General features: G+C 36.9%; 19 protein-coding genes, 2 long non-coding RNA genes and 1 pseudogene across 32 annotated transcripts; 13 read left to right on the plus strand and 9 right to left on the minus strand.

Moving 5' to 3' along the window:
* The first annotated feature begins 5,268 nt into the window (after positions 1-5,268).
* LOC137720481 (cyclic nucleotide-gated ion channel 1-like) lies at positions 5,269-8,809 on the plus strand. Of its 5 annotated transcripts, none has more exons than XM_088691239.1 (7): positions 5,269-5,495; positions 5,589-6,258; positions 6,350-6,788; positions 6,871-7,071; positions 7,281-7,528; positions 7,641-7,755; positions 7,863-8,809. In XM_088691239.1, exons 2-7 carry the CDS (start codon positions 6,233-6,235, stop codon positions 7,986-7,988), a joined length of 1,155 nt encoding a protein of 384 aa, XP_088547365.1. In that variant the 5' UTR covers positions 5,269-5,495; positions 5,589-6,232; the 3' UTR covers positions 7,989-8,809. The 5 variants fall into 5 exon arrangements, with proteins under 5 accessions (XP_088547365.1, XP_088547359.1, XP_068315656.2 ...); XM_088691233.1 differs by having other exon boundaries at positions 7,888-8,809; XM_068459558.2 differs by lacking the exon at positions 5,269-5,495 and having other exon boundaries at positions 5,524-6,258; positions 6,350-6,469; positions 6,712-6,788; positions 7,888-8,809.
* A 29-nt stretch (positions 8,810-8,838) lies between these two features.
* Positions 8,839-10,862, minus strand: LOC148698931 (uncharacterized). Of its 2 annotated transcripts, XR_015960847.1 has the most exons (5): positions 10,604-10,862; positions 10,433-10,502; positions 9,862-9,924; positions 9,101-9,170; positions 8,839-8,956 (listed from the first exon to the last, which is right to left on the minus strand). It is a non-coding gene; the product is annotated as an uncharacterized LOC148698931 (long non-coding RNA). The 2 variants fall into 2 exon arrangements; XR_015960846.1 differs by lacking the exon at positions 8,839-8,956 and having other exon boundaries at positions 8,971-9,170.
* Positions 10,863-14,203: 3,341 nt separating this feature from the next.
* Positions 14,204-15,333, plus strand: LOC137721062 (uncharacterized). The gene is made up of 3 exons (XR_015967026.1): positions 14,204-14,386; positions 14,505-14,616; positions 14,759-15,333. It is a non-coding gene; the product is annotated as an uncharacterized LOC137721062 (long non-coding RNA).
* A 1,184-nt stretch (positions 15,334-16,517) lies between these two features.
* LOC137719996 (putative protein phosphatase 2C 76) lies at positions 16,518-20,338 on the plus strand. The gene is made up of 9 exons (XM_068458986.2): positions 16,518-16,974; positions 17,301-17,664; positions 17,826-17,953; positions 18,448-18,546; positions 18,808-18,966; positions 19,157-19,243; positions 19,370-19,461; positions 19,801-19,875; positions 20,064-20,338. The coding sequence occupies exons 2-9, from the start codon at positions 17,339-17,341 to the stop codon at positions 20,220-20,222; spliced, it is 1,125 nt and encodes a 374-aa protein (XP_068315087.2). The 5' UTR covers positions 16,518-16,974; positions 17,301-17,338; the 3' UTR covers positions 20,223-20,338.
* Positions 20,339-20,569: 231 nt separating this feature from the next.
* Positions 20,570-23,892, minus strand: LOC137719997 (uncharacterized). Its single transcript, XM_068458987.2, has 9 exons — positions 23,738-23,892; positions 23,130-23,248; positions 22,723-22,863; positions 22,515-22,620; positions 22,112-22,294; positions 21,524-21,686; positions 21,172-21,404; positions 20,909-20,998; positions 20,570-20,764 (listed from the first exon to the last, which is right to left on the minus strand). The coding sequence occupies exons 2-9, from the start codon at positions 23,142-23,144 to the stop codon at positions 20,718-20,720; spliced, it is 978 nt and encodes a 325-aa protein (XP_068315088.2). The 5' UTR covers positions 23,145-23,248; positions 23,738-23,892; the 3' UTR covers positions 20,570-20,717.
* A 1,154-nt stretch (positions 23,893-25,046) lies between these two features.
* On the plus strand, positions 25,047-29,041 carry LOC137720872 (uncharacterized). Of its 2 annotated transcripts, none has more exons than XM_068459983.2 (2): positions 25,047-25,213; positions 26,188-29,041. In XM_068459983.2, the coding sequence occupies exon 2, from the start codon at positions 26,327-26,329 to the stop codon at positions 28,709-28,711; it is 2,385 nt and encodes a 794-aa protein (XP_068316084.2). In that variant the 5' UTR covers positions 25,047-25,213; positions 26,188-26,326; the 3' UTR covers positions 28,712-29,041. The 2 variants fall into 2 exon arrangements, with proteins under 2 accessions (XP_068316084.2, XP_088547383.1); XM_088691257.1 differs by having other exon boundaries at positions 25,047-25,209.
* A 5,779-nt stretch (positions 29,042-34,820) lies between these two features.
* Positions 34,821-45,126, plus strand: LOC137721535 (putative trehalose-phosphate phosphatase C). Of its 3 annotated transcripts, none has more exons than XM_088700695.1 (10): positions 34,821-34,947; positions 41,971-42,183; positions 42,311-42,451; positions 42,544-42,615; positions 42,721-42,846; positions 42,980-43,033; positions 43,146-43,247; positions 43,338-43,415; positions 44,459-44,599; positions 44,690-45,123. In XM_088700695.1, the coding sequence occupies exons 2-10, from the start codon at positions 41,977-41,979 to the stop codon at positions 44,888-44,890; spliced, it is 1,122 nt and encodes a 373-aa protein (XP_088556821.1). In that variant the 5' UTR covers positions 34,821-34,947; positions 41,971-41,976; the 3' UTR covers positions 44,891-45,123. The 3 variants fall into 3 exon arrangements, with proteins under 3 accessions (XP_088556821.1, XP_088556855.1, XP_068316729.2); XM_088700729.1 differs by lacking the exon at positions 34,821-34,947 and adding an exon at positions 39,608-39,658 and having other exon boundaries at positions 44,690-45,126; XM_068460628.2 differs by lacking the exon at positions 34,821-34,947 and having other exon boundaries at positions 41,977-42,183; positions 44,690-45,124.
* Positions 45,127-55,722: 10,596 nt separating this feature from the next.
* On the plus strand, positions 55,723-58,759 carry LOC137720271 (abscisic acid receptor PYL8). Its single transcript, XM_068459319.2, has 4 exons — positions 55,723-56,209; positions 56,299-56,463; positions 57,213-57,428; positions 58,123-58,759. The coding sequence occupies exons 2-4, from the start codon at positions 56,305-56,307 to the stop codon at positions 58,339-58,341; spliced, it is 594 nt and encodes a 197-aa protein (XP_068315420.2). The 5' UTR covers positions 55,723-56,209; positions 56,299-56,304; the 3' UTR covers positions 58,342-58,759.
* LOC137721065 (uncharacterized) lies at positions 58,752-60,645 on the minus strand. The gene is made up of 6 exons (XM_088691268.1): positions 60,446-60,645; positions 60,214-60,334; positions 59,409-60,116; positions 59,225-59,301; positions 59,035-59,136; positions 58,752-58,942 (listed from the first exon to the last, which is right to left on the minus strand). The coding sequence occupies exons 1-6, from the start codon at positions 60,586-60,588 to the stop codon at positions 58,819-58,821; spliced, it is 1,275 nt and encodes a 424-aa protein (XP_088547394.1). The 5' UTR covers positions 60,589-60,645; the 3' UTR covers positions 58,752-58,818.
* Positions 60,646-62,194: 1,549 nt separating this feature from the next.
* On the minus strand, positions 62,195-67,374 carry PTB2 (polypyrimidine tract-binding protein 2). Its single transcript, XM_068459482.2, has 11 exons — positions 67,175-67,374; positions 66,032-66,237; positions 65,726-65,935; positions 64,773-64,835; positions 64,613-64,686; positions 64,234-64,329; positions 63,963-64,020; positions 63,554-63,658; positions 63,388-63,469; positions 62,936-63,048; positions 62,195-62,793 (listed from the first exon to the last, which is right to left on the minus strand). The coding sequence occupies exons 2-11, from the start codon at positions 66,215-66,217 to the stop codon at positions 62,464-62,466; spliced, it is 1,317 nt and encodes a 438-aa protein (XP_068315583.2). The 5' UTR covers positions 66,218-66,237; positions 67,175-67,374; the 3' UTR covers positions 62,195-62,463.
* An 888-nt stretch (positions 67,375-68,262) lies between these two features.
* Positions 68,263-71,645, minus strand: LOC148698932 (uncharacterized). The gene is made up of 4 exons (XM_088691272.1): positions 71,576-71,645; positions 69,636-70,314; positions 68,800-69,051; positions 68,263-68,699 (listed from the first exon to the last, which is right to left on the minus strand). The coding sequence occupies exons 2-4, from the start codon at positions 69,990-69,992 to the stop codon at positions 68,370-68,372; spliced, it is 939 nt and encodes a 312-aa protein (XP_088547398.1). The 5' UTR covers positions 69,993-70,314; positions 71,576-71,645; the 3' UTR covers positions 68,263-68,369.
* LOC137721066 (pentatricopeptide repeat-containing protein At2g13600-like) lies at positions 71,609-73,914 on the plus strand. The gene has a single exon (XM_068460188.2). It carries the CDS (start codon positions 71,739-71,741, stop codon positions 73,905-73,907), a length of 2,169 nt encoding a protein of 722 aa, XP_068316289.2. The 5' UTR covers positions 71,609-71,738; the 3' UTR covers positions 73,908-73,914.
* A 428-nt stretch (positions 73,915-74,342) lies between these two features.
* SWEET3 (Nodulin MtN3 family protein) lies at positions 74,343-75,712 on the minus strand. The gene is given in 6 exon segments (XM_088691282.1): positions 74,343-74,534; positions 74,640-74,759; positions 74,855-75,009; positions 75,100-75,374; positions 75,463-75,499; positions 75,603-75,712. Coding segments are annotated over 6 exon segments (795 nt in total). The 5' UTR covers positions 75,631-75,712; the 3' UTR covers positions 74,343-74,354.
* An 8,016-nt stretch (positions 75,713-83,728) lies between these two features.
* LOC137721068 (MYB-like transcription factor TCL1) lies at positions 83,729-86,362 on the plus strand. Its single transcript, XM_088691293.1, has 4 exons — positions 83,729-83,849; positions 83,944-84,031; positions 85,578-85,681; positions 86,198-86,362. Exons 1-4 carry the CDS (start codon positions 83,786-83,788, stop codon positions 86,251-86,253), a joined length of 312 nt encoding a protein of 103 aa, XP_088547419.1. The 5' UTR covers positions 83,729-83,785; the 3' UTR covers positions 86,254-86,362.
* A 4,950-nt stretch (positions 86,363-91,312) lies between these two features.
* Positions 91,313-93,816, minus strand: LOC137719615 (RNA polymerase sigma factor sigE, chloroplastic/mitochondrial-like; annotated as a pseudogene). Its single transcript, XR_015960866.1, has 5 exons — positions 92,984-93,816; positions 92,709-92,855; positions 92,378-92,614; positions 91,833-92,096; positions 91,313-91,688 (listed from the first exon to the last, which is right to left on the minus strand). The product of XR_015960866.1 is annotated as an RNA polymerase sigma factor sigE, chloroplastic/mitochondrial-like (transcript).
* Positions 93,817-99,974: 6,158 nt separating this feature from the next.
* Positions 99,975-102,219, plus strand: LOC137721230 (putative WRKY transcription factor 53). Its single transcript, XM_068460330.2, has 3 exons — positions 99,975-100,762; positions 100,854-100,982; positions 101,406-102,219. Exons 1-3 carry the CDS (start codon positions 100,422-100,424, stop codon positions 101,977-101,979), a joined length of 1,044 nt encoding a protein of 347 aa, XP_068316431.2. The 5' UTR covers positions 99,975-100,421; the 3' UTR covers positions 101,980-102,219.
* Positions 102,220-103,483: 1,264 nt separating this feature from the next.
* Positions 103,484-106,446, minus strand: LOC137719524 (transcription factor SPEECHLESS). Its single transcript, XM_068458569.2, has 3 exons — positions 105,781-106,446; positions 104,756-105,403; positions 103,484-104,026 (listed from the first exon to the last, which is right to left on the minus strand). The coding sequence occupies exons 1-3, from the start codon at positions 106,264-106,266 to the stop codon at positions 103,961-103,963; spliced, it is 1,200 nt and encodes a 399-aa protein (XP_068314670.2). The 5' UTR covers positions 106,267-106,446; the 3' UTR covers positions 103,484-103,960.
* An 8,298-nt stretch (positions 106,447-114,744) lies between these two features.
* Positions 114,745-117,673, plus strand: LOC137721323 (uncharacterized). The gene is made up of 4 exons (XM_088691318.1): positions 114,745-114,842; positions 115,021-115,750; positions 116,115-117,186; positions 117,291-117,673. Exons 2-4 carry the CDS (start codon positions 115,051-115,053, stop codon positions 117,475-117,477), a joined length of 1,959 nt encoding a protein of 652 aa, XP_088547444.1. The 5' UTR covers positions 114,745-114,842; positions 115,021-115,050; the 3' UTR covers positions 117,478-117,673.
* A 2,531-nt stretch (positions 117,674-120,204) lies between these two features.
* On the plus strand, positions 120,205-122,756 carry LOC148698933 (arabinogalactan protein 41-like). The gene is made up of 2 exons (XM_088677047.1): positions 120,205-120,531; positions 121,990-122,756. The coding sequence occupies exons 1-2, from the start codon at positions 120,393-120,395 to the stop codon at positions 122,061-122,063; spliced, it is 213 nt and encodes a 70-aa protein (XP_088533173.1). The 5' UTR covers positions 120,205-120,392; the 3' UTR covers positions 122,064-122,756.
* Positions 122,757-123,630: 874 nt separating this feature from the next.
* LOC137720945 (mitochondrial carrier protein MTM1) lies at positions 123,631-127,631 on the minus strand. Of its 2 annotated transcripts, XM_068460071.2 has the most exons (11): positions 127,484-127,631; positions 127,104-127,314; positions 126,729-126,818; positions 125,932-126,060; positions 125,644-125,703; positions 125,384-125,554; positions 125,107-125,209; positions 124,897-124,988; positions 124,669-124,818; positions 124,274-124,332; positions 123,631-124,187 (listed from the first exon to the last, which is right to left on the minus strand). In XM_068460071.2, exons 2-11 carry the CDS (start codon positions 127,293-127,295, stop codon positions 124,055-124,057), a joined length of 1,179 nt encoding a protein of 392 aa, XP_068316172.1. In that variant the 5' UTR covers positions 127,296-127,314; positions 127,484-127,631; the 3' UTR covers positions 123,631-124,054. The 2 variants fall into 2 exon arrangements, with proteins under 2 accessions (XP_068316172.1, XP_068316171.1); XM_068460070.2 differs by lacking the exon at positions 127,484-127,631 and having other exon boundaries at positions 127,104-127,472.
* A 3,865-nt stretch (positions 127,632-131,496) lies between these two features.
* LOC137721545 (low affinity inorganic phosphate transporter 4-like) lies at positions 131,497-133,533 on the plus strand. The gene is made up of 2 exons (XM_068460642.2): positions 131,497-132,397; positions 132,577-133,533. Exons 1-2 carry the CDS (start codon positions 131,500-131,502, stop codon positions 133,269-133,271), a joined length of 1,593 nt encoding a protein of 530 aa, XP_068316743.2. The 5' UTR covers positions 131,497-131,499; the 3' UTR covers positions 133,272-133,533.
* Positions 133,534-133,852: 319 nt separating this feature from the next.
* Positions 133,853-136,163, plus strand: LOC137721056 (plastid division protein PDV1). Of its 2 annotated transcripts, none has more exons than XM_068460178.2 (2): positions 133,853-134,224; positions 135,072-136,163. In XM_068460178.2, exons 1-2 carry the CDS (start codon positions 133,907-133,909, stop codon positions 135,570-135,572), a joined length of 819 nt encoding a protein of 272 aa, XP_068316279.2. In that variant the 5' UTR covers positions 133,853-133,906; the 3' UTR covers positions 135,573-136,163. The 2 variants fall into 2 exon arrangements, with proteins under 2 accessions (XP_068316279.2, XP_068316280.2); XM_068460179.2 differs by having other exon boundaries at positions 133,858-134,224; positions 135,081-136,163.
* Positions 136,164-138,308: the final 2,145 nt, after the last annotated feature.

A 138,308-nucleotide genomic window follows, 5' to 3' on the forward strand; every position in this document is an offset into this window, starting at 1 on the left:
GATTTTATGGTGATTGGCTTCTTCCGTGAGGAGAATCATATATATGACGATTCAAATCCAAAGTCTAAGAAAATTGATGTTGTTGCTTCTTGATCCCAATATGGCAGCAATGTTACTGGTGAACAATGATGCTTTATTAGGTTTTGGTTTTAGGTGTAATTAAGCTTTAATTTTGAGGGTATTTAGGTCTATTCAAGTAAAATTTTGAATTGTCTTACAAAAACTGACATTAATGAATTTGTGTGCTAAATTTTAGTTATAAATGATAAATACCCTTTGAAAATTAAATGATAATTAATGTCATAAGCCCAAGCCATCAGACTCGGGTTGACTTTATTGGTTGCCTTGTGAGGAATGAAATCTCATCGAAGTTTCTTTGAGAATATCTGTGTGAATTGGATTCATGCCCTTTAATGGCTTTGTTGACTTGAAGGAGCTTGTCGGTTTTAGCACTTTTTAGGGTCGCCTTTACTGCTGCTTCCTACTTACAACATGTTGCATTTCTTGGAACTCAACCGGTATTCATGAAACCTTTCTGACACTTGATCTTTTTGCTTCTTTCTTCATCCTAGTTTTCGAGTCTTTTCCTTTCTTTAACCCGGCAAATAATCTGCTAGGTTAAATTTTGTGGCGCTGGCAAATGGCAATGGAGGTTCAAATTCCACGGTAAGCAAATGCTGTCCTTTTTATGTTTGCCATTTTGGAGTTATGGGAAAAAGTTATAATCTAATCATTTGTACAGTAACGCATGATGTGTTAAACCCACCCCTATTTTATTTAAAAATGGTTTTTTTGTTCTTAATTAGTGAGCTCAAGGGCCCACCCCTTTATTTGTGTCCCCCACCCTGTGACCCTTTTCTTTCTCTCCTTCCCTCTTTCTTCTCTCAACTCTCTCCCGAGCACCACACACACGCATGCAGACCACCCACCCTTTTGTAGCCTTGATGAACCCATCACCCTTGAGACTCCCTCGTTAGGATCTTCAACACGTTGAAGTCTCTCTCTTCCTTCTGCCACGGCAAGCACCGAGAGGGTGCAATGGTGAACTTCGTTGAACTCCACCATTTGCGAGTAGGTGAGGCTCAGAATCATCTTACTCTATCTTAATTTGGATAATGGTACGAATTTCTGAGTATGTATTGACACGCCCCGACCCCGATATTCCCCGAATACCAGGATAGGCACATGCTGGCCGACACCCGATTCAAATGAGCATAACTTCTTCAATACTCAATGAAATTAGGTGAAACAAAAAGGAAAGTTGTAGTACTCAGCGAGACGAAGAGATTGATACCTCGCACGCCGGCCAACTCCGGCCACGATGACGGGAGCCAAGGGTATATTTCGATTCCTTACCTTCAGGGCTTCAATTTGGTATATTGAATGACATGTTTTGGTTGAGTTTTGAGCTCCAACGGAGCTTGGGAATTCTCCGGCCGAAAACCGGCCTTCCCCCTCCTTGGAATTCGGCGACCACCAAACCCAAAGGCCTTAGGGCCTGGTTGCAAGCCCAAACCCATTACCCTTTTAATTGGGCCATTGGGCCATGAGGTTTCAAACCCAAACCCACTTTCCTTCTAACCCAAACCCAACCCACCTAAAACCTAAACCCAATTACCCTAACCCAAAACCCTAAGGCCCTGACCCGTTGACCCGTGACCCTGACCCGTTGACCGTTAACTGGGTCAACGGTCAGCGTTGACTTTTGACTTTGACTAGTCAACGGTCAACGTTGACTTTGACCGTTGACTTTTTGAGTTTTCGTGCGGGACCCCTCCTAGGCTAATTTCGACGTTCTAAACCCGTTTCCGATGTCAGTTTTCCCAAATTCAATTGTGTGAGTAGAGTTTGACTAAATGTACCATTTATGTTCTTAGGGGCGATTATCTGTGACGTTTCCTTCTTCGCTAGATGGCATGGCTTTTCGACGGCGAAGTACTATGAGTGAACCCCTTCTAAAAATGCATGTTTTGATAGTATAAATGCATACATGAAAAGCATGATTTGATGATTATGTTTTATGAAACGTTTTATGAGATAACATGCTTACTGAGGCTAGTTTGAATTATTACTATTTTTCCTATAACCCATGTTCTTATAGAATATCTGATGGATGACAATATGATATTTAGAACATGTTTAGAACACCTCTTTATAGTATAGATGATGGATGACTTTATACTATGAAGTTGATTTTCAATATATGTATGTTCACTGGTTTTGTACTTACCTAGTGGTCCTTTCCGCTATGGGACGTAGGGATAGATCCGGTCCGTCCCGGGCGACGGTTTGGTGTTGGCATAGGGCCTGGAGTGTGTTTTCCTCTGACTGTCTGCTCAGAGACGGGGAGCCGGCAAGGGGCCTGAAGTGTATTTTCCTCTGACTGTCTGCTCAGAGACGGGGAGCCGGCATAGGGCCTGAAGTGTTATATCGGACATTCACTAGTGATTACTATTTTTATGCGAATTATGATTTGAGACGTTGCACGACATGCTAGGTTTCGGAAAACCTATGTTTATCATTATATATATGTGTTTTCATAAAACCTGGGGGGTTAGTATGTTGATAACTGTTTTATTATATATATATATATATATATATATCAACTTGGTCCACTCATGTTTGTTTTGCACCCCCTTCAGGACTTAGCATCGAGGCATACAATCCCGATGTCCAGGCACTTCCGCATCGACATCTTCGAGTCCTCTTGGTGTAGGACCCATTCCTTGGTTTCATTCAATTTTACATTATTTTCTTTTAGTGTTCTAGATTAGAGGTGTGCTCTGAACACGGTCCTTATTTGCATATTAATTATTCTTTTATATTTATAAACCTTATTTATCCCTTATTTTCAGCATTTGCACTTAATAAATGGCTTTCGTCACCCTCGGGTGTCGGCCAGCACGTGTCTATCCTGGTATTCGGGGAATATCGGGGTCGGGGCGTGTCATGTATACCTGTTTTGGTGAAGGTTGGACTTGAAATCAGTTCGGGTGTGTTAAACCAAGATTCCGGCGGGTACCCGTGGTTTCCAGGCCATTTTCCGGCCAACTCCAGCCACGATGACTGGAACCAAGGGTATATTTCGATTCCTTACCTTCGGGGCTTCAATTTGGTATATTGAATGACATGTTTTGGTTGAGTTTTGAGCTCCATCGGAGCTTGGGAATTCTCCGGCCGAAATCCGGCCATCTCCTTCCTTGGAATTCGACGACCCACCAAACCCAAGGCCTTTGGGCCTTTCCAATCCAAGTCCCATAACCTTATTCAAATTTGTCTAACCCATTTATTTAAGTTAAGCCCAATAACCTTTTAGAGACCTAACCCATACTCTGGGTCCTATTAAACTTGGGCCCGAGCCCTTTTATTTTTAGTTAGGCCTGCGGGCTGTGTGTGTGTGTGCGCGCGCGCGCGCATGCCGTGCATACGTATGCATGTTGTGCATGTGTGTGTGTTTGTGAAGTGTGTGCGTATGTGTGTCCATGTGAGTGTGTGCACATGTGTGTGTGTTGTGTCGTGTGTGTGTATGTTTGTGTGGGTTTGGGTTTAAGCCCAAACCACCCTTTTTCACCCTAACTCTTTTTAACCAAAAATCTTAGGACCCGAAAACCCAAAATCTCTCCTAGGCCAATTTCGATGTTCCGAATCCGTTTTTGGCGTCTATTTCCTGGAATTTTATCGTTTGGGCATAGTTTGATAAATTGTACATTCTTGTGCTTAGGTGAACTTGCTAGTGGGGATTTCCTTAATCCTTTTCCGCATAACTCTAATGTTACAGAGTATCTGTGACTGGACCCCTTCTAAAATTACATGATTTCATAGTTTAATTGCATAAATGAATAGTATGCCTTACGAGTTTTATGAACTGATTTTATGTTAAGCATGTTTATGGAATATGTTGTTTATTGTCTCGTTTTTGGTGAGGAATTAATTATTAGCCTACATTGAGCTATAGTTTGATATATCATATTTTCTATAAAAACCATGAACTGGTAGACTATCTGATGGATGACGATAGGATGCTAGAACATGTTTTAGAAACCCCTCTTTATAGTATAGACGATGGATGACTTTATACTATGAAGTGGTTATTTTTGAGAGGTGTAACTATTTGTGCGTACCTAGTGGACACTATGCCACCTGGGGCGAGGATCTGGTGTTGGCAGTTAGGCTGGGAGAAATAATCCCTAGCTACGAGCTGAGGGACATGGAGCAGACATTGGGTCGGGAGTTGGTAATCTCTGGCTACGGGCGCAGAGACCACGGTGCTGTCATAGGGCCGGGAGTTATATTTATTCAATGATCTTACTAGCAGCACACCGCGCTTACGAGACGATTTGTGAGACGATTGCTATTTTGATTTCTACGATGTTTTTCTGCGATATGTCTTTTGAGATGTTTTTGGCATGCTAGGGTTTTCAGTAAACCTATCACTTATTATGCTAGTAGTTTTCTTTATATAAACTGTGGGGGTTAATATCTTGATAACTGTTTTATTATTATTGTATATATGAACCTGGTCCACTCACATTTGTTTTGCGCCCCTATTCAGGTCTTAGAATCGAGGCATACAATCCCAGCGTCAAGGCACTTCAGCATCGGCTTCTTCGAGCTCTCTCGGTGTAGGACCCACTCCTTTATTCATTCAATTTTATATTATTTCTTTTAGTGTTATAATTAGCTGTATGCTCTGAACACGTTCCTAAGTTGTTAATTCATTGTATTTCAATTCATAACCCTTATTTATTTCTCATTCTTAGCTTTTGTATCAATTAATGGCCTTCGTCATCCTCGGGTGTCGGCCAGCACGTGTCTATCCTGGTATTTGAGCAATATCAGGGTCGGGACATGTCATGATGTATCACCACGTGTACCAATCACATTGAAAAATCTTTCATACCTAGAGAGCAAAGTAGAAAAACACGTGGCATACTAGTATTACAAGTCTCAAAACCCCTCGTGGATGCGGCTGCAACATATGACTCCTAAAGTGGGAGAGATTTTTCAATGTGACCGGTACACGGGATGGTACATCATGTGTCAATAAACAAATGGTGGGATATGTATGCTCAAAAGTTAATAACTTAAAAAATAAAATTTCTCTCCATTCTTATTAAAACACGTGGTCACCACGTCATGATGTACTACTTATGTTCCCGTCAGAATTAAAAATTTCTTCTAAAATGGATGCATGAAAGCCGCCACGTGGCCACCTCTATTCACTGACAAGCTACAAAAAGCATCTGTCTCTCTTTCTCTCCTCTCTCTATCCACCTCCTGAATCTCGCTCACTTACTCAGTCTCTCTCTTACTTACTTTCTCTCTTTAGGGTTCCATGTTCTATCAGGTTTTTAGAGCGAGAAAATTGTACTTTAAACATACCTGTGCACGCATGGAGCTGATTGGATCACACTTTTAGATTCGGATCCTCGCCGTCTGCACCCGGTTTATTCAATCCGATCCGATCCGACTCGGTGCTCCAACTCGAAGATCCGGTTTGCTCTAAATTTTAGATCCGGTTTACTCTAAATTTTGTTAGTTACATTGGCATCTTTTGGTGATTTTCGATTTCTACTGTGCATTTGCAGAAGATCTGGTTTCCGCTGGTGGACCGGTTTATGTTTAGATGATATGCAGAAGATCTGGTTTCCGCTGCTGTGCATTTGCAGAAGATCTGGTTTCTGCTGTGCATTTGAAAACCCTTTTTACATGTCGAAATTCAAAAATACAAACAGAAAAGCAAAGAAAGCTACAGACTGTTTAACGTACAACAAACGTTTGGAATATGCCTTAGACTAATCAACTTCTTGTGAGATAAGACTTATTCAAAAAAATTTCAGATGAAACCACATTTGAAAATTAAACGATAATCAGAGTCATTAGACTCAGAAGACCGGTTGCCTTTATTTGTTGACTCTATTTGTTGACTTTATTTGTTGACTTGTGAGGAATGAAATCTCCGCGAAGTTTCTTTGAGAATATCTGTGTGAACTGAATCCATGCCCTTGAATGGCTCTGTTGACTGGAAGGAACTTGTCTAGCACTTCTTAGGGTCGCCGTTGCTGCTGCTTCCTACTTCCAACATATTGCATTTCTTGGAACTCACCCGGTTTTCATGAAACCTTTCTGACACTTGGATCTTTTTGCTTCTTTCTTCATCCCTAGTTTTCGAGTCTTTTCCTTTCTTTAACCCGGCAAATAATCTGCTAGGTTAAATTTGTGGCGCTGGCAAATGGCAGTGGTTGTTCCAATTCCACGGTAAGCGAATGCTGTCCTTTTTATGTTTTCCATTTTGGAGTTATGGGAAAAAGTTCTAAGCCAATTTCTGTTTGTAATATGTTGTACTCAGGCTACATCACTATGACTTGGAAGAAAATGCTGCAGAAAATTTTCCAAAGAATATTAGGGAAGCACCGAAAAAATTCCCCAAGAAAAAGCTTCTTGATTTATGGGAGTTGGTCCTGCAGAGGTGGAATCAGATACTTTTAGTTTTCTGTGTTGTCGCTCTCTCAACTGATCCTTTGTTCTTTTACATCCTTACGGTTAACAACGGGCAGAAATGCTTTACCCTGGACAAAACATTGGGGACCGTAATTGCGCTTCTGCGTTTCAGCATCGATTTCTTTTATGTATTTCATATCATTTTTCAATACCGTGCATGCATTGTTGCTCATTCTTTTCAAGCCTCTCGACAAGGCGAATCGGTTGCAGAGACTCGGGCAAGAGCACGGAAATATTTGTCGATAGACCTACTACTCGACGGGCTTATGATTCTTCCATTTCCACAGGTATGGAAAACCGTTTTATATATAGTTAAGCTATAATATTTACAAGGTATGCTAGCTTATATGCTTGCTCTGATCTGTCCAGGAGCTAGTTTTTTCTGTCTTTCCCAAACGAAATAACTCGACGGTTACCGGTGAAACAAATCTATTGATCTTGATGTTTGTGTTTCAATATCTGCTAAGGGCTTTTCGAATCGGCTCTTTGTTAAAAGTAGCTCTAAGGGGTTCTAGCATCTTCGCCGAATCTGCATGGCCTGATCTCTTTCTTTTTATGCTTGCTGGTCATGTAAGTTCCATAACCATTTCTAACCGTGTGATGCTAGAGAGACCATTTTGATGTATAGAAGGAATTCAATCATCAACCGCCACATCATGTGTTTTACAAAATATGGTCTAAAAAGATTGTCTCCCTATCATTTTCCTTTCTAATCAGTTCTTCAACATTCTGAAACGCTTTTGTTCTTCTATATTCCAATTTTCTGGTTCTGTACGTAGGTTACTGGAGCCTTTTGGTATTTTTTCTCACTAGGAAGAATAGCAACGTGCTGGCGAGAAGCCTGTGCGCACTGTTATTTATATTGCGATGACACATTTGGAGCTAAACCATTGGCAGACGACTGTCTCTCTAAAAACACAACGAATTTTGGAATATACACTGATGCCCTTGACTCTATAGTTCTGGATTCAACTCCTTTTGTGAAAAGGATTTCTTACTGCTTCTGGTGGGGGATACAAAATCTAAGGTTTTGCTTATCCAAATTATCCTACTTTTGAGCGAATCTCTTTTATACCGCTTCTGGATTCAACAATTTTGAGAATCTCCTCTTATATGTTTAGTTGTATCGTGTTATGCAGTTCCCTCGGCCAAAGCCTCAAGCCCTCTACAATCCACGTATGGGAGATATACTTTTCACTTCTTGTTTCGATATCTGGCTTAGTGCTAATTGCAATTCTTGCTGGAAATCTGCAGGTTGGTGCTAAACCATTCCCTCCTAGCTCTTTATCTAATTATCAAATGACTGTTTGCGCATTGGTTTATCAGATATTCTAATTTACTTATATAAACGTGATGAGCAGCCTTTTGTTATCACTTGTCACACAGAAATATTTGCTGTCAAAAGTTGCGAGATCGGAGGAAATGAGATTGAAGGAACAAGAAATAGAATTGTGGATGTATTACCATTCACTTCCCCGGAGTCTTAAGGCGCGGATTTGGCAATCCATGAAACACAAACTGAAAAAAAACATACGCGTTGAGAATTTTCTTCACCTTCTTCCCGTGGAACTTTGTAAGGATATAAAATGGCATCTCTGCTCAGGTCCACTCAGAGAAGTGCCAATACTTCGAACCATGGACGAGCAACTGTTGTTCGCCATCTGCAAATATCTCACGCCGGTGCTGTACGCGAAGAACAGCATCATTTTTCACGAGGGAGAACCACTTGCTGAGATGCTCTTCGTCACCCGCGGTAAGCTATTGACTTACACCGCCTCTGCTACTGCTAGGGTAAGATTTCTTGGCAAAGGTGACTTCTATGGAGAAGAGCTTTTCGATTGGGTGCTGATCAACTGTGCCAGCTTATCTAACTTCCCCTTTTCAACTGAAACTGTCAAGGCGCAAACGGAAGTTGAAGTGTTTGTTCTAAGGGCGCAGCAATTGAAGACGGTAGTCTTTAAATTCTGGTGGCTTTTCACCAAAGCGCAACGCCGCCACTCGAGCCTTAATACTAGCTTTAACGTGGAGCAATGGAAACCAAGGGCAGCTTATGCTTTGCAAGCAGCTTGGCGTCGCCATAAAAAGGAAACCTCCACGATGCGAAAAGTGAATTTGTGACCGCGTGCTTCCCGGGAATATGACTGCTTTTTATCTTGTGAATTTGTGAATTTATTTTTATTTTTATTTTTTTGTGAAGCTTGTGACAACAAAAATCACTATTCAAAAGCCTGCCGGCTTTATACATAAGATTTGATGCATTATGTTGGATTATTTTTGAAATTTTTTATTTGAGGGACATTTATGTTTATATTTTTTTATGAAGCTTGTGACACCAAAAATCACTGTTCTGCCAGCTTTATTGACACGCCCCGACCCCGATATTCCCCGAATACCAAGGTAGGCACGTGCTGGCCGACACCCGAGGGTGACGAAAGCCATTTATTGAGTGCAAATGCTGAAAACAAAGGGTAAATAAGGTTTATAAATATAAAAGAATAATTAATATGCAAATAAGGACCGTGTTCAGAGCACATCTCTAATCTAGAACGCTAAAAGAAAATAATAATAAAATTGAATGAAACAAAAGAGTGGGTCCTACACCGAGAGGACTCGAAGATGCCGATGCGGAAGTGCCTGGACGTCGGGATTGTATGCCTTGATTCTAAGTCCTAAAGGGGGCGCAAAACAAACATGAGTGGACCAAGTTGATATATATATATATATATAATAAAACAGTTATCAACATACTAACCCTCAGGTTTTATGAAAACACAAATATAATGATAAACATAGGTTTTCCGAAACCTAGCATGTCGTGCAATGTCTCAAATCATAATTCGCATAAATAATAAACACTAGTGAATGTCCGATATAACACTTCAGGCCCCATGCCGGCTCCCCATCTCTGAGCAGACAGTCAGAGGAAAATACACTTCAGGCCCCTTGCCGGCTCACCGTCTCTGAGCAGACAGTCAGAGGAAAACACACTCCAGGCCCTATGCCAACACCAAACCGTCGCCCGCGATGGACCAGATGTATCCCTACGTCCCGTAGCGGAAATGACCACTAGGTAAGTACAAAACCAGTGAACATACATATATTGAAAATCAACTTCATAGTATAAAGTCATCCATCATCTATACTATAAAGAGGTGTTCTAAACATGTTCTAAATATTATATCGTCATCCATCAGATATTCTATAAGAACATGGGTTATAGGAAAAATAGTAATAATTCAAACTAGCTTCAGTAAGCATGTTATCTCGTAAAACATTTCATAAAACATAATCATCAAATCATGTTTTTCATGTATGCATTTATACTATCAAAACATGCATTTTTAGAAGGGGTCCACTCACAGTACTTCGCCGTCGAAAAGTCACGCCATCTAGCGAAGAAGGAAACGCCACAGATAAACGTCCCTAAGCACATAAAGGGTACATTTAGTCAAACTCTACTCAAACAATTGAATTTGGGAAAACGGACATCGGAAACGGGTTCAGAACGTCGAAATTAGCCTAGGAGGGGTCCCATATGAAAACCCGAAAAATCAACAGTCAAAATCAGCGTTGACCGTTGACCGGTCAAAGTCAAAGTCAACTATTACCGTTGACCGGGTCCGGATCCGGGTCAACAGGTCAAACGGATTTAGGCTTGGATCCGGGTTTGGGTTAAGATAAATGGGTTTAGGTTTTAGGTGGGTTGGGTTTGGGCTTGAACCTCACGGCCCAATGGCCTAATTAAAAGGGTAATGGGTTTGGGCTTGGCAGGAAAGGCCCAAAGGCCTTGGGTGTTCTCCGGATTCCAAGGAGGGAGAAGGCCGGTTTTTGGCCGGAGAATTCCCAAGCTTCGATGGAGCGCAAAACTCAACCAAAACATGTCATTCAATATACCAAATTGAAGCCCCAAAGGTAAGGAATCGAAATATACCCTTGGTTCCCGTCATCGTGGTCGTAGTTGGCCGGAAAACAGCCTGGAAGCCACGGGTATCCGCCGGAAACTGGGTAAGATTCAAATGAGTATAACTTCTTCAATACTCAATGAAATTGGGTGAAACAAAAAGGAAAGTTGTAGTACTCAGCGAAACGAAGAGATTGATACCTCGCACGCCGGCCAAATCGCCGTGGTTTGGCCGGAAATTGCCTCGAAAGGGACGGTGCTCGCCGGAAAACTGGGAAATGTCTCCGAGGTGGTTTCTTCGTGATTTGACGTCCAAAACACAACCACGGGGTTAGAAAAGAGCTATAGGTGTGGGCATGGGTGTGTGTGTTCTTGTCGGAGGAAGGAGCACCGAGAGGGGGGATGGAGAAATCACAAAGGAGAAAGAGAAGAGAGGAGAGAAGAGAGACTTTTTCGGAAAAATAAAAAGAAAAGGGAAAGGGAACGGGGGACAAAACAGGGGGGTGGGCGGCTCACCAATTAAGACTTAAAAACAATTTTAAAAAGGAAAGTATCCTCCAAATTTAGTGAAAATACAAAAATACTTATTTTCTTACCTAAATTTCGAGACGGGTTGTTACATTTATACAGTATATTATAACTTATATAACAACAGGAGCAACAAGAAAAGCATAGAAAGGAAAGTGTCGAATTCGAAACCAAGTTACCGACCAGCAGTTGCAGACCAGACGACGAGCAGTTGTAGACGGTGGTGAACGGATGAAGGTCTTCAACTAGAGTCTGATTTCTGAAGTTCGAGTGAAGAAATAAAAAGGTAGATCCCAAATTTTATACACGGAATCCTTTCAAATTTTTGGTCAATATCACAGTTATATCTCAATTATCCCTATTCTCTTCCGATTAAATGCAACTACGTACCCGGAAAGTCAGATACTTTTATCCCAACAGTCTGCTACAAGTATCCCAGCAGTCAACTACATATCCATCACGTATCGTATCCCGCGTGTCAGATACGGGGTGTGGGGGTAATCCTCCGTGTTTGTGCCTCGTAGACATCCGTTGTAGCTAAAGTGGCTAAGTCCACGTCGGCGTATGAACCTTTTTTATGTTTGGTTCACATAATGCTTGTATAATATCTGCGGTCCCTTGCAACGAAAGCGATGTTTGTGTTATGAGATACATATAATAATGCTCAAATATTTTCTCAGCAAGGCAAGAGATGCAATGTTTTCAATTGAGAATTTGAGAGATTTTAATGGATTTATAAATTCATGGATTTTTATGGAGTTTAATTGATTTGTAAAGATTCCATATAAAATTTTGATTCAATTATCTCGAAATCTCATGGGAAGATGTGAGATTTGTGGATGTTTAAAATATACTACAAAATCTCTCTAATTCCCTCTAATTCCTCAACTTTCTCAAATTCTTTAAAATCAATTTCTAATTTAATACACCTGGAATGTTATAAACTTTTTAAAAATTCTAATTGAATACACCTTGAATTTCAGGGAATCACTTAAAATCTTGATTGAATACTTCTAGATTCATTAAAGGAATTAAATATCTTAAAATCTCAATCGAATACACCCTTATAAAGGAAGATAAAACGCCTGGCTGTGAGGATCCGCTATTCCTTCTGCTGCAACACCTTGTAAGCATGCTTTATCACCCTTCCCTTCTACTCACTTCTCTGCTGCAACTTTTCTCGTTCACATCTTCGTACTTCCACTCGTCTTGTCGCTCACTTTATACTCATTAGCCCTTCCGTGCGGTGTCTGACAACTGCTTACTTAGCGAAGCCTGAATGAACGCCATTTTCGGCTTTGCTCTAACCGAAGCTATTGCATCGTTTGCCCCAATGGTGGCCTTTTTGATCTCTTATCCACCGAAGCAATCCACAACTTAAACAGTCCATGATAATTATTTTACCTTTTAAACTCAAGCTCAGATGACACTTCTCTCGTTGTTTTGCAAAACGAAAACTCATGAACCAGGATAATAAGCTGTAATTTTAATCAAAACAGCATAATTTCCCCTGTATAGATGGGATATGGCAAATGTTGGTTGCAATTTCTAATCACAATCCACAACATCAAATACAATACCCGCTATCAGATGTCAATGCTATTTGACGGATCAATGACATAAATGTACTTGTTCCAAAACCCCAAGTATGAATCCATTCTAATCGGTTATACAAAAATAGGAGCATTCCCGTGCACCTTTTACATTTTTTTCTGAAATCTGAACCGCCTTCGCCTTCCAACGGAAGTATCCAATCGAGGTCAGTTATCGATTGGCAACCGAGGAGAGGCGTACAAAGAAGAAGCATATATAAGACCAAGTCATCAGAAGCAGTGGACTGGTTGACTTGTGACGAATGAAATCTCCTGGAAATTTCTTTGACAATGTGCGCGTGAATTTGATCCATGGCCTTGGTTGGCCCTGTTGACATGAAGGAACTTGTTGATTTTCGCACTTTTTAGGGTCGCCATGACTGCTACTTCCTGCTTCAATTTTTACTTCCAACATATTGCATTTCTTGGAACTCAACTGGTTTTCATGAAACCTTTCTGACACGATCTTTTTGCTTCTTTCTTCTTCCCTAGTTGTCGAGTCTTTTCCTTTCTTTATCCCGGCAAATAATCTGCTAGGTTAAGATTTGTGGCACTGGCAAATGGCAATGGAGGTTTAAATGCCGCGGTAAGCGAATGCTATCCTTTTTATGTTTGCCATTTTGGAGTTTTAGGTAAAAGTTCCAAGCCAATTTCTGTTTGTAATATGTTGTATTCAGGCTACATCACTGTGACTTGGAAAAAATGCTGCAGAAAACTTCCCAAAGATTATTAGAGAAGCACTGAACAAATTCCCCAAGAAAATGATTCTTGATTTATGGGAGTTCGTCCTGCAGAGATGGAATCAGATACTTTTAGTTGTCTGTGTTATCGCTCTCTCAACCGATCCTTTGTTCTTTTACCTCCTCAGTGCTAACACTGAGCAGAAGTGCCTTACGCTGGACAGAACAATGGGGACCATGACTACGCTTATGCGGTTCATGGTCGATTTCTTTTATATATTTCATATCATTTTTCAATTCCGTGCAAGCATTGTTTCTCATTCTTTTCAAGCCTCTCGACAAGGCGAATCAGTTACAGAGACTCGAGCAAGAGCCCGGAAATATTTGTTGATGTACTTACTAGTCGACATGCTTATAATTCTTCCACTTCCGCAGGTATGGAAAAGCCATATATAATATATAATTGAGCTATAATATTTACAAGGTATGCTAGCTTATAAGCTTGCTCTGATCTGTCCAGGTGCTAGTGTTTGCTGTCATTCCAAAACTAAAATATTCATCGTTTGAAGCAAGGCTATGGAACACTATGTTCGTGTTTCAATATCTGCTGAGGTTTTTTCGAATGGGCTTCTCGTTAAAAGTAGCTCGAAGGGGTTCTAGCATCCTTGCCGAATCTGCATGGGTTGATCTCTTTTTTTTTTTTATGCATGTCTGTCATGTAAGTTCCATAACCATTTCTAATTCGGGTGATGCTAGTGAGACCATTTTGATATAAAGAAGGAATCCAACAGCCACATCATATGGTTTATAAAAGATGGTCTAAAAAGATGGTCTCCTGTCATTTTCCTTTCTAATCAGTCCTTCAACATTCTGAGACGCTTTTGTTCTTCTGTATACCGATTTTCTGGTTCTGTACGTAGGTTCTTAGAGCCCTTTGGTACTTTTTTTCTATACAAAGAATAGCAAGGTGCTGGCGAGAAGTCTGTGAATCTCATGGAGGTTCACACTGTTATTTATATTGCGATGACACATTTGGAGCTAACTCATCCGTCGACGACTCCTGCTCTACAAACACAATGGATTTTGGAATATAGTCTGATGCCCTTGAATTTATAGTTCAGGATTCAACTCATCTTGTAGCAAAGATTTCTTACTGCTTCTGGTTGGGGGATACAAAATCTAAGGTTTGTACTTATCCCAATTATCCTACTTTTGAGAGAATCTAAGGATTTCCTACTACTTCTGGATTAAGCACTTTTGAGAATCTCCTCTAATATGTTTAGTTGTATCGTGTTATTGCAGCTCCCTCGGCCAAAGCCTCAAACCCACTACCTATTTAAGGGATGTATACTTTTCAATTTATATTTCGATATCCGGCACCATGCTACTTGCAATTCTTGCTGGAAATCTGCAGGTTGGTGGGTAAACTATTCACTCCTAATTCTTTAGTTTGATTATTGAATGACTGACTACGCATTGGTCTATCAGTTATTTAATCTAGTTTCATTTATATGTAAACCTGATGAGCCGTCTTTTATTTCCAACTTGTCAAACAGAAACATTTGCTGTCAAAAGTTGCGAGATCGGAGGAAATGAGATTGAAGAAACCAGAAATAGAATTGTGGATGTATTTCCATTCACTTCCTCGGAATCTAAAGGCACGGATTTGGCAATCCGTGAAACACAAACTGAAAGAAAATATACGCATTGACATGGAGAACTTTCTTTACCTTCTTCCCGTGGAACTTTGTAAGGATATAAAATGGCATCTCTTCTCAGGTCCACTTAGAGAAGTGCCAATACTTAAAACCACGGACGAACAACTGTTGGAAGCTATCTGCAAACATCTCACGCTGGTGCTGTACGCGAAGAACAGCATCATTTTTCATGAGGGAGAGCCACTTGCTGAGATGCTCTTCGTCACACGCGGTGAGCTATTGACTTACACCGCCTCTGCTGCTGCTGCTAGGGTAAGATTTATTGGCAAAGGTGACTTCTACAGAGACGAGCTTTTCGATTGGGTGCTGATCAACTGTGCCAGCTTATCTAACTTCCCCTTGTCAACTGAAACTGTCGAGGGGCAAACGGAAGTTGAAGTGTAACTAATTCACTGTAATACATTTAGGTATGAACATTTCGGTACACTAAATAAGATATCTATTAAATACTAAAACAAATATATAATTTATATACTATTAAGAGAACTCTCATTGTCAACTTCTTTTTCCTATTTTTTTCTATTTTGCCCTCACTTTTGATATACACTATTGACAAAAGGAGGGCAAAATAGTAATTTTGTACATTTTGACAAAATGGCAATCATATCACTATTTTTCCTATTTTACCCTCTTTTTTTTTTTTTACTTTTTTTTTCAATTTTACCCTCACTTTTGATGCACAATATTTACATAAAGAGGACAAACAAAACAGTAATTATGTAATATTTTTAAAAAAATGTACTTATTAAGAGAAATTGTTAATACACACAAAGTGTGTGCTTTCTACTAGTATAAATTTGAATTAAGTATACATTAGAGGACTAAAATCAATATCAAATCTAACATCAGGTTTTTACTGAATTTTAATTTTCTTTAAGGATTAAAGTTCAAAAATCCCTAAGTTAAATCTCAATCGTTATTTCATAAAACAAATGTGCGGGATAATCATGCATATTTTAGTATGGTATTGTTATCGACATATTGAGCCCAATGGATTATGTGCATTCACATCACACTCATATATATGTATTCTAAAAATAAAATAAAAACGCCTACAATTAAACTTTTGTAAATAATAGCCTTGGAACCAAAGAAAATCTATTAATCTAGCAAATATTAAATTTATCGAGGTATTCTTTATTTTCTTAAATATTATAAATCTTATTAGTTATTTGCTTTACAAACTAACAATTTTATATATTTTTAACGAAGTAAAATGTAGCATTTGCTTTTCTTTTCTTTTTTTCCCTAAAATAGATTGGTCATTTTTCAATGTATTAATTATTCTATTTTACGAAAATTTAACCAACAAAAACTCTATTTAAATAAACAAAAGCTATGGTAACACGACACATCATATATGCAACAATGGTTTCTAATCTCAACCATGTAAAGAAATCAAAAAAATTATTAATTTATATATTATGTGAGACCTAAATGAAACTTTTTTATAATATCTCATTTTATAAATTTAATGAATTATTAATTTAACACGTTATTTTCAAGTCGATACTCATTATTAATGTCAGATATTAAATTATCGAAATTGTATTTACTTTCTTCCACTTATATAACAATATACGGCGTAGATCCTTGCATTCCCAACATTACTACTGCTTAAGGGCGGGGAGCAAAGTAGAAAAACACAGGTATTACGAGTCTCAAAACCCCTCGTGGATGCTGCTGCACCATATGACTCCTTAAGTGGATGCATGAAAGCCACCACGTGGCCACCTCTATTCACTGACAAGCTACAAAAAGCGTCTCTCTTTCTCACTTCGTTTACTCTCTCTCTCTCTCCTTTCTCTATCCACCTCCTGAATCTCACTCGCTCACTCAGTCTCTCTCTTAATTTCTCTCTCTAGGGTTCCATATTCTATCAGGTTTTTAGAGCGAGAAAATTGTACTTTAAACATACCTGTGCACGCATGGAGCTGATTGGATCACACTTTTAGATTCGGATCCTCGCCGTCTGAGCCCGGTTTATTCGATCCGACCCGATCCGATCCGATCCGACTCGGTGCTCGAACTCGAAGATTTCCATCCACAATTCTGTAATCATTTCAACTTTTTCTCCTTAATTTCATCGCGAAATTTGATCGAATTTAGCTCTTGATCTGCTTTTGGTTGCCTGTGGACGTGCGTATGTGTTTTCTGTTTGTGAACTTGTCAATTAACTTCCTGTTTGGTTGCCGAGAAAGCTGAGGAGGAAAGTGATAGAAACTAGAAAATGTTGTTTTCATTTCGCTTCTTCTTGTTGCTTGTTCATGAAATTAACTTTAGCTCAATCGGAGTAGGCTCGATTAATCGATTTACTCGAAATTTTGTTAGTTACATTGGCATCTTTTGGTGATTTTCGATTTCTGCTGTGCATTTTCAGAAGATCTGGTTTCCGCTGGTAGACCGGTTTATGTTTAGATGATATGCAAAAGTTACATAAGGAGTGTGATTGTTCAAGCTGGGCATATCGTCACGTCTACAAAGGCAAGGGTGCATTTCAACAATACTGATAGATTTTGCATGCTTGCCAATTCGCGGAACCGAGCATTTAGGGCGAGTTTAGCAAGGGTGCATTTCAACAATACTGATAGATTTTGCATGCTTGCCAATTCGCGGAATCGAGCTTTTAGGGCGAGTTTAAGGATGATGGTTGATACAGGTGCGACAGATGACCAGGGATCCGTTTTTGATGTGCTGCCTGACAAAGATGAGGATGGTGAATATACCAGTGGAGGGTGTAGAAGGTTTATATCGATTCTCCTTATTCGTCTTTATTTTTTGGGTAAAATTTATAGGCAAAAGTGATATCCTTATTCAGCTATAAGTTGACCCGTTCTGATATTGAATGATCTAACTGGTGCCTTTTGGACTTACCTTGATGTTCCTTTTTTTGTCTCGTTGACAGCGAAGGTGGAAAACTGAGTTGCGGTTATTCAAGTTTCAGGGGAAAAAGAGCAACTATGGAGGATTTTTATGATGTTAAAATGTCCAAAATTGATGGGCAAACGGTCTGCCTGTTTGGAATTTTCGATGGTTAGATTCTCGTTATATTCCTTTTTTGTTTTAGATAACGGAATATGTTCTGATTGCTAAAAGTCTAAATTGTAGGGCTAAAAATCATTCGTTACAATGTCTATGGAATGCTGTCTACATAAGAATCCAGAGTGTCTGGACACGTGGAGTATATTTAGGTTTTTCGAACATATTTGAGACCATTTAGTGGCTGAACCCTTAGGAAACTGCAGTGGCAAACGGTTGGGCGAAACTGATAACTTTTGCTGCTTTAGATGCTATGTGTGGTAACTTTCCACGTAAAGGAAAATATCAAAGCTTGTATCATTTTAATTACGGAGCCAGTTGATATTACTTGCATATATCTGAGGGTTCTGCTACATAACTTTTCCTAAGATGTAATTGTCCTGAGATTTCAGTCAAATATAAGCATTTTGCCTATTGGCTGAAGTAGAAAGTACTTGTCCTATGTATGATGCAAGGTTTTCTAATTTTTTTTTTGTCTGTCTTTACAGGTCACGGTGGTTCTCGTGCTGCTCAATATTTGAAGGAGCATCTATTTGACAATCTCATGAAGCATCCACAATTCATGACAGACACAAAGTTAGCTATTAGTGCGTTCCTTTATACCTAAATTTGTGCAGCACAGACAATGAAGTGTTAGGGTGATATGGTTGTAGCATGTCCATTGTTCTGACACAGGATCCCATACGAGTGGAATTATTTAGTTTTGTGTCCTCTTAGTTCAGATGGAAAGAGATGAATTTTTTTTACGCCTGTCATTTCATCAAGCTGTGGGGTCCTGCACTGAACACTATTCTATCCTGTGACATAGGTCTGTTTGGTTCTTCTGTGTAACTTGGGTGACCTTGCAGGTGAATCGTATCAACAGACCGATGCAGACTTTTTGGATTCTGAAAGAGATACATACCGGGATGATGGTTCTACTGCTTCAACAGCAGTCTTGGTTGGTAACCATCTATATGTTGCCAATGTTGGAGATTCACGAACAGTAATATCAAGGGCAGGAAAAGGTATAAATTGAATCATTAGTCATTGAAAAGTGGTTAATAATATTATGATACATAACGGAATTCATCATGAAGTATATCGGACACCTTTCCATGCTGAAAATGTTGAATGTAATCGTATAGAATGTAAGAGTTTAATATTTTGATATGCTGGATATCTAAAATTAACTTTCGTTTTTCCCATTTTGGACAGCTATTGCTTTATCCGAGGATCATAAACCAAATCGAAGTGATGAGAGGAAGAGAATTGAAAATGCTGGGGGTGTTGTAATGTGGGCAGGTAAAGTGCTATTCAAGCATCAGGTGTTGATTTTATTCATGGGCTTGAAAATTTCTATACGGTTTCACTGTTTACAACATTATGATAAATCAGCAAGTGACCTACTTCATTCTGCTATGTTCTCAGGCACTTGGAGGGTAGGAGGTGTGCTGGCTATGTCTCGGGCTTTTGGGAACCGCATGTTGAAGCAATATGTTGTTGCAGAACCTGAGATCCAGGTGATCATTGAACTTCTTGCTGTTTGATTCTGAATTAACTTATTTCTTTATTTGTTTTCTGAGGATTTAATCTGTCCATGTGGTGAACCCGGCTTTACTCTTTCTACAATCTGGTGTAGGAGCCTAGTTGTGAATAGTAAATAGTAATTTCCTAGTAATTGTTGTATCCGAGGAGTCTTATTTTGGTAGCATAAATCACAAAATACTTGTTTACTCGTGGATGTTACATATATTTGTATCCCCTAGATTGTAAGATTTTTCATACCCGATGTCGAAAAGAAAACCAACACAGATTGGAAGTTAGAGCAAAGTTTTCATCAGTTTTTTTCTCTGTTTCAGGACCAAGTGGTGGATGAAGATTTTGAGTTTCTAGTGCTTGCTAGTGATGGGGTATGGGATGTGCTAACGAATGAGGTAAATTCTATCCTTGCTGTAACCTTCGATTTTGACACATACGCAGACACAAGGCCATTCACCGGTCCTTCCACGATCGGACATGGGATGGGCGAGTTCTTTTGTGTAGGCGAACGGTTGTTTTGCAATATGATTGCAATGATAAGAACCCTGGCTCCCTGCTTATCTATTTCTGCATCATGTGTCAGGTTGCTGTTGAAGTTGCCAAAACAGAAGAAGAACCCGAGGCAGCAGCTCGAAAGTTAACGACGGTCGCCTTTTGCCGTGGCAGTGCCGACAACATAACGTGCATTGTGGTGAAGTTCCAGCATGACAAAGCAGAGCCAGGCAGTGCTCACCAAGATTGAAAATTTACATATTGCATGTGTGGTTTTGTCAACATTTTTAAGAAAACTGAATATTAAATTTGCGCATGCAAATGGATGAATGTGCTTACAGAAATTAAAGCAATTTTGTTTATTCATTGGTTTTGTATCTACATTTTTCGATTTCTTGTACGTAGAAGACGGGGTTTTCAACCTGTTTGGTAGCCGTAGTTGTCTACGTTTGTATTGTATACTCTTCTGCATGGCTGTTAAATGTCGGATCGGGATGTTTTGAGTGGCGCACTTCATGTTTTAGGGCGCAATCCCTAAATTATTAAACATGTTGAGTCTGAAGTCGGACCCGTAAAAGTCAAACCCGAAAAAGTACGTACGAAGACGAAGAGAATTGAGATTCAAAATTTACACGTACTTTATAATCGGTTACATAATATTGCTCAAAAATAGCATCTTTCTCATCCTAGACAAAAAAGAGGTCCAAAATACACCAGACCGTGTTGCCTTGGCGCGTAAGAAAGGTTACTCCGATTGAGAGCCTTGACCAGGGTCGACAAAGAACTCTTCCACTGCGAAAATAACGCGTAAGGTGATACTTAGTTTTCTTCTCCATATCAAAGAATCATCGATGCAATCAAACTAGTAAGAAATGGAAAGAATGTTCAAATGGAAACATCGAGGGACGAAGCATTTGAGTAATGTGGTTTTCGTACCCATGTCATTTTGCTCTGGAGAATCAAGCATAATGTCCGAGTTGGAAGGCAGGAAGGGTGAACCCGAATAGTTTCCAAGTGATCCCAGATCTGTTCATGAAACAAATGAAAGAAGAATCCATCAACAAAAGAGGAAACGGATAACAAGCACACGATGGCTTCACACCCAAAACTTATTAAAAACTCTAGTTCGGTATACTGCACTGTTTCCCGTGTCCATGTTCTTCAACATAAGATTGTGCAACAAGGAATACTGTTCTTACCTGGTAAGTTTGGCCATCCAGCAGTATCAATGAGGCTGAAATTCCAAGGAGCCTGCCCCGATAACTTTCCACTAACTGCTTCATCACCAAACCTCTCCAAATTTGCAAAGTGAGTAAATGCAGGATCACGCATCGATGTGTCTGCACCTAGCCCTGATATTTCTGATGGAGTGTAAGGAAACTGGCCATTGGACACTGATACAGGACTTGAAACCATCTCTGTCTTGATACCGCTGTCAAGGATGATCAAGAACACATCACAAACGATGGTCACTGTGTGCGTATGTGACAGAAGCTTTACTGAATGCTTAGAACAACTAAAGAAAAAGTGGATGTGAGATAGAATCCTCACTCTTGACATAAGTTTAGGGGCATATGGTGGAAATTTCCGTGAGCAGGGATTCCATTGACCAAATGACAACTCGATATAGTGTCCATGGAATTGATTTGGTGATGACCCTTAGACGGAAATGGAGGCTGCTGCATGACGGGGTATCCCATAGGTAAATTGTTAACTGCACTAAATATAAACAAACGAGGAATAAGGGATCACATTACATTTAGATCTATGGCATAGAATTCAGTTAGAAGTAGCCGACAACCTTCCAATAAACCAACACCAAAAGTGAGAAGGAATTTGAATACGAGAAGACATGCATTTTAGCCAATTGCGTCCAGTCTAGTTTACATGACCAAGCTTAAGAAAGAAATGCCTCAACAAATCAACCAAACAAGGTGTATCTCGATTAGGAGTGAATTCCCCTTGATTATTTTTCTGACTTTTAAGTATAATTTTCCTTTTTACCAAAGTTCGAACTCAATAACTGATCATTGGTACTGAAAGAAGAGAAAACGCAATGCAGCTCCTACTCGTTTCTTCTACAAAAATTTAAAACGCTGACATGCGCCTAAACATTCAAGTTCTCTGAGAAGAAAATACCAGGCATGTAATGCATCCCATTATGCAAAGGAGGCAATGGAACCTCTGGAGGCTCTTGCTGTTTCATCAGACGGTATTGTTGCTCAAGCAAACGGTTGTACATAACAATTTGATTTTTCAGCTTTAGCCTCATGTAGTAAGCCTTGAAAAATTCTGCATTTTCTACTTCCAATTTCTCAAGTACTAAATAAATAAAAAAATATGACAATTAGAGCAATTCGAAACATATAGCAGCAATATAACGACAAAGTCAAAATCTTCTTTTGCGCCATCAACTAGTAATACTTATGCATTGCGAACAATGAAGAAAAGTGAAGATGTCATATAAAAGGGAATGGAAAGCTTTATTTCCATGTATCTGGAGAAAGAAAAAACAAAGGAAATTATGTATGTAGCGGCATACCCAAGCTTGTAAAGCCCGGCTCAATCCTAGCACGATCTAACAGGGTATTGACGACTTCATTTTTGTTCATATACAACCGCAGACACCTTTCAACCAAATTCTGGACCTACAGTGTTCATTATATTACCAAAGCAAAATAATGTAATTAAGTTTCATCTTTGGAACAAAAATCACACTCACAGCTCAAACAAGTAAAAAAATGTCTTACAACTTCAATATCTTCACGCGTGACTTTTGTACTCTTGTTGCTGGAAATAGATACTGAACCAGAGTCCACCGTAGGAACCTCACTGACGCCATTTTGTTGGTCATTACGGGGGAATTGCTTCTCCGTCGATTTCTCTTTATCCTGTGAAAGTCCTCTTGCTTAGGGATACGAAGCTCAAAGAAGTAAACAAGACTTGCGAAATAAATGTATTGTTTTGAACTCATCGAAATGTGAGGCTATCTAGGAGGGGGAAACAATTCAGTTGTATGGTTTATGGCAACAAACAGCTAAGAGCTTTTCATACAACAGCACTGGCTTAGAGATATTCGGGTGCTATCGTTGTCTGTCAGATTAATAAAATCAACGATGACTCGCAGATTGAGAATACATATAAAAGATGCTAAAACCTGCAATATCTTCATTTCACTTCAATGCACCTAAACTCCGAGCTTTTGTTTGGCTCGAGATCTTCTGTTCAACTTTATATGATGGATAAATCAGAGAGACCAATAAATCCAATTATGACCTGAAATATCATAAAAATTGTGTAAAAAAGGATGAACAATTGGAATGTCGAATATGCAAGACGGGCAAATTTTCATCTAATAAGATTAGTATAACATGCCAAACAAGGAAATGGATTGATTTAACCACTTCCAATCATCCATTTATGTGAAACGAACAACTTTGTTTTTCTGTTTCTGCAATTAATTGATAAAGTACAATTCCTTCTCGTCTTCCCATCAACTCTCGGCATCTAAACAGAGCACAAATCTCAGAAACCAACAACCAATGATCACTTCCCCCTGAACCCTTGTTTGGTTGCCAAGAAAATCCAAGAAAATCCATTTCTTTCTTCTTACCCTTTTCTCAGCAACCAAACAAGCATCAAAATTTATGATAAGAAAACTGAAAGGAAGCATCTTGAAGCAAAAACAAGCAGAAAAATAACCCAGAAAAAAAAAAAACAAAAATCGTGTGGTGGGGAGGAAAAAACAAAAAGGTTTGGAGTTACCATAAAATGGAAGGCTTTGGAGGAGGAGGACTGCTACTGCTAGGGTTTCCATATGCAGGCAAGTAGGCTCTGCAGGGTTTACTGAAACGTTGGTGTTAATAGAGCTCAAGCGGTAGAAATTTTAAACCAAGTGGGAAGGGAAACAGAGTGAAAACGTCGGTCGCAGGCAGGTGGTGTTTTGATTTTTTTAGTTCATCAATATTTTTACATTATATAGAAGGAAGAGTTCGGTTAAGCCATATAATAGAAAATCTAATTTGGTATCGAATTTGCCATCTACGAGATTCGAACCTAAAAACTCTCACTTTTAAGTGAAGATGAATACCAACAGATCCGTAGTGTTGAGTGGCAAAATGACAGGCGGTATTTTGTAGTTTTTGTGCTTTTGTGGGGGTGAAATTTTGAGTAAAGCTGCTTGTACCCTGTGCTGTTGATGTTGTACGTGGCTTGGCCCCTTCTGTTTTCATTTTGTGTTTTGGTGACAATGTTTGGTGTTTCATTTGACCTAGTTGTGGTTTTCACCTTCATTTTCTAGTTACAATTATTTTGACAAACAATAATAATATTCTACATTAAATTTATTTAAATTACGGAAGAGAGATATGACCATAGAACTTTAGATACAAAATTGAATTACAGAGTATTTATCAAATGAAATTTGGTTTACAGTTGGAAGGGTGCATACTAACCTACGCTTGAAATTATAATACGACTAAATGTTAATGTTTTATTGGTATTTAATTATCTTTTTTCTTAAAATGTAATATATATATATATATATATATATAATGTAATTTAATCATTTAAAATTTGAGAATGTTTGCAATGTAATACTTATCCACATTATTGGCAAGAGTTGGTCTTTTTCTTGCCAACCCAATTGCATATAAAATTTGTGTGTACCATCTGTTAAAAAAACAAATTAAAGAACTAAAGAAATATGGTAGTTGCATATTTTCTTAATTAAACTAAATTTCCACCTACTAAACGAAACACAGTTGTAGTACGTTTCTTAAAAGTTAATATGCGTGTTGAGAATCGAACTCAAGACCTGTTTTGATTATAATTTTAGTTCTTCCATTTGGCGTAACGGTTCTCTTACATCTAGAATGTACGGCATCCATCTAGCGTAAACCTTACGCCGACTTAACCCTAGTTAGTCTTCTATTTGGCGTAACGGTTCTTTTACATCTAGAACGTGCGGTGTCTATCTAGCGTAAATCTTACGTCGAGGTTAAAACTTAACCCTAGTTAGTCTTCTTGGGTTAAATCAAACCACTATATAATCTAAACAATACTAGAGCCTAGAGGCACCAAAACGCATTCCTACTTTTTCCCTAAAAATTTTCAATTTTTAAATCTGCAATTAAGAAATTTCTCTAGGGGCTAATGGGTCAGTGTCAGTGTACCTGGCGTTGATGGTCGTCTCAGATTCAAACTCGTTCAAGTCAGACTCGTCCTCTTTCTTCTTTGTGGGTAATCACTTTTTCTCGTCAATTTTCGCTTTTGCTTAAGCGCTTATCTGGTTTTGTTCAATTTTGTCAATTGGCACAGAGCTAGGGTTTGTAAGACTTCCTGAAATTTTGAAAGTGCTAAATTTCAGACCTTTCCCACCCAAAATATTGGTTTATATCAGAAGTTCGGGCGGTGTTACTGAAACCCTAAAAGCTCTGTTTCTGTGAACCCACACAGAAATCTTGTAGTTCTTCAGTAAAAAGCTTTGAGTGCTCTGATTTGGAAAATTCTGATCATTATTTTGTTGGGGACTTTTTCCTCCAAGTGGGTTTTGGGGATTTTTTGAAGGGTTTTTTTTTTTTTTTTTTTCTCTCTCTCTCGAAAAGTTGGCTTTTTTATTTGTTGCATTTTGTTGATAATGTGACATGTTGTTTGCATTTAGTGAAGCTTCATTAAGGTAATTTCTTGTAATAATGTGCAATGGAGCTCCATATATGGCTTCATCAATTGGTTAGATCTGTTGGAAATTGTAGTCGAATTGTTGTGTTGGGGAGTTCTGTTGGTGTAGTTCCAAGTGTATGATGAAAACGCATGCCTAGCCTTTGTAATGAAGCGGAATCCTTTCGTCCTTGAACGGGAAAGTCCGTGGTTCAAGTCGAAAGGGAGAGATTAAGAATGCATTGCTAATTTGCCACAGCATCTATGAGATTTGAAGTTAATTTAGTACATTATCTGTTTTTTTCAATAAAGTGATACTTGTTTCTATTCAATGTGATGGGATTTCTTATTTTCTAGATTTATAGCAAAGACTTGGTTTTGCCCGGTGTCGGTGGGGGAGGGTTTTAAACGCAGTATTCAAACAACGTTTGTTTCGATATGAATTTTTTGTTTCTGCATCCGACTTTAAGTTTTTAGCATAATTGTATTGGGTATTATTTTTCTATTTAACAAGTTACACAATCTGATGCGATTTGTTTAATATCTCATTGGATCAGGTTTTAAACTTCTGTAGTCATGATCATCTTCTGGGAAAGAAAAATGGCCAAGGGTTGTAGAATCTAATACTTTTTCTCATATTATGCTTACTGCTCTAGTTAAGTAAAGAGGAAGTGTACTGAGACTCTCAAGGAAACTATGGAGTGCAATAAAGATGATGCGGTCAAGGCTAAGGAACTTGCTGAGAAGAAGTTTGCAGAAAAAAATTATGCTAGTGCTAAGAAGTTTGTTTTGAAGGCTCTGAATTTGTATCCCGAGCTTGAGGGTCTCTCCCAAATGTTGACTATACTTGATGTTTACATCTCTTCGGAGAATAAAATTAATGGGGAAGCGGATTGGTATGGAGTACTTAGTGTTACTCCATATACTGATGATGAGACGATTAAGAAACAGTATAGAAAGTTGGCTTTCATGCTTCATCCTGATAAAAACAAGTCTTTTGGTGCAGAAGGCGCATTTAAATTGGTTTCAGAGGCCTGGAGTTTGTTATCAAACAAGGCCAAGAGGGTAGCATATAACCACAGGAGGAATGTACAAGGGTTTCAACAGGAAGCAGCGTCCAGTACTGGGGGTCCGTCAGTGCAACCTAGTGCAAGCACCTTTCAAAATTCTATGAATAGTGTCAGGAAGACTGTAAAAACGTCTCAACAGGAAGCTGCACACTGTAGTGGAGGTCCATCAACGCAACCTAGTGCAAGTACTTTTCAGAATGTTATGAATGCGAAGACCCAGCAACCTAGTGCAACTACCTTTCATAATGTTACGAATGCGAGGACTAAGCAACCTAGTGCATCTACCTTTCAGAATGTTATGAATGCAAGGACCCAGCATGGTCCCACCCTGATACCTTCGTGTGCAAAAGCTGCTACTTTTTGGACTGTTTGCAACCATTGCAAAACTCATTATCAGTATGTCAGGATGTATCTTCGTCATCTTCTTGTCTGCCCTAATTGTAGGAATACTTTCTTAGCTGTAGAACGGGCTCCACCTGCGGAGCTTTTCAAGGCGTCCAAAAGCTCTTCTTCCCAGCAGCATCAGAATTCAAGACAACATGCTGCTGGAGGTAACTCAAATAGTTCTGGAAGACACTGCGCTGCAACTCAAAATGTGGGAGCTGGGGGGTCTTTGGGTCCTAATTCAAACAACACAAACTTAAACCAGGGCTCTAACTCCAAAATGACTAGTATCAGTAGCAAAGTTGCATCGGGTCATGTTGCTGTGGACGGGGGTCAGCAGACAAGTGAGAATGTAAAGAGAGACGCAGAGCGGAGACAGTCAATTGCTGAATGGGAAAGGAGTCAAAATTTGAATGGAAATCCTTCATTGAAAAAGAGAAGGATGGATGATCCTCATTTGAACGGCTATGATAAAAACAAGGCGAATCAAATGTCCATGGGAAATGGTGGAGCCGACTTGGGAGCTATATCTGAGTTGAGTAAAGGTAATGCTGGAACGAAAAGAATTTATGGTTTCTCTAGGACATACGATAGGCCTAAGGTCCTCAGAGAGGTTCCATATCCGGTAATAAAAAAAGCTCTGGTTGAGATGGCTCTAACTTCAATTCGCAATTTTCTTGAGCGGAGCTCAGCAACTGAAGCAAAGCAGGCAAACAAAGAGCAAGAAACTGTGAAAGTAAATAAGAAACAGAAGAGTGTGGGAAATGTTGACGCAAGTACAAACAGTGGTCCAAATGTAGAGGATAAGTCACCAATGCCGATCAATGTTCCAGATCCCGATTTTCATAATTTTGACATGGATCGAACTGAAAGATCCTTTAGAGAGGACCAAGTTTGGGCTGCATATGATGATGATGGTATGCCTCGTTATTATGCTCGAATTCAGAAAGTGATCTCCTTGAGGCCGTTTAAGATGCGGATCAGTTGGCTTAACTCGAGAAGCAACAATGAATTGGGTCCGCTGAACTGGGTAGGTTCTGGTTTTGCTAAAACCTGTGGGGATTTCTGGCCTGGCAAATATGAAAGTACTGGTACTTTAAATTCTTTCTCAAGCAAGGTTAATTGGACAAAAGGCAAGCGAGGGGTGATTCGTGTATTTCCTACAAAGGGGGAAATCTGGGCTCTATATAGGAACTGGTCCCCTGATTGGAATCAGCATACACCAGATGCAGTAATCAACAAATATGACATGGTGGAACTACTCGATGACTATACTGAGGAACACGGTGTGTCTGTCGCTCCTCTATCTAAGGTTACTGGTTTTAAAACAGTGTTCCGTAAGCACACAGACCCCAAGGAAGTGAAGAGGATTCCTAAAGAGGAGATGTTCCGTTTCTCGCATCAGGTCCCTAGTCACTTGCTTACTGGCGAAGAAGCTTATAATGCCCCAATAGGTTGTTGGGAATTGGATCCAGCAGCTCTCCCTTCGGAACTTTATCAAGTTATAACGGAAGCTCATGATGCACCAATGAAACAGAATGATGTTAAAACAGATGAAGAAATTCCAAAACCTCTACCAATGATGACCGACGACAGTGGTACATGCCAAGTTGGCCAAGGAAACTGAAGCTGTAAGCGCAGCACCCGTAGATTATGGACATTGCTAGAAGATAATACCAGTCGTCTGGATAGGTTTGGCCATTTTTGTTTATGCTAACCCTTTTTGTTTTTGCTATGACCCGTTGCAAATGTACATGCTGCTGCAGTATTTGCAGCAATTGGTTAGCAGGTGGTGGGGATACCATCTTTTTTTTTTTTTTTTTGCATTTTGTGGGAAATGAAAGGTCAGATGGTCATTGGATTTTAGAAAAGTTGAAAACTTTTGTATACTCATGCCTGATCTCTGTGAAGATCAGTTTTATAATTGTAGTTTGGAAAATGAAGGTTATTTTGCATCTTTCAGTGGACTAGTTACTGCATTAATATCTGCTTTTTCATCTGTGAACAATGATTTGGCACACAGATACATCTTCTGTGTAGCGCTGGGCATTCTTGCCCAAAAACCGAGAAATCGGCTGGACCGACATGGCTTTCCGGTTGCCTCTGCCGGTTTTGTTGGTTTGGCGATCGGTTCCTCTCACGCGGTTGGGTTATCGAACTGTGCCCATCCCTTATCTGTAGTGGCTGAGCAGGTTTGGAATGGGCATCCTGGAAATCTTTTAGACTCAGATACGAGCCCACGCGCACAGTGCACAGTGCACATTATTTTCAGTTAAAAGCCCAATGCGTTTATCTCATTGCACGTTTATGCATACTTTTCGGCTTTAGATTAAATAAAAAGAATTTTGACGAAAAGTTTTGGTACTGTTTACTTTTACGAAAAATTATATTTTTTCATTAAAAAATTAATCATGATACTATTTATTTTACCCTTTATTTTGTCTTTATCGTTAAAATTCAAAATTTTCAAATTATTTTTATTAGTTTTCCTTTAAATAAACCAAAAGAAAAATCAATTGATGAACAGTAAACAAAGGCGTGTAGAAGCAGAAAGAGATTGCAGAGATTGCGGAAATCATATTCCTTCCGGAATCCTGATAAAGTGGGATGTATTTGTTGTGGCATCAGGAGATAAAGTAAACTGCTAAGTAGCAAAGGACACGTACAATAATAGAAGTTCAATGCTCTACTTGTCAAAGAAAAAGAAAGGAAAAAATAATCATCACATATATTTTGACACTATGTACGTTTTGACTGAACGCAAACATCTCCTTCTGCTGTCGAATTTGTGTGACTGTGTCTACACATGTGGTCTAAAATATTATTGGATTCATCGGGAATTATCAATATTTTTCACCAACGATTACGTATTTGTAAAGATTCAACAATGTACCTTTACTGTCACAACAAAGTTACAACTTATATCGGCATAAGGAGTTAATCAAAATTAGCTGTATTCCCGTCATCCATAGCATCATTCTCGTCATCTATATCAGTCGAATCCAAGACTTCATTCAATTAAAGGAGAAAAATACCACTACTGGTTAGTCGGATTTTAAAAAGAGTTTAATTAGAGATTTTGTCCGTGTGTAAGAACTCGGGAAGGAGACTTTGAATACTGGCGTGTCTTCGTGTAAGAGTTACATTACATACAGTCATCCATGCAACAATGCAAAGAAGTTTTACATTGCCTTGCATGAGACGGAGAATCTTCTATTTATATTATATAATTGATATATATATATATATATATATATATATATATATATATATATATATATTATAAATAAGGAGGACGACCAATATATGAACATCTGTGTCAATTTTCATCGTCAAGTCATGTGGGTCGAAGACCATGCAAATGCTCGCAGCTCCAGAAAATTCCAAATTCTAAGGAAGGTTCGCACGAAAACTCCACCATGCATGTCGAACCGTAATCATATACAATTTAAATTTATATGGTTCACATTCAAGGAACTTGCTTATTCTTGTCAAGAAACAATTGAACAACTAAAAGCTAGAGGCATTGAGCAAATTACTCATGCCTGTTCTCTCTGACGATCAGTTTTTTAACTGTAAGGTTGTTTGGCATCATGGGTTTTAAGTTTATTTACATCTTTCAGTTGACTAGTTACTGCAGTAATATTTGCCTTTTCATCTGTGAACCTTGATTTGGCACACAGATACATCTTCTCTGTAGCGCTGGGCATTCTTACCCAAAAACCACGAAATCGGCTGAACCGACATGGCTTTCCGGTTGCCTCTGCCGGTTTTGTTCGTTTGGCAACCAGTTCTTCTCACACGGTTGGGTTATCGAATCGTGCCCATCCCTTATCTGTTGTGACTTGGCAGGTTTGGAATGTGCGTCCTGGAAATCTTTGACTCAAATGCAAGCCCACGCGCACACTGCACATTTTTTTCTGTTAAAAACCCAATGAGCTTTATCTCCTTGCACATTTATGCGTATTTTTCGTCTTAGATCAAATAAATCAAAATAAAAATTAATTGACAAAAATAAACAAAGGCGTGTAGAAGCTGCAGAAAGATTGCGGAAATCATCTTCCTGAATCCTGACAAAGTGGGATATATTTGTCCTGGTATCAGGAGTCATCAAGTAAAGTGCTAAGCAGCAAAGGACACGTACCAAAATAGTTCAATGCTCTACTTGTCAATGAAAAAGAAGGGAAAAAAAATAATCACATATAATTGACACCATGTACATTTTGACTGAACACGAACATTTGCATCTGCTATCGAATGTGTGTGACTGTGTGTCTACGAACATGGTCTAAAATATTATTGGATTCATCGGAAATTATCAATATTTTCACCCATGATTACGTATTTGTAAAGATTTCACAATGTATTATGACACGACAACATTAGAAATTATATCCACGTAAGGCAGTAATCACAATTAGGTATAGAATTCATCTCTTGTATCATTCTCGTCATTCATGTTAGTCGATTTCGAGACTTCAAACAACAACAATAAAGTCTTATCTTACTAAGTTGGGTCGGCTGGATGAATTCTAAAACTGTGCTCGATTTTGCGTCAAGTATTTCATTTGTATGGATTACATAAATAATATGCATACACAAGCATGCATACGATGACAAAACAAGAGGGAAATAGGATTACACAGACCATGCCTCTGTGCAGCAAACAAGTACAACATGCATTCATGCAATATAAGTTTTTACGTGAAACTTACTTAAAAAGCCATTGCAGAACTAGGTCATCTTCTACTTTCAGTACTTCAAAATATCTCTCTGCTGTGAATAGGGTTTAGCGTATTTTGAGAGAGTGGGGGTATGGAAGCAAGGACATAACCATAGTATTTATACCGTTAGGATTTTCATCACAGCCGGCCTAGTATTGGTTGTGAAAACCAAACCCTATCACTTGAGTGTTTAAGTCCCACCATGATTCTATATCTTCATAGTGAAATCTATCCGATTTCTTTAAGGTCAATTGCAAAGGATAAGACTCCATAATCCTTATTTCATTAGGACTATCAAATCACTTAAGTTGTTAACAACCCAATAGACAAGTGGCCTACAACATAAGTAATCCAACACATCATTCATTGTCATTCACAACCTTACATCATTAGTTCTTAGTACTCCATGTTTTTTCTTATAGTCTCTTTCCAAGTCTTCCTAAGTTCATCTACCCTTTTTGTCCTAAGCCTCAATCTCATAATCACATCTTCTAACTTGAGCATCTATAGGTCTTTAGTTGACATGTCCAAACCACCTTAACCGATTTTCTCTTATCTTATCTTATCTTAAATCGCAGTCACTTCTATTTTACCTCAGATATCATCGTTATTAATCATATCCTTTTTTGTGCACCCACACATCCAAGCCCCAACTAAAAAGAGACAAATACCACTAAATTAAAGGCTAATTAGTCGGATATTTAGAAAATAGTTAATTAGTGATTTTGTCTTTGTCTGTCTTCGTGTGTAAGGATTCAGGAAGGAGACTTTGACTCTCAATACTGCGTGTATTCGCGTAAGAGTTGCATTACATACAGTCATCCATGCAACGATGCAAATAAGCTTTGCATTGCCTTGCATGAGACGGAGAATCTTATATGTGTCAGACGGAGAATCTTATATGTGTGTACACACACACACACATACATATACATACAAGGAGGACGACCAATATATGAATAATTTATGAACATCTGGGTTGATTTTCATCGTCAAGACTATGTGGGTCGAAGGCCATGCAAATGCCGGCAATCCTGAAAATTCTAAAGTCCAAGGAAGGTTCACACGAAAATTCCACCATGCATGTCGAACCGGAATCATCATATACAATTTATAATTTGTATGGTCCACATACAAGGGACTTGCTACTAGCTTATTCTTTTTCAGAAACAATTGAACGAATAAAAACTAGAAGAATTGAGCAAATTACTTACATATTCTTACGTGGATTCCTGTAGTTTAGTATAAAATTCTACCTTTTTTTGTCAGAAATAAAAATTAAATTATACATCAATATGCCATTTAGTAATACGTAATACAATCTAGTGGTATTCATGTTCACTTATAGGTGAAAGCCTGAAAGGTCTTAAATTCATAAATCGTAAATGATGAGTTTGATACCAATTTATTTTTTTCGCATTAATATATTAGGTCATTCTAGGAGACATACGTTAGGTCTAGTACCCCATGGGCAACCACCATAGGGTGACTCAGTGGTTTGAGACGAATTACATGTCCGTATTTCATATGGCATGTCCTAAGTTCGATTCCTTACGCTGGTGAATCACATGAGGGTGGCCATACAGGGCTGTTTGTGTAACTTTATCATGTATATTGAACTGGATACTCCTAATTTTATTGTAATTTTCTGTTTAATTTTTTTTGTCAACGTAGAATAAGCCCCCACGGTGAATGCCAAACTTAATCTTGCATATTGCCATCTCTATCTCCTTGTCATGGTCGTACATAATTTGTTTCTCAATAACTTAATTAATTTGGAATTCACGGACGAAATAGGCATTCAAAACATAAACTCAAGTTTTTTATTTTTTTTTATTTTTTGGACAAACAATACTAGAGAGTGGGCTTAACCTCACAATGAGCCGTATCACTTTGTTTAAAATAAATAAATAAAAAGAAAAAAAAATTGATTCGTAGAATCACGATGATGACATTACTGCACGGAGTAGGATTCTCTCCCTTCTAAATTCTTTCGTCTCTCCTTGGAGGGAGAGAATCCTACTTCTTAATGCACCAATCAATCCAGGCAATCACGGCCTTAAAATTCTCGATTAGAAAATCATGATGAGTAATGAGACTTTATTATTACATGGTATAATTAAATACAAGGAATACTCACATAGAAGAGAAGATTACGATTTAATTACATACCAAAAAAGAAGATTACGGTATTATACTTTGTTTGTGTATGTATATAGCTGTACATGCGACTAGGTTAATAGCTCTCATTATTTCTCTCGAATTTTTTTATAAGGATCAGGAACATTAGCCACGTGGTATATTATTCCATGTGCTATAATATTGAGAAGTCGGTGCTCTGCAGTCTCATTCAAGTCTCAATTCCCATATTATAAATTTAACTAATGTATCTCAAATGATTTAGGGAAATATGAAAAGTACCTTGCGCCTATTTTTGTGTAGAGAAATGTTACAAGACTTCTCATGAATTTTCTGTTACCTTACAGTTTAGCATCAATTCTCGTGTCAGTATTATAAAATATTGTTGCAAAAAAAACATTAGCAACAAAGAATCCCTAGAGAATCTCACTTTCAAGAGAGTATCCTTAGTATTTCTCTTTGTATGCAGTTAATTGATTAAAGTCCAATAAATTAGAAGAATCCCTCGAATAAAAAAGTGGGGTTGTGGTAAATTTTGTTGTTGGAGGAAGTTGTAATGCAATGCAAGACTGAACCCATATATGTATGTCATGTGGCATACATCCACGTCTCCTTTTGTCCTTACAAATAAACCCTCCCTTCTCCTCCTCCTCCTTCCCCTCCCCCGCCCTCTTCTCTCCCTCTATAAATAAAACCCCCTCCCCGCTTTCCTCATCTCTCCTTTCATCCTCCCCCTCCTCCCCCTCTCTCACATTGAACCTCTCTCAGCCTCCCTCTCTCTCTTTCCCCACCCCCTTTCTCTCTCTCTCTCTCTGTGAAAACTCCTTTTATTTTTTCACCTGCATCCTGCTCCTTACTCGCGAGGTACCCCCCCCCCCCCCCCCTCTTTTTTTTTTTCTCTCTCTCTCTCTGAAAACTCCTTTTATTTCTTCACCTCCGTCGTGCTCCTTACTCGCTAGGCTAGGAAACTACAAGCTCTAGGCAACGAAGATTTCATTAGGTGAGTCTTTCTTTGCTTACATTCCCGTACTTTGATTTCATTATTATGTTCTCGCCTTTTTATTACGAAAAGAAAATCAAAACTGAAGACCTGAGTGCAAATTTAAATACCGTTAACCAACTAAACTATGAAACTTACAAAATTTTGTTATCAAATTTATTATTTATATTGTTTCGTGTATGTTTTGGTCTCGTAGAATGTTGTAATTCAAATTGGTGTTTGAACAATTTACTCGTTGATTTAATATTCTTTTTGTCTGTAGAAGCTTTGAATTTATTTTTTTTGCTCAATTATTTATTTAAAAGTCAAAGTTTTCGGTTTTTACGGTTTTTTTTAATGGAGAACTCAGCGGTCGAACAAGAAAGCGGTTGGTGGTCGTTTCGTCTGACCTTCACCTCCTAATCAATTTAATTGTATTACGGTCCTAATCAATTATTCGTTTGACCTCCAATTTTAAAATAGATCATAAATTTTGTTTATTTTTTTATTTTTTTTAAAGATTTCTAGGACGCAAAATTAAAGATTTGCTGGCAATATGGCCACAACATCTCTCTGGTATTTTCCCTTTATTTTAAAGTTTTAATATGATATAATATTAGTATTTTTTTTGTGTTATATATGTATACATATAGATTAGGATCCGGGACAACACATTTTTTACCCACATTTTAACACCTATTTTTAGGGTCTACTTTGTTATGTATTCCAGTGAACCGTCTATATTTTAATACATCATTAATAAATCATCCTTACAAAAAGTTAGACAAATATAAAATCATTAAGTCATTCATTTTTAATAAATAAAATAGACGAATAGGATTCTACAAAAAACATTAAATTTAATTCAATACTCATATATGATTTAGGAATTGGATGATTTTTGGAAGATATAATGTTTGAGGTAAAACATAAAAGATAGATGTTTGAATCATTGAAATACATTACGAATATGTCCAACAAATGTTTCTCATAATTATATTTGGCAGAGATGAAATTTGAAGTAAAGATCGACAGACGTGTGTCAAAATGTGTCTTTGAATTAGATTTATATATTAGTAGATTATTTGCATAAACAATTGATTGCTTGTGTTATTGTTTGTTTACATAAACAAATGCTTGCTTGTATTATTTGTATCTTGACTTTGTTAGCTAGCTTGTTCGATTTGCTAGTATACCCAGAACCGTTGGAAATTTAGAACAAGCATAATTTGTTTTATGTTTTTTCTATTTTATATTTATTGCATCTTTCATAGATGAATTATCTTGGAAGATTTTTTGTGGAAATTATTCTGGAAAAGATAGAGTATTAGCCCAGTTTTCTAGAATTTTTAGAACCTTATTCATAATTGAGGGGTTCTCAAGAGAATTCGGGTGTGAAAGAATGTTTAATTTGAGTAATGTTAATGGAGGCTCGAGTGACTACATTCCTAAATGTTGAGAAGATAGTAATGAGTTTTTAGGTATACTAACAAGGAAAGTAATTTTCACACATTATTTTTAGTTTTTTATATATTTATATTTAATTTTAATCCTTAATTTATTCAATTTAATGCTCGTAAAAAATAGGTGAGAAAATTATTTTGATGTTAACAACATGATTAGTTTTTCCACTTTGTCAAGATTTGTTTATGTGGGGTCCTAAGTGCTTGCTTTTTCTTTTTTTCTTTGAAGTCCTCTCTTTTCTCTTTCAAACATACTTTGAAAGGTCTGGTCTACGTATTTCACAACAGAATAAGGTTTGGTCGGTACTTCATCTGTAAATTATTGAAAGTGAGAATGCCAGGTAGAAAAATTAACACTTTGCATGTGTGCTTCATATAAAGTTTTGCTTCTTGAAACTATTATTTTTATTGTCAATTAATTGTATAAAGAATTCAACTCTTAAATTAGAACCAGTGAAGCTTCCTATAAGTTCTCATATGTTCTAGTTTCAATGTTTGAATATTTAAACATACAAGTCCCATTATTAGGTTTCTTTTCCTCAGTACAAAACGAAGAAACGCACATCATATGACCTACACGAAAAGCGTCGCACACAAAGTCATCTGAACTGACCAGCTTTTCACTTTTTAAATACAGAAATATTATTCCACAAGAACACTAGTGTTGTCGTCTAATTAGCTGCTAATATTATTTACAGCACTTTCATTTCACTTCCTGGTAGTTTCATTGTGACTTGGACAGTTCGTCCTATTCGACATGTCTGGTTCTAAATTCTGAATACTACAGCTGCCATTTTCTCTTCTCCAATCTTTGTTTTAGACGTGGCCTCTGTATACGGATCAGAATCCTCTCCTAAGCAAATGGTGGGGGTCCTCCTGACCAAGCTTATCGGACCGTTCAAATTTTATCTAACAGCTACAAACAGAGAGTTCCTCTAAAAATTATAATAATTGTAGCCGTTGGATAAAATTTGAACGATCCGATGGACCTAATCAGGAGGATCCTTACCATTTACTTAGAAAAGGATCCTGATCCTCTGGATACAACCAAAACGTACAAAGCTTGTCGATCCAGTCGACACGTTAAAGTTGTTCTATACATATATATATATATATATATATTTGCATCCATGGCTTTCCCCATATTTCCAACATTTGAACTTTAGGTTAGGAAAAGTCAAGGGTTCAAACCCTCTTTTAAAAAACAATTTATATGTAATTTTCTGAAACTTAAAGGGCCATGTCAGTTGAACATTAATTAGGAGTGGTCAATTGTTGCTTATTTGGATACACGTGTGTCCCACGGCAGTTTGGGAGTACATTTTCGTTATGTTCAGAACACAATCACGTAGAATTATCATTTAACTTCGTTTATAACACTTGAATTTGTTTTACTTTTAATTAATATATCTTATTAGTATGGCATATCAATTATGTCCATCACCCTTATTTAATCGTAAAAACATTACGTGACTTGTTTGCTTTTCATAAATGTTTAATGAAAATTTGTTTTAAGGCTTAATGTTCGTATGCCCCTAGAACTCAACACTAATTTCATATTGCTTTCTGAAATTTAAATATTATACTTAACTTTTTAAACTCAATTTTCACTTCACTTTGCAAGATTTCGTCAATTCCATCAATAAAATTTGTTAAATATCCTACATGGCCATGAGTGAAGCCCACTACAAGGCTATAACCCTATGTTATTTTATCAAAGACCTTTTTTATTTTGCATATTCAAATAATTGTATTTGGTTTGTTCAAGTCAGTTGATTATTGATCAAGTGGGTTTTGAGTCAGCTGAAGAACTTTAATAAACAAAAAAACGAATAAAGTATGTTCCCTGATTGATCTTGTATTAGTTAATTCAGTTGCAGCATTAGTAGTAGGAAGACGAAGGAAAACATCGATCATGCCGGGCCCTCCTAATAATTTAGGGGTTGTAAGAATTCGTATTTTGAAAATATTTGTTTAATTATTATTATTTTGAAAGAGCTATTATTGTGTTCCTTATATAATATATTTGCTTCCTATATGTCCATCCACACATTTATATGATTATAAGTAAACTTGGCCACTACGGTTGCAGCGACCTCCTATCGCTATAAATAGGGAGCTCTCTGCCCCCATTGCTTTTCCATAGTAAAAAGTAAGGCATCATGCAGTGCATGCATTTAGAGTGTCACGTGTAGAAAAGAAAGTAAGAGAGTTTAGGTGTCATAGGCTTGTCAAGGTTCTAGCTATCGATTGAGGTAAGTGGTTTATGTAATGTGTTCTAAAACTTCTTAGTTATGATACATGTAAAAACCATGAGCTATATCATGGAATTTTCTCTATTTTCAAGTCAAGCATGTTTATTTTGGAAAATTCCTTTCAGAGTTATTATATATCTGATTAGTGGATTGTTTAGGGAGCATGAGAACTTTTTGTTGCTTTATGATCTTAGGTATAAATGTAAACTGTACACGGAGACATCAGGGCAAAAAAAAACCATTAAGGGTCACTTGGTGAGTTATATTTGATGAAGGGTATAATGAACATGTACAGGAATGATGTGATGAAATTATGTGGTATGTGATGAAATTATGTGGTATGTGATTTTATATAAGTACTTTAATTTTTAGAGTGTGTAAAACTGCATTGCTTGATTGACATATTGCATATTTTATTCACTGGCCGGCGGTAGTTGTTGCTCACTCATCACCCTTTTATCTTATAGATGAGTTATTTAGCAATATATGGACTAGGCGAGCTGAGTTTGTGTTAGACTGGGACTTAAGGTTTTATTTCATTTTTGTACAATTGTAAGGTTTTGGGATTATATGTATAAGAAGATTTTATTTTTTTTCACCTTTACTTCAACATTTTTATTTTATCTACGCACTGAGCGGGGGTTAATTTTGTCACTAACCTCCGATCCGGGTGTGACAGGGGGTGTATCCAATTGAGATTCTAATCGATTTTAAAAGATTTTGAAATTCAAGTGTATTTAATTAAGATTTTAAATGCGATTGTCAAACACTGTTGGTTTTTAATCTTGATTTAATTGAGTATGTCAAAATTTGGTGATATTCAATCTTGAGTTTTTTAAAATGTTTCAAAATCTGGGTTTTAGTGGATTCTAGAATGAAACATATAAATACCAAAAGCCTTCACAAATCATACCTTTAAGGTTATGCCTCTAAAATTCATCGTGATTCCTCCCCCTACAATATATGAGATGGCTTGGATATGAACAGACTCTTCTTCTAAGCAGACATGTAAAGGTAACACGCCCAGAAATATACAGACTTCATTTTTTTCAATTCTTCTATCTTCGCTGTATGGTCAAATTTTTTTATTGTTTCTCTTCAAGGAAGGAAGACGACTAGTAATCAGCGATTTTCCTATCTTCTCCTCATGGCCAATTTATTTATTCTTTGTTTTGAGAGCCCTAAAATCTCAATTCAACTCAATCGAATTATCATCTTCAATTTCCTTGCCTGATATTATTTTTGTTTGTTTGTTCAATTTCCTTAATTACCTGATCTTGGTGTGCCATAATTAATCACCCAAATATATCTTGTACTCGCCAACACTACTCCCCTTCGTCACCATAGAAATCTTCCTTTCTTTTCTACTTTTCTTTTTATCATCTTCAATGTGATTTTTAGCATCCATTGGAGTATAATTCCATTAAAATTCATCAAAATCTCAAATTCCATGGGAGTCTATATTTCCATTAATTAGCTAGCCAGTAGTGATATTCTTATACCATGCATGGATGTTGTTTCACGTGTATTGCAGAGGACTTCAGAAACATGAACTGATCAACGTACGTACAAGTGTCCTACTCTTTCTAACCATGAACCTTTCAAGAAACATTCTTGAATTCGTTGGTTGTCTTCTTAGTTCGATCGCCCACGTAAGTTCTAGTATGTTCCGAGATTTTCAGTTGTTAGATTTTAGTTATTGGATCTTTAATGGTGTATAGTACACCAAAGTATATTAGAATCCTCGATTAATCATAGTTAAATTTATAGGATTTTCACTTGGCTAACATACCCAATTCTGCCAATTCTCGTCCAATTTTTCCCTAAAAAGTACACTGTATCGTTCTCCTTGAATATTTGATTTTGATCATGTATTTGCACTGCGTATTCTCAGATTTTTTTTTTTTTTTGGTTGAAAACAACTGTACTAATTAGTACTGTAGTCATATTATTATGAAACAGATATAAGTTAACAATTTATAATATGATTCGATACCTATCAGTTAGGTAGTAGTTCAGTTGGAATGAGGCAAGATGATAGTTAGGGTAGGTTCAAAAAAACCAACCATATATTTTACAAAAAAAATCGTTTTATATACATGTGGTGTCATCATCTGAATCAGCCAGATTGATGACTCACCCTGGGACAAACCCTTTAGGTTTTACATGTAACGTCGTGTCACCAAATCTAATTATTCAGACACTAAATCGGTCCCCTTGTTCTTGTTTTGTTTGTTTTGTTGTTGTTTTCTCCACGAAAAGATGTTGTCGATCACTTGAAAATGACATTATGTAGCTCCTTTTGAAAAGAAAAAGGTGTTTTAACCGGAAACGACCTTAATCTTTTTAAATTATACCTTAATCTTTTAATTATACACGCATATTAATATTTAATTTGATCATTCTGTTCTAGCACGCTGAAATTAGCTACACCACCTGGTAAAAGCTACACAAGTACTTTCAAATTAGCCTAATTAATTAAGAAATCAGTTTTTGACCGTATTTAATTATCCTCGTATCTTGCTTTTCGTGTGAAAATATGACCATACTAATTGTTTAGCAATTCAAATGAGAACTATTTGTTTCAAACTAGTTAAGCACGCCAACGACATTCTAAATAATATTTTTTTCAATATTCGGGAAGATGGTTCCCTTTTTAGTCTTAGGATTTTACTAATATCTTTACAACTTCTTTTGATAATAAACTGCATCAAGAAAAGGTTATTTGATAAACCGGGATGGGCCGTGGATTGTGCCAGGTCCTGTCATCCAATGATAACAAAGTCTTATCTTATTAAGTGGGATCGACCGCATGAATTATAAAACGTCACTGCCTTGAGTTTTATGTCAAGTCTTCTATTAGTTCCAAGTACTTCATGTCTTTTCTTAAAGTCTTATTCCAAATCTTCTTAAGTTTTCCTCTACCTCTTTTGTCCCGAACCTTTATCTCATAATTGCATCAGCTAAACGGAGCACTTGAAGCTCTTCAATTCAAGTCCTGTCATATGTCAAAATAAAAAAGGAGAGGATAACGCGAATGACTTTGACCTAATAGGTGGCAAAAAGAAAAACATTGTCTTGCTAGAAGCGAAAGGGTTCTGGACCCAGGAAAAGCTAAGAGGATCTCAGTTTCCTTAGCTTATACAACTATGTTTTAAGACCATATAAAGGAATTCAGTTCATCTATTCTTTGTAATTTCGAATTGTTTAATTTTCTCTACCTCATAAACTTGTTAAAAATGGTAAAGTTTGGTTTATATACTTGTGTGACACTCTTTCTTATATATAGCCTCATCATATTTTCGTTTGGGATTGTGCGAGAATAGGTGAACATGACAAACTCAGCGAAGCTGAACCAGACAATGGGACTCCAAAGGTCATCAACTTCCAATAAGCAAAAGGTGCAACCCATCACGAAAGTAGTTAAGAATGACGAGAACAGTGTCGATCTTTCCTTAGCATCAATCACCTCAAACTTGCATGATATTTCTACCCCTAATGGACCAATCTCCTCAGATTTAGCTTATAATTCATGGGTGGTACGTTTTAGCCATTTGGACTGAGTTGATGATGATCTTATGACAATGCTTACTATATACCATTGTTTTCATTATCTCTCTTCTTTTTTATTTTATAATTTTTTTTTTCGGGGGCTTATATGTTTAGGTCGAGCACCCTTCTGCATTAGGCTCATTTGATTGGATGATGAAAGCAGCAAAGGGGAAGCAGGTGGTTGTTTTCCTAGACTACGATGGGACCCTTTCACCAATTGTTGATGATCCTGATCGTGCCTTCATGTCTGATGAGGTACAATCTTTAATTTTCTTGATAACAAGATTCCTATCTTTACACGGCTCAATCCACCCTAATGATATTGACTATGTTCCATATGCCGGCAGATGCGCGCAGCAGTACGGGAAGTTGCCAAGTATTTTCCAACGGCAGTAATTAGTGGAAGGAGTAGAGAGAAGGTAATGAATAAGTCTAACATTATGATCTCAAGAAAATTTGAGATATTCATCAATAAACAATGTGTTGCACATAAAAGATTTTTCTCATTTAATTTGGTTCTACAGGTAAAAGAATTTGTACAGTTAAGTAATGTATATTATGCTGGAAGCCATGGGATGGATATATTGGTCCCATCAGGGCCACTAAATCCCTGTGATGCCAAGAACCACACAGCAGCCATTGATAAAAAGGTCAGTGATCACTGATCAGTGTGTGTTCTTCTAGTTCTATGGACTGGCGCAGCATACCCTAATATATGTGTGTGTGTGTGTGTGTGTGTGTGGCTTGGTCAATAATAACACAGTAGTACTATTAACGTTGCAGGAGAGTGACGTTCTCTTTCAACCTGCTAAAAGATTTCTGCCTGCAATCGAAGAGGTTAGCTAACAAGAAATTAAATGTGCCTTGTGTTTAGTTGGACATACAGAATTCAGATGCGCCTGTGTTTTTTACACAAGAAATTTCATGTACATTTTAATTGGAACTGCAGATACGAACACTATTAGAGGAGATAACCAGGAAAGTAGAAGGTGCTAGGGTAGAGGACAACAGATTCTGCATTTCTGTTCATTTCCGCAAGGTCCGGGATGAGGTAATTAAGAACATTCAAATTAGCTCTCTATCATTTGAATCCTGTATTTGATCTTCATTGATTTGATAAGTGATGTATGTACAATTGTAGGATTATGACATATTAGAAGCAAAGGTGAAGTACGTACTTCAAAACTATCCTGAATTTCATCTCACCTTGGGCAAAAAGGTAGGGTATATATAAATTTCCGAAGTAAATTCTTCCTTTTAATAAGTTATAACATGCGTACATATTGTTTTAGGCTAAATAACCAAAATGGTTTCTGAAATTTGCATAACACATCACTTTGATACCTAAGACTGAAAATCAATAGAAATGATCCCTAAGATTGTCCAACATCCATCATTTTGGTCCTTCCATTAAAAACTCTGTTAAGTGTCCCAGGGCCCTTAGTCGGAAGTTTGTGCAATTTTCAAAGTTTCGTAACTCAATCATTTCTTAACCAAATTCGACCCATAATATATAAAAATGAAGATAGGAAAGTGCACAACAAGATTATACCTATTTGGAATCCCAATGGTTGCCAGAGATGGTCGAAAAATAGCCTGAAAAGTGACTAGTCCGGGGGAAAACCAGAAAACTCGCTAGAAACTAGGTAAACTTTAAACGTTCATAACTTCTTCAATACTCAATGAAATCGAGTGATTCAAAAACGAAAATCATACTTCTCGATGAGACGAAGAGAATGGTACCTTTCTTGATGGCTAAATATCCGTGTTTTGGCTGAAAAACGGCTCGAAATTGGCTGTCTTGGTCTTGAGTTAGCCATTTCAAGCCATTTTCCGGCCAAACCACAGTGAGTTAGCCATCCAAAAAGCTACCATTGTCTTTGGCTCATTGAGAAGTATGATTTTCATTGTTGAATCACTTGATTTCGTTGAGTATTAAAGAAGTTATGAACGTTAAAAGTTTACCCAGTTTCCAGCAAGTTTTCCAGTGTTTCCACGGACCAGTCACCTTTCAGGCTATTTTCCGGTCATCTCCGGCAACCATTGAGCTTCCAAATGGTATAATCTTGTTGTACACTTTACTATCTTCATTTTGATATATTATGGGTCGAATTTGGTTAAGAAACGATTGAGTTACGAAGCTTTGAAAATTGCCCAAACTTCCGGCCAAGAGCTCCGGGACACTTAACGGAGTTTTTAACGGAATGACCAAAATAATGGATGGTGAACGGAATGACTTCATGTGCATCTTTATATATTCAGGTCTTGGAAGTACGGCCATCCATAGAATGGAACAAAGGTCATGCCCTAGAATATATACTTGACACTCTTGGATTCAGCAGTTCCAGTGACGTCCTCCCGTTGTACATTGGGGACGACCGGACTGATGAAGATGCTTTCAAGGTACGTACGACATAGTACTGTTTGACTCATTTTCATACTTGCAGTTAGTTTTGTGGATTAATACTAGCTACTTGTTGCGCATACATGCAGATGATACGAAGTAGAGGACTAGGGTTTCCGATAATTGTGTCTTCAACCCCGAAGGATACCAAAGCTTGCTATTCCCTGCACGATCCATCAGATGTTTTAACTTTCTTGTTGCGGCTTGCAAGGTGGAGAAAAGCGTCTTCTTCTAGCAGGTCACTTGCTCAAATTTGGGGTCCTGGAAATTTACCTAGATCAGTTAATTAACTAGATTTGTACATAAACATTTAAGAAATATTATTAGGATTAAGGTCAGTATTTGTTATGGCCTTAACAACCCAAATATATATAGCTAAGTTATCGGTCGATGAAAATGAAGGAATGGGGTTCCTTTTAGTCTTTGGAGAAGGCATAGAGTTTCACTGCTATGTTTTAGTCTGTTTAGGTGAAACTCTGGCCCATACCCATGCATTTAACATATATATATATATATATATATATATATATATATATGATATGTATGTGTGAATGTATGTAATTTACAGCTTTTTTTTAACGTGTCTGGTGTGTGATGTATCATGAAATATTGTGAATGTACTTGTTAATATTGGAGCATTTTCATGGTACATTTTTATCTATACATTTAACGGACATTTAACAGAAAAATCACTTTTGAATTAAATTTGTTAAAGGATTAAACTACATGATTTAAATCCTAATTTTTTTTTACCACGCAAACTATTTTCCAATTACCTTATCACTATGAGGACTGTTTATCTAATTTTGGCCTTCAGCTAAATGGGGGCTTTAGTAGTGACTTGGAATCCTTGAAGGCTTAAGGAAATATTGGGTCTTGACTCATCATAAAACAAGTTGACATGTTCTTTTCTATTTTTTGTTAATTAGAAAGAATGAATTATTGAATTAAGTTGACCAAATAATGAGAAATTGGTTACATGATTAGCAACAACTATTACAAAACATAGTGTCCTACTTAAAAGGGATTATCCTATATATCACATCTCACCGCACATGCCAAAAGCAGAAGATAAGAACGAATAATAAGACTAGTAAAAGAGAGAGAGAGACAGAGAGCGAGAGAGAGATTCATGACTAGGGAAAGGAGACTAAGTCCTATGGTGGCTTATACTCGACATGATTTTGTATGAAGTTTCACTAACGTCGGATACAAAAACTTTCAGTGACGATACAGCGGGCTGGCTAATTCAAAAATTTAGTCTAAATCTTTAAAAATTTATAAAATAGATAACTATAACAAAACGTTAATCTAATTGATTAATCATGTCCCGTCTCAGTCACAAAACATATGCATCTACAATATTCTAGTTTACTTTCTCAACATTCTCAACCACATTTACCAGCTTTTATTTCTTTTACAAGAAGATAAGGGGGGAAAAGACTTCAAACTCCTAATTCCTGTAAAAAAAAAAAAAAAAAGATCCTCTTTTGAGCAATGTCTTTGAAGATGAATCTTTTGAATAGGTTTGTAGCAGAATAACTTTCAGTTATTCCTTAGTTTAGTGATAGAAACATGTTGATAAAATGTTGTGGCCTATTTTACTGAAGGGGTGCCACAAAGAGAGAGAAATGGAGAATGACTTGAGTGTGTGCTATTCCTCATGTCTTATGCCTTTATTTATAGTAAGCCAAAGAGGATTCTTTTCTTTGCAAATAATACAATCATAGAGCGATAATATCTTCTAGTATTTTAAATACAATCTCCTAATAAATTACATAATCATACATATTCTAAAATTTATGTCACAACACTCTGCCTTAAATGTATAACTACTCTCAAGTAGATAGTCATCAAATCTTCTGACAAATATTGTTGAATTATTTTGGAATTATACATGTTTTGATTTGAGCCTTTTGCAATTTGTATAATGGTGGATCGCGGATCCCATGCTTAGATATTAATGTTGGACAGTTCATAGAAGACCCGATTCAGGGTTCTTCCAAAACTTATTCAATTAATTTTGACAAAAAAAAATTATTCAATTAAGAAATTGATTAAATACAAAGATCGACAAAATAAAGTGCACATTTTGTAACTTTTCTTGGGAAATTGATTAAATATAAAGATACAAATCGTACAGAGGCAAAGAAAATACTAATGGAAATTGACAAGGCCTCATCTTTGCACTTTGCACCAATGGTCATTAATATAAATAAAATAAGAGGCTATAAAAAATTTGAATCTTAATAAAATAATTAGTTTATGTCTTAGTGGCGGGCTGGTGGCTGCTGCCTTGATGCACTTGTGACTGGAGAAGCTGATTAGTTCTTAAATATATAATTATAAATTTCATTATTTGTCATACTGCATACCAATAATTTCTAATTAACAATTAAGGAAAGAATTAAGAACTGATGCTAAAAAAAATTAAAAAAAAATAAATAAAGGAAAAAATTGATGCTCCACCTTTGTGAGAGTACGGATCGATCACTATCAACCATCGTTTGTTTCTTGCTAGCTAATTTCAAAATCCCCAGAATCCAGTATTTGCATACAGTACCAACTACCAAGCTAGCCAGTTCGATATATTAATTAATTTGGTGAGTTCTTATGCACAAAACCACTTAATTATTTAAATGAATGAAGCACAGATCCACCGAAAAATTAAATAAATAAGAAGAGCCATTTGCATAAATTGCTCCATCGTGCTCTAATTCAAATTATATAAAATACACTTAGCGGATGTACATAACGCTATCTTATTCCTCATATTTAATTTTTTTTGCCTTATATATAATTAATGTTGTAAACCTTAATTAGTTTTGTAAACCTTGCCGACAAGGATCTAGATATTTTGGCCACCATTTTATTGGGACGAAGCGCTAATCTATGAATAATGTAATCTTTAATTTCTTACAAAAATCTCATATACTATGTTATTAAACGACTACTAAGGTCATGTTTACCTACGCAAAATAAAGATTAAAATTAAATACTTGAAAATTAGGATCAGATCAATTAGGGGGGAGGGAGTGAAGTTAGTTAATTCAATTCTCTCTACTTTCCTTATTTCTATGTTCTTCGATTTCTGTTAAGTAAGCGTATTCTAAATTAATTAATTAGATTACACATCAAATAAAAATATATATAGGACTTGCACTAGTAGTACTCTAAAATGTATACATTTAGAAATGATTCCTTGCTCGACCGAAAAAAAAGAAATGATTCCTTGCGTTGCTCAAAACAATAATGCATGGATATAAATGGTCTCTATTTGCTGCATGTTTGACAGGTGTCCTCTCGAAGATGATATAGTGCTCTAGCTAGCTAGCTACACTGCACAAATGGATTCAAGCAATACTAAAGGCTGATTTGGTATTATCGTGTTTTGAAAAGAAAAAAAAAATATTTCTACTGTGCTGTGAGAATAAGTAGCTGTGAAATAAAGCAACAGACTGTTTGGTAAACTTTTTTGTAAAAGTGCTTTTGAAAGAAAAAAAATCAGTATTATAGTATTTGATAAACTTTTATGTAAAACAGATGTGAAAAAAAACTAGGTTTTGCAGCTTTGTGTTTTTAGCTTTTTTTCATCCAAAACTGTGAAAAAAAAAACTGAAACTGAATGTTTACCAAATATAAAAAAGCTCCCAGTTTTTTTTTATAACCATTTTTTTCAGAATCACTTCAGTACTAAACTAGAGCTAAGTCTTCATGTCCTTGGAATTTAGAATCTGACAAGTGTCACTCAAGGTAAGGAAGTGAGTACAGTCCTGCACGCATGGATAATTGGATATGGGTTGCCCTAAATGGCTACAACGTTCTCCTACAAACACAACCAGTATGTTGGCCCTAATGCAGTAAACAAGATATATCTGATGATAAACTAAACAGTATAATTTATTGAACTTGTCCCAAAATCAAGCCCACGTTAATTTCCCAAATCTTCAGTGGAAATGCAGTAGAATTTCAAGTCAATTATGCTCCCTCGTTCTGAGTTTGATGCACGAAATTGAAAAAAAAAACATGAATGATTATCTAATTTAAAGCTTTGGGAGGACATATGTTATTTAATTGTGGCTAGATATGAGCTGAAATACCTTTAGCCTTTTCGGGACCCAATAAAGATTAGTCATCCCTTTGGGGTGTGGATACTTCAGGCGTCGGGGAAAAAAAACTTCTTGTACTTAAGTGAGACAAATACAACTAAGCCAGAAGATAATTGGTAAATAGATTGGAAATTGTTATTAGCATTCCAAAAATCTTATTCTACACTCCAAACTTTCTATATTAAGAAAGAAAAATACATTTGTGAGGAGTGTATAATGAGATTTTTAGAGTGCTAATAACACTTTCCAATAGACTTTATCATTTAAGTGTCTTAGTTAAAGCTATTAAATTGTTTTGTGTCTGGATACGAACACTTTTTACTTAGCTTTCAGGCTTCCCATTTAGGCATTAGGATTTGGTGCTTAGACTGTATTGGTAATAAGTAAGACAAAGTCATGAGTATGACCACTGTTTGTCGAAATTAAGCTGCTAATCACACGCGAAAGCACATTACTGGGTGATTGTGTCTCTAAAGCAGAACTCATGCAATGATTCGATACATTTAGGAAAAGGATCCTCCCGTGATCTCATCCGTTCATCGTACATCGTGCGATCAGAAATTATTTCAAAATTTAAAATTTAAAATTAAATATGAATAGTAATTGACAAAAATTAACCGTACGATATACAATAAACATGTGAGATCACGGGATCCTAGGATCCTTAAAAAAAGGATCCGGCGAAGACACACTGACACACCCCGACCGAGATTAGGGCGTGCTGGCCATCACACGAAGGTGACGTAGCCATGTGCACGTGCGGAAGCTAATAAGATAGTAATATAAAGTACGAATAATTAAAAACTAACTAGCATACAATGTACTAATACAAGTGCTAGCGTGTGAGTCACAAATTCAGAGCAAATCTACAGCAGTCCAAAAGAAAATATGCGACAATAGTACACCCGAAGGTGACCCTACTATGATGGGTGTCTGTCAGAAGTGCCGGAAAAGCCCTCTGGGAAACCACCGGAACTGCTACTCAACTAGAACCTGGAGGGGCGCAAAACAAAAGCGTGAGTGGGCAAAAACAAATCTTTCGAAAACCATTTACAAAATACTTTCTAACCCCTCGCCGTAAAACCTGTATACTTCCCAGAAAATATATATACGCATAATACATATGTCAAACATGCTCAAATAATATGCCATGCCGAAATCTCATAATGATATGCAAGTGCCCAGGTATAATCATGATCATAACATATAATCTGGTAGCCGGAGTCACCTAACGTGACCTGTACGGCTGCATATAGAGCTCAAATCTCAATCTTAATATCTGAACCTGCCCACGAGTCGGAATCACCTAAAGTGGTCTGTACGACAGGCCTGGGTGTAATACATATATACGCTCTAGTGCTACGATCACGTGAAGGCTGTGCGAATAATCGCGGGTCACCTACGAGTCGGAACCACCTATAGTGGTCTGTACAACAGGACTGTGCACCTAACTTGGATCCAAGCTGAGCGTGTGGTGCGGGAGGTGAACATCACGTGAAGGACTGTGCCCTACTCTGGGCGGGAGCACTAACACCGGGGGTGCAGGTTATGAGCTCTCTAACTATCTCAAACCACTACTGAAACATAAACGAGCATAACGCTTACCTGACACTTACCTGTGCATCCACGGCACCCAATATGCATATGTATATGTATATGCAACTACTAACATAACCAACGATGCATGAATGACGATAATGTAATGCATGGCATAAACTAATAAACATTTATTCAATTTCTGGGAAAAAATATAGTATATAGGTATATACGGAAAACCAAAAGCCCACTCACTGGTATGTGGAAGGGTCGTAGCCCCCCTGCCTCGCGTGTGCACGCTCGTCCTCGGGGTACGTGTCACCTATATGCGAAATAGCTATAAAAACGTTAACTTTAAAGCACATAACCTAACTTTCGTAATAACTTCTCATACAATGCTCAATTTGGACAAATGAATATACCAACGTGCTCTACACAACCTCAGGATCACAACCATATTTTTAGAAAAATTTTCCTCCGCCGCACGTGCCTGGCACGCTGACGGCGTCAACTGACGCCGTTAGGAATATTCCGTCAGTTTTGACAGATTCCGTTAACGGCGTCAGGAATATTCCGTCACCTTCTCCGGCGAACCTCCGGCGAGGCGACGGCGCCGGAAAACTGGAAAAACTTCCCACCGTGTTTTCTCACTCGTTTTTCAACCATTTTTCATGATTTTTGCACCAAATTGAAGCCTAGGACTAGTAGAACACATCTAAACAAGTTTTAAGGGCTAAAAATCACGCAATCATACCTGTCCACACAATCCAAAAACCGGCCAACTTCGAACCAAGCTATTCCGACGTCCAAATTCGTCCAACGAAGTACTCCGATGCTCCTTAGGACCTCACTAAGACATCTATAAGCTTCAAAATTCCAAAAACAAGCTAGATTAATGTTTGCATGAATAGTGCTCAAAACGGACATCGTCGAATCGACGTGAAAACGACGGATTTCTTACCTGAAAATGGTATGGTTACACTCGCACGAGCCTCACGAGTTCAAAGATGTAATTGGTTCCTTCGATCTGTGACGATTTGGTGTGGTTGTGTGTTAGTCCGTACGTACACAGTGAAAAGGGAAGGGAAATGGGAACACGGGAGAGACAGGGAGGAAGGCAGAGAGAGAGGGAGTGTGAATGTGTGTGTGTGTGGCCCAACACATGCCAACACCACACAAAACAACCAAACAACATGACGGAAATGAACTAGGGGCAAATTCGTCATTTCACACGTACGTTAATAATCTCGGGACGGGATGTCACACACACGGGACCCATTGGTGTGCATAAACCCGATTAGGTAACTAATTATAATTCATACCAACGTTAATTTGTTAACTGTTGTAATTAGATGACAGTTCAAAATAATATCCCTCGTACTTCTTTTTTTCCAGATAATTGCAAGTTAGCAAAAACACCCGATAGAATTTGGTATTTTTTTTTTTTTTTTTTGTATGACAAACTATATAATGTTTTACAAATATATTTTTGTAATGAGATAATACATTTACAAGGATGATGCTAAAGAGGATATCTTTTTAGATCACGTGATATGATGATTTATGGTTGAATTTTTTCTTTAAACCAATAAAAATAAAGTCCAATTATCAACCGTCACATCATGTTATTTACAAAATGGTCGAAAAATATTATCTCCATAACATTTTTCCATTTACAATAGAGTTGCACCATCACAATGACGCCACATGAATAGTCCGGAATACTATCATGTAGCTGGCCTTCTTATTTAATGTAAGTTTTTTCTCATTACAATGTAGTCATTAGTCAGAATTAGCTTTTAGGAATTAAAATCATCACAAACATATTTCATCTTTTGGTCTGTGTGGGGAAATTTTTCAGTGAGTTTGGAACGCGACATGGTACATTATTTGTCATTGTATAACTGGATAAAAAAAAATTATTTTATTTTAAGTGTCCTTTCAATTACGTAATTGCATACAGTATATTATCACGTGTCTCGGATACGCCGAAAAATTTATGGTATGTGTTAGCTAAATATGACGTCTACACCTAAACCAAAAGCTAATTGATATTCTTTTCTGCATTCATAAGTTTTGGTTTATTGGTTTACCATTTTATGTCATGTCACTTTCATACGAAAATTAAGCTCAATTAAGAATGAAATAAATTTCATAAAAGTCAGACAAGATAGTTTTAGTTTTTACCGACAATGGTTGGTTGAATACAAAGATGTAAGCCAACCCAATGGATTAAACCCATGCCAAAGAATCCAGACAATCAAATATTTTCGGGCTTTTTATTTAAAAAGGTTCATGTGTAAAAAAATTTTAAAAGATGAGTTAATTTGACAAAAATTCTCTCAATTATGGAGATTTCTCACAAAAAATGTTAAAATAATTGACGGTAGACACCTTCAAGAAACACTTATATCAATTAAAATCTCAAAGACCATAATAAGGAGTTATACAAATTTTTAAAATTATTTTGAATAAAAATCTTTATTTTAAAATAAATTTGGCAGTTCATAATCTCACACACAACCCATGACCATATTTAATTTTTCTGGTCTGACCCAGACCCATGACCCCTATTAATTTCCTCACGTAAATTACGACCATAACCCATCTTTTTATCCTCACCTGCACGTGTAGGGATGCAGCAAGCAGCTCACCTTCCGCTCACACTTTGCCGAGTAACGGAAGCCTCCCCTCCACACAACCCCACGCTCTCGTTTAGAGCGTGATATGGACTCCATGGTTCCGCCTTTCTCAGTAAGAATGTGCGCGCCGTGTGCTTCGAATCCCCACGTGCATTCATGCACGTCGGAAATGGACAGCTGCTTTCGGGCCCGCGGGACCCATCTCATAAACAAATAACGATAATAGAGAATATGGAAATCCTTTTCTAGAGATTCGGAGAATCTTGTAATCATCATCGTTCATCGTAAATCGTACGGTTATAAATTATTTAAAATTTAAAATAAAATATAAATAGTATTTAACGAAAACTGATCGCATGATGTACGATAAAATGTCATAATCACATATCCTGCAAAACCCCAAGTTCCAGAGAATATTTGAGGCACCTGCTTAAAATAATAAAGAAAAAATTAAAAAAAAAAAAATTATAAGAGTAATTAAGATTTAATACTACTCTAAAGAGTGCCTTGACCTTTAAGTTTTTGGTTGAGTTTCAATTACTTAAGAAAACAAAACCAAAATAATATTATTCCAAAAGTCAAAGTTCTCTATTTTCGTCCGTGCAATGAACATTTATATGTCCGATTAAATTAACGAATTTGTAGTTTAAATAGTTGGAAACGTTTTTGCGTTTGAAATTTTGTATTCGATTATTTGGTTCTTTCGTAAGTGCAATGAACGTTGCGTTGTTTTCAAAATTCAGATTAATGATCTTCGTTGGAGTGTAATATAAAAACAAGAATAATTACACATATATTCAAATTGTAAGACTATATTTTGGAGAAATACTAAGTTTTTTATTTATTTCAGAGATGAATAAAATTTATTTACGTGACATGTAATGTCATGATTGTTTTTTCAATTGCTATTACAGTGATAATTTTATATCTCTAAAATTGAAAGATGAGTCTTTATTTCTTTATTTATATTGTTTCTTTCTCTCTCTTCATTTTTTTTCTTTGTCATTTTCTTTCTCTCTCCTCCTCCTTACCTTTATCTCTCAGACAAGAATTGTCTGCCGTCCTACTTTCGGTGCTCTCCTGTTTGTGTGGTCACGGTTAAGCCACATCAACATTTTATATTACTATTCATTTTTGTCTTATTATCTCTATAAAAAAAAAACAATATAAAATGTTGACGTGGCTTAACTGTGATCACACAAAACAGAAGGACACATAAGTGGAAGGGCAGACAATCCTTGTCCTTATCTCTCTCCCTCTTCTATCGCCCTCTCTCTCTCTCCCCCTCATCCTCCTTATCTTTTTTCTCTCTCTCCCTCTTTCTTTCTCCTCCTCCATCTTCTTCGCCATTCTCTCTCTTATTTTTTCTTATCTTACAGAAGTGCATGAATTATGAACTAATCTTGTAGAAGTGCAAAAATATTTTCACAGATCTAAAATCAATTTGAAGTTTTTATAGATGATGTCAGTCTATAGTTTTGGCTTTGTTAAGTAATAAGTCTATTGGGGGCACGATTGGAATTTTCAAATTTTCGTTTACTTGTTTTTGGACTAAGTTTATCGGAATTCAAACTTTTATCTTTCCTTAGAATAATACAAAGCTAGTGAAGTTGTATGAAATATATTTGAGTGTTTGTCTTAAAGCTCCCATAAAAATATATAGCATAGTACATAAGACCATTGGTGTTATCCATTATTCCTTCAAGGCCATGTGACCCTAACTCTTTAGGGCAAGGGCCACTATAAGCTAAACAAAAGCAATATACTTTATTTATTGTAAGAATCAAACTAGTAAATGACCTTTAATTCATTATTCAATTGAATGGAGTGAGATTCTCTTCTCTCCTATTACCATCTATTTCCATTCTATCATCTCACACTTTATTTTATTTTATTTTTTATTCTCTATATATAAAAAGTTTAAAACAAGATGTAAACGTGGCATAATCGCAACAGTTTAAATATAAGAGGATCCTAATTGAATAGTAGTCTAACTTGACATAAACTGAATTGGGAGATTTTATAAATACTACTTTGCCCTTGGCCTGGTCTACAAATTACAATGGCTAGTGAACAAAGTTAGTAACCTAAGGCCAATTAATATTTTGGGACAATACTTCTTACAATCAAACGGGCGAGGGACTACGGATTTAGGGCCTCTCTCATTACTATAAGAGAAGTATGATTATACTAAGAACATTAATTAACGACATAATCTCAATAGCGGAATTCTATTAAGATTGCTTCATCAATTAATAATCTCAATAGCGGAATTCTCTTAAGATTGCTTCATCAATTAACAATGACAACAACAATATATATTCTTAACTTACCTACATTCAGGAGTCATTGTGGTGAATCAAGTATTGTCACGTGAGGAAACTAAACACATAATCATGCACGATCAACTATGAATTTAGCTCTACAATGACATTGTGAGGAGATAAACTTTAGTAAAGATAACTTGACCTATTGGAGGCCACACTCATAAGAGATGGGAGTTAAACCATTTATAGTGCGACTGGTGCCCACTGTAAACCATCCAACCGGTCACGTTGCCATACCAAAACCCTTACGCAACAGTCAAGTAAATTGGAAGCGTAAATCAAGCAACCTTAGAGGACAATTTAGTCATAGAAAAACAAAATCCTCAGAAGCAGGCAAGGAGTGATGACATGTTCACATTTACCTTTTAAAATAGAAGAGATTTTTTAGTGTGCTCGAAACATGAGCACATACGTCATATGTCATTATATAACTGAAGTGACATTTCAAAAAAAAAAAAAAAAAAATCCCCTCCGTTTTTATAATGACATATGACGTATCGTAGCTACCATCGCATATTCAGAACACATTGACAAATCTCTCCCAGAAGATAGGCATTTGCAAGACAAGAAAAGTATAATTTAATGCAAGTTGCAATAACAGACAAAGGTAATTGCTAACTTAAAGTTGGAGGTCTATTTTTTGTTTGGTTGGGCGTTTTAAAGTATTAATTTATTAGGAAGGAGTTGAGATAGGTGATGGGGATGATGGGGAGGCCTGAGGCGCTTCTTCTCTATCTTCTATGGCGGTGAGTCTCCTCTCTCTCACCAGCGACCTAACTTCTTCCTTTCACACTCCCAAGCTTTGACAGAGTCGAATCGGGTCCTTGGACACTTTTCTCTCTCACTAGCGACCTAACTTCCTCCTTTCACAATCCCAAGCTTTGATCGAGTCCGACGGAGTCGAACGGGGTTGACTCTCTCGCTCTCTCAACCAATATTGGAATTGCAGACGGAAAGTTTAGAGCTTGAAGGAGGAAGATAAGGCCGTGGGATTGGTGAGTTTATGAATGCTTGATTGGTTGGTTTATTGTGAAAGGTGATTTGTTTTTGTTGGTTTTGATCGAAAGTGTTGTGATTGGTTTAGAGGAAGATGAATGGGAATAGTAATGGAGGCGGAGGAGGCGGCGGAGGAGGAGGTGGTTTTGGCGGGATAGTGAACGACTACATTCGGAGGCACCACAAGCACGACCTTAACGACCATCAGTGTACATCTACTCTCGTCAGGCACATCAAAGCCCCTGTCCATCTTGTACATCTCTCTCTCTCTCTCTCTGTGGATATCTATCTATCTATGAAGCTCCAGGATTTTTGATTTGTTTGATCTGGGATTTGTATATTGGAATGTAAATATCATGCATGTAACATACAGGTAGGTGGGTGTTTATGTTACAATTGGATTTGGAGTTTGATTTGGGAGTTGAGGTTTGTGAAACTGGGGTTACCGGGATTCGATTTCCGATTGTTTTTGCTCTTTTTGGTCTGTAAAGTATTGTTCTTTTTCCTTAAGGACATGTTTGATTGCATTTTTGGAGAGCGTCTGGTTTTGATCCGTCGTGTTTCGGTTGGGTTGCTTAATGATTTTGCCTACGTTAATGTGGGGGTGTCAATCGATTAGGTCATTGTAGTTCTTCTATCACGGCGTCTCTGTGCGTGTAGTTAAGAAAATTAAGGAGAAACAGAGAAAAAAAGGAAATTTTGATTGCTTTTTTGGGGTTTTTTTTTATGTTCTTGTTCGTTGGCTCAGAAATGTAATTACTGCTTTTTTTGTTTAATGTTCGATTGTTTTTAATACCTTGTTTCCAGGAAACTGGAAGATTAAGGTGTATTTGAGAGAGATCCTCTTTGAGAATGGGCAGGATAACTGCAACGATTGTTTGCCAATAAATATTGAGTGCAATGCTGCATCTCTGGATGGTTGACATGAAACTACTGTATTAGTATAAATATGTTTTTTGGTTATCCCTTTTCCGGAATGTGAATTGTTTTGTTTCTCTTCAGGTTTGGTCGTTGGTAAGACAATTTGATCAACCGCAAAAGTATAAGCCATTTGTCAGCAGGTGTGTGGTGCAGGGAAATCTTGAGATTGGAAGTCTCAGAGAAGTTGATGTTAAGTCTGGGCTTCCTGCCACAACAAGTACTGAGAGATTGGAACTTCTTGACGATGACGAGCATATTCTTAGCATTAAAATAATTGGTGGGGATCACAGACTCAGGGTATGGAGATTCTTTCCTTTTATAATCCAGCACATGCTTATCTTTTCCTTTTATTTGGTTGCACATTTCTGAGCATACAAGCTAAAAGGTTAACTGGTTCACAAGATTTTAATATGAAGTTCTCTGTTCACCGGAGTCTCTGCATTTTAGTTTTGAAGTTTTTGGGCCCGTTGAACTTGATCTCATCAAAATTTAATGGAAACAGAAAAAGATTTCCTGAAACAGGCTTCAGCTTTGGCCGCACAAAATTTAAATTTACGGTGTTGGTTCCTTGTTCCTTTTAATCAGTGACCACTGGCATCAGTCTCTAAGTTCAAAATTGGTACTTGGATGGCATAAGGTTGAATTTGGAGGTTATTGACTTGAATCCTACTGATAATATAAATATATATATATATATATATATATATATATATATATATATATATATGAATGGTTACACATATATCAATCCTTAGGGCTAACCATAAAACTCTCACGCTATCTGCACTAAGCAGCAACGAGGGTGATGCCCTGTTGACTAAAGTAGGCCTGTTTACAAGCCTCTGAGCCGAAAACTGATCCTCCTATAATATTTTGGATCAGTGGATCTCCGAACTCAATGTGGAGTCCTTGTTTTCGGTTTATCCTTTTGTTCTGCTATTATGCAACCAGCCTATGTATATTTAACTTGTTCTTATTATTTTTTTCCCAGAACTACTCTTCAATCATCTCCCTCCATCCAGAGATAATTGACGGAAGACCGGGGACTCTGGTGATTGAGTCATTTGTAGTTGACATTCCTGAAGGGAACACCAAGGATGAGACCTGCTACTTTGTTGAAGCTTTGATCCAATGCAATCTCAAATCTCTTTCTGACGTCTCAGAGCGACTTGCAGTACAGGACCAAACTGAGCCAATTGATCGGCTCTGAAAATTGGAACCGATAGCACATGTTGGCGGCCAGAGACTGCAATGGATGAAGCTGCCGAGGCTTTCCTAACTCGGAGGTTTTGGAGACGGACAGGCAGTTGTACACTTCCATTTCACACACGCGAAACACGCTCATATTTTTGTTTCCCTTGTTTTCCATCAGTACAAAAAAATTAGATTGGTAAACTTCCTGTGTTTAGGATCTTAAGAACCACATCCGTGATGAAGGTTTCTGTAACCCTTTCGCGGATGAAAAGTACAGGAAGAAAAAAGCGGACTAGGTTCTCTGTGAATTTCGGGTTCTGTTTCGGTGGTATGATTTTGGTTGTGTATATATGTGCCGAGAGACGGCATTTGTACATTTGCTTCTGATTGCATTTTATGTTAAAGTTTGGCGAGTGGTTAGCCGGATTTCAAAAGCAGTGTGGATTTCAACATAAAAGTTTCGTACTTTTATCTATCAATTAGGTCATTTACATCAAGAGTTGGAATCGCTTTTGTATGCTTTCAGCTTCTGCTTCTTTGCTTTTCTTAACCTCTCTTGCTTCTCTTCTTCGAGCCGTAGACGCTCGATTTCATCCTCCTTCCTAGCAATTTTAGTACTGTCAAAAGAGTGGCACACTTAAATTTTGCACGTAAATATGCAACTAAGTTAATGTAATTCATTACTTGAAGAGGAAAAGTAAAATGGCACCTCCTGTTCTCTTCTCTAATAATATCGTCAAAGGTGGAAACCATTGCAGCGTCATCATTGTCGGAATCGGAATATTCCTCCCGAATATGCTTACGTTTACGTCTGAAAAACCACAACCCAAAATATTAAGATAATACGAAACATGAGAAGTGTAAACCAAGAAATCAAAACATAAAGACAGAATTCTTACCTAAAAATTGATTGGATCATAGAAGAAACGTCAACTTTGTGATCATAAGAACTCTCCACCACATCACGTTTGATCTGCTGAAATTCGATGCAGAGAAATTCATGAGCTTCGTCGCAGAATGATGGAAAGAAATATGAACAAACAAATGAATGGAAAATATGAATGCATGTCAGTGAGAAAGAACCTTAATTTTCGAGGAGTTTTGCTGTTTCGGCATCACTCTTGTGTTATTGGGTTGGAGGATTTGCTTTTCTTTTTTAATGTCGTGCTTTGTCGAAGATGGTAGCTTTGATGACGAGGCTTTGCACCTATCAAGATTCTGTCGTTGCGGAGGAGACTGAGTTTTATCATCTGGCTTCAGTGTTGCTTTCGCAGGTTGATGCAAAAACTTTCGTTGCTCCAATTGTTTCTTCGATGCAGGCAGTGACTTCGTTGAATTCTCTTGTTGTGGAGGAGACCGAGTTTTATCTGGCTTTGGTTTTAGTTTCGTACGTTGATGCAAATCCTTTCGTTGTTCCAATTGTTTCTTCGATGCAGGCAGTGACTTCGTTGAAGAAGTTTCATTCACTTTCGGAGCCTTACGTTGCAAGGAAGACTGCTTTGGCATCAAATACCGTCTCTTCTCATGATGTCTCTCTTTATCATCCAAAGGTTGCTTCTTTTCAGGCTTCATCTTCGCCAAAGGAGCTCTATTCGTACCAGAAACCGGAGTCCTTGCATTGCTTGAATTCAAGATAGAATCTTTACCGAGTCCAGACTCCCCTTTTGAAGTTGCCGGTGGTTCTGCTTCCTTTGACAACAAAAAGGAGTAATCGCGGGATACCTTTATATTTTTCATTGTCGAACCAGACCTTGTTGTAGTTGAGGAAGGGCTCTTCAGGCTCTTTTTACCCTAGATAAGAAATTGAAATACTGATGTGAAAAGTTACGCACTTATGTCAGGATGCAAATAAATTTCATGACAATTGGTTTCATTGATAGTTGCATACCTGATCATCAGAATTTCTGACCTTGGATGCCAAATTCGTTAATCCTGGCATTAGTACTTTTCTTTCTTCGAGCACTCTTCGCGATATGGTAGGTTGTGAGGGTCCAAAGAATGTTCCGAAGCTGCAAGAATGAAGGCATTATGTGTCAAAAAACTCATCCATCTCAAAACCAAATGCAGCACTATCAATTCCTTCCTCGTCGATGAAAATCTGAAAAGAAAGAAAAACTTACTTGTCACTTGTATTCTTATCGTTCGGACAATCATTAGCAGACCCCGATTCCTTCATATGATTGGTTCGAAAGCGTTCTTTGAATAACAGCCTTTGTTGAAGGAAGTCCAATTCGGCTTCACTAGGATCACAAAGTGCTCCCATCTTTTCCCGAACTGTGAACTATTGAACCTAGCTTTTTATAAAAGCACAATTTCTGACCTGCAATCCAAAAGTGAAAAATGCAAATTAATATGATTTGATGCAGAGATTATCAATAGTTTAACAAAGACGACACATCAATTTAAGTACAATTTATCTCCCGACCCTCGCAAAGCTATGAGCCTTATTGGCTTGGGTCACCCTATATATATGTGTACTTGCTATATATATGTGTACTTGCAGAATGGGGAAAATCACAAGTTTTCCTAAACCCTAATTTGTTCGATAATATGCCGACACATTTCAGAAAGAACGGAAGAAACACAGAGTAAAAGGAAAAAAAATAAAAATCACACACGAGCTGAAGAAAAAACAACAAATCAACCTCTAACCAGCAAGAATTCTTTGGAATCGAGGTTTCCTAAAACCTAGCCAAAAAATACGAGACTCGAGAAAAGAAGCAATTAAAGTAAGTTGAAAAACAGATAAAAACATACAAACAAGCAGGAAATTGAAGTATTTAGGAGTCCCTTGTTCTGCAAGTTAACCATCTGCTTGGTAGTTCCCAGAAAGCAAGAACTCGTGAGCGTAAAAAATAAATAAATAACATCGATTCACCGAAGTGAAAAACCAAAGAAGAAAAAGTGCAAACCCTAAATATTCAACGTTGAGGAAAGAAAGACTTACAGTGACGAAAGGCTGCAGAAGAAGTGAAGAAGAGAAGTGGGGGTGTTTGCCTTTGTTGCATGCAATGAAACCTCGTAGGCTCCCTCTATTTATACTATTCGGCTGTGATGCTTTTTTTTCTTCCTGTTTTTGTAGAAGCCGCAGGACTTCTTGGTGATCGACGGTTTAGGTATTCCTAGTGCTGATAGGAGATGGGAGATCTTTTTGAAACGTATACTTAAAAATAAAAACAAATGGAAAATTTCAATCGGAAAGAAATAGTAACAATTGGGCTTACTTGACTAAGAAAAATTGGATAGAATCATTCAGATTGCGTCATTTGATTTTCATAACAAATACAAGACTTATCGTACCTAAGTAAGATTTATATATGATTATATTAGTAAATTTATACGGCGTTAATTACTAGCTCGATGCACAAAAGAATCTCAACCATTTATTTTGTAGACCATCATTTATAGATCAATTTGCAAAAATTCGCTTAAATTGAAAAGCTTTAGCCTTTAATTATTATTTCAAACTTTTCATTGTTAATGTTGTCTATTTATCAAGCCACAATCAGATAATTAAACAGCTTTCAATTTTAGAATATTTTTTCATTAAAACTCATATGATTTCGGATTTGAGTGATTTTTTATACGCATGATCTTTAAGGTAAGACCTTAAAAATAGACAATTCGAATTGTTAAAATACATTACAAAACAAGCCTACAAAATGTGTGCTTGTGTAAAAGAAGTGATGCTACGGATCCGATCATATATATATATATATATATATATATTTTTTTTACTATAAAAATTCAGTACTAAACTATACGGTAGAAGACGGTAATACTATGGTGAGAAAAATTGTAATTTGCAATTTTGGACCAAAGGCAGGCAGCAAACGCCTAATTTCCTTGTCCCATACACATATATCTCATTTAAACTAACAGTCGATATTATTATCTTAACAAACCTTAAAACAGTCAACAGCACAATCAAGTATTTGAAACCCACTGATTTTACAGAATCTCTCTATCAAAATTTCAAGCAAAAGAAAGCAGGATTATGAAGTTTTCGCAATTAGGCGGCTTCTGCAGATGGGAGATTCCCTTTGTTCGAATGCTCCTTGTATATGCAGAGGTGGTGTTCCATAATCCAATGACCGGAGATTCGACAACTTTAACGGTTAATTCCATAAGAGAGGTGTCATTGCACATGACCATGGTGATAGGGCGGAGGCGGCGGACCACTCTGCATCATCCCAGGGCCCATTTGAGGAGAAGATATAGGTATAGTTCCAGGTGGCATGTACGGTTGATTATGCATCTGAAACGGCATGGACTGAGGAACTGCCGGAACAGTTGGTCCCCACCCTGCAGAAGGCTGAGGCATCACAGCCTGATCAGCATACTGAGCCCCGCTGTATGGAGGCACCGTGGCACTCTGAAGAACTGGCTGTTGTCCCAGAATTGACGGTTGTGCGGCCACAATTGGAATGGTAGGGATTGTATAGTCTCTGCTCCGATCATTGTTCACCTGTAATCAGCATGGTAGGCGCAGAACATTAGGCACAGCTCGTCTCCCAAAATCATGGGAAAGTTGAAAAAGAAAATGGAACACCAACAAGAAGTGCAAATGACTAATCCAGGAGACCTTCGGGGAATATATTTTAACTTGCCTTTATGCTGAGATCGGTATGGCGTGAATATGAGATGTGGAGCTTGCAGAACCCTCCATCATATATGGAGTGCCCTTCCAAGGCCTCCTTGGCAACAACAGCTGTCTGAACATCTGCACGCCATATCATAATTAGCACCATGTATAATCAGCTGTTACTTCCACAGGAATTGTAAAACGCAGCACCATGTACATGGGTGATAAACAACCTAACATTCACTCAGCAAGGCTAAGGTGGTTTAAAGTCAGTATGCCTTAGGTTCAAAATCCATAGGGCTTAGGCTCAAAATCAGTATGGCTTAGGCTCAAAATCAGTATGGCGTAGGTTCAAAATCCGTAAGGCTTAGGTTCAACCATACACATGTCAGCTGGCTGGTTCCCGATTAATCAGGTCAGATCAAACCCTTACTTTCCAATTTTGAAAACCATGAAAGAGAGCTAGTAGAAAGGTACCTGGATATTGAATCAAGGCCTGAACCCCTCCATTCTTATCAAACATGGCGATCTTTTGAATAGGCCCAAAAGCAGAAAAGACCTAGTGGCAGGAAAAGGAAAAGATCAGTTTGCGATTGAATCCACAAGGTTGAAAAGAACACGATCATAAATAAATCAGATATACCATGTGTAAAACGTCCAAGGTGACAGCATACTGCATGTTTTCGATGGATGCAAGAAGCACATTACTCTCCGGTTCTAGCTTTTTCCCATCCAATCCCACAAGTAGCTGCAATGATGAAACAATGAACCCTATTAATAGAGGTACGATATAATATGCTCGAAGATACAAGTTTACATCACAAATTTGAACTAGTCTCAAGTATTTCCTAGAAAGAGCACCAGCAGACGAATTGAATTCCTGTTTTCCCCAATCTATTGATGTACCAAAAACACCTCATAAAAATACAAAACATTTTATGTGATAAGCATGCCAAGATCGAAATGAATAAGGGCCTTGGTACAGAAATGTCTGCCTGCCTCACCCTCATGATATAATCTAATAACAGATTTTGCCCCCATCACTGCATTACCTGACCACTTCCATCTATGGCTGATGGAGCAACTGGAAGGTTAGGATTAGTGTAGTCCCTGAATCAGCAAAATGGGTAAAGTGAGAACAATGGTCAACTACATAGAGATAAAGACAGTCCAATAATAGAAAAGATTTATTTATTTATTTGTTTTCTAAATAATTACAAGAAAAGGAAACATCATAAATACAGAAACAATGTAGGAGGGTGCAACATAAAATAAGGTATTATTTCCAAGGAACTGGAATAACAAAAACAAACATGTGAATACCTGCTTCTGTGACTTTGAAATTTCACACTCAAATCAGTGTGCCCAGAATATGTTATCCTGAGAGTACATGGTCCCACATGCTCGGGGAGCAGATACCTGTACCAAAGAAAAACAAGTCAGAAGACAGCACATATTAGAAAGAATACAAGCAGAAAATGAGCCGCCATCACCAAATATCATCTAAAAGCAATATTAACAACCACCACCCAATGTAGATTATAGCACTTGAACACACTCAAAGTTTAAAAATCTGTTTTCCGAGAGAGCTTTCGTGCCCTACAGGCTGTCTAATAGCCAACAGGTGACTAGATCCTATATGTGTGAACAATTTTTAAATCTGATACTTGATACCACGTAAAACAACTAACACAAAAGTCACCTAGGGATGATTCTTGAATCCAGTGCAGTTTTGGCAGAAGTGGCAGTTTCTGCATCTGAAAATTGCACCAGTGCCTGAAAAGAAGAATACAAAATGAGATTATTTAGAGAGGGAATTGGAAGCCGGTTATAAATTTAGAAGAAAATTAACCCATAAAGACCTGGAATCCCGCAGTCTTCTCAAAAGTAGTTATCTTGTGCACAAACCCAAAAGCTGAAAATACCTGCATCACTAGAATAATATTCAGAAAAAATAGATAGGGAAATACACTTCAGAAACTTGAAAACAAACTTTCAGAGATAAGCCCTCTACAAATTATTATCAAATAATAAAAACAAACAATTTTTTTTCCAACTTCAAAAAGCTTACAATAGTTACTCTTTTCTTTATAAGCAAAACTTCCTTATAGCCTATTAAAAAACAAAAGTGACATTGAGTTTATTTTTAAGGAGTGTCTTAATATTTCAACTAACATATTTGAAAATCATTATCTTATCTACAAAATATAATAGAACTTTAGTACTTTGGAATGGTGTACAGAACTATGGGGCCATGAATTTCCAGTTTAGTTAAAGGGTAGAGTGATGTGATTAATCTTTTAACAAAATTCATTAAAGCATATGGCCAGTTTTTGTATAACATGCTCCTAAATTTACAAAGGGGGTGCAATTAAAAGCTTGAGAGATACTATAACGTAAAAGTGTGTGACAATCACGCTGACGAAACAAAGCAACAGACAAAAATTCTATAAAACGAGCATGTATAAATTAAAAAAGGGGATATGCAGGGTGCACAAGAGAAGAAATGAAAGCAGTCCACGCTATTAGAGTGGTAGAATTAGGATCATGAGGAGGAAGAGTAGGGAAGAAAGAGGCAGTGTTAAGAGAAGGAGAAAGGAGACAAACACACATGTGCTCTTTCTCCCGATGCACTAAGCTGCCATTGAAGATTTTCTCTTGAAATGGGCCTGCTGATCCATTCACATTCATGTCAAACAAAAGCACCCCAGAACAAGAGGATTTACAACCCAAACACAATACCCTAATGCTAATATATTTGTACTGAAATGTTTACCTCTTTAACTATAACATGGAAGCAGGCAAAATTGCTTACCAGGTGTAAAATATCTATGCTGACAAGGCGTGCATCCGCACCTTCAATTGTTACTAACAGTACATTTCCTGCAACATCCGCGGCAGTTTTGTTGTTCACTATTTCTTGCCTGTTGGAGTACTGTAGGTAAACAGTTTTCCCTCTTACTTGAGCAGGTTCTGAAGATGACGCATAATATGATATCATCGCAATAGCTTGATTTAAATCTGCCTAAAAACATTCATGAAATATTAAAGGAAAATGTAAGCAGTATAACATATATTAAAAGCAGAATGAACCAAAACAAAAAACTGAAATTACACTCACAAATTCAATAAATGCCTGGTTACGGTTTGCTCCTACATTGCACTTTGTGTTGACAACTTTACCAAACGGTTTTCCCAGTTCTATCAATTCCTCCTCTGTACACTCCCACGGCAAGTTCCTCAAATGAAGCACCTTAGATGGTGGCTGAGTGTACCGGAACTGTGGCTGACTGGACACAGAAGCCATTCTGTATACCAACCCAATACCTACAAAACAACACCAGATAAATACTCAGTCCTTCCGATCACCACACCAAGACGCATTTCATAATTAGATTCTCCATCACAAGAAAATGAACTCATTACTCTTCATCTTAACTACACACAATGAAAAATTGCACTTCATGCCCGTAATATATACGCATAACTGCCCAACCGTTACAGGTGATTGATCTCAACCATTTAAAACATTCCAAATAACAACCTAAGGATTTGAAAACTGGACATCCATTAGCTCACCAACGTTAAGTGATTCATCACAAGCATTAAGTGACGACGTGGACAAATATTGAATCGGGTTTTACTCTCGTGTCATCTATGGAGCTCTCCTTTCCCCAAATCGACTCCTTTTAGTCATTTAGGGTAAAGGAGCCGATTTGGAGATTTAGAGCTCCATAAATGATGTGGGAGTGAAAGCGCGCTTCAATATTTGTCCACATCATTCCTTACATCGCGGGTGATTTAACACACGTCTAATTTTCAAAACATCAGGCAGTTATTTGGAATGTTTTAAAAGGCTACGTAGCTATCCGTACGTAAGCCCTACATATACACACATATATATATGGAAGCATGTAACTATTTTTATATTTGATTGTGAACGCTTGTAAATGCATATGCAAAGCAAAGTAAGGAAATTTTCATGACGGAAAAAACATCAATGTCCTCAAAATTCAACCTTGTTTATAAATTATAATAATTCACAATAAATTCGAACCCAACAAACGTGAAAAAATGCAAATAACAAGTGCAATATCCCAGCCAAGCTAGCAATGGTAAATACATGCATTTCGATAGTGAAAAATCGAAAAGGCAAAAGCAAAATTTGAGACGAACTAAACAAAAAGAAATATGAAAATTGCGAATTGAAAATTAAAATTGGGGGAAAAAATCGAAAGGATTAAAAAGGAGGACAATTGGGTACCTGAAGAATCGAAGGGAACTAGAAACTCGATGGATTGTCAGCAAATTAGGGTTCTTGAGACTGAGTACCCGCGTTTCACAGTACTCCCACCTGGCCTGCTTTAGTACAGCAAAATGTTTTCGGGAGGAAGAAAGAGAAGGATTTACAAAACTTGAAATGTGGGCTTCGAGCCCATTTAACTAAAAAACGAAAGATTATTTTTGAAACCATTTGGTAAACGTTCTGCATAAAATCGGATTTTTTTTATCCCCGAAAGAGAAATGCTAGCTACCTTTTGTATTTGTTTTCTTCTATTTATGTTTTGATAATATAAAAGGCATAAGTGCTTTCTTGTAAAAGCATTTTTCAGGTGTTTGGTTACCTTAAATGTTTTAACTTTTACTATTTAACATGAGAAAAACGATTTTCATAATATAAAAGCGTTATGATATCTAAGAACTATCAAACAAGTCAGAACTTCTACCATGACATATGATAATATATCGCATTTGGTTAATTGCTTATGAGTTATTAGAAGAAATAACTTAACCAAATCGGAAACTAAGGGCTCGTAATTTACTTTCAAGGAATGAATTACAAAGGAATTCATGTCATTCACATTCATGTGTTTACTAACTATTAAAGATCACATAATATAGAACATCCCAGAGTATACTAGAAAATCTTGAATCATACTACTAGTTTAAGACCTAAATCGAACCATTTCAAATTGTGATGCTAGATTGTTCATAGCCTAATCCTTCATATTCCGATTTATTCTCATGGTAAGTAAACATGCCCTAAACAAGTACTGAAAATGTTATGATGCTTTGAAATATTAGTACATCGAGAACTTTAACTGTTGGATCTTGATCATTGCATATTTAACCAAAGAATCTAACGATTAAATATCACAAAAAAAAAAAAAAATCCTCAATCGTACTACTAGTTTAAGACCTAAACCGAACCATTTCGAACTGTGATGTTATTGGCGTAGTACTTTATCGTGCAAAAGTTTGTCGTATTCCTTTCTCCAATTGTTGTGACCGTTGAGCGTTTTACTCGCAGCCGTGGCTTCCGGAAACTGTTTGTTTGTATGCAACTCAAGCTTTTCAAATCCTTTCTGTTCTTCATTAACGCGAAAAATAATAAAATATCACTCACTGACACTGGGTGCTTACAAACCACAAAGTATGGCCCTTAAGTTATATACCATTCAACTTGTCTGACCAACAAGAACATCTTTGTAAGGAGTAGGAGCTGGTTCTGCAGCTACATTTGGATTTGGTTCCACATGATGTGCATGATGATTGTTATCGTAACGAGCTGATGGTCTTTGTGACGATCTCCTCCGATGATCTTCGACTATAAGCGGAACCTGGCCTTCCCTTCCGCGAACGAGCCTCTCCTGCGCCCCTCCCCGCAGTTTCTCAAGCCTCAGTCCATCACCCATTTGTTGCATCTTGAACACCTTCACCACATTTGCTAGTCCTCCTATCAGCAACAACAGGCTTCCTCCCGTCCCCAGCCACACCCAAGTTCTACCCTGCACGCATTTACCAATAAATTAATTGTGTAAAAGATTATAATAATCAAAATTAAAGGAACTTAATTAAGTTAAGGAGGAAGGACTAAGGACTAATTACCAGTATCCGTAGGCCATGAAGGGACAGTCTATGTTGCTCACGGCTGTTGAGAATTGCAGCTACTGTGAACAACACACTCCCAATCAGAAATGGGATATGCACACTTTGTTGAAGTATTTGGACATGCCCGTCTGCCCTCTCGTAGATTTGGCACGAGTTGTGGATCGATCCAAGCAGCCACAGAACAGGACCAGCAATTAGCATGTTCTTCGCATGCCTCTCAAGCTTAGAGTACCCATATCCTTTCTCCGCCTGCCAATTGTGACAATACGTAGCACTTACAAGTCACAAACAAATGAACACATTGCAAAGATACGTCCAACATAATCAACGATCTGTCTACAATTACAGTATTACAGTATGAACACGTATTCAATACGAATATTTGGAAATACCCACACTCGTTAAATCGTCATGATTTTGGCCCATTGAGTGGTATACTAGTACCACTCCCCGGGTCTATTGCACCATCTGAATGGTCACTTTTCACCATAAGAGTTTGTACGCGAAAAAAGGGTATGGTCAATATTAGTTGGTTTTCTTAATTAAAAAGCTAGGGAGAAATCGAGAATGAGAGAGAGTATTTTTAGAGTGAGAAATAAAGAAAGAATATGCTCCGTGATTTCGAAATGAATGGTACAAATCCAGTATTTATAGTTTGTGAGTTGCTTAAAGATTAAGTGATTACTGCACTAATCATGAATTAACAATCTTAATGATGTATACTTACTTAGATCCTAATTACTAGAGTGAAGTCAAATACTAGCATAAACACAATTAAGGTAGCTAGTTCCAAATTATTCAATAAAAAATATGTGATATGTGTGATAAAATACCTGAATAAGAAGGAAAAGAATCCCCAAGAACAAAAGAACCGTGCCTAATGCCTGAACCACCGGGACAGCAAACTCGACGAGGGCGAGCTGCAAGTCGAACTCCATCAACGGCATCCGGTAATCGAACATGGCCAGGTGAGCCACAAGATCATGCAAATTCACCACCAAAATTAATAAGAAGGCTATAAGCATAAGCAGCAGGCCCGACTTGGGCTCGTTCGACAGCTGGGCCACGAACCCGAGGAGCAGCACGGCGGTGGCAAATTCGTAGAGCCCCGCGTTCATGTACTCGGCCCGGTTCCGGCTCAGCCTCGGGCCGTACATTCGGAACTCCCTTGCCGACGCCAGCTTCACCATCGCGTAACAATATATATCTGACAAAATTAATGATTTTCTGTATGTTTATTGCGAACTAATAAAATTATGAAAAGGGCTTTTCAGCTTTGTTCTCCTTTCTGGTTTCCTGGTTGAGCGATTCCCAGGTTATTTATCCCTTGTATGCTCGAGAACCCTTGGCTTCTCCTGCGTCAGGGCAAGAACAAGACAGACTCTGCAAGTGATGAGAGAACACAACTGGTACGTGGCTTCATGCATGGAGGACGCTTGTGTTTGGGATTTTAAAGGTGGGTTGACGACACGTGGCAGTTCGGGACTGAGCTTGAAACGACACGAAGTTCTCCTGTGAATCATGGAAAATTTGATATGTTATAATAAATTCACCAAAAAAATCATGTTCTATAATCATGAGAGAATTTTGAATAATGCAAATGTTTTAACAGTTTCTTCGAATATATCATCTGTTTACATGCTGAAATCGTTAAAGTTATTAATAATGGTACAGGGTTTTCCACTTGAAGGCTATTTCAGTTAAAATCTGAAAAAGATAGATCAATACACAAATATGAAGATTTATTAACGTTTAATAAATACTGTCTAGTATATTAAGTATTATAATTAAAACGGTTGATTTTTTTTTTTTTTAATATTCAGCCACTTGTATTAGGTTACATCAAATCAAATCTGTCTTCTTAGCACATTAGAAATCACTCTAATGTACGAGACACTAAAATGAAATATTTATTTACATACAACACTCAGAAATATAAGTGCATTCTTAGCTAGAAGATGGGTAACTTGATTGGGAAGCAACATGCATTATAGACAAGCAAAATCTCACTTTTCTTTGAATAATGTTATTCGTACCATGTTAAACATTTACTACATTTTCATACTATTTTAGGTGGCATTTGATGTGAACAGTCATATCATTTGAATTAATCAGATTTTTAAATTTAGTTTATTATTCAATAAACTAATAATTAGGAAAAACTAGTTAATTAAATGATGATTGTGGTATACGATGAGCCTTTCTTATTCCTTTCCTTGAGTTTTGTAAATTTTTCAAATGATGTGGCTGTCCACATCAGATGCCATCTAAGGTGGTATAGAAATATGGTACAAAAACATGATATGAATAACATTACTCCTTTTCTTTTTTGCATGTCTCATTTGTCAAGCAAACAATTAAATTTTGCATTTATTTTCAACAAATGATATTATTTAAATTAAGGTGTAAGTCGGGTAGTGTGTGTGACATCCCACATCGTCCAGGGGAGTGATCCTTAAATGTATATTCTCATCCCTACCTAGCACGAGGCCTTTTGGGAGCTCACTGGCTTCGGGTTCCGTAGGAACTCCGAAGTTAAGCGAGAAGGGGGCTAGAGCAATCCCATGATGGGTGACCCACTGGGAAGTTGCTCGTGAGTTCCCAAAAACAAAACCGTGAGGGAATAGTAAGCCCAAAGCGGACAATATCGTACTACGGTGGTGGAGCGGGCCCCGGAAGTGGTCCCGCCCCGGGCCGGGATGCGACAGTGCGTTAAACTTTACAATGAACTAACAATAATATAGTTTAACTTCACATTTGACGAGAATCGAACCTAAGAATGCGCTTAGGTATCCCAGCATTTCATAGGCATCCAAAAAATAGTGATCCCTTCCTTAAAGAACCTGTATATGCCAGCAAAAAGAGTTATATGGTGAAGATATGAACACCAACCATCATTTTGTTACATTCATAAACCGGGGGTTAAGGTTGATAGTATGGCGACGTCGTCACCTGCTTTCACCTCTTTGCTCTCTCTGAAAACGTTGATGGCGGGAACATGGAAGCACAACCGATGGAAGCCAATCCTTGAACAATTCTCAACCCTGCATTACAAAACTACGAAAACCCAAGACCCCAACATAGTTTCCACCAACATTTGCATAACTCGCCACTGCAAAAGCGGGCAGCTAGATGTTGCCCGGAAAATGTTCGACGAAATGCCAATCAGAACCGTCGTCTCATGGAACATCATGATTTCTGGATATTCAAAGTGGGGAAGATTCAGCGAGGCTCTACGGTTGGTCTCAGATATGCATCACGGCAATGTAAGGCTAAATGAGACGACTTTTTTGACAACTCTCAGCGCGTGCGTGCGTTCGGGGTCTTTGAGTGAGGGAAAGGAGGTTCATTGCTTGGTTTTGAAATCTGGGTTAGAGTGCTTTGAGCTTTTGGGTAGTTCTCTGTTGTACTTTTACGCTAGTTGCCTTAAAATTGAGGATGCTAAGCGGCTTTTCGATGAGCTGCGCGGTGGAAATGAATTGTTGTGGAGCTTATTGCTTGTGGGCTATGTGCAGTGTAATTTGATGAGTGAAGCTACGGAGTTGTTTGTGAATATGCCGAAGCGGGATGTTTTGGCATGGACTACGATGATTTCGTGGTACGCTAAGAGCGAGGATGGCTGTAAGAGAGCCTTGGAGCTGTTTAAATGGATGATGAGTGATCGGGTGGCGCCTAACGAGTTTACTTTGGATTGTGTTGTAAGGGCTAGTGGGAGATTAGGAGAACTGTGTGTAGGGAAGGCTGTGCATGGAATTTTGATCAAATATGGTTTTGAGACTGATGAATCGATTGGTGGCGCATTACTAGAATTTTATTGTGTTTGTGGAGCTGTTCATTGTGCCAAGAGAGTTTATGATAGAATAGAAAGCCCGAGTTTAAATGCTTCGAATTCACTTATTGGAGGTCTTGTGTTGATGGATAGGCTTGAAGATGCAAAGCGAATTTTCAATAGACTAAAAGAAAAGGATTCAGTTTCGTATAACTTGATGATTAAAGGTTATGCAACGAGTGGTCAAGTCGATGAATCAGAGAGATTATTTGAGAGTATGCCTCATAGAACTATAATTTCTTCAAATACTATGATTTCTGTGTATTCTAGGAATGGTGATATCGATAAGGCTTCAAAGATTTTTGCAGAAACAAAAGAGGAAAGAAACCCTGTGACATGGAACGCCATGATGTCGGGTTACATTCAAAATCATCAGCATGAGGAGGCTTTGGAGTTATACGCAACAATGCACAAATTGTCAATAGACCGTACAAGATCCACTTTCTCTGCTCTGTTTCATGCCTGTTCATGCCTTGGATCCCTTCAATCGGGACAAGCACTTCATGGTCATTTGATTAAAACACCATTTGAATCAAATGTGTATGTTGGGACATCCCTGATAGATATGTACTCCAAATGCGGAAGCATCACCGATGCTGAAGCATCATTCATCTGCATTGGTTCACCCAATGTGGCAGCTTGGACAGCTCTCATTAACGGGTATGCGCAGTACGGGCTTGTCTCAAAGGCAATGTTGCTGTTTGAGAAATTGCTAAAGCAAGGAATCATTCCGAATGCTGCTACTTTTGTGGCAATTCTCTCTGCTTGCTGTCGTGCTGGTCTAGTCAACGAAGGGATGAGAATTTTCCACCTGATGGAAAAAAATTACGGAGTAAACCCTACACTTGAACACCATGCATGTGTAGTGGATCTTCTCGGTCGGTCTGGTTGTTTACAAGAAGCTATGGAATTTATTCAAGAAATGCCAATTGAACCAGATGGGGTTATCTGGGGAGCTCTGCTAAATGCTTGTTGGTTCTGGATGGACATGGAACTGGGCGAGAGGGTGGCTGAGAAAATGTTAAGTTTGGATCCAAAACCAGCCTCCGCATACATACTCTTATCGAACATGTATGCAGTACTGGGAAAGTGGGGGGCGAAGATGAACGCGAGGAAGCGATTGACAAACTTGGAGGTGAAAAAGGATCCTGGACGTAGTTGGATTGAGCTGAACAGGAAAGTTCATGTATTCTGTGTAGAAGATAAGTCCCATCCTCATTGTAATCTGATTTATGAAACTTTGGAGTATCTGACAGCAAATATATATAAACTTTAGCGTTCAATCTGATTGTGTTATTAGGTAACGAAAATCGGATTACCATCTTAAGAGTTAATATATCAGCTCTTTGTCGAATCTAATTACCGCTGTTACTTCTCTCTTCGCATACATCGGAAAAATTACGAATTGATACTGAGTAAGAAAATAAACTTCTCATTACTTATCTGCGATTTTATATACAAAATTGACACACTTCGTAAGTTCATAAGAAATTGCAACAGTTAATAGCTCTGTTTTACAACACCCTACTGCTTTAACCGCCCCCTCGGAGAATTATTGAGTTAAACCGGTAACTGCTGTGAGGAACTGTGTTTTCAACTAGCTGCGAGTCTGCGACAGAATTGTAAATGTGTTAAATCTCCACTAACATATACTTAACATATTAAACCTATTATTCTCAAGAAAATGGAAGCACTCTAAACCAACCTTGAGTATTCTTTTTCTTCAGTTTTTGCCATTTTCTGTGTCACAAATCACAATCTGCAGCTGTATCGTCTTTTCGTCGTTAACCTTATTCCCTTCAGGATCCCTTTTGTTTGGTAACTCCACTGTTCCCCCTTTCCTGTACTTGCAGTAGAGCACTAGTTGAAGGATGCTCAATGGGGTTCCGACCAGATTCGGAGACTGCAATTCAAGTTGAAAAATTCAAGCTAATCCTTTTCATACTTCCATTTTTTGTGTCAGAACAACAATTAATAAGGTATAGAGTTAAAAAAAAATTATACGAACCGCAACAAAGATGTCGTGGCTGAGTAGTCCATAAGCCATCCAGAGGGAGCTAGAGATGAACGAGAAAAGAGACACGTAGAATGGCATGTATTCGACGCTCTTTGTTAGTATCACTTGCTTCTGCAATGATAAATGTTCGATTGTGAAGCTTAATTTTTTGTAACTGATAGATAGATTTTAATGTTGTTTGAAACAATGCGTAAGAAATTACTTACCACAACCACCAGGGGAGAAGCATACATTGACACAGAGGCCACTATAGCGACGCTTCCGACAAATACTTTTCGATGTTGGTGGTCATGGAAAACAACGGCTGAGATAAAGGCGGTGATGCAGAACACCAGAATAGCAGGTATCACAATCGCAGTTACTTTTATCTGCAAGTCCACAGTATTCAACAGTCAACGCATATTACCTCACCTTATATTTTCATGCATCCCATGCAGATGTTGCATGGCACCAGAAACTTTTCTATGAAAACCAAAATATTGTGTCAATTAATTGAAACTTGCCTTCCCTCGTGCTGTAGAAAACCACAAATAGATGATGATGAACGATAACTCGAAAAGAATCCCTGTGCCGTTAATGGTGAAGAGCGGAACGTTTTCCCATTTGTTGCTTACAACTGGGAGTCCATACCAAGTGTAAAGGAGACAGTTGAACAGCGTAGTGATGTAAGGTACACACGAAAACCCCTCTGTGCTTTTCTTCCTTACGATTCTGGACATAGTCAATCTGCAGGAAACACCAATAGTATTATCAGTTACGATATTTGAGCTAGGTAGTAGAATAAAAATAAGAGTGTTTTCACAGTTGACATTACGTTGGAGCAGCGAAAAGCAGCAAAGCGGCAGCATTCCCTGCAACAAACAGTATACAAATTATGATATCACATTGGTAAGAAACCTTTCTGCTACATCAGTATGAGGTTTATGAACAATGTAGTAAGTATATATCGCTCACCCATCACTCCGATCACCAATCGCAACATCTTCGACGTTGATTTCTCCCCCGGCAATGATTTGTAGTAAAAGACAAGATTGGTATTCACTAAGGACTTAAGAATGTATAGCCTGAAGTGTTTGACCGATATGTACAGCCTGCTGGGAATGCATATATATATATATATATATACGAGTGAGCGAGATGAATAGTTAGAGAATAAAAAAATTAAAAGCAGAAGAAGTGCTCTGTGTTTTTTATAAACTTGTGGATTGACTTTGCATCTTAGATTTTGCCGTTCAGATTGAAGCTGCGCAGGAGCAACGCATGCATATATTCAAGATGGAAGACATGCAAAATACAAGTTGAGAAGTGTTAGCTGTTTCCACTGATGACGTGGCTTCCATTTAATCATGCTGCAGTAAGTTTAATTACTGTGAAATCCCACTTTTCTACTTCAAGTAACTTTTTAGTCCCTAATCAATCCAGGAGAGTGCATAAAGAACGGTAATTGCATTTAATCAAGGATTATCTTTTTATATGATCCTGCGGTATATACCGGAAAATCCACTCTCGGTAGAATTACGAAGATGAGAATGTGTGGGAGGATGATGAAAGAAAAAATCTAGACCAGTGATGGTATATAGAATTATAACTCCTTGTATTGATGTGTAGAAATATTACAACATATATAGGGTTATATTAATCCTTACTGAGATAGAAATCCTATAATAATTACAGTTGGAAATTATATTCTTATACTACATTCTCCAATTACGAAGAGGATTTTAGATTAATTAAGTCTAATCTAACACTATCATTTCGTGTCTCATGATACTGACCTTTTGCTCGAAATAATACATTTTCTTATACATTCAAATTGAAAAACGAACATCTAGAATTATTCACTTTTAGGAATGATTCGGCATCTATATTTTGTTCCAATTGCACCATGGTTTTGTAAATAGATTCTACACGTGCTAGTGATTAGCATTATTAAACACACAAATGTTGTTTTCACTGATGATGTGGTTTCCATTATTCATTGTACACAATTTATTCTGTATATTCCTGAATTTCCTAAACCCTACATTTAATTCCGGAAATCTTACTTTTCTACTTGAAACAACTCTCTAGTCCCTAGTTTGAGGAGAGAACAAAAAGGAAAGCCATTGTATGCCTTTGCTCATGGAGGAAGATTATCTGCCCTCTGTTTGGATGTCCTTGCCATTCCCTTCTATTTTGTGCGGTCACGGTTAAATCACGTCAACATTTTATATTGATTTTTTTATAAAGATAATAAGACAAAAAGCAATAAGAATATAAAATGTTAACGTGGTTTAACCGTAACCGCACAAATATGAGGGGATGAGAAGGGCACCCAAATAGGAGAGCAAACAATCTGCCTCCCTGTTCTATGTTATCCAGTTTTATCTAGTTGATCAGAAAAATTGTTAACTTGGCTGATGCGGAATCGATGTTTTGCTCGAAACATTGTTTTTGTTTTGTATTTTTGTATTTTTTATTTTTTTCTCTAGTTCTACAACAACAAAGTTCACATTTTTCTAACTTGAGGTAATGAGGTAACTTGAGACTCGGAATGAAAACACATAAAGCAAAGCCACAGAATTGCAAATTCAGAAGGAAAAGTGAGATTTTCATCAAGCATAATGTTGTTCACACACTCATTGTTACCTCTCACACGCTCTTGTTAATTTTTGTCCATTGATCTTCTTAAATACATTTGATCCGACGATTAAAAATTAAAAAAGATGTGTAAGAGATAAAAATGAATGTATAAATATCATATCATCTCCCTTCATCAAAGGGGGCATATAAACGGAAAAGCCTTTAATAACAAGGAAGTTTCATGAATATTTGCTTTCTTAAAACAAACTAATTGGCTTTGGTTTTGTGATGATGGAAGGAAACCATTAGCAATATATTATTTGAGTGGAGCTTTTTTGGTTTGGTCAAACCATTTTGAGTGGAGCTTGATCAAGGTCATGAGCTACGCATCCTATTCGACTGTCGTCCATTCACATTTTTGAATAATATATTTCCAGAACTAAACATGGGGCTTCAATTCTGTGATCTTATTGCCAAAGATGTAATAATTTGTAGTTTTCCAGAAAAGGGTAATACTTTCATGGAATTGGCCGCAGAAACGATGGACCCAAAATTCATCATAGCTTTGAAAGTTTTCACCAAAACTCAGCAAAACATTTTTCTCCAGCAATGTAATCATTTATTTTTCTTTTTTTTTTTTTTTGTTAAAAAACCTCGTACCCCTGAAGTTTCTTAAATAAAAAAAAAATAGAAAGTTTCTACCAAAAAGTGCTAAGAGCTCTATCACGTGCCTTTTCATTGTATAACCTCACATTTAAAATTTGACCTTAGGAAAATTTCATTTTCAAGTTCCACATAGAGAAATTTGAAAACAATATATACTAGACAAACTTTCAAACGGTTCTCAGTTCTTCATTTATATAGAAATATGACTCCGTGTAATATTTTTTTTTTTTTTTTGAATAAAAACGATAGCTTTATTGATAACAAACTCATCAAGAGAGCAAATCATAAACCCTATATAAATCCTTATAGGGTAATATTGCTAAGAAAACTAAATTTGTAGACAAAATTTGCAAATTAAATGATGTGTCACCAATAGGCATGTGCACGTTTATCAACGCTTAAGTTATAATCTAATCATCAACTTATATATCATTTAGTTTACAAAATTTTGTCTATAAATTTAGTATTTCTAGCACTACCCATCCCTATTTAGATAGGTATCGTACATTAGTGCTAATTGAAAATTACATTCCTATAATACATGCAATAATTATGGAGATAATTTTGAATTAATTTCCTTTAATTTGACAATTTCAATAATCTATTAATATCTTTTGCTTTTCATTTTCAAGTTGATAAATGTTAGTGCTAATAAGTAGGTAGGCAGACAAATAATGAACCATGCACAGTAAAAAGAATGACAAATAAAAAATAAAACGAATCCGAGTGCATATAATAAGAAAATTCTTACCGAGCTGCCGCCTGTTTCGGAAGGTTCACGACAGATATCCTGCCTTAACACCTTCACCATGTAATATTATGTTCCCTGGGCCAGTAGTCTATACGATCTTCCTTTTTCTTTGCCAAAAGGTTAATTTGCAACTTAATTATTTAATCACAACAAATCAAAGTAAAGTAGGCCTACTGTATATACATGGTTTTGTTTAAACTTATTAAAAACGTTGTCATCCAGCTCAAGAATAAATTCGGAAGTCAAAATTCTTCACTCAGAGATGATGATGATGATGTGTCATTGTGTTGTCTTTGAGTCATTCTTCCATCAGTTGGTGAAGTTGTGTTTGAGTCATTCTTCTCATCATTTGGTGAACCTTGTTTTCTTTTTTTCATGCTTCCATTCATTGTCTTCTTTCGAATACGGGGAACAAAATGAAACTAAAAAAACAAAAAACTGAAAACAAATTCAAATTATTTTTATTGTTAACTCCTTGTTTTTATATATTATCTTGTATTTTTCCCTCTTAAGATCTTACCCTATCACCTCCCTTCGCACTTCTTCATTCTCCATGGTTTTTATATATATTTTTTTTTTACGAAAAACTCTATTTCAATCCTTAAAGAAAATTACTTTTGAATAAAATCTTGTCTGAGATTAAAAATTAACTATAGTCCTTGGTATTTAATTGTAATTTTCAAACATTAATTAGGCTGTAATAATTACTGAATTCTTTATGTAGGTTATATATTGATTCTCTTAAACAATAAAAATCTTAGGAGAAGTGCCGATTTAGTCTCTGGATTATCATTTTAGTGAAAATTAGGTCTCTAAATTATTTTTTTCGGTAAAATAAGTCCCTAAATTCATTAAAAATTGCTAATTTCATCTCTACTATTATATTTAAAGCTATTTTATCCAATTTTTCGTCAACTTAAGTTACTTGACACACTTTCAAGTGTAATATTGTCATTTTTTTCACCTATAGGTCCTTAACATTTTATACAGGTTGTGAATCTAATGTCTAATTTACCCTCCAAAGTTAATTCCATACACTATTTCTTTATGAAAAATTATCAATCTACCCTCCAATGTGTATTGTCACATCCCGGCCCAGGGCGGATCACTTCCCAGGCCCGCTCCACCACCGTAGCACGATATTGTCCGCTTTGAGCCCCGACCACGCCCTCACGGTTTTGTTTCTGGGAACTCACACGAGAACTTCCCGATGGGTCACCCATCCTGGGAGTGCTCTCGTGCGCTACTCGCTTAACTTCGGAGTTCTCATGGAACCCGAAACCAGTGAGCTCCTAAAATACCTCATGCTATGTAGGGATGAGAATATACATATAAGGATCACTCCCCTGGGCAATGTGGGATGTCACAATCCACCCCCCTTAGGGGCCCGACATCCTCGTCAGCACACCACGGCCAGGGTTAGGCTTTGATACCAATTTGTCACATCCCGGCCAAGGGGGATCACTTCCCCGGCCCGCTCCACCACCGTAGCACGATATTGTCCGCTTTGGGTCTCGACCACGCCCTAACGGTTTTGTTTCTAGGAACTCACACGAGAATTTCCTGATGGGTCACCCATCTTGGGAGTGCTCTCGTGCGCTACTCGCTTAACTTCGGAATTCCCATGAAACCCGAAGCCAGTGAGCTCCCAAAAGGCCTCGTGCTAGGTAGGGATGAGAATATATATATAAGGATCACTCCCCTGAGCGATGTGGGATGTCACATGTATCACATGCAAGTAACGTGATTTGAATTGACGAAAAATTGAATATAGTATACTCGAATCTAATATTAGGGATGTAATTGGTAGATTTTTATAATTTAATGACTGATTGTTCTAAAAAATGGTTTAGAGATTTAATTTTCACTTGGATGATAATTCAGGAACTAAATTAACAATTCAACCAAAATCTTATATATCATTGATAATTCATTAAATTTTCATAATAAGAAATCCATAACTTGTCATCTATTGTGTGCAAATTATTCCATATATATATATATATATATATATATATGCATACTACTTACCTATTTATGCTTAGATACTATAGCTATATACCGATACATTCATATCAAAACTTATGTACCTACATATTTGTACCAAAACTTAGGTACATTTGTATATTGAAACTTATGTACCTATATATGTGTACCGAAACTTGTGTACCAATACTTCCGTACCTATGAGTTTTTTAAAATATAAATTGTTTTCGTTTTGTTGTTGACTTTCTTTTAATTATAAGAATCTGAATTATGAATAAATTGTTTTATGTATTAATATAATTGGAGCACACAAAAAATACATTAATTATAGATGAGTGGAGATTTTCATATGGTAAGTTTATAAATAATAAATGTGCTATAATTACTTAAAGATGGTAAATTTTAAAAATAAGAACTTAAAAAGATTTCAAAAACCATTCAAATTAAAAACTAAAAAAAAAACTTATTTAAGTCCTAAAATCTAATAAACAAAAATATTTTTTGGCAAAACTATATTAGTCCTAAATTCTTAAATATTAGAGAAATTTCGAAATAATTGTGTAACCATAAAGGCAGCTCTCACATCAATATTCAAGTTTTTGGAAAAAGTAATATAGGTAACATTGTGAGACACCTCCACTCAAGCTTTTCTCCTGAGATATGCCAATGAAAACACTCATAAATGATAATTTATCTTTAACTGGAGGCAAATGCTATAACCTAGAACCTGAATTTGGATCCTCACCGAACTTTATTGTTCAGAGTCTAAAGATCAGAAAATTTGAATTTTGGTTTATGTGAAAAAGTGATCAAAACTCTTGGTTTGTGTGATGAGGTAGGCTAGCGAAATGAGTTAATGGGGACTGACATATTCAATTTAAGCGGTACAGATTACCTGATCCTGAAGCTCTGAACAGTGAAACCTGGAGTGAATCTATGTCCCCTCGCTTGATACCAAGTAGTAGTAGTAGTAATGACGCATGTTCTAGGATTGAAATAGAAAGGCATTTTGTCTTGGAATGAGGATCCTCGCCGGATCCTCTTTGTGAGGATCCCAATGATCCTCAAATCACATCCGTACATCGTATATTGTGTGGTCATAAATCATTGTAATTTTTTTTTATTTAAAATTGAATATAAATAGTACCTGACAAAAACTGACCGCACAATGTATGATAAACAGATGCGATTGAAGAATCCCTTGGATCCTCACAAAGCGGATCCGGTGAGGATCCTCTCTCTTTGTCTTGGTTCAAGCTATGGTAATGTATGCAGAGTATTTTGCATTTACATATTTGTACTGGGTGATGCTAGACAAATTATTTATTTAGACCAAATTTTGTAAATTAATTATATGATGTGATGGTTGATGTTTGATGTTTGATGTTTGAATTATTACTAAAATGTTGATTAACATGTTAATTTTTTCATTGGTGACACATATCACATAATTTACAAATTTAGTCTAAAAATTTGATTTACCTATCATTACTCATTTGCACAAGCTATAGTATCAAGGCATAATTCCTCTATCCAGTAGGACAGACAATGAATTATTGAAGAAGATGATAAAATACATGCATGTGACCCAAACAACATAATGAAGAAGAAGAAGAATCGTTCAAATGCTGACCACCATGTACTTACTACGTATGCTACGCACCTTCCGTACCAAGACTTCAAATTGTCTATAATGATGATATACAGGCTGGTATATTACCGAGTCAATGTTACTATCATAGATTAGTATGATTTGGTACATAAAATAACTTTTATGTTACGAGTGCAACGCAAATACAATTGAGTATTTAAATCAGAAATGGGTGAAGCGGACCAAATGGAGCTCTCAACTAACCGAATCAAACCAAGTGTTCTTGAACTAGTTCAATTTAGTTAGATTTACATGGTGTCCGAAATCAAATCAAACCAAACTAAATCGACATATTTTATAATTAACTTTTTTTATTTCAATTAGGAAAATCAGATTGAATCAAACCGTGCATGTCTACCCCACTTACAAGTCAGATCATGAAAATTCCTATCCGAAACAAGGGAACAAGATTTGTCACCCATGCGTGCTGGAATTATTTCTATCCGTCTCTTTTTTATCTAAATTTGGTCAAATTGTTTCACCTATAAAAAAAGTTGAGATTCTATCGTAAAATTACTTGACAATATGGGGAGTAGCTAACTATTTATAAGCACATACAAAGATCCTGATCTTATCAATGTTAGATTCATTCTCAACAACTTAAAATAATTTTGTCAAATTGTGCAGATCACCCACGTGACAATATATATTACTGTCAACGGATAGTGCAATGCAAAAAGGTATTAATTATACATATGTATAGTTAAAATTACGATTTTCTTTCAAACGTAGTTTAAAAGTTATACGTAAAATTTATATGCACGAGCAAATTCAACGTTTTAGGCCATAAAATGACATTTTAACTACGTATATAAGCCTCAAGTGTAATTTTTGGACAAAAATTATAATTTTGACTAATGGTAAGAGAAGCGACTTGATGAAAAAAGTGTTGAGAGAAAAGAATAAGGATTCTCTCCGAATCCTCTTGGTGAGGATCCTGGGGATTCATGTATCTTGTCCGTCTATCGTACATCGTACGGTCATAAATTATTTTAAATTTTATTATTTGAAATTGAATACAAACAATACCTGAGAAAAATTGATAACACGATATACAATGAACGGACACCATTCATGAATCCCCAAGCTCCTCACAAAGAGGATCCGGATTCGAGAGAAAATACTGTACTGTTTGATTCCTTCCATGCATATGCTAACAAAGGTTAAGAGATGAATGAACCTTTTAGGGAACGCAGTTATAGCTAGGCAACAGATATAGCTTTTGCCTATTGCCATTTCTTCTTTCTTCCTCCCTTCTGCACTCTCCAATGTCAATTACAAGTCTACGACCACAAGGCCTACTAGTCAACAAACAAACAAACTCTCACGTAAACACGCTTTGTTGTTGTTGATTGTTGGGCAGCTTAAGCTTGTATTTTTAATATACATACATACATACATACATACATACATATATATATATATATAATATACATATATATAATACATTTCTCCCCTTCTTCATTCGTTCATTCCTTCTCCTCCCAAACATTTGCTTTCTTGTTTTTAGTGTAAGAATCAATGGAGAGCATGGACCGATGTCACCAGAAGCGACCCAAAATCACCATTACTGATCAGTCTGAAGGTCTGTGTGCATTTCATTCCTTCCCAACTAACTTTTACTCACCAGTTAAGTCTGAGTTCTTAATAAACTTAATTTTCTATATTTATTTGGGCAGAGGTTATTAGCAATGAATGGAAATTCATAAACATAACTGAACAAGAGGAAGATCTCATATATAGAATGTATAGGCTTGTTGGACCCAGGTATGTTGTTCTTTTACAAATCAAAATCCATATGTTTTTCTATTTAATTTTGCACCTAGTAATACTAATATAAATGTTTTAAATGTCTAGAACATAGTTTAAGTGTTTAATTCCTTATATTTGTTTTTATAAAATAATTCGTTTATGATTCAGATTAGTACATAGACTTATTTTATTAGTCGCAAGAATCGAAAGATGAATTGAAGTCCTGCAAATAGAAGCGTAGTGTCACCAAGTTCGCCGGAGTGTTTAGGCCTCCTCTACACTCAAGCTCGGCGGCTCTCCTATATAAAATATAGAGCATTGCTCGAATAATTAAAATAAGAATGAACGTGTGTGTTTGAATATTTAATAAATACATGGTAATAGTAGCCTTTCCCACCCAAAATTTTCCTTTTCTATTTTATCTCTAACCCTCTCACAGCAAAAGCCTGAGAGCTGGTTAACTGTGAAAAGTACAAGTAAGAAACAAAATGCACTTTGTATCCACTACTAAAACCGGATCCTCTCCGGATCCTTTTGGTGAGGATCCTGAGGATCGGTAAATTATATTCGTTTATCGTATATTTTACGATCAGTTTTTGTCAAATATTGTTTGTATTTAATTTTAAATAAAAATATTTAAAATAATATCTGATCACGCGATATACGATAAACAGATATGATTGACGGATTCCTGGATCCTCACAAAGAGAATTTGACGATGATTCGGAGGATCCGGATTCCTATAAAAGTCTACAACACAAAGCCATGTGATTATTCAATTCCAAATAAACACACACCATCTGAGAAAGTAGTGTCTTTTTCTTTAACGAGTGAGAAAACAAAGAATAGACGTCTGGTACTCGCACTCTGAAGTTGTAAACTTTGTCTTTTCTACTGTCTGGTCTGTAAAAATTGCTGCTCCTAAAGATTATTGTACTCTGAAAATCACAACTGCCTCCACGGCTTTACCCTAGATATTTCCCTTGTCCAACAGTCAAATTTGGCTTTGAATCCATATATACAGGATCCTCAAATTTCGAAATCACTTCTGCTTATAAGTATTTTTGTTAAAATATTAGAAACAACTTATTTTTTTTGGGAGTTTAAACAAAATACTTATAGTATTGTTCACTTTTAACGTTAAGAACATTTTTACTCTAAAAAGTCACGCCTAATACTATTCACTTACAACACATTTTTATCATTTTGGTTAAAATTCAGAGTATTCAATCCTTTTTCATTAGTCTCTTTTTTTTTTTTTTTTTTTTTTTTTTTTAACTAAAAAACGTAAGTGCTTCTATAGGAAGTGGAAGCGCTTATGGTTGACAGAATGGACTTCGATCTATGATCTAGAAGCATTTTCAAGTTTTATTGTCAAACTAGTTAAAAGTGTTTTGGTAGGCGTAAAGCCCTTTTAGTATTTCCAGAAGCAATTCCAAGCAGACTGCAAAATCAGGGTCTTACATGAATAATAGTAAATATTGTCTTGCGGTATTTGCATCACCGTGTTTTGGTATAAGAATGATCAGAAATTTTTCTTCTTCTTTTTACTTGGTTTCAGGTGGGATTTAATAGCTGGGCGGATTCCAGGTCGAAAAGCAGAAGTAATAGAGAGGTTCTGGATCATGAGACATTGTGATGCGTTTGCTGAAAAACGAAATCAACATGTTGAATTGTAATCTTGTCTTGGCCCAAAGATAATTGATCCGGCCCATACACAAAGAAAGATCCATGCACATGCTAGAGAATTCTAGCAAAGTTCAAGTTGGTGGAAGAGTCTAGAAGAATGGTGAGGATTCCACCAACATACAAGATTAGTGTAGATAGTTCTAGCTTAGGAAGGTAGTGGAATTATCTAGATATCTCTAGCATGATGTTTTCATACTTCTCCAAGGTTCCATCCATGCCTATAAAAGGAGAAGGCATCCACACCATTTGTAACAACCAAGAGAGCAAGTAGCAAGAAGTGAGAGTGTCAAGTAAGAAGTAAGAAGAAGCAACAAAGCTTCTAAGAGTGTTTGAGTGTTTCCTCTTGTACTAAGTTTGTGAGTGAATAAAAACCTTGTGTAATACTTTGAGAATTCTTTCTTTCTCTTGCCTATCAATTCCGCTGCGTTACATTTTTCTTTGTGAGATAAACCTCTCCAAGTAGTGAAGCATTTTTAAGCCCCAACAATCAACATAAGATAGAGGGCTCTAATATTGATCGTCGTCAAATGTTTAATGGATTTAAGTAGTAGTCTCCCTTTTCGATTGTTTTCTGTGCCTATCTATTATTGTGTAGTAAATCAGTTCTTGCAGTTCTCTCTCTCTCTTTAGATAAACTGTAATGAGGGAAAAGAAAAGGTAAATATATGGCAAGGTAAATTTCAAGTTGTCGCGGCGGCGGGGTGAGATAACAACACACAGTTCTTGTAATACTTATGCGTAAATCGGAATAAAATAATTGCACATTTCATCATACAAAAGGGTGAAAATATTACATTTCATATACACTACTACAAAAGGGCCTTATAGTGTCAGTAGGTGATGTTGGTTTAATATAATATAGTGTCGGACTAGACAATTGCGACACTCATTGAACATGACATTGGGTTCATTGTCGCTTATAAGCGTCATAAACATTTAATGTCGCTTTTAACAGACGTAAATATTTAATGTCGCTTAAAACCGACATACATTTTAATAATTTTTAAATACTAGTGTCGCTTTAAATAAATTAGTGTCGCCTTAAATAATACAGTGTCGCTTTTAATCGACATTAAATAATACAATGTCGCTTTAAATAATACAGTGTCACTTTAAATAAAACAGTATCGCTTTTAACAATGTTAAATATAACATGAACTTATAATATTTAGTAATATAAGAATATATTATGTTAAATTAATAATTAGAATTTATTTATATTTTCATTAAGTATAACATAAGATTTTGTGGTATCCACTAGTGTAAATATTTTAAATTGAATATCGAGTTCATTCATTATATTCATATAGGGTCAAGGAGTGTAGCTGTAAAAAATCATCTAAATTGGAGTCAAAATAACCGTTAAATTGTGATTTTTCATTTATAACCGTCGAAATTTTTTGTCTCGTTACTTAATCTATGAATGTTTGTTTTTTGCCATTTTTGGCGTATGCGATCTCGAAGCATGTATAAACAAGTTAGATGGTTGGATCGTTGAAATTAGTTTCGTAGAATGCGTATCCCATCAAAACAATATATTCACTAACACTTAGAATTTATTTATACTTTTATTAATTATAACATAAGATTTTGTGGTATCCACTGGTGCAAATATTTTAAATTGAAGATTGAATTCATTCATTGTATTCATACAAGGTCAAGGAGTGTAGCTGTAAAAATTCATCTAAATCGGAGTTAAATTAACCGTTAAATTGTGATTTTTCGTTTATAACCGTCAAAAAGTTTTGTCTCGTTACTTGATCTCTGAATGTTTGTTTTTTGCCATTTTTGGCGTATGCGATCTCGAAGCATGTATAAACAAGTTTGATGGTTGGATCGTTGAAATTAATTTCATAGAATGCGTATCTCATCAAAACGATTGATTCACTAACGCTAATAATTTATTTATACTTTTATTAAATATAACATAAAATTTTGTGGTATCCACCAGTGTAAATATTTTAAATTGAAGATCGAATTCATTCATTGTATTCATATAGGGTCAAGGAGTGTAGCTGTAAAAAAATCATCTAAATTGGAGTTAAAATAACAGTTAAATTGTGATTTTTCATTTATAACCGTCGAAAAGTTTTGTCTCGTTACTTGATCTTTGAATGTTTGTTTTTTACCATTTTTGGTGTATGCGATCTCGAAGCATGAATAAACAAGTTTGATGGTTGGATCGTTGAAATTAGTTTCGTAGAATGTGTATCCCATCAAAACGATAGATTCACTAACACTTAGAATTTATTTATACTTTCATTAAGTATAACATAAGATTTTGTGGTATCCACTGGTGTAAATTTTAAATTGAAGATCGAGTTCATTCATTGTATTCATATAGGGTCAAGGAGTGTAGCTGTAAAAAATCATCAAAATTGGAGTTCAAATCACCATTAAATCGTAATTTTTCGTTGATAATTGTCGAAAAGTTTTGTCCCGTTACTTGATCTTTGAATGTTTGTTTTTTGCCATTTTTGGTGTATATGATCTCGAAGCATGTATAAACAAGTTTGATGGTTGGATCGTTGAAATTAGTTTCGTAGAATGCGTATCCTATCAAAACGATAGATTCACTAACACTTAGAATTTATTTATACTTCTATTAATTATAACATAAGATTTTGTGATATCCACTAGTGTAAATATTTTAAATTGAAGATCGAATTCATTCATTGTATTCATATAGGGTCAAGGAGTGTATCTGTAAAAAATCATCTAAATTAGAGTTAAAATAACCGTTAACTTGTGATTTTTCGTTTATAACCGTCGAAAAGTTTTGTCTCATTACTTTATCTCTGAATGTTTGTTTTTTGTCATTTTTGGCATATGCGATCTCAAAGCATTTATAAACAAATTTGATGGTTGGATTGTTGAAATTAGTTTCGTAGAATGCGTATCCCATCAAAACGATAGATTCACTAACACTTAGAATTTATTTATACTTTTATGAAATAACATAAGATTTTGTGGTATCCACTAGTGTAAATATTTTAAATTGAAGATCGAACTCATTCATTGTATTCATATAAGGTCAAAGAGTGTAGCTATAAAAAATGATCAAAATCTTAAAATCACCGTTAAATCGTGATTTTTTGTTTACAACCGTTTAAAAGTTATGTCTCGTTATTTAATCTTTGAATGTTTGTTTTTTGCAATTTTTGGAGTATGCGATCTCGAAGCATATGTAAACAAGTTTGACGGTTGGATCGTTGAAATTAGTTTCGAAGGATGCGTATCCTATCAAAACGATAGATTTACTAACACTTAGAGTTTATTTGTACTTCCATTAAGTATAACATAAGATTTTGTGGTATCCACTAATGTAAATATTTTAAATTGAAGATCGAATTCATTCATTGTATTCATATAGGATCAAGGAGTGTAGTTATAAAAAATAATCAAAATCGGAGTTAAAATAACTGTTAAATCGTGATTTTTCGTTTTATAACCGTCGAAAAGTTTTGTCATGTTACTTGATTATGTATTTTAAATATCAATTAGACTATGTTTTTAAATATATTAATTATTTTATGTATTTTAAATATCAATTAGACTATGTTTCAATTCATGTGTGATGATATTTTATCATAAAATTATATTATTATTTTTTATTATGTATTAAATATTATTTATTAAAATATTATATGACATAACTTGCAATATTTTAGGCGGGAATGAATGTTTGAAATGTTTGAAATATTTTAGTGTGTCAGACCTTGCGTTGGTTTTAACCGACACAACCTCTACTTATTTCGACACAAGCTGTGAAATATTTTAGTGTGTCAGACCTTGCGTCAGTTTTAACCGATGCAACCTTTTCTTACTTCGACGCAGCCTTTTCTTATTTCGACGCCAGTTGTACTGTCAAGTTTGTCACACTTATGTCGGTTTTAACCGACGCAATATGTTACTATTTCGACGCCACTTGCTTTTCAGTCAAGTGTGTCAGACGTGGTGTCGGTTTCAGCCGACGCAAAGTCCAAATATTTCGACCATATTTATACCCTTTTCTTCCCCATTACTTCCATGCTTTCGTTTCCCTCTCTCGGTTACTTCTTTGGTTTTGCCTCGTCTCCTTCTCCCATTTCAGCCTTACTCCTTCTCCTTTCCACTAACTTTTGCTATGGATCAACAAAGTGAAGATAAACGTTCTGAGGAACTTCATTTCGAGGAGGAAAAGTTCGAAGATGGTTCATTTGTGAATTATTATTAATTTTTTGTTTTGTGTTTAAACTAGTATTAGGCTTAAACTGAAAATTTACTTTTGTTTCTTGGTTGTTAATTGTTTTTTTGTGTTAATAAGGAACATCTCGATGAAGGCGCGGACCCTCAGTTCCCAAATGGACAAAACAACTTTGCTCGTTTGATTCGTCTGGAAAATGCGTTAGTGATAACTCTAGTGCTTTTTCAAGATATGTAGCAGGGGAGGTTAGAGATTATAGAAATCTCCCGTTGATGACTGATTGCGTGAGATTAAGGAAGAAGAAAATGAAGTTTTTCTGGAATAGAATAAAGGAATAAGATTAATCGGCTGTTAAAGGCAATGAACCATACAACTGGTTCAAAATCTTTTGCAAGAGTGTGGCAAGAATTTGTATGAGTTGTACATTTTTAAGATATTTGTATATTTTGTATTAGTTTTTGTATATTATGTGGAATATTTGTATATTTTGACACTATTTTTATTGTTAATAATTTTTATTAAGGTTTGTTTTGGCCTTTACATGAAACCTATTAATTTGGTTATATAATTTTTTTTAGTACCAATTAATTGAAAACAAATGCAGATTCTCGTATTTTTTATTATTATTAATAAAGATGGTGTCGGTTAAGACCGTTACTAGTTTAAATATTTTATTTATTTAATTGTTATCTGACGTCGATTTAGGTATATTTAATTTATTTAATTTTATCACAATGTCGGTTAAAACCGACAGTCGGGTGGATATATTATAATTAAATTGCTAATGAACGTCGCTTTAAACCGACGTAATGTTCAAGTATACGTCGCTTTAAATCGACGTTAATGTCAGTGTCGCTTTTAACCGACGCTGCGTAGTGGCGGATTAAGTGAACAAACCGACACTGAAGGCCTTTCATGACGCTAGCATTAGTGTCACTATTCTAATCCAACATTACATTGTTTTATGTCGGATATTTGCCAAATTTTCGACAGAAATTGGGTTTCTTGTCGGTTTTTGCTTCACCAGTGATAGCCTATATTGTAGTAGTGGTATATACAAAAGGTATGTGCATGGAATCTAAGGGCTTTATATATCATCCGTAGAACGGTTGAGAATGAATTCTACATTAATAAGGGGAAAGACCTTGTATGAGCTTATAAGAGGTTGAGCTACTCCTTATATTGCCAATTGGTTTTATGGTAGAATCTCAACTTTCTTCATGGTATCAGAGCAGGTTGTCCCACTTGTGAAGCCAAATGGCCAGACATGCTCCATGTCACCCCGTTGTGTTGTTGTCCACATGTTAAGCTTGAAAATTCGCTACACGTGAGGGGACGTGTTGAGAAGGATTTCCACATTGATGAGAGGAGAAACCATGCATGGGCTTATAAGAGGTTGAGCTTATCCCCATATTGCTAATTAGTTTTATGGTGGAACCTCAACTTTCTTTAGTAGACGTTATGCAATCTCTATTTCACTGACCTTTACAAAAGTTCTTCTATGGTACAAATGTGACTAGTATACAACATTGACATGGCAATCAGTAGTAAACCGAAGGCGGGAGATCTTTCTAAGACGAGATGCATATGTGTCGATTACTTTAGACTATGTATCTGCGAAGATAATCTACTCGAGCAGGATGTTTGAGCTTCATGAGAGCCTTAACTTCATGCTTTCGAACCATTTCTCGTGAAATATTTAAGTTTCCGGCAATCTCCTAATGTTCTATCACCCTTACCATCAAGCCCGTATCTCTGTCTGATCACCAAGCTTTCTTTCAGCTTCAGGGAATCAAGCTGGGAGAGAATATGCATAGAAAGGATTAGCGTAATTGAAAAAATGCAGCTTATAATAATCCTATTGATGTCTAGGTAGCAATCAATTTTCAAGCGGAGAAAGCAGTGAAGTATTAATCTGAGGTTTTAGGAGAGGATGAGTACCACATCATCAATAGCAAGCCTGAGAAGAGCAGGTTTCCGCCGGTTATCACCTTTAACACCATCAACATCAGTAATACCGTTAATATACTCCTCTAGTGTGGTTGCATGCCTTGAATGAAGAGAGAGAACAGGCTTTGAGGCCCTCATTACTTCATGACACCTCTCAGGGGAAATTCCGACTTTTTCGATTATCTCTTCATCAGTTGGCATTCTTTTGAGCGAAAACACCATCGCTCGCTTGGCCTTTTGGATTTCCGCCCTAACCTGCATAAGTTTTCATCACTTGCAACTTGCATTCTACGACACTGCCATTCACTTAAGAAAGTAAAGTTCCTAGAAAGATAACGCTGCCATTCATTTCCTCTTCCATCACAAAAACTTATTAAGTCCAACATTATAGCCAAAGTCTAGGACCCTCATCTCTGTGAGCTAAGACCGCCAATTTCCATGCTTATGTACTATTGTTGTCAAAGGATTCATGTCAATGATTATACTATCCTGAAAAATTATAGCCCTGACCTAGCTTAGGTACAAAAAATGCGTACCGACTCAAGGCCAAATGAAACACGAGTAAAGCTTGAGACTGTCATGGAACGTATGATGGCATGAATCCTGCCTGGCAGAGCATATGTCGAAATCTGAAAACTCTTTTTTGGTTCAAAGCGATCAATTGCCGTAATAAGCCCCCTCCCTCCTGCCTGGCAGTGGGCTTGAAATTTTGGACCGTTCGCAAAGTCTTGAAAATATTTATTAATGATAAATAACACGAGTCGGAGATTGTGCTGAAAGAAATATCAGCATTACTAGTTAGTTTCTCTGCTTCACATTTAAAACTAATATAATCAGTGTTGAAGGCTGAAGCCAGACAATGCTTGCCTTGATGAGCTTGTTTCGTGCAGCTTGAACAACTTTGAAATGTTTTTTCACTTGAACCACACTCATATTTGTCGCCTCAGCCAATTTGCCGTTAGTTGGTTCTGTCCCCAAATCTTTTTGTAATTGCTCTCTCACTTCATGAAGACCCTGGATCATGAAATGTAATTATTTAACAGCAAAATACATCCCACACAACACAACAAGGGAACAATTCCGCAACACACAAGACAATTTTCAAGACTACAGCCAGAAAACGGAAATCTGAGAAGGCTTACCTTCATAGGTTGCATTAGCTTGAACAACCAAGCATGCTCTGAAGAAGTTAGAAACCGGAGGAATCTTCATCTTTTTCCATTCCAAACTGACCAGATCAGTTGAAGCCGAATACTCCCTAACCAGCGCCTCAATCTTCTCATTTTCGTTCTTTTGATCTTTCCTCTTTCAAACTACTAAAGCAACCACTTTCTCATCCTTATTCCATTTCAATGCAACCCCTTTATCAAGATTCAATCTTTTAGCATTCTTTGTCTTGCTCCTAACCACATTACCACTTGTTCTCTTCTCTTCTTTCTCATGATCACCTTCGCTCATTTCCTTCCTCCTTTTCCGATCCCTCCTCATCAAGCCGTCTGCAACCTCCACATCCGAATCAGCTCCAATCTCGGGGCTACGCTTGTACAAGTTTTTTAGCTTGGCAGCTGTTTCATTGTAATCCACTTCCAAAGTAGTACACGGAGCAGCTTCATCAGTAGCGGTAGGTTTCACACTTTTCACGAGTTTTCTAGCTTTCCCTGGCCTCTTTTGGTGCTGCTTTCGTGTTTCTATAGGCAAAGGTATTTTTACCTGGGTTGCAACCAATGCCGTCTTATTGGATTCATCTGTTTCAAATGCAACTATCAACGGCTTTCTGAATGTAGATCTCTGACTTGTCGATTTTGTGTGCTCAATCTTAACGGAGTCCTTGCCGCGGAGGTTGAAACTGTCACAACTCCCATGCTAAGTTGCCTCAGAAATAGTCGAACCGATGAGGTTGACAGCTTTATTTGTGCACAAACTCTGCAACCACATATAAAGAAATGTAGCCATATTTTAGCCCTTCCCCGTCTAGTACAATCGCACATAAATAATTATTTCAAAATATACAAATATGCAAAATTATCTCAAGTTCTTAGTTTCCAATTCTGATCTCTCCATTTCTTTTATACAAGCGATACTCTTCTTTAAGTTGATCTATAGTGCAGAAGGAAAATTCTAACTCATGTGCATAAAAGAAGCACTTGCGCTCTATCCAATGTGACCACATGCACTTACGCCATTTCCGATGTCTCTATTTCTGAAGCTTATAAGTTATGATAAAAGTAAAACTACATACTGAACTAAATTAGTCTGATTGTCTTCACCAATCTCAACTCTTAAACCCTATTGATTCTGTATGATTAATATTTAACACCCTCCAAAATCCATAGAAAATTGGAAATTAAGAACTAAGAAGCCTGTAAATTATTAGTAGAGCAATAAAATAATTCTCGCAATGGAAAAAAAAAGGGAAAATTAGACAACTAAAAATTCAGAACATTACTGATCATGAAGCAGAATTCTTTACATATATAATTTTCTCGGGAAACAAACGCATTCCAACTGCTATCAAGAGCTGAGTTCCAGAGAATCATACCTCTTTTGCATAAAACAATGCTCGACTGATCCGATGAAAAGAATTTCGAAGAATCTCAGGGATAAGAGTTTAAGAAAGTTCGAGACTTTTTTTTGGTAAAGAAAAAGTTCGAAGCTTTACAAGTGACAACGTAAATGCGGGAAATACGGTGTCTAGAAATTATTAAGTAAGCGGAACCAACGGTCCGAAGTCTACTGGTACGCTAACATCGACGGCAGATACGTGGACACGTAGGTCGTATAGACCCCGGTTATTAACTACGGTGCGTGTTTGTTTTGAAGAGGAGGATGGTGTTTGTGAAGCTCTGGCGTGGCTGGTTGTGATTGGACCACAAGATATCGAGGAGGGAACCGGATCCTCTTCGGACCCAAATAAACTGAGCCTCCTGAGCAAAGGATCTGAGTCGTTGAAATTTGATCCAACGGTTACAAACAGGGGGCCCCTCTAAAAGTTATAATAATTGTAGCTATTAGATTAAATTTCAATGGTCTGAATCCTTTGATCTTTAGGCTCAGTTTATTTGGGTATGAAGGGGATCCAGTTCCATAGTGGAAACCTGTGGATGAAGTTGGTGACACATGGGCAGGTTATTATTGGACGGTGTGTATTTGTTTGTGGAACCGGATCCACTCCGGACCCTTTGAAACTAAGCCTCCTGACCAAGGGATCCGGACAGTTGAAGTTTGATCCAATGACTACAAACAGAGCCCCCTCTAAAAGTTATAATGATTCTTCCCGTTAGATCAAATTTCAATGGTACGGATCTCTTGGTTAGAAGGCTCGGTTTACAAGGATCCGGTTCCCTTGTTTGTAGTTTGTAGGACCTACATAAATGTTGGCGGTCTTTGGTTTATACTGCCTGCTGAGAAAGAGGAAATTGCTCAATAGGGTAGTTGTGAGGAATCCAAAGAGTCTGCGCCCGAAGAATTTTCTGAGATATGCTCGCTGCTCAGTGCTGACTTGCTCACGGATCAGAATGCTTGCGCCAAAGTTTGCTGAAAGTGTTGTGAAAGCAATGGGCCTGAGTGTTTTCTCAAAGCGCTATGCTGATGAAAGAAGAGTTTCCCTCTTTGCCACTATGTAGAAGACTCTAATCCTAACTATTGAGACGATGCGTCTTGAGAGGGATGCGATTTGTGACGCGAAAGAAGCTGAAGTTGTGATGGCTGTCAAAAATAGTTGAAGGTTTTCCTTAATAATTTGGAGATCAAATCCACAGTATACTCTAACCAAACAATATAGGAATCACATTAGAATTAATATGTACTTACTCACACAGGCATTTATCCTGGAGTTCAAATCACGTACGTATATAAAATTATACTTTCCTCCGTTGGCAGCAGTAGGAATCCAAATCAAAGAAATGCTTTGGCCAAATCCTATTAGTGATTAGGTCACCGGTCTGCCGCGAGGGCAGATTATTTCTCAATCTTTCCTTCTTATTAGCAAACCAAATCACCAATCTTCAAGAGCCAAATTTGAACACTTACGTACGTTTTCAGATGGCAGAGACCCGACTACATCTCTATGATATTATTAGGGTTTTGCATCATCTTCAGTTTGAATTCGTTTCTTTGAGCTCTCACTTGTGAACCTTAACTCCACTTTCATCCTATTTTTACTTATGTTACTTTTACTGCATTATCGTAAATATACAACAGTCGTTATTAACGGACTAACTTATACATATTAGCCTGGCTAGTTAATTACTTGTTATTCGAGATCATACATCATTTGTAAATATCTGGAAAATAATTATATGACATGCATATCATAAAATTAATCGAGGTATAATTAAAGATTCTATGTTTTGAAGTTGGGAACATATTTAAACTCTTGACAATTATGTAGGAGCTGCATCCAATGAGATTGTCCTGTTATGGCTCATTAATTATTATTGACCGGTATCATATTGTTGGTCTCATTATTTTTATATCTTCCCCCATAAGAATTGCGCTCTCGTTAATAAAAGTTACGTAATATGTTCATCATCATAAAGTTTAAGTCCCCTTGGACACAAATTTTTTATAGAAAGGTATTGGAAAAGTCACATTGCGGTCCTACCATTTCCACACGGCTAAACCTTTTGGTTTCTGGTCAGCAACTTGGACAAATGAAGTGAACATAATCAGCATTCATCTAGAAGTATAACGTTTGAACATGAACATAATATTGCGGCTACACTTACGTACCCTGCAATTTCTCTCCATTTTCGTGGCATCACCTTATGCTCTTTCGAGTCAGATTTATGCCAATAATTGAACTTTTTGAATCGGTCCAATTGTTGTTTTGAATGACTCAGCGTGTATACATATATATATATATATATATATATATATATATATATATGTGTGTGCGCGTGGGGTTAATACTAAGAAAATTAAATTTATAAATAAAATCTGCAAACTAAATAATATATCACTAATAAAAATGAGTAGTTTATCAATGCATAAGTAATAATCCAATAATCAATTTCCATGTCATTTATTTTATAAAATTTAGTCCCCTTGCATTACCCCCTATATATATGTGGGTCGAATCCATGACACTATTATTTTTACACAACTTTTGATGCATATTTTTGTGGAGCTCACTTTGTAATATATTTTAACGATTTGAACTGCCTATCTTTTAGGCCATCATTCATAAATAATTCTTACAAAAAATTAAACAAATTCAAAACCACTAAGACATTCATTTGTAGTTAAAAAAATAAACGAATATGATTCTACAAAGAAACCCTAAAAATTTAATCCAACAGTCATATATTTTCAGATTTTGGTGTTTGTTGATAGACATGATTTTTGAAAAAAGACCTAAAAATAACATTTCAGATCTAATCAGCATATTGCTAAATGTAATCAGCATATTGGTCGTGTATATTAGGTATATATAGACATCATCTGTTGAAGAAAAATCATGACACTCGTGAGTGAAATATATATTAAACAATTAAAAAGGAAGTTTTTTCGATATATTGTCATAGTCATGCTATAGCATCATGTCAAAATAGCTTGAAATTGGATTTTAACTACCAAATGAGAAGTCGTACAAAGGTACAAGTTTTAGACCAACATGCATGTTCTTAATCTTAAATATGATTACTGATTTTAATTACCATATGGTATTGATAAACAGTTTAATTTCTTGCAATTTAGCCATCATATGTTATTGTTTTACAGTTTTTTGAACATTTATTCTCTAAATTTGGCGCAAATGTTTAGTATACGCATCTCAACTCGAAAAATGAGAAAATAAAAATGGAAACAGCTCTCAAACAATACTATACTATATCAATGTTCTCAAACAACCTTATTATATTGTAGTAATGTTCTAAATATTAGTATTGTTGTATCAAATTAACAACAGTTTTTAGTCTATATTAGTCTACATATATGCATACTACCACTTTTACCATTAACTATTGATATGATGCGATGATTTATTACTATATACTTAAAAATACTCTGATTCAAAACTGTTTACTCTTAATAAGCTCATTTTCCATTTCAAACTTTCAATATCAATATATAGTACAAGGAAACAAAACAAAAGTTACAAAGCTGTCATTTGTTTTTCAATCTTGTGGGTTAGTAACTCACCTTAAAAAAGACGTGTTGGTTGAACTAGAACCGATCAGATCCCACATAAAAAAAATTCCATAAAAACAGATTCTACTTGAACTTTATTAATCATTCAACCCCATTCCCATGTGTAATCTTAATTAGCGACCCTAAAAGTTCCACATTTATAAAATACTAAGCAAAGTTAGTGCTCTTGTTTGTCACAAAACATGTTCAAATTTACCATGCATGCATGCATGTATGTTTCAGGTTTCAACACGCTCGCTTGCTCTACGCGTGAGGACTGAGTATAGAAGACTGCACTATTTGCTTTTTCTTAGTTTTAAACTTTCTGTAAATCTTATGAATATTAAATACAATTAAAGGAAAACTATTATAATTAAGCTTAAGTATGTTACATGACCGACCGTTCTTCACTAATAATAAGGCACGAAAATTACGCTAGCTAGTAGCTAGTTCCCTGACAATCTGAGTGTATTTTCACACTTAATTAATCAATTTTTCAACCATTGAACGTTTAGATTATCAAGTCTTGTGTTGGCTTTTGCGTCTGCGCTTCTTGTCTCTTCGAATATAGGAGATCCAATCCAATTTGCACGTTAACGTAAGCAAAGTTTTGAAGCTGATGTGATGTATATATCACTCTTTTGTTCTTATTTGTCCCCTAAACTCTTAGAGTTTTCCACATTGGTCCTTTTATTTTTTCTCAAATTGGCTCATAAACTTTTGAAAAGTGTGTTTGTCAAGGATAGAAGGGTTTATCGTTACAAAAGTTAACAGAGTAGCACGTGACAACTAGAATTCTTTTTATTTCTTGGCACGTGTCCACTTATGTTCGAGATTAGGCATATTGCTAAAAAACGGACAAAACCAACAAATTCCTTACGTCATTTTGGTTAGAGTCTTTTAATGGGGACTTAAAGTAACAAATTAAGACATAAAACTAGTTTTAACTATAAGAAAATCAACGATAAGTGACATGACGGTAGAATATGATTTAATATTCTTTTTATTAACATGTGTCTTTTTGAGTGGTTGTTTTAGTGTCACAAGGTATAAACAGTATCTCTTTATTCTTCGTATATTAACCACATTTCTGATTCCTATTTGCATTTCAGTGGGTTGGTCTGGTATGAGAAATTTGGGAAGGGGTATATAACAGCATCTTTAACTTGTGAATTTCTAATGATCGTCGTGTTCCGCATGCTAGCTCATGTACTATTCTATGTTCTTCTAGAAAGCGTGCTAATCCCTATGTTGTGCGGAGCTAAGCATTCTCTATTCGCTAGGATAAAGCTTTTCTCTGCATGGGCCTTCTGTAGTAAACCCCCAATGGGCAGTCGTCAATCATCGTAAAGTAGTCCCCGCAAAGCTTTCGGGAATAGGGGCAGTGTTGTGTGTAAGTATAACATTTTTGGTCGAACCCGCCCAACTTCCTTTGCCTTGGTTTGTTCCATTGACAAAGACGCCAAGTGACTTTAGATTTCTGAGTTATTGCTATAGCCAAACATGAGGGAAATATCATTTATACGGATACTGACAATATCATTAAACACCTTATCAATTGAATTTAGTGTCAATTTGAAAAATGTTCTTGCTAACCTACTTGAGACTTTGGTGTAATAGAGCCAAGAAAGTACGAAATGACTCTCCCACACCATTAAACTTAACTAACGTTGTCATCCAACACATTTTAAAAACTTTAGAGACAAACATGAGACGGGAGAAAATGTTTGAGGACCAAAGTGGAACAACCACTAAAATTTAGAGGCAATTTTGTATTTAAGTTTTCTCAAAAGATCTCTCTTGCCTTAGCCTTAGTAGAATAGTAGTATTAACAACGCGGAACTAAGTTTGAAGTCTTTGGTCTCCCTCCTACCGTTTTATGCTTAATCGTTGACTTTCTTTCATTTCCCTCTTAATCTAAATCATCAAATCACCAAATGAGATGATGAGATATATAGTTTTGGTGCTTAGCTCAGCTTAGCTTATGGGAGGGAGAAAGCACATGAAGGCTGAAACGGTCAGCAATTGGACTTCCTCTATACTCTTAACTTTGAACCTCCCAATTCCTATGACCAAAGACTGGTCTGCTACGAAGAAATTCCACTTCGATTTTCTCAGTCAAACTTCTCTGTTTCTTTCCCTCACTTTCTGTAGATTCAAAAACACCTTCCCTTAAATCCCCATAACCATCTCTCATTCCTCACCAAGTTTCCATCTTCAGATTCTTCCCATCTCATCACTAATCACAGTGATTACACATACTAATCCAAAACACAAAAACTCAGCTTAGCCTTCTCACAAATCTGTCTCCCGTTTCTTGTTCTGGTAGTTTTTGTCTCTGATTTTGGTAAAAATACATATTTTACTTCAATCTATTGAAAACCCAGTTCTTGTTTTGCGAAATCTTAACAGATAACTTCGTTCCTATATCTCATGTGCTCCTACTGACAAATGGAGAACTGCAATATACATTGGGAGCAAAAGAGTCTTGTAGATGAGCTAGCACAAGGGAGGGAGCTGGCTAGGCAGCTACAGATCCATCTCAACGTTCCATCTTCCTCTTATGGAACCCGGGAATTGCTGGTTCAAAAGATCATACTTTCGTACGAAAAAGCGCTTTCCATGCTGAACTCTAGCAGCTCAGCCTCAGGAGGTGAGCAACAACTGCCCACAGGTCATGTTGCAATTCGAATGGTTGAGTCTCCGCCGCATTCGCTAAATGAAAGTCCCCGGAGTGAAGACTCCGACCGCGAATTCAAGGACCACGACAACAAAGATTCCTCTAGGAAAAGGTTAATATAGAAAGAGATTTTCATGATAATGTTTTAGTACTTAAGGTGATCTTAAATGGTGGTGATTTTGATTTTTTCATGAATGTTGCAGGAAAAATCTCCCACGGTGGACACAACAAATAAGAGTTACATCTGGTATGGGGCTTGAGGGGCCTCTTGATGATGGATTTAGTTGGAGGAAGTATGGCCAGAAGGACATACTTGGAGCCAAATATCCAAGGTATATATAGGACTTTAGATTTTCTTCATACATATATAATCTATCTTTAGGTCTTCAAATCAACTAGCTCCAATTATAGTTTAATCGATAGCTATGACATATAACAAGTCCATTTCTAGCAAGAAAAACTTAGCTATCTCTATTATGTATATATTTCTTCTCTATGTCGTTTTTTTCATGTCTCTCTTATCACGTGATTGTCATGTAATAAAAAAGACAGACAAATAAATAATACTCAACAATTTCATATAAGTCTTCTCCTTCCTTTATGTTAAATTACAACAAGCGCATATATAGTAAACATAAAAAAAGTATGACTTGGTCAATTGAACCATTTGTTAATTACCCTTTATGACTGGTCAAATGAACCGTTGACAAAAAACTTAATGCAGTGCATAACATTAGATTCATTCACCTTGGCAGAGGCTACTACCGCTGCACTCACCGAAACGTCCAAGGCTGCTTGGCCACAAAGCAAGTCCAACGTTCCGATGAAGACCCCACGATCTTTGAAATTACTTACAGAGGAAAGCACACATGTACACAAGCCTCCGCCGGCACAAGTACTCCTCCTTCACCGTCACCGTTGCAGCCTGAAAGGACGGAACGGCAGAACAACCTAGTGGATCCTCAACAAAACCAGCAACAATCACAACAACACACGCTCTTAAACCTCCCGGAAGGCCTCAGAGTCATTACTGAAGGATTAGACACTCGTGAGGAACTGTTCCCCTCCTTCAACAGTCCCTCACCATTGAACAACAGTTATGTGGGAAGTTTTTATCCTCCATTTGCGGGACCTACAACTTCAGGAACAAACTATTTCTCAATGTCTCAGCGGGATTTTGAAGTTGACCAAAATTTTCAGAGTGGAGAGATAATCTCAGCTCCAACTTCAGCTACCAACTCTCCAAGTGTTGGTTTGGATATCCCATTTGGTCAGGCTGATCAGTTGTTTCCCAACTTCTCATTTGACGGTCCAGGATTCTTTTCCTAATTTCATAGGCTCCCACAACACAGAAGGTGAGGGAAATTGATTAGCATACAAAATTTTAATTAAGCATTCTGAATTTTAGGTATATTTGTGTGTAGCATCTGTGAGAAAGGGTAGAATAATCGGTCATGTAACATCTGTTATAGTAGTCTGATATGTTCCATAAACAAAAAATAAACTGATATGTAGTTTCTTCCCAATTTTTATTCAGATAAATAAACTGAATAATGTGTTTTTATGATTCTTTTTTTTTTCTTTCTATTACCTTTTTTGGGTAAGGGCCAACCACAATTGTGTTTTACTATATATTGGGCTGAATAAGGTCCAATAGTAGCTAGGTCAGGCCAGTATTTCTTTTTTTTTTTTTTTTTTTTTGTATTTGAGGGATATTTTAGTGTAAGTGAAAAGAAGGACCATTCAAACTCGGATGTAGAAGGGTGAATAGTGAACGAATTGCTGTAATAAACTTAGTACGTTTAGATTTGTATACCCATGATCTGTTTAAAACCAACATTATTTTATTCGTCCATTAACTACATTTTTTTAGTCATTTGGTACTTCCTCCATGGGAAAATTCAAAAGAAGAAAAGAAGAAACATAGAAAAAGGTAAAAGAAAAAATGTAGAGTAATGGTGTTTGGACTTTTTTGTTAATATATACCGAGTTACAGGGGAAATGAAATGGAATTTGGGTGTCTTGAAGAAGTGTGGTCAATGATCCATCAATATAAATATATGTTTCCCAGCCTCAAACATGCCGCTTGTTAATTAACTAAACGAGGCATCTCACAAGAAAAAACCAATGGAATTTATAGCAATTTGCCCCACTTTATTGATGTATGTTATAGTGTTCTGGCATATATGTCTATTGCTTTAGGGTTTGGTCCAGCTGAGTTGGTATAATCATGAGCTACCTAGCTAGCTACAACTAGAATTTAGCTTGAGTAGGAGAGATTTTTCAGTGTGCTCGGAACCACCTACGCCAAATGTTATTATACAAGTGAAGAGACACTTGAAAAAAAAAAAAAATTCCTCCAATTCTGTAATTAATGACATTTGGTGTACCACCCTGTGTTCCGATCACATTGAAAAATCTCTCCTTAAGTAGTAGGGAAAATGATGTCCAACTTATAGACAAAGATCTTTATATGGATATAAGGGTTTCACATCTTCTTCTTCCTTGCATTTAATTTTGACATACTCTCAACGAACGGTTGTAGTACTAGTAGTCTAGTACCCACATCGTTTAATTTTGAAAATAGAAAGTTGAATAAAAGATGTAAACACAATGTATAATCAATTCATATGTTATAAATTATATGTGCGACAATGAGTTTATGCTATATGGAATAATTTTGAAACTAATATATGTGTTATAGCATAAGTAAATTGGTTATATACCGCATGGTAATGTGTAAGACTTAGCTGTAGGAGAATGTGATCAAGTCTCATCTTATAATTATGTAACATTCGTAATTAAATACTTTCCATAATTTGAAGCGAGAAGAAGTTAAAGTTCATGATATATTCACATGCACATGGAGCATTATTTCAGTAATTAATAAAAACAATTGCGAACATAATTCATGCATGGATGTATACATGAAATAAGACCCTTGAGAATGCTCAATTGACAATTTCAAAGGGTTACCCCAGATAGGCTAGCTAAAAGTAAAACAAAGTTATTAGTGGTCTACAATTCATTGGTTATATTAAGAATATGGAAAAATGCATGGCTTCCCACTTTCTATTTTATTAGCACCATTCGGAGATGAGAGACAAATAGAGAGAGATTGCAGTTGGGGTAATTTTGATCGAGTGATGAAATATGATAGCTACCGGGGGATGTTTTAGTGTGCTCCGGAAGATTCCATATTTTGAAACTTTCAATCGTTAAATCATTGATTAAAAATACAATAATCAAAGATTTACGAATAAAAATTACAGTGTATAAAATACTTCGAAGCATCATAAAAGAGACTCATTTAGCAGAATGTTTGCTGGATTTGGTGAACGAGTTCCTCGGCACTAAGTTGGCATTCAATTCCAATCTAGCAAGAAAGCACATACCAATCATTAGCAGCTAGCTTCAGTAAAATCGCAATTTAGCCACCACATTATTAATTAAATCAATCCCTTTTTAACATATACATTTGTACTTGGTCGCTATAAAATCAATGTCTGAAAATGAAAGATCGATGACCTAGTTTCCAACAATTTCTTCTTCTAGTGGGGTTTCAAGTAGACAAGCATTAAAATCATTACTCAGTTCAGGTACAATCAAACACAGTACTTATATATATATATATATATATATATATATATATATCTATGTATTTAGCTGTTTTTTCTGTGAAACAGGAAATGAAATTACTTTAAGTATAGTACAATGGTGAGATAATATCCATGGCAGCTAGCTAGCTAACATATATTTACCTATTATATGATCTGGTAAAAGTCATTTACCATTTTACTATTTCAAGGTTTAGATATGTCGATCGATTGCTTTAGCTTTTGTATTGTCTTTCTATGTAGTTAACAGTATGAATGCTAAAAATGGTTGTCAATATTGTGGGTGTCTGTTAGCCGTTAATATCATGTAACGCATAAATGGCTGACATCACCCATGCAACGAATTTAGCACAGCTTTTTAACACAAAAGTCTGACAGGATTGGTATAAGCAAATATTTTAAAACAAAATCTAAAACTATTAACTTATTAACGAAAGTAATGAAGTTAATCAATCATGTATTTAATTTAGAAAATGAAAATAAAATACCTTGATGGTGAAGGAATTAAGCATGGTTTCGTCAGCGGTGGTGATACTGACATGGAGAATTTCTAGCGAAAGGTCTTCAAGAGTGGAAATAATTTTTAGAGCCTGTCCAGGTATCCGAGGAGACACTGTTTTCAAAAGAACATTTGGACCCGAAAATTTCACCTCCACGTCCGCAAGGGCGGACTTGGAGTTGGCGAAAAGCTCGTTGAGATTGTCGATACTATTATTAATGGTGGTAGTAGCACTTGAAGAAGTAGGGGATGGCTCAAGTGATGAGCTAGCAACCATTGTTGGACTAGAAATCAGATAATTACTAAAAATATTAGGAGCTGCAGGTAATATTTGTGGTTGTTGCAATATTGTCCTGGCTGCCGTTGGCTTATAAGGGCTTGTGGATTGTGGAGTTCTTGGGCTGATGGGTGGTAAGCTACTGCCGCCGAGCCTAGGGCTGAGAGGTGGCTTTCTAGGGCTGAGGACTGATGGTGAAGGACCAGGTGGCCTTGGACTGGGAACTTGCTGCAGCCTAGGGCTACTTAACACTTCACAGCTGTATGCTTTTCGTTGCTTTTTGGCTTCAAGTGATTGAAGAACTTGCTGCAGCTCATTGATGTAATCAACCACTCCTCCAATAATTGAAGCTTGATCTCCCTGATGAATCAATCAAGACAAAAAAATTAGGTACAATATATATACAATTGCACTACTAAACAATTCATATGTACACATATTTTTTTTTAAAAAATGAAAAAAAAAAAAAAAAAAGGTGAAGAATTTGTTTGTTCTTTTCTTAAAAAACACCTCAATGGTGTGCAAGGGATATTTTATTGAATAAGAAGAATCACTTTGTGCTTCAAGTAGCTAGTTAATACTCAGTGATGGCTTTCTACTTTTTTCAAGTTTGAGGTTGATGGTGAAGGAATAAAACATATGCCGGAAAAAAGAAAAAAAATAGAGAGTTGTTATTGTTATTGACATTCCAAAAAAATCACCAGAACTAAATAAAAGAAATAAGACAGGATACTGACTCGTTTAACATAAAAGCAAGGCATAAGAGAGCGCAAGACAGTCAAGTGGTCGTTCATTTGCTTTCTACGGTTGCGCTCCACTGTTGTATGAGACATCCGCCCTCCATCCTGATCTGAAGGATTCATGGTTGTTGTGGTGGCAGTGGTGCTGGGGGTGGCAGCTGATGAGAGCTTGAGTCTCTTGATTTTGGGGGCAGAGTTAGTTTCATCAAGCTCGGTCTGATCAGCTGAGGAGGAGAAGTCTTTTGGTGATGCGCTAAAAACAGCAAGTAGTTGTTCATAATCCAATGGAGCTGTAGCTGACGGCTGAGGAACGTCCACAACTCCCCCGCCTCTTCCTCCTCCAAACCCATGATCATCTAAGTTCTCTAATATGCTAAAAAGATCGTCTCCCAGAGTGCCTAAGTTACAATCGGTATCGCCGTGGTAGTACTGCTCATGTTCTTCGAGAAAATCAGATGAACGGTCGCGATCGTCCATGTCCATCTATGGTTGCTGGATATATAGCTTTGGTTAGCCAAAAAAGAACAAAAGGAAAGGAAGAAGAAGCCAACAGAAGGGAAAAGACCAAACGTGGGTGAGGGAGAGGGAGAAGGAAAGAGATGGTGAGAGAGAGAGAGAGAGAGATTGTCAAGATCAAGAGAAAGTATGTATGGATTATGTAGCGGTAGCTAGGTATACGGAAAGAAGTAAATAAGAGAGGCTCAGGTGAAAGAGACTAAACCATCGCCATCATCTCTCTATTTTTCATTTTTTTATCATGCATTGGTTTTGGTTCTGGCTTGCTTGGTTTGCAGTACTGTGCATGAGAGAGAGAGAGGTTAATTCCTATTCAATTTTCTTGGTTCTGATTCAACTTTTAGATTTAGGTCTACGTGGATCTTGTACAGGAATCAGGGAGGCACCAATGAACACAGGTCCCAAGAAATTATGTGTACATAATATAAATGGAGTAGGGTTTCTCTCTAAATCTCTTTCCCTCCCCTCTCATTCTCTCACTTTTATCCTTGTCTTTCTTTTTTTATAAAGAAGTCAACGTAAAATATTAACATGGCTCAATCCTAAGTTTTCATAGATGAGAGAATTAGAGCCTATAGAGGGAAGGGAAATGAGAGATGAAAGAATACAGATACTATATGTATCATGTAAAGAAAGTAGGGCAAAGATAATGTCGTCACAGTAACTTGTAGATAGGGTTTTTCAGTTAAAATCAAATGTACCAACTAATTAATCAACGTTCCTAACGTCGGAAAACCTAGGCCTTGGGGGTATATGAAGTTACGAGCTATGACTATTACAGGAAGCTAAGTTAGGGTTTCGGTGCAAGCTGCAGTAGGGTTCAGGCCTTTTTTTAACAGATTGTTTCAATTTTTTTGAAAATATGTTTCAGTCTAATAAGTATGGTTTATAGTAATTTATGGCATTGGGTTAGGTTGCATAAAAAGGCACGTCCGTACTTGAAAAGAATGACCTAATAATATTCTGAATTTACCAGAGGTCGCAGCAGAAAATTCTAAAAAGTGAGCTAGGAATCAATTTAAGGACTTTGGTTCTTCAATTATAGGGAGGGGAGAAAGAAAAGACGTGTGATATTGAATGTGCCATTGTTGTTGTAATTGCCAAAAGGGCTGAGGGAATGTTCCTCTGAGAATTATTAACCTCTTCCCCAAAAGTAATAGTACTATATATATCTCACTGATGGTCAGAGAGAGGCATCTGCCGTTGAATTGATCATCATCACTAATAGGAATGTTCATCTTGAAATTAATTAAATAGTAAACAGCAATACAAATAAATTATGATCTGAACTTCAGAAACGTACCAACATTAATCAATTTAAAAAGAAAATCATATATAAACTCGAAAAAAATTAGATTCAGGGTTTAGAGTTTAAAGATTAAGTAATAATATTAGAAGCAGCTTAATTGGTGTTCTTGGGTTCTTTTTGGGTGCATGATCGATGTGGTCTGCATTAAACTACTGCTTTATATATAGCTAGGCAAAAGTTCATACCCCAACAGTTAGAACAAATATACCGATCTATAATATTATAGAAAATATAGGAATCTGTAAAATGGGACAAATTGAGCAAATACATGTGTTTGAGCAAGAAAAGAGTAGAAATAAATGAATGAGGGACAGGCCACAGGTTCAGAACAACCCACACAACAGGCCACAGCAGCCAGCAGGCAGCCATAGATCGATCCAGTTTCAGATGGTGGTGATGAGGACATATAGTTGAGAGGATCTGCAACTTGTTTTCCTAATTAATATTAATAGTTATATGGACGAATTGAAATGTAGGCTTTCAATGTACGTGCAGACACGGCATCTCCGTGCCTACGATGAAATCCAAATCAATTTCAACTTGTTAGATATTGACATTTTGTACACCCCTCCTCTCTCTGCCCGCGGCAATATGTTTTTATTTTAAGGAGTGCGATGACTTGTATTCATAAAACAAAGGATTGCAACCAAGGAGGAGAAATCTTAAGTCATCTTATAAGGGATTAAGTAAGCTAGATTACACATCAGGTTTCGGACTTCGACTGCTAATGCAACATATATATATATATGCACACACCCCTTCCTCCTGCTCCAAGCAATTGGAAGAACGAGCCATGCTGTAATATGCTAAAACTAATTAGCTGTATATATGTAGTTCATCTATAAATCAGTACGCTTGTTGTAAAAAGTCCAGAAAACTATATAGTACAATACAATACGTCACTAATCAAGTAATCAGTGTGAAAACTGCCCAAGGGCAGTTGTGTAAATTACAAAGCATGGTGGGCGGGAAGGGTGAGTGACAAAGAGGAAGGGAAGTACTTGCAAGTTATAGCATGGGAGTGTACGCGTTTCATTTAAGTGGGTCTGTCTGTACCATATAATTTGATTTCTCATATTTACTTCCCTCCTACATATGAGTCCAATTCTAGGTTATCATCCATCAATTTGCACATTTACCACCCTCAACAACCTCCCCCCTCCCTCTTTCTCTCTTTAATTAGTAGAACAAGTTCATCGTTATTATGACATTTCAAACAACTAATATAAAGCTAGGTGGAGAGATTTTTAAACATCTTGTATTTGTAGTTTGGAATGTCACGAACATGTTATATGAAAGTCTCTCTCATCTCACTCTCACCTATTTCTATATTATTATAATCTGTAGTTTTTGTGTATATTTGTCGTCTTAATACCTCTTTATTCTTCATTCTTCTTGTTATACAGATAACTGTGTTCAAATCAAAACAATTTAAGGCATCGAATCTCTCTTCTTGCTAATACTTTATATATGTGTAATATATTCCACCCTTCCTCTTTTCTTTTCTTTTTCTTACAACTCATCCATGGAATCTTTATATTGGTGTAAAACAGTAAAATAAATGTGTAGTAATGGTGTCTGTTGGACACTGCATACCTATCTGACTGTAGAATATGGAACCGCACTACTCCTATACATAGCATGTCCATAAGGCTGCATACCTATATCAGTATCACCGTACCTGCTGCAGTATTTTGGACAAATCTACGCGACGTTGGAAGAGTACGTAGGGTAGGAGTGAGGATCCAAGGATCCTGAAATCACATTCATACATCGTACATTGTGCGGTCAGAAATTATTGTAATTTTTTTTTATTTAAAATTGAATATAAACTGTACCTGACGAAAACTGGTCACACGATGCACGATAAACGAATGTGATTGGAGGATCCCTGGAATCCTCACAAATAAGATCGGCGAGGATCCTCTCTGCGTAGGGTAGAGTCTCCTAACGATTATGATGAGACTGATCAGTAAATAAACGATTGCATTTTATTTTCTGAAGCTAGTTCTTGATAAGATGGCCTTTAGAAGAAAATGAAATCTTTACTCATTCTTGTAGATTTAAGTTAATTTGCTTGTTTTTATGGAATTATGGACGCTTATTTCATGCGTTTTAGTAATTAACCCCTCTCTCTCTATATATTTTTTTGACGAATTTATATGTGTGTGTGTGTGTGTATCTTGTTTTCCTATAAAAGCCAAAACTATACCCTAAAATAGTCTGAAATATATACCTTAAAATCTTTGTTTCCAGAAATTGTTGTTTTCACATCTTCAACCAAACTATTGTTCAACTTAGCTCTTCTTTTTCTAGGCATCCATTCGTTCATATAATAACACACAAATTACAACATACGTGTTCTTTTGGTAACCTGATAACGAAATAAATGTATAGTCACTCACCTATACATTTGAAATCAAAAGTGGAAAACAAATGAACGTATTTTTATTGTTTTAATTTATGTTAACGGTGAGTGACCATAACTCTGTGGTCACCGGCTGGAGACCTAAAGAAACGAGATTACACAAACTTGTTTTCAAATTTCAACCAAATTATAATCGATCGAATTTCTTGTTTGGTGCGCATTTATATACTGAAAACAGTAACACATAACAATGCATAAAGTTCCCTACAAATGAAACATGTTTCAAATTTCAATCAAAATACTATTCAGAATCTTTGCTTTTTAGGTGGACATTTATACTAATAACAGTAGTGCATTTCTAATTTCATAGCTAGAGAAGTTAGATAGGTTCCAACAGCCTGCTATGTATGATATAGATTTACCCGATCTAGATAAGTTCTGCATGAACCAGCATGGATCTGTTTAAATTTTGTAAATGAATTGGAACATACCACTATTCATCATTTATATCTTCCTACAGAGAAAAATGAATGAGAACGTAGGACAAAATTTTAAAACAAAGTTTGCAAGAATCAATACATTGGGACCCTCCTCCTCAAACTTCATTCACTTCCAAATCTGCAAACTCATTCAATATACCCTCCACATACAATTTATAACACCCACGCAATGTATGAGAGAAACATTACTACTCCGCACAGTCCACAGTCCACCCCTATTACATATATATTTAGGGGTTTTTATTTGAAAATAAAGATAAAAATAAAAATAAAAAATCTACGGTGGTTGATGAAGCTTTAATGGATCTTTATAGATGTTATGTGGATTATGAATGACTCCATGTGAATGTATTGGAATCCCTCAAAGGATACTACTTGCATTCTCTTTTGGGGGCATGCACATATCTCGAATATCTATCCATGTTTGGAATGATTCAATTTATTAAGGGATGTGTTATCCACACACTTCTTTTTATTTCTCATACACCTTTTGTTTGTTTGTTTGTTTTTTTTTTTTTTTTTTTTTTTTTTTTTTGGTCAAAGCTCACACACTCTTTGTTAATTTCTGTTATTTGACCTTCTTCAATTCATCTGATTTGACGCCCGAAAATTTGAAGGTTGTGTGAGAAGTAAAAAGATGTGTGTGAATATCACACTCCTTTATTAATCTTCATTTGAAGAACATTCGTACAAAAAATTTATTTGAATCGAAGATCATTTAGTAATTCAAATGTATCAAATAAATGGACAGTTCATCACAAATACATTACTTGGTACTCACACCGTGTATATTTGTTCGATATACACATTTGGATGCATAAACGATCTCTGTATTAAATGATTTTCAAATGAAGATTAACAAGTTGAATAGTTCAGTTTATAAAAATTATAAAGTGAAGATACGTTATTCACAAAAAGTGAGATATTTGCATTTCACTATGGGAAATGCAAGTATTATCCTTCCTCAAAATCTCGAGGGGTGAGACATGACATATTAAGTCTTAAAATCTCAGGGGAGAAACATGATTTGTTAAGTCTTGAAAGTCATTAAAAACTTTTCAAAATCTCAAATGAATACATCCAACCAAATTTATGTTCTTTTGTTTTCTCACTGAACTCATCTCATCATGAAATTGTTGTAGTATTAAGGATATATTGTCCACAGTCTCCACCATTTTCTTCCTCGTGTTTCACGCCGGTAAGGGGTCGAGATCTCTGGGGGTTGTTGGGAATTGTGGGTCACGTTGAGATGGATCTGTCGGATAATTCAATTAGGGGCGCCAACCATGCATCTTAAAATCTTGATTTTTGATTGCATATATTTATGAATATTAATATATGTTAGATTTTGTGTGTCCCGTATTTTAATTTTGGAGCGTCATGTCTCCATCCTCTCTGCTCCCATTGCCGTTGGGAGCTTAATTTTGGTGCACCTCCCCCTTGCTCCACACTCATTTGAGCTAATATCATATTTTATTAGTTCTGCAGTATGTGTTCATCTGCGTCTCTTCTCTTTTATGGATAGATAAAACAAATATCATATATTTCTCTCTCCTTTGCAGCAAACTGACAATTAAACTTTTCACATGCATTTTGCAATTAGGGTTTCAAATTTGGATGAAACATTACTGTTTATGTTTTGGAAGAAAAAGTATATATAGATTATACAGGAGATCAACTGAGCAACAAAGTTGACAGCAGGCCCCTTTAGATTCCAAGCTGATGAGAACGAATGTATATATGCCAAAATTAAAATCAAATATTATTGGACAAACTATAAACATGCAATGCATGCATATGTGGAGATTCCTTGTTTGGTGTAGCCTGAATGCCATTGCTACTTCGGCCTATGTTTTCTGTTCAAAATTTTCTGTCCAAAACAAAAAGAAAAAAACTTTGAATGATCGCTTTTTAATTAGTTTGCTGATAGCGAATGGCGATCAGTGAGATGTACAGGTTGTTCATTTTATTAAGCGTCTAGGTTCAAACTCCAAACTCCAAACTGTTCCAAGAGAACGTCTGAAACACAAAAAAGCATGAGTGCCCTTGTTGATTAATCAATTAGTTAACATTTTATCAGTTGATTAAAAGCATTCTTGCATTTTGCGTTTGATGTCTCTCTCTCTCTCTCTCTCTCTCTCTCTCTCTCCCCCCTGATATCATCACTTGTGAGAAAATAAATTAGTTCTAATTTTTTCTCTTCTATGTATTAACACTGTCCACTTTGACACTATCGTCATCATATATGTGAGGTGATGGTGTTGGAAAAAGTACACAAAGCATCAGCATGTATTCAAACAGCACCTTATATGAAAAGTACACATAGAAAAATGCAAAGTGAAAACAATCTTCATTATAAGATGCCCAGATGCTACAACAGAACTGACAGAGAAAAAATAATCTTGTGAATTCGGCTACATGCCCCTTACCAAGACTCCACAATGTAAATTCTCACTGATAAAAGCATAAAATGATAAGCTCGGAGTCCTCTGAGCGCGCGCAAAAGCCTCTTTCGGGCCCCACATTTCTCATAAGCCCGACTCCAGTCGAAGAAATTAAGGTTTTCCTGCGAGTAGGGATTGAGTATTGCCTGAGATGTCGGAAAAGTTTCATTCTTTCTAGTTTCCGTTTGTTTCTCGGGAAAATTTAGTGATGGCAACCCGCAGTTGAGCTATCTAATTGTAATATGGCTCCTCAACTACTATCTAATTGCAATTTTAGTCCCAATGTTCCATAAAGTTTTAATTTTTTCACTTCATACTCTTAGATTTTGAAATTGTATCAGTTTAATTGTCTAATATATACTCTGTTAAACTCACGAGTTTTTGTTTTGTCAATATGTTACAAATGTGACTTACACGTTAACTCGTATGAGAGTCTCACGCAGCCACACTCATCGTGTCATCAATTTAATGAAAGATTAAACTATCAATCTGATTGAAAGAAGAAATTTATACAATTTCAAAATCTTATTGTGCAAAATAAAAACACTAAAACTTTACGACCTATTTTAAAATTCGGTTTTTATCACTAATGGTCATTGAAATTGACCAAACTCATCATTTTGGTCCCTCACTTTCAAATTCAATCAATGTCATTTCTGACATTCACCACCGCACATCAATTTGGTCATTCCATTTAGAATCCGTCAACTATTTCTGTTAGTTTGCATGTGGGACCCACAAATCCAATAAAATGGTGACACGTGGATTACACAAAAGAAGGGTTTTTATCACAAATGGTCTCTGACATTGATCAAACTCCTCATTTTGGTCCTTGAATTTCAAAAATCAATTTTGTCAATCTTTTTTGTTAGTGTGATAATATGGTCCAATCATATGGCGTCACATGGATTAATTATAAAAAAAAAAAAAAATTTAAGATTTAAAACTAAAAATACTATAAGAAATTAAAAACTAAAACTAAAAGAGAAAGAAAAAAAAAAAAAAAAAAGACATCATCATCTTCATCTAGGTATGCTCAAAATGAAAAGGAACACACCATGACACTACTAAAGCTCTGTTCCTCCGTGAACTTACTTCTCATTCTCCCTTGTTGGTTATAATCCTATCAAATTTGAATTGAATTTGGATTCGATTTTATCGAATTCAGATTGGACTACTAGGACCACATCAGCACATTAACAAAAAATATTGACGAAATTTTAATGGAAGGACTCTATTGATGTGCGATAGTGAAAGTCAGGGACCAAATTTATTGATTTTTGAAACTTAGGGACCAAAATGAGGAGTTTGATCAATGTCAATGACTATTTGTGATAAAAACTCTTCTTTTGTGTAATCCACATGTCACCATTTTGTTGGATTTGTGGGTCCCACATGCAAACAAACAGAAATAGTTGACCGAATCTAAACGGAATGACCAAATTGAAGTACGATGGTGAATGTTAGGAAAAACATTGATTGATTTTGAAAGTGAGGGACCAAAATAATGAGTTTGGTCAATCTCAGAGACCATTGATGATAAAAAACCCTTTAAAATTCACTCCAAACTTATGTAGAATGTGAATTATTAATCTTTTAACACATTAGTCATGTACATTTCGTATGCAAAATTCAGATAACAAATGAAATTTATTTTAAATTTAAAGGCCAAACCCGCAATTCAGTTATTGTCCAAGAACCAATCTTCAATTTTGTTCTGTTCATAAGGAAAACCGACCGTTGTGACAGTTTGACACGTGGCGGCTATCCGCGCCTCCGCCCGCCTTGCGTTTCAGTTATTGTGTGTTTGGGACGCTTCTTCTCGCTCACACACACTCCATTTGCAGAATCAGTAAAATCCTAATCGAGCATCTGCTCCAATCGCCGGATTCTGCCGCTGCTGTTCCAATTTCTGCTGCAAAGTAAGTTCTCATTTCTTGCATCTTACAATGAAAATATTTTTTTTGTTGCTTGAAAGCGAAAAGTTGATCATTTTTTCTTGAAAGAATAGAACTTTGTTTGTATAATTTTTGTCTCCAAATCTTCGATTTCTGAACGCTGCAATGATGAGGTGATTTCTGAAATTCTTGATTTTGAAAGGTAGGATTTTTCTATGAGGTTAGGGAGGTTATGGAGGTAGTGGAATGTGAGGATGTTGGCGGCGTCGGTTGTCGAACAGGTTTGGATGGTTGTGGGGGTAATGAACTGGAGAAGAGGAGTAAGAGAGCTGAGGAGAGATGTGTGGAGTTAGAATCGGAGATTGTGAAGAGACAGGGTGAGTACGAAGCTCTGGAGGCCAAGTTTCGGGCACTGGAACGCGAAAAGATTGCGGTGGAAGAAGAGATTAAGGCTTTGAAGATGGAGAGTGGTGGGGATGAAAAGAAGAAAACTTGTGGGGGAGAAAATGGGGAGGGAATTGGTGATCTGACGGAGGAGAACGAGGAGGAAGATGAGGTCTTTCAGCTTATGGTTGAGATTGAGGTATTGGAGTGTGAGAAGAAAAAGGCTGAAAGCGATGTTGAGGCTTGGAAGCAAAAGTTCAAGGACCTGGAATTGATGATGCTAAAGTTGGACAAGAAATCCGTCGTGAAAGGCGGGGAATTGCCGCTGGCTGGAAGGATGAAGGTGGCAGGGATAGGATCGCCAATTGTGGATTCTCTTGAAGGCAGCGGGACCGTGCAACTGAATAACAGGATTAAACTTCCAGATGAATTGCAAGTTGAAAGTGGCTTTGAGTATTTGAGAGACAAAGATGTGGCTGTAGATGTGGTGGATGTTCGCTCTGCATGTCTCCCCCTTGGTAATGAGATCGGCAATACGCAGTCAGCAGGTATGAAGCAAATTACACTACTCACCTACATACCATGGTGATTTAGTATCTACTTTAGTCTGTCCTGTTCCCCTCCTCAAACAAATTGTTTGACGAAATTAATGAATCGATGTTCAAGTGTTTTTCGAATTTGTTATTAGAATATGTGCAATTTTGTATAATTAGTCAACCTTGTGTACAAAGTTTTGAATGAATATCAGCATTAGCTGCATTATCTTAACAACAAGAAGCATGAAGCATTCATTTTCCTTGAAGAAAACTCACATTACACAATTATATATGTTTTCACGTTCCCAAAATGAATGCAATTATTCTCTTATGAAGTTGCTTCCATTACATAACAGTAGGTTTCTATCCATGGCAGGCACTCCGTGCAATGACACACCGTGTAAGCATTGGGATGGTATTGAGGGAGAGAAGAAAGGTGTCTGTGTAGAGCCTGATATGGAATATTCTAAAAGCAGACAAGCTAGGAAACGGTTGGCATTTGACAAAGAGGGGAGTCCTTGCAAGAAGATGGCTCCATCCACGCCTGGTGGTGGCATACCTTCTTCCCTCGCTGTCGTTAATATTAGTGATAGTGATGATGAACTTTTGCCTGCAGATAATCAGAAAAGCAGAAGGGCCACCATTTTGTCGGGTTCAATATTTGGAGAAACTTTGGGTTGTGAAATGGATATGACTACAAAAAACTGTGAGCGGACACATCCTGAACAAAATGTTGATGAAGATACTGATAATATCAATGAGGTTTTTCTGCCTGCCTCAAAACCCAATAGGAAACGTGATCTTAATATTGTTACTAGTGACTCTGAAAGTAGTGATGATGATATTCCGATTGCAAAACTCAAGAAAATGCATTTTAACGAAGTTATATGTGACAAAGTAGGATCTGATCTCAATGACAGCTCAGTGACTGCTACTGCTTCTGAGGTTGACAATGCCATGGGTACTGTCAGTCCTCCCAGAAGGCGTCTTGTTAGGTTGAGGAAATGTGGGGAAAGAGGCGGTGCACGAGAAGAGTGTTCAACTCAGAATAGTGAAACTAAATATGATCAAGAAAATCTGGCAAATGAGGATGTTGAAGATGATGACTTGGAAGAGGTTGGGTCGGAAAGTGAAGGTGAAAGCTTGGGTGGATTTATTGTTGAAGATGATTCTGATGTTTCTGATGCTCATGATGCTTCTACAAAGTCAGAAGGTTCCTCAGATGACGATGTGGGCTTTGATGAGATTCTATCGAAATTTCAGAGGAACAAAGATCAGAAATCGAAGTGGGAATTTGAGGCAGACATGCTTTCTGCATTTGGTAAGGATCCGGAGCTGTGCATGAAAGCTGTATGTGCTCTTTATCGACAGCAGACTTCTGAAGAACAATATAGCAAGGAATCATTGTGCACCAATAGTCGTGGTTTTAGCAAGTTCGATGCTTTCAAGTAAGAATTTGAATTGTGATTTATGTATTTATAGGATTAAATTATTGATTCTACGTGTTCCTTCAATTATATTGCTGCTGATTTTCTGTACTCCCATTTCACAGGGGATCTTTATTGGCCGAGTTTCTCACCAACGGAGACCCAAACGAAGATCTCAATAGAACTGTGGAGGAGTTGCAGGCATATGACGCGAACGGCATTGAAACGTGTAGAACATTGGCAAGTCGTTACTCTAAGCAACTGTTCGAAATCTACAAGAACGAAGAGGATCCTCTCTTTCTACCATTTTGATGGGGGATATTACTAGTCCAGATCCTCTGCCAGAAGTACTTCCAGAGACCAACCAGAGGGTTTCCAAATGCTTGTAAACATCTAGGTCCTTTTGGTTTCAATTGATAATGGCGGTTGTATTTGTATATAACATCTAATTAGGAATGTCTGAAAAAATTAGGTCACTTAACGTTATTAACGTCGGGTGTTTTGTGTCCACATCTGCATTTACCCAGATAGTTTCCAATTTCTTTCACCTTTCGTGGTCATTTATATTTCGCCAAGAATGAAACATGCTACCCAGCTTGGGACGCATGAGGACTTGAAAGGGGGACGCAAATGTAGCTCCAAACCTAGTATGTGCACGTGTTTAAACTTAGCTATATGGCCGACTCTGATTGGTCAGAGATATCAACATCTTGGTGTTCGCGTCTCATGTAAATCTCTCTCCTTAAGAGGTAGACTTGAATAAAAAGGAGCATGAAGGCGGTGATGTCCCAAACCTAGCATGCCGCATCGTGCGTTTAAACAAGTATATTATCTAAAAGCTCATGCTAGAAAGTTCGTCCACTGGGGGCACAACTAAGTTGTGGCGGATGCTTGTCCTAGTGGAATCCCAATAATAGCTTGCGCAGAGCCAAAAAAAGAAGACATATATTATCTAAGCTCATGCTCAATCTTTTAATTTACCTGTAATTAGTGCCATTATCAAATAAAAGAAGTCTATTTTACTCGGGCAATCTTTCAATTTTTTTAAAGTGAGGTTGTCGAGTACTCTGTCAACCCATACCTATTTGGTTATTAACTTACATTCTCACCCTTTGTGCCATTTTAATTATATCCTTAGGTTAGTATTGTTATAATGACAAAAAGATAAATCATATATGTATAAAATTGAGAGGTCAAATTTATTAGATATATGGAAGAACGGAGGTTAATGAGACTTTTATGAATGTTATATTCGCCTCTTGATGGTTTGGTTGAGAAGCGAGTGACAAAGTTGGTGATGATGAGTTTATTATTCGTTGTACGTCAATTCAACATCGTATTAAGTGACGTAAAACGACTACAATATAAGCGTACCTCTAGTTTCTGCTCGGGCCAACTTTTTTGTAGCTCAAAAACTTGAGAGGGGCACGTGCCTCAATAACATTAGCCCCCCTGCACAACCAAGTAGTGTTCCCGGAGAACAATCTAACCCCAAGCTTGGAATGTTAATAAAAATTCTCTCTTTTTTGTAGGAGTGAGACCAAAATACGAGAAATCTTGTGATTTATAAAATTGGTCTGCCATCAGCCGCCTGACAGAAGATTTCCCCATTTCCTATTGTTTCTGTGCACCTGCATAACTACATGCTTGCAAAGTTCCTCCTACAGTGTGAGATGGGCAGCTGCCACGTACGTAGCAGACAAGCCCTTGGAAGTATGGAAAATGAGATTGTAGTTGGTGACTATATTCAACTACTCCAACAACTCACTAGATCTTGCTCCTTGCCTTAGTCACTATAAAATTCCCGAGAAAATGAATCGTTCTGAATTTTAAATTAGGGTTTCACCATTGTCCTTCTTATAAAAGGTCACCTGTTACGTGTGTATTATATCCCGTACGGTATGGAGTCATCAGTTACTAGTTTTCAAGTGGGCAGAAGAGGAAGAGCAGATCAAGAGGGGGAGAAATGTGGTGTGTTCTTTAAAATGCCATTGCACTACCCAACGTATTCGAAATCCGACTACGAAACCATGCCGGAAGGGAACCTCGACCGCCTTCTGTCCGAATACGGGCTTCCGGTTGTCGGAAGTGTGGAGCAGAAGAGGAAGTTTGCCATGGGAGCTTTCCTATGGCCTCCGTTGAATCGGTAGTTCTAGCTGCTTCCACAGCATTTGTAAAATTAAGGGTCTATATATAGCAAGCTAGCTAAACTTGTTTCTCTTGTGAGACTTATATTTTAGTACTATCTGGCTAAGCTAGCTGATGATCTCTGATGATGTTATGTGTTTTATATATGTTTTGATGGTTACTGGCTATATCTCGACCTACTCTTCAACTCTTAATTTGATTGATCCAACCTCTAGCTCACGTGTCAAATTGGTAATGCGTGGTGAGATTCGAGATCATTTAATCTACAAAGATTAGGGTTCTCTCTCCCATATATATATTTACTTTTTTAGTTCTTTAATGCCATAAATAAACTCGAGGAATCAAGAGATCCGTTCGACCAGAGGATTCACATCTCTTCCGACCAACACGCCATAGTCCGTTGTTTTTGGAGAAGAATCAATTTGCTTAGCTTTACAATATTCGTCCTAATGCGTATCGTTTCTAGTACATCCATTTTATAGGGTAGCAAACAAAAGGGTCACAGAAACGTAGGGTTAGGTATTTTGGTGAGATCAAAATACAAATATCACTTACGATTGAAGCTGATCATGTGATACAGATGTTCGGATTCAAAATTTTCAAATGACAAGTACTCTAGCACAACAATATTAGAAATCAATATAAATGGACAAACGCAATACAGTCTGTCTCTCAATCCCAAAGACAGCTTGTTATAGTTTTACAACGTTATCAAACACCAACCCTAGACACACAAACAAACATGGTGTATATTTAGCAGAATTATTAAGTAAAAAGGAAGATGAAGGGTAAACATGGGTTGGTGGGTCCCCTAAAGATGCGGTTTGACCCCACAATCGGCCATGCATAAGAATTGACTATAAAAGCAGAACATTGTCGATCCAGAATTTCACTACCCTTGGGCCTCCCTTTAAGCCATTTGATTAGTCTCATAATTTAATTGGTTAATAGTGATTAGATTTTCTCTCTCTTCCTCTCTCTCTCTCTCCCTCTCTAGGTTATCGTTGTTGTTGATGTCTCCTTGTTTACAGGAGATCTTCAAACGTTAAACAAAGAGAGGAGGAGGAAGGGGAGAAAAGATGGCGGCAATGAACTCGTTATCTTTTGGAGTTGTTGCAATTATTGCCATCCTTTACGCTGTCGTTTTGCCCATGGCTCATGCTACCAGGTTGGCTCCGGCACCGGCACCGGCACCGGCTCCGGCATTAACAAGCGATGGTAATTAGCTCTTATATTACATTTCTCTCATTTTGTACTCATGATGACATGTTTATGTGATGTTTTATTTGTTTTCATACTCTTTTTTGCATTGATCCCATTTTTAGGTGTTGAGGTATGTTTGGGAATTGCTTTTTGGTATCTAAATGTCTTTTTGGAGCTTTTAGATAACAAAAAATGCTTTGATAATGTTTGACATAAATAACCAAATTAATGTTTTGGATGTGATTTTGAAATAGTTACTAGTGCTTTTAATTATCTAAAAACACTTCTAACAACGTTTGACATAAAAAATTAAAAGTACTTTGGATTAATAAGCTCTCATGTGACATCCCATATCACCTAGGGGAGTGATCCTTATATGTATATTCCCATCCCTACTAAGCACGAGGCATTTTAGGAGCTCACTGGCTTCGGGTTCCATGGAAACTCCGAAGTTAAGCGAGTAGCACACGAGAGCACTCCCAGGATGGGTGACCCATTGAGAAGTTCTCGTGTGAGTTCCCAGAAACAAAACCATGAGGGCGTGGTCGTGGCCCAAAGCAGAAAATATCATGCTATGGTGGTGGAGCGGGTCGGGGAAGTGATCCCCCCTGGGCCGGGATGTGACAATTTGGTATCAGAGCCTAACCCTGGTCGTGGTGTGCCGATGAGGACGTTGGGCCCCTAAGGGGGGTGGATTGTGACATCTCACATCGCCCAGGGGAGTGATCCTTATATGTATATTCTCATCCCTACTAAGCACGAGGCCTTTTAGGAGCTCACTGGCTTCAGGTTCCATAGAAACTCCGAAGTTAAGCAAGTAGCGCACGAGAGCACTCCCAGGATGGATGACCCATTGGGAAGTTCTCGTGTGAGTTCCCAAAAACAAAACCGTGAGGGCGTGGTTGAGACCCAAAGCGGACAATATCGTGCTATGGTGGTGGAGCGGGCCCGGGAAGTGGTCCCTCCCCTCCAGACCGGGATGTGACATCTCATACTTTTGAGTGGCTTCTGGGTTACATGTAGTTCTGGAAGAAGAAGAAGAAGAAGAAGAAGAAGAGGAAAAAAAAAAAAAAAAAAAAAGGACATAGAGAAATAGAAAGCATGTGATTCGTTTAGGAACACCTTCCTATGAAAATTTTGGATGTACATTTAATAGAAGCGTAAAAATGCTTATGAGCATAAGTACTTTTGAAATAAGCATTTCTAAATGTTACATCCTTAATACTAAAAGCATTTTCCTGTGTTTTTTAGATAAGCACTTGTCGTGTGCATTCATGAATTTTTTCTAAGTGGTTTTTCATGAAGTATTTGAATTTTCAATACATTATGCTTCTAAAAGAGCTTATGAATAAAAATGCATCTTACAAAAAAAATCCCTACCGAATAAAGAAGCAATGGATTAAGGGATATCATACGTTATAATTAATGAATTTTATTGTTAATTGCTTTATTTTTGTATAAATTATTTTGCAGGGACAGCAATAGACCAAGGGATAGCATACGGTCTGATGTTACTGGCACTGGTGCTCACATATCTCATTCACTAAACTGTACCGTCCCATGATCGATGATGACAGAGATGGAGGGACATGGACGGTGTGATGTGGTGTTTTAAATTTAGGGCGAGTGTGATGTAAAATCAGTATCCAAATTGGGTAGAGTAAATTTATTTGACGATGTATTGCTAATTTGGTCAGGTTCTTGTTAAATATTCTTCCAAGTATATGGTTCTCCAACGTTAAATCTCATTAACTAGTACATTAATTTAGTAATTTAATGTGGCAAGGAGAAATGCAGTATCGGAATCTCTTACATCCCCTTTTAAAATCGAGGGGCCGATGGATATGCAAGCCAAAACAATGCCACGGGGCTGGAGCCTTCACAGAAACATCTAAGTTGGCCTCAAAACTACGGAGCCGCCCGGAATCATCAGCAATTCCTTTCTCAAAGAACGACGAAGATTCAGAAGGAGAGGCTATGAGTTTACTTGCTTACCGGTGATGTTAGAGAAATCAACTACTTGACCTATATTCTGTAAACTATAGGTGCTATAGTGGTCGATGATTGGACTTCTTTAACTCATTAAAGAAAAAATCCGAATATCAACTGTCGCATCATATGGTTTACACATATTGTCTAAAACCATGGTCTCCCGAACATTTTCCATTTTCTAAATTTCTTGCTTTTCTTTGGTTGTATATGACCAGAAAAAATAGAATGGATGTAGCCGTTAAAACAAACGTATTCTCCATGTAGACCTGAATTACGAATCTTTCTTATAGCACTTACAGTTTAAAGTCATAAATGGCTTATAAAAAAAGTAATCGAAAAGAAAGGGCACACACTACATCCAATCATGACATGTATATTTGTATATTAATATATAGTTTGGTCCATGATAAATTAACTTTCTCGTCCATTTATATTATATACGTGAATTAGTAGTAACATCATATAGCTATATGGTCATCACATTCAAAAACTTGTCCCGTGGCGTCTTGTCTTTTAGACAACCAACTCTTGATGTAATTGAAGAAAGAAAGCGGATATGTGATTTTATTAATGCAGCTTGTAATTTTGTTTGAGGAATTAATGAATACGAGAATTTAGCATATCACTTAATTAGAAGTACAGAGTTTAAAATTATTTCTAGTAATGTTACACTTACAACATATTTGTATTCTCTTTCTAATAGAAGTAAGGCATGCCGACGCATGTGAGTCATATTTCTATAAGAGAGATGATAGGGAAGAGTATCATTTTTTATTTACTTACAAACGTAAAAAAAATTCTAATAAAATTTTAGGAAATTTATAATAAAAGCACTTGTGACTAAAAGTGCTTTCTAAAACAGTACTGAACGAATCAGTTGATTGCACACTTTTCAATCTCCTACACATATCAGTAGGTGTATGACACCATTCTTATGCTAACTAGGGATCAAAAGAAAAATTTAGAGAAACGGCATTTTACTTAAAGATGTGTGGATAAGATCACCCTAATCCAAACTGTGATAGAAAAACGGCATTTTACTTAAAGGTGTGTGGATAAGATCACTTTAATCCAAACTGTGATAGCACCACCAATATCATTTTAATAAATTGTTTGTCCACGTGACACAAATTTGACTTCCATATCAGTAAAATTGTGAGATCCACAGTTGCTACATCATTATTTAACGTCTTACTGATTGACTAAACATATGACATTGCCACTAACAAATTTATATATGACATTGCGATGTTCTAAAGAAGTACGAGAATGCCACCGCACCCAAACTTAAGGGTGCTTAACGTAATTAACCCAAAAATTTAGCCAAATAAGCCAACGGCAGAACCTAAACATATCTATGTCTGCTCAAAACTGAGCAAAAGAGTAAACATCCAAAACTAGAGGAAAAATCTCTTGTATCTGCAAAACTTGTAGCTGATCTTCCGTATCAAAATCGTTTCCTCATCCTTTGCAAAGTCACGGGACGCCGCATCAAAGGACACATTCGAAGGATCATAAGAGGAGAAAAAATGAATCTGCCTCACTATCATGAAGCTGCGTACCGCTGATGGAGAACGTACTTCACAACTTCGTAAAAGGAAACCACAATCCCAACAGACGGGCCAGCGCGGGCAACACGAGGGCCAACTCCTGTGAACAATCCCTTCAAACCTCCACCCCTGTACCAAAATAAAACATAATGTAAGTGTCATTTCTAGGAAAGATCTAAATAAATCGTCAGAAATTTTATAGATTAGAGGGATACCTCCAAATCTCCAGAAGTGTTTGCCGTGTCGTCATTTTCATTGCCCTGATTGGATCGTTCTGATATTTAAATTTCAAAAATAAATAGTTAAGAGCAGAGTAAAGATATACAAAAAAGTGCAATAATTTTGCCCAAAAATGCATTTGGAATTGCGAATGCTATTATCATAAGCAGAAGTGCAGAACCATCAAACAGCACCGTCACTATGCTATTTTTTTCCTTAGATTTTGTTCAGCTAATCAGTTTTTGAAAAGTTTGGTAAAAGGATCAAACTCTTACTTTTTCGGTTTCCTTTGTGTGGTTTTCAAAACTTTCATAAGCACCACATTTTCATCAAAAGAAGTTCCTGCTTATCTAGAGATCCATTCAGAACAGAACACAGAGAAGCAAATTACCTCTATCTGCCTTCGGGTTTTTGCAACATCCAACGGACATGTAGCTGCAGCAGCAAGGCTTCCTGCAACAAAAGCAGCAGAAAAATTTGCCCCAAGGATATTGAGTGCGCTGGCTTCATCACCCACCAGACCAAGAAGTTTTCTCCTGAGCTGTTCAGACAGAAAAAAGATTTTGTTAAAGCAAGTAAAGATACAAAAGAATAAGCAATCAGAAGAATGAATCCTTACTGGCTCAAGGGTTGCCCAACAAATTCCTGAGAAGGGAACATCACGAGCAAGTTGTGCTCCCATACCGGTCCACAGGACACGATAACCTTGCACTGTTAAAGGAGAGACTATATCAGAATCATTAACTTCAGAAGAACAATACCTGAAGCCAAAGGCACAAACCGCCATCAAAAACAACATATCTGAGAAATGCAGGAAAAATGGACTTACAGTTGCTCTGCACATTACTTGTGGTCTTGACATGAGAGATGACACCAAATAAAGTCTTCAAAACACCAGGAGGCTTCCCACCATTTTGTATCACTTTGAATGCCTATTAACAAATTTTGATAAATTAAAATAAATAAATAAATAAAGGTACGAGAAGCCTCCACAACTCGGCTCTGAAAGCCAGACCAAAATTTGCGAAAACAAATCTAAGAAACATCTATAATATGAAAGTAGAACGAAATTAAGCTTAATATGAAGTTCTAAAGTTCTAAGTTACCTGCATGCGAGTTCTAGCAAGTTCAATAGGATAGCAAGTTGCACAAGCTAACGAGCGTGCCAAAGAGCCGGCAACTAGCGGGACATAAGCTGTTGTACTTGGTGCATTATGAGAAGTGAATTCCTCTAATCGGTTGCGAAACACATCATAGCATGGTAGGTAAATTCCCACCTGATTAACAAAAAGGAGTCACATAAATGAAAGATCAATGGCATGCCCAAGAGGAAACCAAATAAGACCTGATAACATTAAAAACTTACTGTTGGAATAGCGAGGGCTAACCCTGCATTTGTGCCTCTCCATAGCCTTGCAAATCCTTCCTGCAATATCACTCTCCAAAGTTAAAATCACAGACAGGTACAGTGAAGATGAAGATGACTACTTAAATAGGCATGGATAAGCACTATGCATACATATCATGCTTTACGAATGAACTAACAAAGCAATATAATCACGAATAAGCAGGTGCACACTTTTAACTACAGTTCTCTTTTCATGAACATTTGACATCACTAGTATAACGAAAACAAAGCCGCAAATCCACCAACCTGTCTAATGATTTTGTAGAAGACATCCAATGTGCCTTTGTACTGAAAGCAATCTGGAGGGCATATTGAAACAGTGCCTTGAATTCCAGCACGCGTGCATGATGGCGAACACCTTAGATCCGCAAACATCTGAGCACACAAAAATAAACAAGCAACAGTGAAAAAAGGAGAATAACATATTTCTGCTAAACCATCAGAAAATAAAAGCAGGAAAAGAGAAGAAAAATCCAAGCGGTTGCAATGAAATAGTTGGACGGAAATATCTACATATCTCAGCCTCTTGAGAATTTTCAATTTTCAATTAAAAAAAGGATGGGGCAACCCCAAGGCAACAAGGCTCCCCGTTTTGCGAGGGTTTCGGGGTGGGGGGTAGAACGTCTATTGTACGTAGCCTTACCCTTGCTTTGCAAAGAGGTTGTTTCCACGACTCGCACCCGAGACCTTTTGGTCACAAAGGAGCAACCTTTCCGTTGCGCCAAGGCTCACCCTCAGGAAATTTCAATTTTCAATAACATTGGAAAAATAATTACATGTAACTCCTCGTACTCACAGTACCACGAACATTACAAATATCAGCTAACTGAAGAAACCAAGACAATATAAGGTTTCACGCCGAGACAACAATGCAAGTACTAACACAACGTATCACATGATCAAGTAGTAATATGGTCTATCAAACCACCATACACCACATATGTACACCATTTCATTTCAGATTACAGTTAAATCACCATAACAACAGAAGCAAACCGAAAAAGGGTTAAGAATCTCATTGTCCACAAGTATGGCGGTCATACCATGCTTGGCCCGAAATATGACATCCGACTAATGACATTACTTAGCGGATGTGAGTAAGGAACCCCAGCTGCCTGAGCTTGCAACCTAGTCTGCAACAACAAATAAACACAACAACATTTGCTAAGTCCATGTTTCCAAATCACCCAAACAACCAAGAATTTGATCAGTCTTTCTTAATTTTGGTAGAATTTTAAATCCCATATAGCAAAAATACCCAAAATTCAACATTTCAGTTCTTCCCCTCTCCTAAATTGGATTAAATCCTAAAATAAATAAAATTAAAATCAAAGGCAATGAATGATGGGTTCGTTTTACACTTTCTTCTCACTTTCTGGGAAACCAAACATACTAAAACAACAAATCAAAGGGCATACCTTTACAACATCAAGCGGATTAACGATAATCGCGGATAAAAATGCGGCCCCCGCCGCCGAGAAAGCTCGCTCGGTGACCCCCAATTGCCAGTCCGACGTGCTGGGCGGCTGCGCAGCAGAGAAATCCGCCCCAACCGACTGCGTTTGCTCCGTGCTCATCCATGGATTCTGCGCTCGCTCCAACTCCACCATCTTATTCGCCGCGCTCTCTCTGATCATTGTCACCCGACAAAATTGAATTAATTTTGTTTTTAAATGAGAAATTGGAAACAAATTAAAAAATAAAAAAATGGTTTATTTTTTGTTTTGGTTTTCCGAATTGCTCGGAGAGGAGGAAAGTAGAGAGAGAGAGAGAGAGGAGCAGTAAGCAAAAGGCTTACCAGAAAGTAAGGCGGCAAGAGGAGAGGGAGAGAGAGGGCCACGTTTGGCAGTGTCTGTGAGGGCGATTATTTATGGTAGTAAAACCTACTCACGAAAGAGTATGATTCTCTTCCCTCTTATTATCATCATCTTCCATTCTCTTATCTCATACTTTTCTTTTTATCTTATTCTTTATATAAAAAATTCAAAATAAAATGTGACATGGCATAATCGCAACCATTTAAATATGAGGGGATGAAAGGGGTGAGATATTAGAAAGGGAGATAATCATACTTTACTGATGAAACGAAAGCTATTAAAAACTAAAAGTCAAAATAATGGACTTTTTGTCACTATGTTGTTTTTTATGTTTTTTTTAACAAACGATGCTAAGAGAAAGGAAAATGAATTTAGTCTCACAATAAATTAACGTTAAATGATAACGTGGATGAATATCAAACATTATTTTTGTTAACCTCTATTTATGAAACCCTAAAATTTGCTTGGCTAAAAGGGACCGATAATGCAATTTAGATTTTTATGTCGGAGAGTGAAAACCCGCTTCAATATTAGTCTACATTATCAATGAACATTAGTGACCTAACATATGTCTAATTTTCAAAACGTTAAGTAGTTGCTTGAAATATTTTCAAAGATCGGGGCTTGAATTTACCTGATCACCTCTGAATATTAGATAGTTAACCTGATTAACTCTTTTATAAATATAGATTTATATTCGAAAAAATTAATCAAATTTGAGGTTGTTTGATCATCCTTACTTATATGATAAAAGAAAAACAAATAAAAAAATGCTTGAAAACTTTGAGTTTTAACGATAAGGATAAAATAAAGGGTAAAGTGAATAGTACCAGGATTGACTTTTACTGTAAAAATGTGACTTTTCGTTAAAGTAAACAGTACCGTGAGCTTTTCGTTAAAGTTCTATAGAATATATGATTACATTAGAAATTAAAATCTTATACAAATTGTCAGTTTATTTTATACATATAAATGCCTAAGCGGTTTTTAAATTGATTGTTTACATTTTTTTTTATAAAAAAATTAAGGGTGTGTTTGGAAAGAGCTTTTAAAATGACTAAAATGTGTTTAATGAAAGTGTTTTTGGATCCAAAAAAGTTGAAGTGCTTGCTTTTTTATCCAAAAAATTTGAAGTGCTTGTAATTCGTCTAAGAAACGCATATCTGGTGCGCATTTCCAAAAGCACTTCAATTGTTTTTTTAAACTCAAAAAATACTATCATCGATATTTATTTGTACAAAAAATACATAACTAGTGCGTGTTTCAATAATTACTTTATTTTAAAAGTATTTTAAAACAAGCCATAATTGACCACAATCCCATATCATACGCGCAGTTAGTATTTCATAGGCAATATTGATTTTGGTGGAAACAAACAAGGCCTTATAGTTCGTTCGAGAAATTGGAGCGTTGAACAATTGCTTCTAGAAGCGTTCTAACGTGCGTAAGACGTGACGCAACTCTAGGCGTGACACCAAGCAAAGCTACAATTTTCCTCCCATATTAGTATCTGATTCTTTTTCTTCGTGGGCCACTAGTTTTTTAGAACTTGGGAACAAAAATGACATTTATGTAAAAGGGACGATTGACAAGTATGATATTTGGTTTCTCAAGTCTAAAATCCGACAAGTGATAAATTGTCTTGGTATCTTTTGAAAAATGATTCTTATTGGATCTATTGTACGGTCAATTTTTATTAGGTACTATTTATTTTTAATTTTTAATTTTGAAATGATTTCTGACCGTACGATGTACGATGTACGATGAACGATCACGATCACAAGATTTATATGATCCCCAAGAAAAGGATTAAGCGAGGATCATTTTCCATATCTTTGTAACCTACTGCGTTTCGATTCAAAATTTTCTCCTATTTTTCGTGTAAATTAATATTGTTTATCTGTACAAAAAAGGGTAAAATATGACTTTTATTTGTGTGTGTCAATAGCTAATGTAGATAAAAATTGGGGGAGCCTGGAATTCAGATGAGTAAGGCCACAGAGATGCTTGATTTCCACTATTAACACAATCCCTCCTCAAGGGTAAATTGGAAAGTTCCCAATTTTGCAATTAAAAAAATGTTCCAAATCTGAAACTTTTCATGCAATAACATATTGTTCATATGATTTGAACTCATGTAATGATTTTACAACAAAACAAAAGCCAAGTGTCATGAGTTATGACTTTGTATCAACATAAGATAGTGCTATTCACACACATCTTTTTACTTCCTACACACTCTTGTTAATTTATTTTCAATTTCGATCAGATCGTTGGAAATTGAAAAAGAATGTATGAGAAGTAAAAATACCTATGCCGATAGCTTCACCCTGAACATATATGTATAGCCACCCCAAGTTTTAATTTTATCCCTTATTTAAAAGGGTGGTTCTAAAACCCAGAGGCATCTTTTACGACCTTGTTTTTGACTGAAAGATGTGAAGCATATCCGACCAAATTAACAAAGGACAAATGTGAAGCATATCCGACCAAATTAACAAAGGACAACGTTCATACAATACAAAACTGTTAATGACTCCGACTGAGAGCGACAAGCTTCTTTTTCCCTCTAAGAACGGGGAATACAACCCAAAGAGGAAACTACAAAACAACAACGGCCGCAAAACAAGCCCGAGAGACTCCAACAACGTTGTCTATGAAGCTCATCAAATACAAGAACGCCAATATTTATCCATATTAGACAGCGACAAACCTTGATCGAATTAATCACTAGCGTAATTTCAAGATAGTTACCATGGCAATAGATTAGACCAACAAAATTAACAGCTAGCTAGCTTCAGCTTGCTTACAAAACCCAGGAAATTGATGGGTTAATTTGTCTACGACGTTGAAGATAAGTTTGATCTTCTTGGATACCACAACCATCCAACAACTTCGATCTCCCAATTTCTTGTTACCATTGCAATTGAAAGGAACATATACTATAAAATTTGAAGTACTGTTAAGTATGCAACAAGCTGCTACAGCTAGTAATCCATTCAAATATCTGAAGCAATTTTTCAGTGTCCATACACGAAATACGGTCATGTGACATTTTACTCAAACTATAACACATAGATATTCATTTTTATCAATATACTCTAGAAGTGTGACATATCAATCATGTTGTAAATTCATTTTTTATTAATATACGCTAGAATCCCAAACAATTCGATTCGATGTCAGTACACAAAGATTTAAGGTCATTTCTTCAATTTACTCTCCATTTCTAAGTTCCTAAGGTTGTAGCTTTCGCAGTAGCTTCATCGGTGTTACCTACCAAATAAAAGGCCTGCTAATTATGACATATCAATCATGTCATCTACTCTTATTATAACACGTGGGGTGGTCTCGAAACCATGGATTTAGTCTTATTGTGTGTTAGTACTCTCAATTGGCTTCAAGAGCAGGTCGCTAGATATATTTAGTGACATCTACAGGGAGGCTCTAAAATAGATCATTTTGCTGGCTGTGTATCACACCCTCCGTTTCTAAATGGGAACACTGACTATGGTTCATGGAAAGCCAAACTCCTATATAATCTTTATTTTTTATTTTTTATTTTTTAACAAACGATATTATCTACACTAAAGGGAGGGGGTGGACTTAGCCTCACAATGGGCTAGTAATAATGTAGTTCAAATTAACCTTTGACGAGAATCGAACCTAAGACCACTCACTTACAAGTGAAGAGAAATATCACTAGACCATAATACTAAGTGGATATATAATCTTAATTAGAATAAACCATTTTATTACAAATTTCACAATCTAAGCATAAAGCATATATGTAGAATATCCTTGATACGTACCCTCTGTGATTTCTTGTAATCCTCCCAAAACCTAGGTATAAACGTCCGTCCTTGTAATACTTGGCCGTCAATAATGCCTAAAAATGAGAGCCTATATATGAAATCATCATCACCAACAACACCAGCAGCAAACACACAACTAAGACTAAGAGTAAAGTACAAGGTCCCAGTTTTGAATTACCAAAATGGCCATAGCCGTGCTACATGCTCTGGACTCAGCCAGGACACAATGGTACCACATAACGGCCATTGTCATCGCCGGCATGGGTTTCTTTACCGACGCTTACGACCTCTTTTGCATCTCCACCGTCTCCAAACTCCTCGGCCGCCTTTACTACTACAACCCTAGTACCGGAAAGCCGGGGAAGCTCCCAGTGAACGTCAACAACTTCGTGATAGGTGTTGCCCTAATCGGAACCCTATCGGGCCAGCTTGTATTCGGGTATCTCGGTGACAAGCTAGGCCGAAAGAAGGTCTACGGGATAACCCTAATCATGATGGTTGTTTGTGCCATTTGCTCCGGCCTATCATTTGGCTCCTCAGCAGGCTCTGTCATGACAACCTTATGCTTCTTCAGGTTTTGGTTAGGGTTTGGTATCGGTGGCGATTACCCTCTCTCCGCCACGATCATGTCCGAATACGCCAACAAAATGACTCGTGGGATGTTTATAGCGGCGGTGTTTGCGATGCAGGGTGTTGGGATCATTTTTGCCGGTTTGGTGTCTATGATCTTGTCGAGAATCTTCCTCAACATGTATCCTGCACCGGCATTCAGCGACAGCCCGGCGGATTATTCGCACGTGTTGTCCACGCAGCCACAGGCGGACTATCTGTGGCGGATTGTGCTTATGCTTGGAGCTTTGCCTGCACTTGCCACTTTCTACTGGAGGATGAAAATGCCTGAAACAGGTCGGTACACGGCCTTGATTGAAGGTAACGCCAAACAAGCCGCTGCTGACATGGGTAAGGTTTTGGAGATCGAAATCCAAGCTGAACAAGATAAGTTGGCACAGTTCAAGGCTGCAAATGAGTACTCATTAGTATCCAAGGAGTTCTTTAGGCGTCACGGAAAACACCTAATTGGTACGTACCTTTATATATATATATATATTATAAACTTAGCTCAAACAAGATATATATATCTATGTATGTATGTATTAATTAGATAAAACATTGGATCCGCATATTTTATGATTGAGAGTTTACGTAGGATGTTTCTCTAGATATATATCTTATCGATCGCTGTTTGCTATATGCCTCAGGTACAACAACTACTTGGTTCTTGTTGGATATCGCCTTTTACAGCCAAAACTTAACACAAAAGGACATTTTCCCAGTGATGGGCCTCACTCAAAAGCCCGAGGAGGTTAACGCGCTTCGCGAAATGTTCGAGACCTCTCGAGCAATGTTTGTAATTGCGTTTTTCGGCACCTTCCCTGGTTACTGGTTCACCGTCTTCTTCATCGAGAAGCTCGGCAGGTTCAAGATCCAACTTATGGGATTCTTCATGATGTCTTTGTTCATGGCCATCATAGGCGCCAAATATGACGACCTCAAGCATAACAAGTACATGTTTGGAACTTTGTACGGCCTCACTTTTTTCTTTGCAAACTTTGGCCCCAACAGCACCACGTTTGTGCTTCCGGCCGAGCTGTTTCCGACTAGGGTTAGATCCACGTGTCACGCGTTGAGTGCGGCGGCGGGGAAAGCCGGGGCCATGGTGGGTGCATTTGGGGTGCAGTACTATACTTTGAGGGATGATCCGAAATATACTCGGCGTGCTATGTTTTTCTTGGCGTTTACTAACATGCTAGGGTTTTTCTTCACATTCTTGGTCACTGAGACCAAAGGCCGGTCCTTGGAGGAGATCTCTGGTGAAGATGGTGGCGGCGATCACGAAGCTGGAACACAGATGACTGGTACCAATACATCGGCAACAACAGCCACGCCGTACTAGGTAGTTAATTAAGGCGTTTGATTAGCTACAAAAAGCTTTACTATTTAGTTTGAAAAAATATCAAATAAATTAGCTCGATACACATGCCTTAGCATACCAAATAAGAGCTGCTTTAAGTGTTCCGAACCTTGAAGTCGAAGAAAAAAAAAAACAAAAGTTGATCTTGTAGTGAAAGGAAAGAACAAGAAATAGATATAGTTTTGGGGAGAAATGTTTCAGTATGTTGGAATGCGGTCTAGTGCATCAAGTATCATAATATAATTGGTGGAAATTTTTTTTTCAAGTTTCCAATCAGTATATTATTACGTTTGATGTAATAAGCCGTATTTCCTGCAGATTGAAAAACCTCTCGAGTTTGGATGAGGTTTATATTTTTTTTACTTTCTTTCTTTCATTTGAATTTCTCGTTGTAACAATACATGAAATGAAAATGAAGACGTGCTTGTATGTTTACTGCTGTGATTATCAATTTACACGTGTGGCTGACTTTGACCACTCAAATCACACGTGTCGCGCTCTGCAAACGCCACGTGACGAACCCGAATTCGCTTGAGCCGGTCCACCCCTGAAAAATTGAATTAAAAACCCTAGAAAATAAAACATTTTGGTTTTCTTCCTCCCCCAAATTTCCCTCCATGAAATGGGACATGGAAATCGAAGAAATCGAGGCAGTCCTCGAGAGGATTTGGGACCTCCACGATAAGCTCAGCGACGCTATCCACTCCGTTTCCAGAGCTCACTTTCTCAACTCCGTCAGGTCCCGCAGAAATTCCGACGAGAAGAAGCGGCGGCGGACCAACGACGCCGCCGCCGATGAGAACCGGGCCGGATACGTGTATGTGAAGGACTTCCGAGTCGGGCACGACGATGACTCGGCGGTTCGGGAGGCCAAGAGCCTCAATGCGATTCGGACCGCTCTCGAGAACCTGGAGGACCAGCTTGAGTTTTTTCATGTAAGTTCATGGCTTTTTTTTAAGGGGTTGTTTGGTTATGTTGTGTTTGGTTGCTGAGAAAATTGGAGGAAAATTGAAATACGAGCGACGAAATGCTTGATTAGGTCTTGTGGTTTGAAATGTATTCTTTCGAAATTAGACGTGTAGATATTTGAATGCTTGGATAACGTACATAAGGGCTCATTCGGATTCCAAATTATAAGATGTTTGCGAGGTTTGCTGCCGTTGCGTGTAATTTAGTTAATTTCTGTTTGGTTGCTGAGAAAAATGGGAAAACAGGGTCTGAATTAAAGGGAAAATCAACGTATGATATATGGTTTGTGCTATTGCAATTTTATAAATGCTGCAGTAATTAGGTAAATGCTTGCAGTTTGTGAAATTTGAAAAACTGCTCTGCTTGCGTTCCTTCTTTTTACGAGTAATAAAGAGCAGAACACTAGTGATTTCGTAAATGTGATTAGATGATGTTAGAGACACGTAGAACGGGGACTAGTTTCTGTAGAGTACAAGGAAATTGTGATGAGTAAGATATAAGAAACACAAATGGTTGTGAAACTGCTGGTAATTGGGCGGGATGCACATCACGCACCTCGACACCTGTTAAAGGTAAATTCTTGAGTTCGATTGTGCTGAATGCATTTCATGTCCCGTTTTGAACACATGCTTAGAAGTTACAGTGGGGATTTGTTGCGTATTGATGACAATAGCATTGCTCTTAAAGGGTGAAATTCTCCATGTTTTTGTTCATGCCGTGTGGCTGTGCTTGTTAGACTCTGTATGGATTTCATATTTCCTATTGTGGCATATTTTCTAGTCGGATATTTATGTCAGTTGTTTTCTTTTAAAGACTGTGCAGGTGCAGCAGCGGGCTGAGAGAGATGCTGCAATTGCACGCTTGGAGCAGAGCCGTATTGCTCTAGCAATGAGATTGTCTGAACACCATGGTAAGAATTACCAATTTATTGAGGAAGCCCTTGCCTTTGTTGGAGATGTCTGTGGTGCAAGTCGTTTAGTATCTCCTGAAAGTCTTTATGGCCCTCCGATCAGTCCTTCTGGTGAGAAGTTGGTGGCCTCCAAAGGGAAGAAGCGTAATATTTTGATCAGATTTCTCATTTCAAGCATCACATTTGTTAAGAAAACCCTTAAGTTGGATAATGCGGGTGGAATACTTGGAAATGCTGCGTTGGTGGCGCTTAGTATGATTGTGTTGGTGCGTCTGAATCAGGTAGGTATTAAGGAGCTTCCGCAGAAGCTGGAAGATAAAATCTACATCAACCGCAACGTTAGAAAAACTTCCCCGTCGATTGTTCATTACAGCAACTTGGATGTTCTATTAGCTAGAGGTTAGCTTTGAAATCTTAATCTGTTGCAGGGAATTCAATGGTAGGTGGCCATGCTGTCGTTATAGTCGTATTTCTTCTTACCACCGAAAGTTTCGGAGATTTTGGCGAGAATGTAAGCCCGTAGGCAATTCTCTTTCGAACTGTAGCGAGACAACTTAGAGCTTGTTTCGATGTGCTTTTGAAATGACTGAAAGCGCTTTTGGTGAAAATGTTTTTGGAACTAATTATTAGTAAAAATGTAAGTAAATTATGGAAGAGCATTTAAAGTCTGTGCTTCTTCCAGGAAGCACTTTTAAGTGTTTTTGGAACCAAAAAACATTTTTTCTAAAAGCGTTTTTAGTAATTTTAAAATCACATCCAAACGAGCCTATACACTATATGTTCACTGGTCGTTTGGCTTCTTTCATTTTATTTCAAAATTCGTTGTGTATGGGATGATGAATTCCGATATCTCAAGATATTGCGCTTTTTTCTTTCTTTTCTTTTTCTTCGTCTATTGGGAAATTCAGTGTATGTCCCAGTTATGGCGATCTCTCGTTTGGAGGGAATTGAAAGCGATTAGTTTTCTTAATCAGTAATTTATCTTTGTTCTTCAAGTTTGCCGCATTTTTCCAGTTCTTCCTATATTGAATTTACCGTGAATTTATTAGATCTTGCGCATCAAACATGTCCTCTCTGTTGTCGAAATCAACTTGATCCCTATGATCGAACACTTTAAGAAACTATTAGTGAGGTCTCACGCTCGACTTACATGAATGACAAAAGTGTATATTTTTGTGTGAGATCGGTACTAGCCTTAGCAATATCCGATCATCTGTTAAATTGAATAAACTATCAGTTCAAGTGGAGAGGTTGATTTAAAATATCCTTAATTTAACGGAAATTTTTTACGAAAAAATCAAAGTAATTGACGGTGGAGAATCTTATAGACCAAAAAGATTATAAAAATCAATTACTATAAGCTATGAAATTATGAATTGTCAAAGGCTCAAAGCACTGGCCTCTCTCCTCAAAACTTGGGCCTGGGTGGCTGTTTATACGGGCCCGCCCTGAGAGACTTTGGAACGTTGTCGTCTTAAGTCAATAAAGTCTTTGAAGCGCAATTTGGTCAACCTAATTTGAACACGGACTATTTTGGTGGTATTTTTCTAGCTAGTCCGACCGTGCCACAATATTATCACACGCAACTAGGAAAACCAGAACCCATTTGTTGACGAACCGTAGCGGATTTTTAATCTCCATTCCGACTGATTTCAAGATGAAAAATGCTGAGGGGACTTTCTGAAAATCGAACTCTCTATAGACTCTGTCACCATATGATTTTAGCACAGTGTTTTACAATATCGGTATATGAATTGATGATAGCTGTGAGGTGGGAGAGAATCAATCGAGAACCTCACTTTTGAGATAGTTCCCTTGACATTTCTTAAGATGAGAAGTATGAATGCTAACGAATGTTTAAACTCAATAAATATATAGTTATGGGAAAGGAGTGCGAAATTACAAAAGGAATAATGTCGGAAAGCTATCAATGCTTTAAGCTTTTTTTTGGGTTGGGGTTGCTTTTAACTTGTTTTATGAGGCAAAAACGGAAAAGTTGATGAAAGGGTTTGAACACAAAATAAGCCTCATAATTTTCAAGTGGTGCGTGTAAACACTTCCTCGTGCTTCCTATTGGATGCATGACTCAAAAGTAAGGTGAAAGCATTCTTTCCTTTTGTTCAACTTTTCTTTGTTCGGCGGGCCCCTTTGTGATCTTAAATTGACAACAAAGATTTTGTGTTTCTTGTAGAGAATGTCAACCAAAAGAGGTACTAGCTAGGTCAACTCAGAAACGAAAAAGGAAATTGCATGAGAATTTTGTAAAAATGTGGGTAACGTAAAATCGAAACTATATTTCCTTTTCTTTTGAGTTAATAAGCGGGGCACGAAACCTAAGTCACCGCAACATAAATAGATATAAGAGTAATGGTAGATCGACCAACGTTTATATCATATTTGCACATTATGTGATGTGTCGTCAATAAAAAATAAACACGTTAATAATTTAATTTTCAACAACTACGTTATATGGTGTACAAAATATAATTTAAATGGATAATCTCACTAGCATTACCTGAACTCAAAAGATAAACTTAACCCGTAAAGTTAGAACAAATAGTTCTTGACCAAAACACACCAACTAAATCATTCAAAACAGTAGCAGATATTTCGGGATGAGATCCTAAAAGAAAGGACAATAATCCTACTTTAAAGAAAGACCGAGTTAAAATGGTAGGCTGAAATGCCAAAATTAAATTACAAAATATAAAACAAAAAGATGTGTTTATCTTTTCCTTTTGGAACGATTCAAACACAATCTTTTTTATGCACTATATAATGGTTTGGACATGGATCCTCTCCGAATCAACTGTCCTAATCTTAGAGATCCATCAATTCGGACCGTTGAAATTTGATCCAACGGTTAAAGTTATTATAACTTTTAAAGTGAGCCCCTGTTTATAACCATTGAATCAAATTTCAACGGCCCGAATTGATTGATCCTTAAGATTAGAATAATTGAATCTGAAGAGGATCCATGTCCTAATGGTTTAGTTTTGCACATTTCTTATTTATAAAGTTTATTTTCCTTGTCATTCTTCTTGTTCTCAAATGTAGAAGTTTTTTTTTTCAAAAGATACTGAGATAAACACGTGAATGCAGGCTCGCACATTTTATTACAGAAATAATTAAAATTACAT

Source organism: Pyrus communis, chromosome 1, assembly GCF_041283825.1.
Source record: "Pyrus communis isolate YQ-2024b chromosome 1, ASM4128382v1, whole genome shotgun sequence".
Classification (NCBI taxonomy): Eukaryota; Viridiplantae; Streptophyta; class Magnoliopsida; order Rosales; family Rosaceae; genus Pyrus; species Pyrus communis.

Excerpts from the sequence above, each read along its gene's own strand:
- LOC137721065 (XM_088691268.1), bottom strand. The coding sequence starts at position 60,588 with ATGGGAGCACTTTGTGATCCTAGTGAAGCCGAATTGGACTTCCTTCAA. Across the intron at positions 60,335-60,445 it reads GATAAGAATACAAGTGACAA|CTTCGGAACATTCTTTGGAC; the intron begins GTAAGTTTTTCT and ends TCATTCTTGCAG. Across the intron at positions 60,117-60,213 it reads TCAGAAATTCTGATGATCAG|GGTAAAAAGAGCCTGAAGAG; the intron begins GTATGCAACTAT and ends TTTCTTATCTAG.
- LOC137721323 (XM_088691318.1), top strand. The coding sequence starts at position 115,051 with ATGGAGGTAGTGGAATGTGAGGATGTTGGCGGCGTCGGTTGTCGAACA. Across the intron at positions 115,751-116,114 it reads CGGCAATACGCAGTCAGCAG|GCACTCCGTGCAATGACACA; the intron begins GTATGAAGCAAA and ends TATCCATGGCAG. Across the intron at positions 117,187-117,290 it reads AGCAAGTTCGATGCTTTCAA|GGGATCTTTATTGGCCGAGT; the intron begins GTAAGAATTTGA and ends CCCATTTCACAG.
- LOC137721535 (XM_088700729.1), top strand. The coding sequence starts at position 39,608 with ATGAGATGGCTTGGATATGAACAGACTCTTCTTCTAAGCAGACATGTA. Across the intron at positions 43,248-43,337 it reads TCCGCAAGGTCCGGGATGAG|GATTATGACATATTAGAAGC; the intron begins GTAATTAAGAAC and ends GTACAATTGTAG. Across the intron at positions 43,416-44,458 it reads ATCTCACCTTGGGCAAAAAG|GTCTTGGAAGTACGGCCATC; the intron begins GTAGGGTATATA and ends TTATATATTCAG.
- LOC148698932 (XM_088691272.1), bottom strand. The coding sequence starts at position 69,992 with ATGGTGAAGCTGGCGTCGGCAAGGGAGTTCCGAATGTACGGCCCGAGG. Across the intron at positions 69,052-69,635 it reads TTCTTTTCCTTCTTATTCAG|GCGGAGAAAGGATATGGGTA; the intron begins GTATTTTATCAC and ends CACAATTGGCAG. Across the intron at positions 68,700-68,799 it reads TTCATGGCCTACGGATACTG|GGTAGAACTTGGGTGTGGCT; the intron begins GTAATTAGTCCT and ends AAATGCGTGCAG.
- LOC137721056 (XM_068460178.2), top strand. The coding sequence starts at position 133,907 with ATGAAATGGGACATGGAAATCGAAGAAATCGAGGCAGTCCTCGAGAGG. Across the intron at positions 134,225-135,071 it reads ACCAGCTTGAGTTTTTTCAT|ACTGTGCAGGTGCAGCAGCG; the intron begins GTAAGTTCATGG and ends TTTCTTTTAAAG.
- LOC137720945 (XM_068460070.2), bottom strand. The coding sequence starts at position 127,322 with ATGATCAGAGAGAGCGCGGCGAATAAGATGGTGGAGTTGGAGCGAGCG. Across the intron at positions 124,989-125,106 it reads AAGTAATGTGCAGAGCAACT|TGCAAGGTTATCGTGTCCTG; the intron begins GTAAGTCCATTT and ends CTCCTTTAACAG. Across the intron at positions 124,819-124,896 it reads GTTGGGCAACCCTTGAGCCA|CTCAGGAGAAAACTTCTTGG; the intron begins GTAAGGATTCAT and ends CTGTCTGAACAG.
- LOC137720271 (XM_068459319.2), top strand. The coding sequence starts at position 56,305 with ATGAATGGGAATAGTAATGGAGGCGGAGGAGGCGGCGGAGGAGGAGGT. Across the intron at positions 56,464-57,212 it reads TCAAAGCCCCTGTCCATCTT|GTTTGGTCGTTGGTAAGACA; the intron begins GTACATCTCTCT and ends GTTTCTCTTCAG. Across the intron at positions 57,429-58,122 it reads GTGGGGATCACAGACTCAGG|AACTACTCTTCAATCATCTC; the intron begins GTATGGAGATTC and ends TTTTTTTCCCAG.
- LOC137721230 (XM_068460330.2), top strand. The coding sequence starts at position 100,422 with ATGGAGAACTGCAATATACATTGGGAGCAAAAGAGTCTTGTAGATGAG. Across the intron at positions 100,763-100,853 it reads AAAGATTCCTCTAGGAAAAG|GAAAAATCTCCCACGGTGGA; the intron begins GTTAATATAGAA and ends TGAATGTTGCAG. Across the intron at positions 100,983-101,405 it reads CTTGGAGCCAAATATCCAAG|AGGCTACTACCGCTGCACTC; the intron begins GTATATATAGGA and ends TCACCTTGGCAG.
- LOC137719524 (XM_068458569.2), bottom strand. The coding sequence starts at position 106,266 with ATGGACATGGACGATCGCGACCGTTCATCTGATTTTCTCGAAGAACAT. Across the intron at positions 105,404-105,780 it reads CTTGCTTTTATGTTAAACGA|GGAGATCAAGCTTCAATTAT; the intron begins GTCAGTATCCTG and ends TTGATTCATCAG. Across the intron at positions 104,027-104,755 it reads TTAATTCCTTCACCATCAAG|ATTGGAATTGAATGCCAACT; the intron begins GTATTTTATTTT and ends CTTTCTTGCTAG.
- LOC137720872 (XM_068459983.2), top strand. The coding sequence starts at position 26,327 with ATGGAGTGCAATAAAGATGATGCGGTCAAGGCTAAGGAACTTGCTGAG.
- LOC137719996 (XM_068458986.2), top strand. The coding sequence starts at position 17,339 with ATGATATGCAAAAGTTACATAAGGAGTGTGATTGTTCAAGCTGGGCAT. Across the intron at positions 18,547-18,807 it reads AGACACAAAGTTAGCTATTA|GTGAATCGTATCAACAGACC; the intron begins GTGCGTTCCTTT and ends GTGACCTTGCAG. Across the intron at positions 19,462-19,800 it reads TTGCAGAACCTGAGATCCAG|GACCAAGTGGTGGATGAAGA; the intron begins GTGATCATTGAA and ends TCTCTGTTTCAG.
- LOC137721068 (XM_088691293.1), top strand. The coding sequence starts at position 83,786 with ATGGAGAGCATGGACCGATGTCACCAGAAGCGACCCAAAATCACCATT. Across the intron at positions 83,850-83,943 it reads CATTACTGATCAGTCTGAAG|AGGTTATTAGCAATGAATGG; the intron begins GTCTGTGTGCAT and ends TTATTTGGGCAG. Across the intron at positions 85,682-86,197 it reads TGCTGAAAAACGAAATCAAC|ATAAGATAGAGGGCTCTAAT; the intron begins ATGTTGAATTGT and ends CCAACAATCAAC.
- PTB2 (XM_068459482.2), bottom strand. The coding sequence starts at position 66,217 with ATGGCTTCTGTGTCCAGTCAGCCACAGTTCCGGTACACTCAGCCACCA. Across the intron at positions 64,687-64,772 it reads AGAAGACTGCGGGATTCCAG|GCACTGGTGCAATTTTCAGA; the intron begins GTCTTTATGGGT and ends TCTTCTTTTCAG. Across the intron at positions 63,049-63,387 it reads GGCCTTGATTCAATATCCAG|ATGTTCAGACAGCTGTTGTT; the intron begins GTACCTTTCTAC and ends TATGGCGTGCAG.
- LOC148698933 (XM_088677047.1), top strand. The coding sequence starts at position 120,393 with ATGGCGGCAATGAACTCGTTATCTTTTGGAGTTGTTGCAATTATTGCC. Across the intron at positions 120,532-121,989 it reads TCCGGCATTAACAAGCGATG|GGACAGCAATAGACCAAGGG; the intron begins GTAATTAGCTCT and ends ATTATTTTGCAG.
- LOC137720481 (XM_088691233.1), top strand. The coding sequence starts at position 6,233 with ATGGCAGTGGTTGTTCCAATTCCACG. Across the intron at positions 7,529-7,640 it reads TGGGGGATACAAAATCTAAG|TTCCCTCGGCCAAAGCCTCA; the intron begins GTTTTGCTTATC and ends CGTGTTATGCAG. Across the intron at positions 7,756-7,887 it reads TTCTTGCTGGAAATCTGCAG|AAATATTTGCTGTCAAAAGT; the intron begins GTTGGTGCTAAA and ends CTTGTCACACAG.
- LOC137721545 (XM_068460642.2), top strand. The coding sequence starts at position 131,500 with ATGGCCATAGCCGTGCTACATGCTCTGGACTCAGCCAGGACACAATGG. Across the intron at positions 132,398-132,576 it reads TCACGGAAAACACCTAATTG|GTACAACAACTACTTGGTTC; the intron begins GTACGTACCTTT and ends TATATGCCTCAG.
- LOC137719997 (XM_068458987.2), bottom strand. Across the intron at positions 22,621-22,722 it reads CGCGTGAAGATATTGAAGTT|GTCCAGAATTTGGTTGAAAG; the intron begins GTAAGACATTTT and ends TGAACACTGTAG. Across the intron at positions 22,295-22,514 it reads GCCGGGCTTTACAAGCTTGG|TACTTGAGAAATTGGAAGTA; the intron begins GTATGCCGCTAC and ends TTATTTATTTAG.
- LOC137721066 (XM_068460188.2), top strand. The coding sequence starts at position 71,739 with ATGGCGACGTCGTCACCTGCTTTCACCTCTTTGCTCTCTCTGAAAACG.